Raw genomic sequence first — 130,813 nt, 5'->3', positions numbered from 1 at the left:
CATCTGAACTAGGACTTTTCTTATTTTCCATGTTGTTTTTAGGGCTAGTGCTAATTCATCTAACTCCAGTAATCCCTCACAACTGCTTTTCTGTCCTTCACTCAACCTAATTGTATGTTTATCAATATCCCGTGTCTCTCTATTTGATTGGTATAGAAATTTGCCTCCTCCTGTAAAATTTCGTCCATATCCACCAAAATGTTACCAGAACCTGTTATTAATTCACAAACTGTTTTATCTATATAATTTCTTTTTTCCAAATTACAAAAGTAATTAGTATTTTTTTCACCATCTTCATACCATGCAGCTTTGAATATTAACATAGCACCCTTTATTTTATCTATACGAATGTCTTCAGAATTTTGTTTTTTGTTTTCCATCTCAGTCAGAAGCTCTCTAGAAGGATCTTCATTAAGTTTTTCTTCTAATTGACTACATTTTAAGGTACCAGGAGTCAAATATGTTAAGATGGCTTGTTATCAACCACATAGAGACACGATTCATGTTATTTGGCATGTAGCATGACTGCACGAAGGGCAATAAAATGTCTAAGATTAAATTACTTTGACTCATTTTCAAATTAACGTGGATTACATGTGAATGTTTTAAAACGTTTACTACATCGATGTATATTAACCGAACCATCCTTACTATATCTATAATTAATTGTTGGTGTCTTATTCAACACTTCTACTCTTAAAGCTTTAAAACATAGTTTTTTGTGTTTTGTTTTTGTTTTTGTTTTCAGATGACAAAGGTTTGGTTGTATGTGTATATAAATTTTTTAACGAACATTTAATCTTCGTGTCATTGATCAAACGTAGATAAAAAGTCCGTCAGAATGTTTGCCAACAGTTTCGTTTTGGTGATTAACACTTTACATTTCATTTCATTAGAATATAGAAAACCTTAAAACCATGCACTTTTTAAACTGTATTGTCTTTTGTTTTACATTAGAATGTCAAACCGTTAGATTATAATATTGCGATAAAAGACTATCAATTACTTTTTTAAAGAGTATAAGAGTATAACATTACACATAACACTATCACAGTTATACAATAGAGGTACTTACGTTTGTCGCATTCGAATACTCGATATTCAGCGAGGAAAGTACATGTGTGCAATCCCAGCTTAATCGGCTTTGCTTACGTACTGAAGCAGCAGTAAAGTATGGCATGCCCAATAATATTACTTCATGAATTATTTCATTCAAATGTAAACAGAATGCAAATGGGAGACGTATTCCAGACCAATTCAGACCTGTCGATCATTCATAATTGAATACTATTAATTAATTTCATCCGAGCATTTAGAAAGCGACGTGTTTCGAAAGGCAGTCCCTTTATTAATCACCAGACCAGAGCAAAAATATATTCAACGTGAAGGTTTCATCATAACATGTTTGCTTTACATATCTAGCATTTGATTACCATACATTACTGCAAGTCATATACCAACAATGATATTCTACATTTAAGTTGGTCAACATTCCTTTACCTTCTCCAAAGAACATTTTTAGTTCACTAATAATTCCTCTATTTGGTCTAAGCTCATATTTGGCCAAGGAGAAGAAGGTATACCACAACGAGAATTTTAAAACTAATTAAGCAGTTGAGAAGGCCCAGTCGCACTGCCTTAAATGAATTAGTACTTCACCCAATGTTGGAGGAACTCATTACATGAATAATATAACCAACAACAAAGGGATATATAACCTACATATAAATATTTAAGAAGGATCCATATAGTATTTCTCAAGACATAGTTACAATGATTATTGTTGAAGGATGGAAGAATGATGATATTAAACGATAGTAAGTCGATATTTGCTATTACCTGCATATAGGTCTTATTCATCCTGGCAAGGCAATAGGCAGATTACATGTTTACATGGCAGAAATACGTATTGCCTGAGGTACTTATGTCAAGTAGGAAAGCACAAAGGGGAATTGGTGATTGGAAACATAATGCCAAACTGTTAATGGATCAAGAACGTGTCAGACAGGTAAAGGAATGTATTGGTGAAACTGTAGATGAGTACATCTGGGGACAAACACAATCTTGAATCTACCACTTTCCGGATAAATGATCAATTATTCTTTGGAATATTAGAAACGAAAATTCGAACCTTGACCATTTCTTACTCTCTAAATAAAGATGAGAACTTGAAAAAACAGGAAAAAAGTCTTGAAACTGACATTATGAAATTAGAAAAAAAACTTAATAAAGATCCTTCTAGAGAGCTTCTGACTGAGATGGAAAACAAAAAACAAAACTTAGAAGACATTCGTAGAGATAAAATAAAGGGTGCTATGTTAATATTCAAAGCTGCATGGTATGAAGATGGTGAAAAAAAATTCTAACTACTTCTGTAATATGGAAAAAAGAAATTATATAAATAAAACAGTTTGTAAATTAATAACAGGTTTTGGTAAGTTTTTAGAGGATATTGACGAAATTTTACAGGAGGAGGCAAATTTCTATAGCAATCAAAGAGAGAGACACGAGATATTGATAAACATACAATTAGGTTGAGTGAAGGACAGAAAAGCAGTTGTGAGGGATTACTGGATTTAGATGAATTAGCACTAGCCCTAAAAACAACATGGAAAATAAGAAAAGTCCTAGTTCAGATGGGTTTGGGTTTGGGGCAGAATTTTACAAAAAAAATTGGTGTGATTTGGGAATTCAGTGTGGCTTCCTTGATCATTAATCATTTTATTGATCACTCATCCTTGTCAGAAATTGTATATAAACCCTTTCTGTATCTTTATACTGAGTCAGTCTCCAGGTACGTACTCTCAAGTGCAACTATGCTAATCTACACACTTAAAATAGGTTGCACTAACTTGATCTGTACGCGGTTAGTACTCGACGTTTTTACATATATTGTTGTAAATGTATATAAATATAAGACGAATGATGCGTAAATATATAGTACAGAACAGGTCTGTATGATATGGCTTGCAATCACAACGAGAGCGTGGAAAACACGTCTATTCTCAGGTAACGCACCGTCGCACATCACCTTCGGGACAAGTTGATATATGATCGAGCGTGTCGCGATGGCCAATTCGTTCAAGTTAACGTCGACACAATGCGCCGTGTGCATCCAGAGATCATTTTCCACAAGATGCTAGTGGTATAAGCCACTTGAATTCAAAGTTATAGAGTTTTAGAATACACACAACCTGACGAAATTGAATTTGTTAGAAAAAAATTCTTTTCGAAACAGGTGAATGTAGAAGTATTTGTTTACACTAGTACGTCTATCTTTTCCAGGTATCCTGTTGCCATAGTCATTTACAATTGGACTCATCATTATGTTCAAACTTGTTTTGACAATGACTATAATAAAGTTAATATATCTGGTATGTATTTTGCATTATAAACCTCGACATGTTGTAAAACTGAAGAAAATAATAATAAAAAAAAGAAATAAATCAATAGAGAGTGAATCTCACGGGTAAAAGATTATTGACTATTTTTCTCTGTGCTTACTTGGACCCACTCCTGTGGTTTTAGTGATTATATTGTAAGTGATACATCGTTTAACTCTAGCCATCATCAATGTATGAGCTTAACATACTGAAATGTATTCAATTTGATAACGGACTGCGGATTTATTTCTTATTATTAAGATTAATATTTTTGTGTCAAATCAGCAAATCTTCTACTTTCTTGTGCATATGTAGGCAGAACTACGCGGACAAAAGTACATGATGTGTAAAACGTATATGCTATTAAAGTGACTCAAACATATGTTCTATCTTTGCTTTATCAGGGAATTATGACTCTATATGTCTTCCTGTATTTTATCATCATTTTTATTGATAAGTATTTGTCTGAACATGGGTGAATATGTGTGTTACGTATTTTAGTTTCTTCCTGTTTTTTCTGTTAATACAAATAGAAGTACTATTATCACTACACTTGATTTCGCAAGAGCATCTGAGTACATTATATAACAGTTCTAGGATGTTCAGGCATACACTTAACATGCCCCTCTTAACGAATGTGTACGAATGTATCTGTGTGCATAAGGTATGACTAATTAAATCATCATCTGATGTATAGCTTTACACCAATGTAGCAGCATTAACTCACAGGGGAGTTCCTAATGCATTGGTGCAATTTGTATACACACATCACTACCATGTGAACAAAGTGATAAAAAACCAACATATCAATATCTGCCATTGTGTATCAACACAGCCATTGTCACCGAGACACCCATTATAAGAGACGTAGAATCTCTTTCTAATTAGCAATCTTTATAAATCTGAAAATACCGACATGTAAATACAAACTTGATTCAAACTCTAGGTCGATAAAACATGTGCAAAGTGCATGAACTAGCATGACAATAGCGTGTAACGGAAGTCACTTCAACATCACTAAAATTACGAGAGAGCAAGTAGGCGCCATTCCGTTGAATGTGAAACGATGACTACGACGATGACCTGTTTCCACCGATAGGCCTACATAGCTTTGATGAGAAATTAAATTTCCACCAATCAAGAGCCAGGAAATAGCAGATATATCTTTTTTTTACAAAAAGAACAAACCACTTGTATGCTTAATGCCATATCATGATGAAATATTACTTCAAAGAAAGATTTTACTTGGATCCGTGTTATATAATATATAGTAGACTGTTACACTGTTTAAAATGGATCTTCTGAAATCCTCTGTTTCCTGTTTTTGTACTTCTTATGAGCAATATATATCATACAGCTAATCAAATCTATCAATTCATTTTTATTTGTTATATAACTTATAATAAAGATTTTAGACACTCATGTAAGCGGTGATTTGTCTTTCTGTATACATCTGCAAGCAATTAAAATAATAAGTTCCTCATTCACAGATACAGTTCCATTTCGAGTTTCGGATGATGATGCTGAACATTTTGATGATGTTTTTGTGCGTGCAATGTGTGATGACAGGTAAGTGGCTGGCTTTGGGTTTAATAGGTCAGTATATCTTTGTTTTTGATCCTTTCAATTTCATATATTTTACAACAAATGCAAAACTATAATTAATCTCTCTGTTTTGACCGGATTTAAACGTCCGATAGATCTTAACCTAAGTATTAAGGTATAATCCATTGGATTGGGCACGTTAATTAATACCATTTCGGGTCCGATTAAGGAATTGAACTCGGGCTGTCTAGATCACTTTTGTTCATCTCTTGCTCCACCTTTTATACATTCATCAGCACTATATGTTGAAATGGAAGAAAAGTAAAATTTCTTTTACACATCTACGACGTAGTTATAAGGCCAGTTTCAAAATTGTTTGAGTGTACGTCCACAATGTTCAATATACCGACTTACACCCTTATTAACTTCGTACCGAAAAGATGACTCGTTGTAAGTCCAAGAGAGATATTTGGTTAATATATATATAGCTGATATGACTTCATGTCTTATTAACAGCTATGGTCATTTATAGACGTCTTGTGTGTGTTTTCGGGAGACAGCAATATATTGCACAATTGCCCAAGTGATACTTTTAATTGATACTGACTTATTCCCGATTCACAAATTAACACATTGAAGTGCTTTATATTGCGGAAGTAACCTAAAAGTGGCAAATCTAACGTTGTACAAGATCGGAAAGTCTGGATCACTCAAACAAATCAGAAAATAAGTTATAAAAACACGACATTTCTATATGTTGCAGTCATTATTTGCCTATGCTGTATGTAGGTTTCAAATTCCATGAAATAAGGACTACAAGGAAACTACTGAAAAAGTACAAAGAGAATAATCCTGTCTTTTGCTTCGTTAACGACACCAGTCAAAATTAGTTTGAATAATGCAAGTAGTGTTCTCAAATGAAAACGAGGTATACAAAATCAATAGGCAACGAGCATTAAACACGTCTAGTTTCATATCGCACAAAGAAATAATGCTTTTCTAAATGAGAACACTATGACGACCATAAAACTTCCCGACATTTCCCATAATTTTCAGCAATCTGCATATCTGGATAATTGAGCTTATCCAGGGCATCTTGGGGTTTTCTTTGTCCAGACTTGGTAAGACTAACCAAAAGCTTGTCTTACGCACTGAAGGCAGGAATGAATTTTATGAACCAGTTGAATAACCCAAAATTCGCCTAAAAGCCTTCACACCCTTTGCGGAACTGATGTTCTTGATGGCATCCACACGATCATATGATGTAGAGATACCATCTTCTGAAATCAGCAGCATCAAGCCTAGGGAAACCTCCTCAACATCGTTCATGTGTTATTGCAAAGTTAGTTCATTGACCAGGACATCATCAATGTAACAGACACAAGATCTAAATGTGTGTCCTCTCAATCCGTTTTCTATCAAGAGCTGCATCAAAAACTGGAAACTGCTGGGAGTCAAACTTAAGCCCATATGTAGTTTTCGAAACATGAATGTTCCAAAGCATTGTTGAATGCTGTTAGAACAGTACTTTCAGGGTCGATCGACATCAGAAAAATACTTTCGATAAGTCGCTGGATGAGAAGTATGCTGGTGTTCTGTCGGCAAACGATTCGCAATTTTATAAGTGCGATTGGAGGTCTACACAGGAACGAACTTTTGACCGGCTATATGTCTTTGTGGTAGGATGAGTTGGTGGACAGCAGTGATCCTTTTTAGATACTACTGGACTTGTGATGAGAATCTGTTCTGACTTCCAAGCTGGTGCTTTAATTCCTTGATCCAACATTCAATCGATCTAGTTGATGCCTTTAAAACGCGCGTTTATCTGGTGGACAACGACATAGTCTTAATGTTTTTGTTTAGCGTCAGGCTTGAGTAGGATCTTGTGTTCAACCAGTTCTGTAAACCCAAGGTTAGGTGACTCGGGAGTGACAAACAGGTCTCTGTGTAGAAGTGAGACTTGGAAATTCTCCTTCACATTTGGCGCCAAAAGATCTGGTATTTCAAATAGGAAACCGAATGAATTGCAGTAGATTGCTTTTGTATAGAACCGATGGGCTTCTGTACAATTTCCAAGATGTCATCGGATAGTTGAAAAAAGTATCATAATCAAATAGATGTTTAAAAACGTGATCCCTTGAAACAAAGCAACGGGATTTGAATTAAGATTTAAAATCTTGATTGGGACAAAGTTTCGCAACTGTAACAATTGACATAGCAACCAAAGGCTTTAATGAATACAGTAGCTCCTTCCAAACCAGATGCCTTGTAAGCTATAGAATTTGTTTTTGGTACTACTACCCACTTCTGAATTTGGAGGTAGAACAGTCCTTTTGGTACAGAATAGTGGAGATGAATCAAGTTGAATGGTCAAAGTCTGTGTCAACCAGAGCTGATATGGAATTTTGATAATTTTGTTAAAGGCAGAAATAAAAATGTATGGTTTTGAATTATTCTTGCATTGAATTGTATCTATTTCCGCATTTATAAAGTTTACATTTGGTTTCCCGAGTAGGTGAGGGGACTGTCTTACCCCGGGCTCTGCTTGTTTCTCTGGTTTCCCGATGAAAGATTTCTGTTCCTCTCTGGGGTCTGCTTGTGTGCGTGTGATGTAAACGTGCTTGTCAACATTTAATATGAAGGAGTTGGATGGCCCCGCTGTTGACAAAGACCTCACAAAAGTTCCATTATAGTTACAGTCGTTTGGGATGACCTTGTCTGTGACAAGCAAAACATTCAATTTACTGGCTGAAATTCCTTACTTAATGATGTTGAGCTGGACTGAATTGCCCAAGAGACTGACGGAAAGATTGGCTTTTGGCTGGTAACTTTGTAAATGGTACCGCAGTCATGGACTCTAACAGAGTAGTCAGCTTGTCTACCTGAGCTTACAGGTCACGAATGCCCAGGTCTTTTTGTTCAGGTACAGCACTCTTTGCAGTGGATATAGCACATATCTATCCAGTAGAGTAGTCTCTGTATTTTCAATACATGGAATGTTTACATCATAGAAAGCAGGTGGAGTTGTCTCCCCGCTATAACCCATTATATCTATATAACATAACAAAAACGCCGTTCTTAAAAGACCATAATTGTCGATAGGAAGCTAAGCATTATAAAGCCAAACCAAATGCATCGCAACCAATACTTAGTGACATGAAAGTCAGGAATTTGGGATAGACCCATTGGTTCCTTACTTGTACGTATTTTAACACTAAGGCCTAAAGTGGGTTAGTGTTAAGAGAGACATTGGGCAAAAGGACCTTAGAAAAGATAAAGACAAAGACTCTAAATAATTACGATCACGCAATGAGGGCAACAAGCAAGAAAACAATGCTTGTTTTACTAAATACATTTAACTGGCTGCAACCTTTTCTCTGCTGCCCAGCAGATAAGACGTAAGTATTGCACCTGGTGTTCCAATTGATTTTTCGTAAATTTGAAGATAGAAATTTTCTCCTCTCTGATCAGCTATTTTCGTCACAAGGGACTCATAAGAGTATATCACAGCCATTCAAAATACCACACACTCGCCCGAACATGTGTTTGGGGGTCATGCTATTGTAACTTGTATGTTTCTGTTATAGTAGTAGCCTTGTGTCTATGTTGAAAGTCTTCAAACCAAAGTGATATCCTTCATTACAAAGTCAAAATGTTCAGTAGCAAATTTAGTTTTAGTTTTGTACACTGTATGTAATACTTTATTTACTATCAGAAAGCATCGTTTGTTCTGACTTCCTCGTGTCTGGTATCAATGGAGTCAATGACACCTCTCTGACCGCTTCAAGTACATTTAAAGGGTGGTTTGAAAATGGGGCACGAAACAGTAGTCTTTTCTATCCTGGAGATCCTCTTACATCCCCAAAAAGAACTGGATCCTGGACTGCGGCATTTAACAACATAGACCAGTTTATACAGGTAAAATTCATGGACAATGGCTAAGTATCGTAGAGTCATTATGTGTTGTAGATAAATAGTGAGACATTTGATGTCTACTTTGGAGATAAACATATATGTAGTGTCAGCTTTAAGATAAACTGTCAGACATTTGGTGTCTTTTTTAGATGAACAGTTGGACATTTGATGTCTGCTTTGAAGATAAACAGATATTTGATGTATGTTTCAGGATAAACAGTTGGACATTTGATGTCTGGTTTAGAGATGCTAAGTCAGACATTTGAAATGAATTTAATTTTAGATTGTGATTATGTTAACATGTTGGTATATCGCCCTAGGTTTATTGAATTTGAATTAAGATTGTGATTATATGAACATTTTGGTAATTCGCCCTAGTGTTATTGAATTTGAGTTAAGATTGTGATTATGTAAACATGTTGGTATATCGCCCTAGGTTTATTGAATTAGAGTTTAGATTGTGATTATATTAACATGTTGGTATTTCGCCCTAGTGTTATTGAATTTGATTTAGATTGTGATTATGTTAACATGTTGGTATTTCGCCTTAGTTTAATTGAATTTGAGTTTAGATTTTGATTATGTTAACATGTTGGTATTTCGCCCTAGGTTTAATTGAAATTGAGTTTAGATTGTGATTATGTTAACATGTTATTTTCTTGTTGTTTCTTGTCAGGTCAATTGAATTTGATAAAAAGATATGTAAAATAATTCTGGTATTTTTTAAATATAATATATACATGGTATGATATATAACTGATCTATTTATCGGGACGGTTTAATGATATCAATCGAAATATTGAGATTAAGTTACTTTTTCCTGTTTCGTTTTGCTATTTCTGCTCTTCAGCTTTCCTCGATTGAATTACAACGCCTCCTTACATTTCACGTAACGTTTACAAAGGATACCATTGTTACAGCTTTAACTGTGCAGGGACGAGGCGATCCTGACATTCCCCAGTGGATTAAATCCTACTATCTACTTTATAGCATGGACAGTGTCACATGGACATATGTGATGTCACCTGATGGATCACAGAATGCAAGTTTGATCTTTTTTATGAATTCTTGACAGTTATAGCGTTCTTGCAATTTGTTGGTCATTGCAACTCTAACTACACTTTAAAACAAGTTCGGACTGTCGTTGTTGTGTTCAACCAATACATATATTTAATAACGAACAAGGTTTTTAAGTGTGATTTGCCACTTTCAATTACAGTTATTCACTGGAAATACAGATCAGAATACCCCTGTGACGTCACTTCTTACATTCAATGTGACAGTCCGCCATCTGCGTATCAATCCACGGACTTGGTATGGGCACATCTCACTCAGATTTGATGTGAGTGGATGTTCAATTAGAAAACGGAAAGGTGAGACACTCATGACTTAATCAGAGTTAAATGTTATAATGTTCTGTATATTAAACATTTCGTTAACATAGATAGTTCCCGTGATCACCTATTTCTAAGGACATTCATCCATTAATGCAATGAACAAAATATTCATCATTCATTGCGAAGAGTATGTGCTTCATACAGGTATAAATGTGAGTGGTAGTATTACTTTACTCAGTTTTGGAACCTAGGTACGATATTTCGTTGAGATGAGCCAGTGCGTGATACAGGAAAACAACAATAAAATAACAATATGTTAACATAATCAAAATCCAAAATCAAATTCAATAAAACTATGGCAAAGTATGAACAAAAGAAATATTTACATGGAGACTCCTGAAAAGTGCAAGGAGAATAAGAGCAATGATTCCGGAAGACCAAGCATCTCCTGTTCATCATGGCATGTCAAATTTGATCAATCAAAGTAAGTATTGTCACATTCTCAAATGAGAACAAGGTATATAACGACGAAACCAACAGGCAAACTAACGCTCATCAAACATGTCCAGTTTCATATTGCACAAAAAATTAGAATAAGAATATTTCTTAATGTGATCACTATGATGACCGTAAAATTTCCCCATAATTTCTTTCACCCTGTATCTTTTGAAACCCTGTCTTTTGAGGTTGCCTTTGAATATCGAATCAACTGCAACCTGTAAACGCCATAAGTTAGGGATACAGGGATGTTGCTATTCCGAAATGGAAATTAGAAACAGGAAAATTGAAATCATCACGCTAATCATAGAGCTGTTTTAAAAAACTGCTAATATCGTTGTAAGATTATATCGAGATAAGTGGCTGATGTAGAAGAAAATGTCGTGTTTATTTTCAATTATGGTAGGTATAAACGGTGAACGTATAAGTGTTATTTCGTTTACTCAGTTTTGGGACCGAGGTACGACCTTTCGTTGAGACGAGTGCGAATACAGATTAGTGTTGTTATTTCGTTTAGTCAGATTATGGGCCAGGCATCATCTTCCGTTGAAACGAGACGTTTTCTAATAGTTGTAAAGATCTCCAATCATTTCTTCGCGATTTCAATAATTAATTTCCTCCTTCCTGTAGTAATGGTTTTATTCATGTCCTTGTGGCGAAACGTCTTTCTAGCAGCCATGATACTTTGTCCGTCTTCGCTGGTGAACTCTGGTATATCTGTTCATTTCGTTTTCTACTCGGGCAACATTTACATATTTGCTATTAAACAGTTCTGTGCTATACATTTCCCTAATTTATGGTAAATAAGTTTCTTCTTGATTTGGTGGAAACGTCATTTGGTTTCTCCACACATTTCAGTATATCACTTTTCTCCGTCACATGTTTAGAATTTGGAGCAAGCGTTTTGTCTCTCATTTACTTACTTTCATATTATATATATAATTCTGTTTATATCAGTCCGATTTAGCCACTTCGTTATGAAGCCAGGAACCGAAGAAAATGATAACCAGCCAGTAATTCCGGCAGATTCTACAGTCCGATTAAGGGCGGAGTGTGGCTGGAAATGTCGGAACCACAGCACATGCATGTCGTTCAGTTACACTACCAGCAACGGTGTACAGTTGTGTACAGGTTACAACGCCTGGATCGTCGTGCCTGGATGGATCACTTCATCCATTAGCTTATCCGTTAATCAAGGTATGGTACCTTTGTTTTAAGAATTTATCAGTTGTTGTATGAATATGAATAAAATTGATACTTAACTAACTGCCACGTCCAGGTAAATCCTGTTGTTTGTGATCATCGGCTATGCATGTCATCTTGTATTGTTATACGACTTGATTACTTTGGTTATTTCGATATTCTGTTGTATTGTTTACTTGAAATATCTTATCTATTGTAAAAGAAAGATTTTGTTAGAGAAAATAAATATTCTAAATCAACAAAACCCTCATTTTCCTGATTCCGTCAAAACTATGTCATCATTATCCAATACATATAATGCCTTACCCACGTATTACTTTAGGAATGGGGGATAAAATTAGCAAATGTGATAACGTGTAGTTTTTGCAGTGAAGCTTCCTGAAAGCCATAACACACAGCCGAAGAATGATCTTCCTTTTGTTATGCTTACTTACTACTCACTGATGGATATTAAAATTGCACATAAGACATACAATTGCATAACACTTTACAATACAATTTTAGAATTAAACACAAAAGAGTCTGAAAAATTGAAGATAATTCTTGTCTACTTTTGTATTCTATCATTGAACGTGTAAGCGCAATACTTGTAAGTTTTAAACTAAAAGACTTTATATGTAAGTTTTAAACTAAAAGACTTTAGATTAAGTTTTAAACTAAAGGACTTTATATGTAAGTTTTAAACTAAAGGACTTTATATGTAAGTTTTGAACGAAATGACTTTATTTGTAAGTTTTGAACTAAAATATTTTTATGTGTAAGTTTAAAACTAAAGGACTTATATGTACGTTTTGAACTAAAAGACTTTAGATTTTAAGTTTGGAACTATACCAGTTTCTTAACACACACTAGATTCTGAGATACATCTCCAATTTTATACCAGTTTCTTTACACAGACTAGATTCTGAGAGACTTCTCAAATTAGATATCAGTTTCTCTACAGACACTAGATTCTGAGAGACACTCTCTCACTTCCGGTATTTTCTTAAAATCCTCCCTTGTGAGGAATGATCTTTGGTTGTCCTGTGCATGGGTCGCATAGATACTACGATTTACCTAACGGTCAGCATAGTGGTAGTGATATGTATGTAACTGAGTGTGGTGTCACTTTCAATATGTCAGAGTTTCAGAAAAAAAGTTCGGTAATCTATTTGAGGAATCAAAATTGGTGAAATCTACCTTGAAGAATGGCAGCGACTAGAGATATCTCTCAGAATCTAGTGTATATAAAGAAAATGATATAATATTAAAGATATCTCTCAGAATCTAGTGTATATAAAGAAAATGATATAATATTAAAGATATCTCTCAGAATCTAGTGTATATAAAGAAAATGATATAATATTAAAGATATCTGTCAAAATCTAATGTGTGTAAAGGAACTGGTATGATATTGAAGATATCTCTCAGAATCTAGTGTATATAAAGAAAATGATATAATATTAAAGATATCTCTCAGAATCTAGTGTATATAAAGAAAATGATTTAATTTCGAGATGTCTGTCAGAATCTGATGTGTGTAACGAAACTGATATAATATTGAAGATATCTCTCAGAATCTAGTGTATATAAAGAAAATGATACAATATTGAAGATATCTGTCAAAATCTAATTTGTGTAACGCAACTGATATAATATTGAAGATATCTCTCAGAATCTAGTGTATATAAAGAAAATGATATAATATTAAAGATATCTGTCAAAATCTAATGTTTGTAACGAAACTGATATAATATTGAAAATATCTCTCAGAATCTAGTGTATATAAAGAAAATGATATAATATTAAAGATATCTCTCAGAATCTAGTGTATATAAAGAAAATGATTTGATTTCGATGTCTGTCATATTTGTGTAAAGGAACTGGTATAATCTCTCAGAATCTAGTGTATATAAAGAAAATGATACAATATTAAATATATCTGTCAAAATCTAATTTGTGTAACGAAACTGATATGATATTGAAGATATCTCTCAGAATCTAGTGTATATAAAGAAAATGATTTAATTTCGAGATGTCTGTCAGAATAAATGTGTGTAAAGGAACTAGTATAATATTGAAGATATATCTCAGAATCTAGTGTATATAAAGAAAATGATATAATGTTAAAGATATCTGTCAAAATCTAATGTGTGTAACGAAACTGATATAATATTGAAGATATCTCTCAGAATCTAGTGTATATAAAGAAAATGATATAATATTAAAGATATCTCTCAGAATCTAGTGCATATAAAGAAAATGATTTTAATTTCGAGATGTCTGTCAGAATCTAATGTGTGTAACGAAACTGATATAATATTGAAGATATCTTTAAGAATCTAGTGTATATAAAGAAAATGATATGATATTAAAGATATCTTTCAAAATCTAATGTGTGTAACGAAACTGATATAATATTGAAGATATCTCTCAGAATCTAGTGTATATAAAGAAAATGATATGATATTGAAGATGTCTGTCAGAATCTAATGTGTGTAAAGGAACTGATATAATATTGAAGATATCTCTCAGAATCTAGTGCATATAAAGAAAATTATATAATATTAAAGATATCTGTCAAAATCTAATGTGTGTAACGAAACTGATATAATATTGAAGATATCTCTCAGAATCTAGTGTATATAAAGAAAATGATTTAATTTCGAGATGTCTGTCAGAATCTAATGTGTGTAACGAAACTGATATAATATTGAAGATATCTTTAAGAATCTAGTGTATATAAAGAAAATGATATAATGTTAAAGTTATATGTCAAAATCTAATGTGTGTAACGAAACTGATATAATATTGAAGATATCTCTCAGAATCTAGTGTATATAAAGAAAATGATATAATATTAAAGATATCTCTCAGAATCTAGTGTATATAAAGAAAATGATTTAATTTCGAGATGTCTGTCAGAATCTAATGTGTGTAAAGGAACTGGTATAATATTGAAGATATCTCTCAGAATCTAGTGTATATAAAGAAAATGATATGATATTAAATATATCTGTCAAAATCTAATGTGTGTAAAGAAACTGGCATAAAATTAGAGATGTCTGTCAGAATCCAGTGTGTGTAATGAAACTGATATGATATTGGAGATTTCTGTCAGAATCTAATATGTGTGAAGGACCTAGTATAAAATTTGAGATTTCTGTCAGAATCTAGTGTGTGTAGTGAAACTGATATAATATTGAATATGTCTATCAGAATCTAGGGTGTGTAAAGAAACTGATATAATATTGAAGATGTCTGTCAGAATCTAATTTATCACATAACCGACCCGTTTTCCCATGTCATACGCCCATGTGATAATAATGGTAATACACATGTAAAATAAAGGTTTGGGATCCGCTGATTGGTCAAAACCGTGTGAACGTATTCATACGCCCGCGCGCGGACTGCTTTTATTTACTACGACAACAAACTGTAGTAAAATATGGCTGACCTGATCAACATTGGCGACACAGTTTTTATTGGTAAGAAGGGGACTGGTGTGGTGAAGGAGATAATCCCACGGGGGTTTGCTGTATTTTATAATGTTGAATTGTGTGGGATTGATTTTCAAATCGAGCTTGAGCGTATTGCAAAGGTGGTACATGTAGATTCCTCCCAACAGCAGACGACCGCTCCGGATGGCGGTCCTGTTGATCCTGAACCGTGAGTGGTGGTAACTTTAAAGTGCACATTCATCAAGTTTGTGATTCACAAAAACCACCTAAGCGAATCCGGAAAGCTATCAATGAAAGTGACAGTGACTCGCAGTAACTGGATCATTAGGCCGAACCTGATGACCCGTGATGACGAGGCGAGGTGACGTCACGTTACCAATATCAAATGAATTTCCAGAAGATTTTTTGTTTTGTGATTTTTCAAAATTATTTTGGCATTGAATAGAATTTAAATGCTTAACTTTGTCGATATTATTTTGGAACATAATAATCTCTTATTCAACTATTGAAAAAGGTACTATTTTAATTGGTTATGTGATAAATATAATCTTAAACTCGTGTCAATGTATTATGGAATTTATTAAACTCGTTTAATAAATTCCATAATACATTGACACTCATGTAAGATCCTCTATGTGTGTAAAAGACCTAGTATAAAAAATGAGATTTCTGTCAGAATCTAGTGTGTGTAAAGAAATTGATAAAATATTGAAGCTGTCTGTCAGAATCGAGTGTGTGTAAAGATACTGATATAAAATAGGAGATGTCTGTCAGAATATAGTGTGTGTAAAGGAACGGGTATAAAATTCGAGATTTCTGTCAGAATATAGTGTGTATAAAGAAACTGATATGAAATTAGAGATGTCTGTCAGAATATAGTGTGTGTAAAGGAACGGGTATAAAATTCGAGATTTCTGTCAGAATATAGTGTGTATAAAGAAACTGATAAAATATTGAAGATGTCTCTCAGAATCTAGTGTGTATAGAGAAACTGATATAAATAGGAGATGTCTCTCAGAAACTAATGTGTATAAGGAAACTGATATAGTATTGAAGATGTCTGTCAAAATCTAGTGTGTATAAAGAAACTGATATTATATTGGAAATTTCCCTCAGAATCCAGCGTATGTAAAGGAACTGATATAATATTGGAGATGTCTGGCAGAATGTAAAAAGCATTCTATAAACGGTCTATCAGCGGTTACTGTAGTTTAAGATCTGGGAGAAATACGAAAAATGATCAAACTAGCGAGATCACCATAACAATATACCAACCAAGATCAAGATGGCACGCTGGGACAAACTAACATAAAGATAGTGTCCACGGATATTTGGACCATCAAAATAAAATGTCATAACCAATAACCATAGAAAAAATGACACCCAATCCAGTGACATTATACTAACATCTGGCTACTTAGTCTCCGTGCATCTCACTCAAATTAACGCCCTATCTGTAGGGAAGTGTATTGTATATAATATTATAAATATCTATATAACTGATGGGTTTCCCTTGAATACAGATGTCCTGTACTTGTATGGCTACAAGGAAAATAAGGAAGTGGCCATCTTGTACAACATTATAGAGATTAGGAAGACCCAGGCAGATGCAGCAACGTCCTGCACAGCTATGTACACTCGACTGATGAAGGTTGACAAGGCATCCAAGATGGCGAGTCTGCAGAATACAGTTTCCGGTTACCTTGTACTGAGTCAGTACTTTGCACCTTGTTTATTTTGAGGTTACGTCAATAAATGTCGCGTATTAATCTAAAGCAGCACACGTGTCCAACTACCTCGGTTAAAACATACATTCATTACTGAAATTCTTGAACTTATACTGTTGTGAACACTTCTTATACGTTTCAGTAGCATTTGTCTTTAAATTGAAACCCATCACACAAGTTCATTAGGGATCTAACTATTTCATTGTAGAACATGACTTCCGTTTCTACGTCGCGGGAGTCTACAGCCCTCCAACCTGGCGTTACATCGGGGAAGAAACAGATGAGATCGACAGTACTCTCTGGTCTCCTGGCAACCCAAATGCAGGTCAAGGTCACTGCGTCATGTTGACAGAAGCAGGACTGACAAGTGTGGATTGCGAACAACGGCTTTCTCAATTTGTGGGAATTGACGTGTCACAAGCAATTTTTTTATTTTTCTTCCATTTATTTTTAATTGTGTGTATGTTTGAGTGTTTTATCATATTTTTTGAAAGGAGAAGACAGTTAATTATCTATATAATTTATCTTTATGTCGGCAAATATGATCTCTTTTCATGACACCATGGGCAATATATCAACCTCCTCTAGAAAACGGCTCTATTATGTACCTATATTTACCTATATAATGTCACGAATATTTCATTACAAGTTTGTAATACGTTGTGATTAGAAAATAATTACAATTAGAACACTGTTTAATTCCACAAAGATTGCGTCGACTGACATGACCGTTAACCCATACAAACATTGTTGATATTTCCAATACAGGCCCGTGTGTTTTATACAGGATATGGCCAGTAAAGTCGAGTACATAAAGATTTGAGTTTTCTTATGTAGCTTATAACTATCCAAAAATGAACAGGTTATTTGTTATCAGTCGTTGGATTTGAACGGGGACAACTCACATTAACTGGTGGTTGTACAAAAATCTATATCCATCACTATTTTGTAATAAAGTTACATAAAGGTAAAGTGACATATTTTGTATTAAGTAGATTTTTGTACAAAACAAGCACTTAGAAAATTATTACATCTTGAGTTACAATTTTTCTTGTAAAGCAGAAAAAATGATTTCCTGTTTGTGACTGGGAAAAAAAATCAAGTTGGTAAAGGGATTAATATGTTGTTGTTTTTTTTTTTTGTAAATAATATTTGCTTGCTATTGGCACTGACTGAAGTACCGCATGATTTTATGAAATGTTTTATATCCATGTAGCTGGTATGTATAAGTGTCGCACATGGTGTGTATTATGAGATGACTATCTTATCCGAAGGATTCTGACTATCAGTCCAAGACCATTACTTTTGTCTTGGTCGCGATGTCGATGTTCCGAATTCATCCTAAGTATATTATGACCTATTTGGGTGTCCTGCTTGGAGCAATCGGTTGTAAACTTCAGTATATCAGCACTATAGAATCATCTCCAGTTCTGCATTATCGCAAGGAGGTTTGCACAAATAACCACACGTGCACTCGCCTAGTATATGTAGACACATAATGATGTAGATCAATTTTAAACTTGTATGCTGATTTGATGCTGGAATGTCAGAAACCTCGACAACAATTAAAATCAACAAAACAATGGCCGCCGGAGTAGGGGGAGTTGTTCTGTTCTCCTGCTTCATGGGATTTTTAGGCAGCTATCAAAACATTCTTGATTGGTAGACAGATGACATTAACATAGCTATAGAAATACAGAACAAGCATAAACGTGAGGGTCGAATAGACTTATATCGCAAATGGAGAAACAAAGTTACAGCTATGATAAAATTTGCAAAATCTAATTTTTTTCACTTCTGTTTTAGATCAGTATAAAAATTTTTAAAAACTACTGGAATAATTTTAAAATTTTTTTCCGAAGAAATCTTCAAGTTTGCCCGGTTTTATGAAAGATCAAAGTGAAAATGATGTTACCAATAAAACAGAAATATGTAACAGTTTTAATGAATATTTCACAAATATAGCGGAACGCTATGTAAACGAAACATATATTTTTAATATCCCCCGAGTATAAACTACTTTTATCGAGAATTGTTTTGTTGAATTTAGATGTTAACAAGGCCACTAGGCTGGATAACATAAGTGCTAAATTTTTAAAGCACTGTGCCAAATCCATTGCCCCGATTGTATGTAAAATCATGAATTTCTGTATTGATACAAATATGTTTCCAGAAGTTTGGAAATATGCAAAAGAGAGAACTCTTTTCAAAAAGGGTAAAAAAAGAACTGTTGGGCAATTACAGACCAATATCAGTATTGCCTGTGTTATCAAAGTGTTTAGAAAGACACATTCAGGTCCATTTGTATAAGTTTTGACTGGTCACAATTTGATCACAGTTAACAAATATGGCTTTAGAGAAAAGCATTCACGTCAGACTGCACTAACCAACATTACAAATAGTTGGTATGAAGCTATTGACAAAGGTAATTTGACAGGTGTTCTTTTTCTGGATTTCCGGAAGACTTTTGACTTTGTTAACCACACTGTTTTATTGTCAAAACTGGAATTGAATAGTTGTTTATCTATAACAGTGAACTTTTCTCAAAGTTATTTGATTGGGAGATTTCAAATTGTAAGCTTTAAAAACACTTTAAGTAATAATCTCCCAGTCACAATCGGCGTCCCTCAAGGGTCAATACTGGGACCACTTTTTCATTTCATATGTAAATGATCTGCCCCTGATTACAAACCAAATTTGTATGTACATGTACGCAGATGACACTGCATTACAATACATGGTAAATTACTTGAGGATGTAAACAACAGCCTCAATAATGATGCTAAAATTGGTGTCAAAATGGTGTGATGAAAACAAAATGTGCACTAATACAGAAAAGACGAAAGCCATGCTCGTCAGTACTTCGCAGAGGAAATGTAAACTAAAAACAGATCTGTCCAGTGTTATCAATTATGTTAACATTGAAAATGTAAGAAGCGAGAAGCTCGTAGGAGTTTCGATAGATGATTGTCTCTCTTGGAATAACCAAATTTTAAATACATGTAAAAAGATATTCAGTCTAATTTTTCAGATGAAAAAGCTGACACCTTTTGTAAGCTAGTCATCTTGCATAACCGTTTTCAACTGTTTTATCAGCCCACATATTTACTATTGTTCTATTGTATGGGGAAACAGCTCCAAAACGAACACTTTAAAATTGCAACGTTTGCCAAAGAGGGCAGCTAGAATCATTTTGAACTGTGATTTTACAACACCTTCCTGTGATATGTTCAAAAGGTTGAACTGGTTATCTTTTAGCAAAATAGTTTTATATAACCAAGCACGTTTTATGTACAAGATTCCTAACAATTTAGCTCCACAAAACTTGAATGATTTTATGTATACATTTGATGTACAGACCAGGACAACTAGATCCTCATCTACCAATGTGTTTTATTTACCATGTCATTAGTCAAACATTATTAGGAGATCTTTTAGATACCAAGGACCCCACCTGTATGTCCTGTTTTTTATACATATGTTTCTTAAGGTTGTAAATATTGTACATTTTAATATGTCGTGACCATATGGAAGATGAGCTGTACACTCAATATGTAATCAAGAATAAATAAAGACGATTATTATAATTATTATTAGCCTATTTTCAAAAATCGTCAATATGAGTTACTTAATTCAGTAAAATATCTTTGTTTAAAGTTTAACATTACCAAATATATGCGTTTCAGCATGTTATTATGCTTCACACTCGCAGTCCTCTGAGACGAATCCGGTTAAATCATAACCTACATGTATCTAGTGCAGAAAAACAACAAATCAATAACAAAGTAATAAATCAGAGATCGATCTCTCCTATATAAAAAAAACATTGACTGTATCTAATCAAATAGAGTGATCACAACCACCCCAATGTATGTATTAAGACAGTTAAGGAACGATAACTCTGGTAGAGATTTATCAAATCTAACATGCTAGATCACGTATAGGATGCAGTTCCTCAAAATGTCGCCTTTTAAAAGCTAAATGTTGATTTGCTATGGTATAGTTACGTATTGTTAACATATCGACAAAATGTCGAAATATTATCAAGTGGAACATTAGTAGTACCCACATTTTGCAACCATCAAATTAATGGTACCATCATTGTTGAATTACCTATCCATTTATGTATGTTTCTTCATATTCATATCCTATTTCATTCATCAAAAAGTACGAAGGCCTGTTAACTATGTGTCCAATGCTAAATTCCTCCAATATAATTAATACAAGAGCGATCATCGAAATGGTTTCAAATCTATTGTCAGCAGATTTTGTATTTGGTGAGAAGGATTATGTATACATGTAAATATGTTAGTATATGTAGTTATATCATCCCTTGTATACAAGCTGCCTGGTGTATTTGTTACACATACCTGAATACAATATAAACTAAGTTATCCTATAGAGCTAGCTCTCTGGTCATACATCTGACATGTACATTTTTTAAAGTTTTATATGTAAATTGAATCTTAGGAGAATAAAAGAACCAATGAGTTCAACGAAAATAAAATCCCAAAGAAAATGGTTGATTCAACAGTAGGCATTATCTAATAGAAATAACTCTATTTGAATTAATGACAAACATTTCAGTGACTCAAACTGACTTATATCCTAAAATAATATATATGTGTATATATAACGAAAATTGTTTCACTTGCATATCGTCATTAACTATATATATATTTAACGGTTACAATCACGTGTGTTGATGCTTAATATATATTTATTTAAGGGTAACAATCACGTATGTTGATGCTATATATATTTATTTAAAGGTTACAATCACGTATGTTGATGCTATATATATGATTAAAGGTAACAATCACGTGTGTTGATGTTATATATATATATATATATATATATATATATATGTTTAAAGGTAACAATCACGTGTGTTGATGTTATATATATATATATATTTCAAGGTTACAATCACGTGTGTTGATGTTATATATATATATATGTTACAATCCCGTATTTTAATGATTTATATATATATTTAAAGGTTACAATCACGTGTGTTGAACATTGGAACTTCCATTATTGATCTTTAGTTACTTAACAGCAATAACAATGCAGATGAATCAACGTAAACAAAAAAATGATAATAATAGAGTACGATTCAGTAACAGAAAAATACATGTATGTGTATAAGAGTTTAATATAAAACATCTGATTATGAAATCAAAAAGACTTAAATACTTGTTTGAGAGTGAAAATTGAAATGTATGTGTGAGTAGACGTTTGTTTATATTATGTATGGTGTGCATATGTGAATATACGCCTTTATTTACGTAATGGAAAATCTATATATGATTATATTTTGCAAATATGATCACCCCTTTTCTTTTTTCCTTTTTTTCATCTTTCCTTTTAAAATCTTTCTTTAATCGAACATATCCGAACATATCGATTCGGATCTTATATCATCTTGTCAAAGTGAAACAATTATAGACATATATATAGTTTAAGTTTTTTGTTGAGTCGATTTAAAACAAAACAAGGCTGCAGTGAATGAGCTGATAAGGAGAGTAAGTATGAGCGAGTCTGTGAATGAGCAAGAGTGTTCATTTTCTTTATTAAAAAATAGATACCTTGAATGCTAATAAATGTAAACACAATACATAGATTATGACAGGTACAACCTTTTCTCAGACGAGTAATTGATTTAAAAACAAAGTAAGACTGCTATAAATATACTGATAAGGAATGGATGTATGAGCGAGTCTATGCGTACTTCTAAAAAATCGTTGAATGGAAATTGGTATAAAAAAGTGTGAGTGTACAAGTCTGGAGAGAAAACACATGAAACACATTGTAAACATTGCTGAAATCAGTATCTTGTTCTCTGAGTGAAAAAACAAAACAAAAAAAAAAAAAACATTATTGTCTTAAAATAATGATGATCACCAGGATTTAGCTGGACTTCCCGACTCCCGGACCATACACTTGTAACATAGTGACACTATAATGATATTTATGGACCATGGGTAGGGTGTGCCCTGTGATAATGATGATGATATAAGTATTGCCATAATACAAACTGTCTGAGCTGTACCACTTTTTTTATCTCATGCGATCTCTTGTCATGCCTATTTCTGTTCTTTGTCAGAATGTTGTCTGGGTATTAAATCTTTTCCCGATTTACTAATAAAATCTTGAAACCTATGTTTGTTTTCTGATTCTTAATTAGCGTACAATATATTCATTGCAGGTTATTGCACCTGAGGCTGGTATTTGTCCTTCCCTGTAGGGTACTGAGCTTTGCTAACGAGGATTATGTTTGAGGATTTGTGATTTGATCTATTTGTTTCTATGGTAACAGAAAAGTAATTAATTTGAGAACTTCCCGATAGCAAAAGATGCTACTAGCTTAACACATGTAAAAGGTTTTGAGTAACTATCTCGAACGGCTTAAAAAAGAACTGAAATTTGTGATGAGGATTAGCTGTGTCCATGGTGAAAGAAAAATATAACCACGGTATTTACTTAATATATACAGAAACGTTTTGTGGCGTTGAGTGGAATGGGTTCGAAGGTGTATCCCGGAAAAAAAGTTCATACTAATTTTGTGCTTTTTGACTAAGTTTCCATGGCAACAGACATAATATAAAAAAATGAAATGTCGTCTATAGCACAATGCAAAATTAGAGAACTAACCTAATATATACAGAAAGATTGGTCAAACGCATCATTTACTGTTTCAGGTTTAAAAATAAAAGACCAGTCAGTGTTTGAGAAAAAATTCTTCATGTATAAAAAAGTCTGCAATGTTTATAGTTAAAAGCTGTACGGTCCAAGTTACTATAACTCACTACGTCCGGTATAGAGAGGTTCCCCGCAACGGCGAAGTGGTCGGATTCCAGAATTGGGTCACCAAGTATTTTGTCACGCCTGGTTGTTCTCGATACGTATTGATGTAAGTCGCGTTCAATATTGCTGTATACCTGGGGCTGTCGTTTACACGATGGGGCACCAAAAGGGGTTCCGAATGCTCTTGTACCCAGTTGATATCAGGGAAATTAAAATCTCCTAATATTAAAACATCACTTTTCCCATCGATATTGTCCATTAATAATTCGATGGATTTCTCGAACTCGTTGATGTAATCAAGTGGACAGTCGGGCGGCAGATATATGGAAGAAACAAAAAGTTCACGTTTATTTGTCAACAATTCGACCCAAATTACCTCACAGTCCGTTTGTATATCGGGCCTGTGAATGCACTGACATTTTGTATTAACAGCCAGTAACACTCCTCCGTCCCTTGTTTTAATGGAATTGGTCATGTTTCTGTCGTTCCTAAAAATGTTAAAATGATCTGTATCCAATAATTCAATACTAAACACACCATCATGTAACCGTGTCTCCGTCAAAGCTATAATGTCGTAGTCTGTAGGACAGAAGTTGGAGTTCATAGTGTGGAATTTGTTAGTTACACTGCGGGTATTCTGATAATAAAACTTGATATTTGTAGGAGCAAGGTTGATCTCAATGTTCCAACTCAAAAGCAACCCAAGACATATAATGGTGCCAATGGCAGAGTGTTTTGAAGGAGTTCCGTGAGTTGAGGTCGGTGACTGTGTATTGAACATATGTATAGAAAGTTTATCGTACAGAACAGAAACACCGAATTTACCTTCTCCCCGTTATGCAAACTGCAAATCAGTTGTGAAACAGGATCAGGAACACTCATGTATATTGTGTGGCACCCGGAGTTCTTAAAAAGTGTCGGAGGATTGTTTCCATATTTGGAAGGATATCTATGGATTAAAATAATGATACGTTCGAAATCTCCGAAAGTAGGATTGTGTCATCTTTACTGTTTATATGAAATAACGAGTAATATTCATCTGGCAGTCTTTTAGGGAACGAGGTATGGTAAAAACATATTCAAATTATTCTCGAATATCGATTATTGTGCAAATTACGACATCCATCATAGTAAAAATGAAAAGTTGATAAGTATGCTTGGCGCATAGTTTCAGTACTTTAAATGTTTTGAACATTTTCGGAGATCCCTAATGAAATAGGAGCTATTATATCCGTATACAAATTAGTGGGTTCTACTGTATTAAAATGACATTTAACACCATTTGGATACGTATGATATCATATAGGGTATTTTAAACGCCACATTATGCCGCCGAAGACATATTAATCTCCCTTTTTCTGATCAAATGTTAAATGAAGCTTGAGTTAGCGATCCTCTAGTAGAACGGGTGTTATTACAAACGCAGCTAGCTATATAGAAATCTCTATGGAAAGTAAACGCAATCTGATGTTACCATTTTTTTTTAATTTTCGGAGATCGCCATCAAAATGGAAAACTGGGAAAGCATTTTATAATTGTGTTTTAATCAGTGGGTTCCGCCGCATGAATCAGGTAAGTACGTAAGGTTATGAGACATAAGATTATAAGATGACGTCGGCAGGACTCTCCGTTTTATTCGTATAAGGTGTGATTTTTATGTGCTTTGAATGAAGACCATAAAGGTACATTTGACATTTACAATATCCTCGATAGAATCTGTGACACGTTGCTCGATCATTACTTCGGAATATTCACGTGCGCTTTCTCTACATTATCTTGGACACCGTAAGAGCTGACAATATGTTTACATATCTACCTTAATAAGTATCTAGTTAAACATAAGGTAAATAACTCAATCAATCAAATAGCGATCAACATAGTTAAACACCAGATCACAACACTCACTGTATTACAATATATACATCTGTCTGTTGTATATAGCCGTTTACTACGGCCGCCGTACTATTAACAATAGAATAAAACATTACATTAGTTCCAACAATCTAATTAGCGAAAACCAAAGCGGTTTCAGGAATCATAGGTCAACAGTCAGTCCAAATAGCATCTGAGATTAAAAACACAGCGCTGATAAGCATTTTGGTTGAATCCAGCGAATAGCCTTAAAACTAAGGAGGGAAAATACAGCAACAAACTAAAACAACATGCCAAACCGCCATAAAACTTTGTAATAAATCAACTTCTCGTCGAACACATTTTAGACCATATTAAAAATGAAAAGATATGTTTCCAAATCCCAACTCCACACTGGACAAAACCAACAAAATGGAAAATCTAGCATAAACTGACGCAACAGCATTATCAATAATTGACGAGAAATATAGCGATCATAGCAAATACCATGATGACGGATAAAAAAATCCGCAAACGAACAGAGTAAGGTATTTATTCTAACTCCATATCAAATCTAGTTAAAAGCGTTAACAACAAGGAACTTTGGTAAATTTTAAGTACGTACTATCACATGTCAATATACCAGGTAATATCAAACAAAAGCTAGCCAAAAACGCTCTTCAGAAAAACACAAAAGAATGGTGAAATTATCTAAGACAAGAGTATATTCAATTATCTATCAACAATTCATTAATGAATTGTCAGAAGCTTGGAAAAAATGGAAAGATCAAACAACCTGTGGCAGTTCATAGATAAACCTAATACTTAATCAAAAGCTTTAGAAGATGTTATCGTCACAAGACTAGAATTAGGAACCAAGAAATGAAAAAGTAATATCAGTTAGAAAGGCAAAGATATCTCTCCAGATTGTACGCATTGTAAAACAGAAGAGCCAATATATCACATTTTTATATATTGCAACAGATTCGATCAAGAAGGAAAAGATCTAATTATCGAAATTAAAAGAATAAAAATCAAAATGCATATCCATCAACCTGGCTTTAATGTGAAATATGAAACTAGTGCATAGAATGTTCGTCGAATTCTTAAGAAAAGTAGACTACAAATATAATCCGTAAACAGAAAGGTCAAGGGGAGACAACTCCTAAACATCAGAAACCTACACAACACTGCACAATAGGTAAGATCCCCAGAATACAAAGGGAGAATGCACCAGAGAGGTTTACTACTGACTCTCTAATTCATTGGTGCCTATTGACACAACATAAGGTGTGTTGTTTCCTCCTCTGTGCTCCACACCAAATAATCACATTTATAAAATAATCTGAAACTGTACGCATAAATAAGATAACACACAAAAGTAAACCTGACCTTTCAAGTATTTGTTAAAGCTAAAGACTAAATAGAAAGAAAAATACATAAACAAAAACTCCACATTTAAGGCTCTAAGTCCAGTATATATTAAGCATGAAGGAAACCTCGAGGTCGGATTCGGGTCTTCTATGCTTGTAGCATATAGAACCCCCACCCCCTCCCCTAACCCATATCACACCCTATATAAATAGTGCTTCAACACACAAACCGCGGGATGTATATACCAGTATATAGTTTAGATTAGACAAATTAATCCCTCCCTATCTATACTCAAATGTAGCTAGTTGGAATCAACACACTACTCCTACTAAACACATAGCCTAAAACATAATCCAGCCATCCTAGCCGTGCATGAACAAGGAAGCTCTCTCTTTCCAAAATCTTCAATCTGTCTCAACCTATCATAACACTTTCTACTTCAACGAAGCTTATAATTCGGAACCTCTCATAACCCTTCTAAATCAGCAGAGTAACATAAATCACATATGTATAACTATAAAAGTCGGTATAGTGAACAGAAGTATACATAAGGAATGGAGTGGAATCACATAAAGCAATAGACATTTGTAAAGTGAATGAGTAGCTTAGTCAATATGATTGAAAAGGTTTTCAAGACTGGACAACAAAAAGAAAAACAGTTGTTAATTATGATTTTACCAGCACCGAACTAACCATTTACCACCAATAATAACCCTGCGGATGGAACTTTAAACGGTGGCCCGTGTGCGGATTTGTCAACTCTTGCACGCTAAAGATCCACCTTTGGCTTTTCGTAAAAAGAATAGGCTTGATAAAGCCGGTTCAGGGGTCTAGGGGTAGTGTCAGACTATAGAATTATCTTTCAGGCATAAGGCGGACTTTGAAGTTACCCAAACAAAAAAAAAACAAATCTAGATAGGCACCCAACTCTTCCTTTCCTAATATATATATCTCAGAGGCGGTTTCATCAAGTCAACTCCTGACGTCACCTTGAAGCTTTGAACCATTAACAGTGACCAAGTTACCCTGTAACCACACCACACTACTGTGGCCGAGTCACTCGTTTAACCACGACACACTACAGCGATCAAGTTACGCTGTTACCACACCACACTACTGTGGCCGGTCACTTGTTTAACCACGACACACTACAGCGATCAAGTTACCTTGTTACCACACCACACTACTGTGACCGTGCCACTCGTTTAACCACGAAACACATTTCAGTGACTAGGTTACCCTGTTACCACAGCATACTACTGTGACCGAGTTCTAATTTTCAGAACGTTATGTATGATTTTTAAATGTCTACATGGAGCTATACCAAATTACCTATCAGAGAATTTTTGTTTAGTAAGAAATGTCCATTCCAGAAATACTAGGTTCTCAGATGCAAATAACATTAATATTCCGAAACACAGAACAACATTATATTCCAAACAGTTTTTTTATCGCCGGCATCCAACTTTGGAATGGTCTTTCAGATGAGTTGAAGACCGTAAATACAATTCCCAGTTTTAAGCAAAAGCTTGTCAAATATCTTCATAGCTTTTAAACAACTCAGTCTCTTAATTAAGTTACATCTTTTAGTTTATGCTATATTAGCATATATCAGGTCATTTTTTATTGTTTTGCTATGTTAGCATGTATGTATATTAGGCAATAGCCATTTAACTTGACAAAATAATTTTTGCATGAAATTTGTGCATTCTGTGATAATTTTTAACTAACAAATGCTGTGATATTGATTTGTAATCTTAAAATTATCTTATAGTGCTGTATTACTATTTTTATGTTATTATCTGTGCTGTCTTTAGCTAATTTTTGGAACTAATTTGTGTATTTTACTAACAAGAGGACCATGTGGTAGATTTGTCTTTGGCTAAACATGTTTTATCCTCAATAAAGAATGTTTATTATCATTATAGTCGCATATCTTTTATCCCCCACGAAACGTGTACGCGGGAATGTTAATGTGGGCTTCATCCGTGTGCCCGTGCTTGTGTGCGTTCGTCAGAGGATTTTCATTACTGGTACTTCGAAACCGTTTAAGTCAACTTTATATAACTCTCTGAATGCATTAGGTTAGAATCTTAGTTGTGCGTTTTACTATTGAAGACATTTATTTTTTAACATCTTTTTTGTTACCATGGTGTCATGGCCAAAAATACTAAATTAGTGTTTACGTTCCTTTCCTGGCTACAACTTCGAAATTATTCCACTCAACTCAACAAAACTTTCTGTATATATTAGGTTAGTTCTCTAGTTGTGCATTGTGCTATAGAAGATATTTCATTTTTTTGTATTTTGTCTGTTGCCATGGAAACTTAGTCAAAAAGCGAAAAAAATAGTTTGAACTTTCTTCTCCGGGCTACATCTTCGAACCCATTCCACTCAACTCCACAAAACGTTTCTGTATATATGAAGTAAATACCGTGGTTATATTTTTCTTTCAACATGGACACAGCTAATCCTCATCACAAATTTCAGTTCTTTTTTAAGCCGTTCGAGATAGTTGCTCAAAACCTTTTACATGTGTTAAGCTAGTAGCATCTTTTGCTATGGGGAAGTTCTCCAATTAATCACTTTTCTGTTGCCATAGAAACAAATAGACCAAATCAAAAAGTTAAGTTTTTTTTTAGACCAGTTCTCTCAAACCATTCAAGATAATTAACCGGTACTCAAAATTTTGTACCAGTATCAAGCTAGCTAGTAGAAGTTCTCCATTTCAAAACTTTGTATGGGACAATTAGAAATAACAAAGATAATTAAACTTGCGTCGTCATTTAAGGGCGTATGGGACCTCGTTACATCCTGTGTCTTGGTACACGCTGTATCCTTAGTAATGTCATCTGTATATCTAGCCTATCTCTGAATTAGCAGTGCGTCGCCCTGCAGTGGGTAGGGCTTTATACATGTATATACATATATATGTGATAAAAGTGAAACATGCATAAGTACACAAACACATTCAGATTGAAGTCAGCCGTGAACTGGAAGCGAGTGATAGCTGACTTAAAGCCATGATAGGAATTATCACAAAATTTCCATAAATTCAAGCTCTTCATAAACACGTTTGGCGTGTAACCGCCTGATTTTACCTAAACGTGACCAACAAAAAAAAATTGATAATGATTTTTTTCTAGTTCGATAAATTTGGGTCGGTAAATTCAGTGAGCTATATTCAAAGTCCAGTTATCAGAAACGAATTCTTGAATAGGTAACCTGTGTTATTTTTTACAGATCGTTAAAGTTACTACCTGAACCAATGTACTTCATGACAGTGGGGTGTCCATGGCTTCAAATACAAATATGACACGCAAAAACACTAATACAATGTGATCAGATATATAACTTAAATCCTATCCTTGAAAAATCAGTACAAGCTTGCACTAATACCGGAAAATTGAAAAAAAAATGAACCACAAATATTAAATATATGCATTGCGGCAATTACTAGCCAAAATCTGATTTATTACCTTTAGTGGTAGTGAATGTAGCCGAGAAAGTACATGATGGTGCTTCTTTGTACTTTGTACAATCCCATGGACATATATGGTTTAATATTTGTAAGCCAAGCGTGCATAACTTGTCATTATCACATTAAGTCCACAGTGAAAAACACTTCAATCTCATAATTGCGTCACCGATGAATGGTTCAGTCTTTTGGTGAAAAATTAGATCTTGCTTGATCGCGAATAAAGGAATCCCAGATAATGACAGATAGTACACAATGGCTGTTAATACGCCAAATATCAAACTCAGAAAAAATACAGACACAAACACATACACAAACAAGTTGATAGTTCAGGAATTTGAAACCCTTTGAATTGTGAAACGCGAACAGGAGTAAACAAGAATCGAGCGACAGCGAAGCTGTTAAATCATGGCGGGGTATTCCATGTATGACGTAGTAATGGTAGAGGCGGGATATTGGAATCGTTTACAGCTTAACATGCCCGGAAGATGGACAAAACAGAGGCTGTTCCAAAGCTGTATTTATAACCAATAGTGACTTGGTATGTATAATCGTGCTCAATCGTATTACCATATATAAGTTAGTATCTTTTTATGTCACTTCACAATTATCTAAACTATTGATGATCTATAATCATTTATAACATATCTTCTTTTCTTATGTTTTCTCTCATGATTTAGATCAATTCAAATAGGAATTCTTATCATGTTAAATTTTAGTACCATTGATAAATCATACAAACTGCAATCTGATAATGAATAAATTTAGTGTTTATTTCCTTGATTTCTTTTGGTTCTTAAAGTTGCACGAAAAAGATGAGCAAAGCAATCCAGATGTGGAAGGAACTCGAGGCACAATAACGTCAGCAAACATTTGGGCGATCTCCTCACTCTAAAACTATTAGGAATTTGTCTACTACCTGCCTAAGTTTTGTGTGAAAACCTTATATCGTTTTCGTTAGGACTCATATTGAGATTACCCTATAAGGGAAGATCAGAAATCTAATCTTAATCTTCAAAAAAATATGATTTTTCACTCTTGTTGGTATTTTCAAAGAAAAGAAATATAGAAAGTAATACTTACTTTCTGCGTTACCTAACATTACAAAAGGCACAATGAATGCTGCCTGCTGGATTCATGAAGTGTTGAATGTTCAAATCGGTATAACTATTGTTTCAATTGCATTTCCATACCAATTCAGAGCTCGATGACGAAAATCTTTTATCGACTAGAAGTTATAGTGAAGGTGATGCTTGACTTTTACAACTGCTAGAATTACCCATAGTCAAGAGCTATGGCATTAACATAGTCATTCCAACCAAACAACAGTTCAGAATATGTGTAGGCGCTTGCAGTTCTTCTGAAATTATTTGGTTTGTGAAAAATAAGAAATGCATTCAATTACAGGGCTGGTACAACTTTCCATCTGAATTTTTTTTTCAATCACAGCTAATGCAGCTGACATAAAGTTCAACAAAATTTTGTTAAGAAAAAAATATATACGATATCAACATATTGATCATGCAGTATATATATCGCTCACTCAAATTCCAGTCAAGGTTAGTTATTTAGTAGATTTCTGTTCTAATCTTATCGTTTAATTTGCAAGTCATTCGCAAGGTCCTTGATACTATAAATAAGTTCTAAACCTGCAGGTCAAAGCATACAGAAAAACATATGAATAATGAAAGATCCGCAGGAAGACTCCTGAAAAAGTACAAGATTCAGCGTCTTCGCTTCATCGAAAACGAGTTAAATGCAAAAATATGCTTTGGAGGTTTTTTTTCATATTTTTGTGGTTTTACCAAACGCTTGATGCAAACAGGAAAGTCGAAATTCGACAATTGTTATCTTAATTACATGACCTAATAGAATACACAAAGATAAATATGTCTGTAATAGATATACTACGGTAATATAGAAAAATCGATAGTTTTCAAAAGTGACGATCTCAGTCTCGAACAATTACCAATACATGTTAAATTCGCCCAAAATGCATGATAGAATATGTTTCATCTTTAACTTAAATCTTAAGGCTTAGTTTATTTTTTGATGGGTATTCGTTTGGGAAGCCAACCTCCGACATTTACAAGGATTCAGTTGAAAAGGCATACGTATAACAAGTAATGAACATTACTAGTTGTATTATTTATATCGTTTTACATCACACGTTACTGAACATCTTAGATATGTTAATGTAACTGTGTAGAACCTTAACTAATATGCAAAATATTCGAGTATGCAGAAGTTTATATAAGTCGCACAAACAACAGAAACATTCTAAGATAATCTGAGTGAATAACGTTATAATAACTAAACATCGGGCATTGACTGGACTCCAATAGACCATACATATGGTATGATATTGATGTTAATTTGGGCGGTGGGGTAGCTCAGTGGTTACATACTCGACTTTCATATAAGTACTCGGGGTTCGATTTCCAGAACATTGTTTTACTTCGTTTAGGCATGAATATTCTTTTCCAAAAGAGCTCTACTTTGGAAGTTGTAAGAATACATGTATTTTCAATGTCTGTATATCTTTCATATATAAATATTATATTATAAAATTTGTATTAATGAAAATTTGCTTTCATTGCGAACTTCTGGAAAAGGCGGACGTGAAAATATATGGGGTCATTTACCCGGTCGCATGGCTTTCTCGGTACTTCGGTTTGCTCCCATGATAAGATACCCCTCGTGCGCTTAAGTCCAGAACAAAAAGAATAATTTATGTGGGGTTAATCTTGTTTCGCTATTGTTGTAAATAAATATTTTTCTATTTTTCTCTTTAATGAAAAGTTTTATATATATATATATATATATATATATAATTTTAAACTAAACTTCAGGTAGACATTTATTTTCAAAGGTGAACGAACCCGATTTTTTAATCAAATACCATCGATGATATGACGATTTTGCTAGATGATGAGATTTTGTACAGTTTACAATATGGGTGGTTGACAGTAGTGTATTTTATTTAGATTTGTCCTTTATAAACAAACTATTGAATTGTAAGTTTACGAAAGAAACTGTTGAGATAATGAATATTCATACAGAACACACCAATCGATGAATTCATGATGAACCGTCATCTTAATTGGACGCACATAATAACATGAGCTGGCTTCTTCGGTAAGGCTTATGTGGTCAACTACATACCCAACAAAGCGAAATATCATCTATTGCTGATATTTCGACACAAAATCACATTTATGGGCGATGAGAATAAAATTGTCGATCCTTAACAATTGATATAAAGAAAACGAATTCAAACTCTTCTTCGATAAAATAAAAAGCAAAACATGAACAGAAGGAGCATGTTTATACAGGCACTTGGAAAACTGACAAGTACACCATATGTTTAGGAAGGGGGCATCTTCTGCTCCATCTACGACAACCGAAACGTAAATCTTGGTCAATCCTAGGTCATATTTTCCAATGTCTTATTAACATAAACTTAACCAACAGGCGAACATAAAATTATTTACCATCACGTATCACAAGGAAATAAGGCATTCCCTGACGAGGTGATGGTAGTGACCATGAACTACTCATGCGTCTCCGTCTAAATATATATGCATCTCTCGAATCTTTGTGTTGTAAGTCAATATTTCAGCTGTCTGTATATCTATTAATCCTAATTTTCACGCAAATGTAACACCACACTATTGACATTTTCCCCATTACAATGATTTATCAACCAAAACTGTATTATCTTAAAATTTGTTACCGTTTTAGTATAGAAATTAAACATTTATTCCCATTGAAAACGTGAAATTACTTGCTTGGATTGAATAAGGTTTTTTATGGCGGGTGTTGTCGATGAAATAGAAGTACTCTTTTCAGAAACTTAATGTAAATCTTTCTTTTGTTCAGATTTTCCCCTGGTTTTATTAAATTTTAGTTTGGAATATGACTATGTTCGCTAAACTGACCTCTGATGCATATGTTTTAGATCATGGATTCAAATTTGCTCCAGCAGTAGGAGAAATTCTGGCAAAGTTAGCAGCTGGACACATTCCGGAAGAACATTTGTCCTACCTTCGGTGGAATCGTTTCGTGAAATCGCACGTTTGATGCCAAAGTGTTTCTATAAAACTACGCTATATGATCACATACAAACATATTCCTGAGTAACAATGAGGACAAGTACTGAAAAACAAGTTGGTGTCTATTATATAAGTAAATGTGTCGATTCATGTAGCTGTGCACAAGATCAAAGCGACATGCAGATGTGCAATCTTTAATAATCTCCACTCCACTACCCTCTTATTATCAACTGATTTATTTGATTACTATAAATAGCTACGTGGCTATGAATTAAACATCACATTACAGCAACATCTGTGTCATCCATATTTGTGTATGGTAAGCAAGTGTTCCGATTCATGTAGCTGTGCATATTTTACATGTGTAGTTTTTAGTATTCATTCCATATCACCTGGAGTATACGATATTTATCAACGTTTGTGAGTATCACTTCAACATCTGTGTCTTTGATATCGTCGAGATCTTTCTGTGTTACCGCGTAGATCCCGCTTCGAGGTAGGTTTTATATAAATATTCTATAAGAAATCAAGTATAAAAGTTATACATTTGATTAAGTCACATGTCGGAAATTGTGCAAATAACGATACTCATCATAGCAGAAATGAAAGATTGGTAAGTATGCTTAGCTCATGGTTTCCTAAAAGAGCTCGTGTTGTCAGTATTTAGATGGCCAAACTTCTTTTTTCAGATCAATGTGAACTTTATGCAGACAGAAATGTTTTGTTTTGCATGAATAAATGCAAGTGTGTGTCAGTATAACAGAGTCTCTGACAGAACGGTGTTATTTGATATTTGGTCCCGTTGTTGTTTATCTTATTCGCATTTGAGAACGTGACATAACTTGCTCGTATCGACCAAGATTTACATGGCGGGTATCGTCGATGAAGCAGAAGACGCTCACACCTATTCTCCTTATACCTTATCATGCGTTTCCGCGTAAATATTTCTTTTGCTCATATTTTGGCCTAGTTTTATGAAATTCGAGTTTGAATTATGAGTCTGTTGCCATGTTAGTATTTTTTTATGTTTAATCGTTCACACAATTTTCTGGACGTACATGTTCTATATGTAGACACGGTGACTCCGAATGCATGTTTACATTTCGTTATTAGTCGCTTACTCTTCCGAAACACGTGGTTTTATTCTTCCATTGTTATTTTTGGAGCCTCTTTGTATTTTTTTCTTTTATCAATAATTTGCCTCAGTTTTATTGAATTTGAATTTGTTTTATGATTATGATGACAAGCTGCTTTCTGTGTACGAGCTTACAAGCCCGTTTACATGTTATATCTCAGACCCAATGCATATCAAATATATACGGTTAAAATAATTATTTGTTACCTAAATATCTCACAATGATTTATCTTACACATCTAATTATTGTATCTGAACATCTACATCAGTCTTAGTAGCAAACATAATTTTACTACAACACATTACCGCAACACCCTAGGTTGGTCGAATCTTTGTTAACCGCAACACACTAGTCTGATCGAGTCCCTGTTAACCACGACACATTACCACAACACACTAGTCTGATAGAATCCCTGTTTACCACGACACATTACCACAACACACACGTCTGATAGAGTCCCTGTTTACTGCGACACACTACCACAACACACTAGTCTGATCTAGTCCCTGTTTACTGCGACACATTACCACAACACACACGTCTGATCGTGTCATTGTTTACTGCGACACAATACCACAATATACTAGTCTGATCGAGTCCCTGTTTACCACGACACATTACCACAACACACTAGTCTGATCGAGTCCCTGTATACCACGACACATTACCACAACACACTAGTCTGATCGAGTCCCTGTTAACCACGACACACTACCACAACACACTAGTCTGATCGAGTCCCTGTTAACCACGACACATTACCACAACACACTAGTCTGATAGAATCCCTGTTTACCACGACACACTACCACAACACATTAGTCTGATTGAGTCCCTGTTAACCAAGACACATTACCACAACACACTAGTTTGATCGAGTCCCTGTTTACTGCGACACATTACCACAACACACTAGTCTGATAGAGTCCCTGTTTACCACGACACACTACCACAACACACTAGTCTGATCGAGTCCCTGTTAATCAAGACACATTACCACAACACACTAGATTGATCGAGTCCCTGTTTACCACGACACATTACCACAACACACTAGTCTGACCTAGTCCCTGTTTACTGCGACACATTACCACAACACACTAGTTTGATCGAGTCCCTGTTTACCACGACACATTACCACAACACACTAGTCTGATCTAGTCCTTGTTTACTGCAACACACTACCACAACACACTAGTCTGATCGAGTCCCTGTTAACCACGACACATTACCACAACACACTAGTCTGATCTAGTCCCTGTTTACTGCGATACACTATCACAACACACTAGTCTGATCTAGTCCCTGTTAACCACGACACATTACCACAATACACTAGTCTGATCGTGTCATTGTTTACCACGAAACACTACCACAACACACTAGTCTAATCGAGTTCCTGTTTACCACGACACATTACCACAACACACTAGTCTGATCGAGTCCCTGTTAACCACGACACACTACCACAACACACTAGTCTGATAGAGTCCCTGTTTACTGCGACACATTACCACAACACACTAGTCTGATAGAGTCCCTGTTTACCACGACATATTACCACAACACACTAGTCTGATCTAGTCCTTGTTTACTGCGACACACTACCACAACACACTAGTCTGATCTAGTCCCTGTTTACTGCGATACACTATCACAACACACTTGTCTGATCTAGTCCCTGTTAACCACGACACATTAGCACAACACACTAGTCTGATCTAGTCCCTGTTAACCACGACACGCTACCACAATACACTAGTCTTATCGTGTCATTGTTTACTACGACACACTTCCACAACACACTAGTCTGATCGAGTCCCTGTTAACCACGACACACTACCACAACACACTAGTCTGATAGAGTCCCTGTTTACTGCGACACATTACCACAACACACTAGTCTGATAGAGTCCCTGTTTACCACGACACATTACCACAACACACTAGTCTGATCGAGTCCCTGTTAACCACGACACATTACCACAACACAATAGTTTGATCGAGTCCCTGTTTACCACGACACATTACCACAACACACTAGTCTGATCTAGTCCCTGTTTACTGCGACACACTACCACAACACGATAGTCTGACCGAGTCCCTGTTAACCACGACACATTACCACAACAAACTAGTCTGATCTAGTCTCTGTTTACCACGACACATTACCACAACACACTAGTCTGATCTAGTCCCTGTTTACCACGACACATTACCACAACACACTAGTCTGACCTAGTCCCTGTTTACTGCGACACATTACCACTACACACTAGTTTGACAGAGTCCCTGTTAACCACGACACACTACCACAACACACTAGTCTGATAGAGTCCCTGTTTACTGCGACACATTGCCACAACACACTAGTCTGATCTAGTCCCTGTTTACCACGACATATTACCACAACACACTAGTCTGATCTAGTCCTTGTTTACTGCGACACACTACCACAACACACTAGTCTGATCTAGTCCCTGTTTACTGCGATACACTATCACAACACACTAGTCTGATCTAGTCCCTGTTAACCACGACACATTAGCACAACACACTAGTCTGATCTAGTCCCTGTTAACCACGACACGCTACCACAATACACTAGTCTTATCGTGTCATTGTTTACTACGACACACTTCCACAACACACTAGTCTGATCGAGTCCCTGTTAACCACGACACACTACCACAACACACTAGTCTGATAGAGTCCCTGTTTACTGCGACACATTACCACAACACACTAGTCTGATAGAGTCCCTGTTTACCACGACACACTACCACAACACACTAGTCTGATCGAGTCCCTGTTAACCACGACACATTACCACAACACAATAGTTTGATCGAGTCCCTGTTTACCACGACACATTACCACAACACACTAGTCTGATCTAGTCCCTGTTTACTGCGACACACTACCAAAACACGATAGTCTGACCGAGTCCCTGTTAACCACGACACATTACCACAACAAACTAGTCTGATCTAGTCTCTGTTTACCACGACACATTACCACAACACACTAGTCTGATCTAGTCCCTGTTTACCACGACACATTACCACAACACACTAGTCTGACCTAGTCCCTGTTTACTGCGACACATTACCACTACACACTAGTTTGACAGAGTCCCTGTTAACCACGACACATTACCACAACACACTAGTCTGATCTAGTCCCTGTTTACTGCGACACACTACCACAACACACTAGTCTGATCGAGTCCTTGTTTACCACGACACATTACCACAACACACTAGTCTGATCTAGGCCCTGTTTACTGCGATACACTATCACAACACACTAGTCTGATCTCGTCCCTGTTTACTGCGACACACTACCACAACACGCTAGTCTGATCGATTCCCTGTTAACCACGACACATTACCACAACACACTAGTCTGATCTAGTCTCTGTTAACCACGACACATTACCACAACACACTAGTCTGATCGAGTCCCTGTTAACCAAGACACATTACCACAACACACTAGTCTGATCGAGTCCCTGTTTACTGCGACACATTACCACAAAACACTAGTCTGATAGAGTCCCTGTTTACTGCGACACATTACCACAACACACTAGTCTGATAGAGTCCCTGTTTACCACGACACATTACCACAACACACTAGTCTGATCTAGTCCTTGTTTACTGCGACACACTACCATAACATACTGGTCTGATCGAGTCCCTGTTTACCACGACACATTACCACAACACACTAGTCTGATCTAGTCCCTGATTACTGCGATACACTATCACAACACACTAGTCTGATCTAGTCCCTGTTTACTGCGACACACTACCACAACAAACTAGTCTGATCTAGTCCCTGTTAACCACGACACACTACCACAACACACTAGTCTGATCGAGTCCCTGTTTACTGCGACACATTACCACAACACAATAGTTTGATAGAGTCCCTGTTTACCACGACACACTACCACAACACACTAGTCTGATCGAGTCCCTGTTAACCACGACACATTACCACAACACACTAGTCTGATCGAGTCCCTGTTTACTGCGACACATTACCACAAAACACTAGTCTGATAGAGTCCCTGTTTACCACGACACATTACCACAACACACTAGTCTGATCTAGTCCTTGTTTACTGCGACACACTACCATAACACACTAGTCTGATCGAGTCCCTGTTGACCACGACACATTACCACAACACACTAGTCTGATCTAGTCCCTGTTTACTGCGATACACTATCACAACACACTAGTCTGATCTAGTCCCTGTTTACTGCGACACACTACCACAACAAACTAGTCTGATCTAGTCCCTGTTAACCACGACACACTACCACAACACACTAGTCTGATCGAGTCCCTGTTTACTGCGACACATTACCACAACACACTAGTCTGATAGAGTCCCTGTTTACCACGACACACTACCACAACACACTAGTCTGATCGAGTCCCTGTTAACCACGACACATTACCACAAAACACTAGTCTGATAGAGTCCCTGTTTACCACGACACATTACCACAACACACTAGTCTGATCTAGTCCTTGTTTACTGCGACACACTACCATAACACACTAGTCTGATCGAGTCCCTGTTGACCACGACACATTACCACAACACACTAGTCTGATCTAGTCCCTGTTTACTGCGATACACTATCACAACACACTAGTCTGATCTAGTCCATGTTTACTGCGACACACTACCACAACACGCTAGTCTGATCGAGTCCCTGTTAACCACGACACATTACCACAACACACTAGTCTGATCTAGTCTCTGTTAACCACGACACATTACCACAACACACTAGTCTGATAGAGTCCCTGTTTACTGCGACACATTACCACAAAACACTAGTCTGATAGAGTCCCTGTTTACTGCGACACATTACCACAACACACTAGTCTGATAGAGTCCCTGTTTACCACGACACATTACCACAACACACTAGTCTGATCTAGTCCTTGTTTACTGCGACACACTACCATAACATACTAGTCTGATCGAGTCCCTGTTTACCACGACACATTACCACAACACACTAGTCTGATCTAGTCCCTGATTACTGCGATACACTATCACAACACACTAGTCTGATCTAGTCCCTGTTTACTGCGACACACTACCACAACAAACTAGTCTGATCTAGTCCCTGTTAACCACGACACACTACCACAACACACTAGTCTGATCGAGTCCCTGTTTACTGCGACACATTACCACAACACACTAGTCTGATAGAGTCCCTGTTTACCACGACACATTACCACAACACACTAGTCTGATCGAGTCCCTGTTAACCACGACACATTACCACAACACACTAGTCTGATCGAGTCCCTGTTTACTGCGACACATTACCACAAAACACTAGTCTGATAGAGTCCCTGTTTACCACGACACATTACCACAACACACTAGTCTGATCTAGTCCTTGTTTACTGCGACACACTACCATAACACACTAGTCTGATCGAGTCCCTGTTGACCACGACACATTACCACAACACACTAGTCTGATCTAGTCCCTGTTTACTGCGATACACTATCACAACACACTAGTCTGATCTAGTCCCTGTTTACTGCGACACACTACCACAACAAACTAGTCTGATCTAGTCCCTGTTAACCACGACACACTACCACAACACACTAGTCTGATCGAGTCCCTGTTTACTGCGACACATTACCACAACACACTAGTCTGATAGAGTCCCTGTTTACCACGACACACTACCACAACACACTAGTCTGATCGAGTCCCTGTTAACCACGACACATTACCACAACACACTAGTCTGATCGAGTCCCTGTTTACTGCGACACATTACCACAAAACACTAGTCTGAGAGAGTCCCTGTTTACCACGACACATTACCACAACACACACGTCTGATCGAGTCCCAGTTTACCACGACACACCACCACAACACACTAGTCTGATCTAGTCTCTGTTTACAGCGAAACACTTCCACAACACTAGCCTGATCTAGCCCCTGTTTACTGCGACACACTACCACAACACACAAGTCTGATCGAGTCCCTGTTAACCACGACACATTACCACTACACACTAGTCTAACCGAGTCCCTGTTTACTGCGACACACTACCACAACACACTAGTCTGATCGAGTCCCAGTTTACCACGACACAATTCCACAACACACTAATCTGATCGAGTCCTTGTTAACCACGACACATTACCACAACACACTAGTCTGATCTAGTCCCTGTTAACCACGACACATTGCCACAACACACTAGTCTAATCTAGTTCCTGTTAACCACGACACATTACCACAATACACTAGTCTGATCGTGTCATTGTTTACCACGACACACTACCACAACACACTAGCCTGATCTAGTCCCTGTTTACCACGACACACAACCACAACACACTAGTCTGATCGAGCCCCTGTTTACCACGACACAATTCCACAACACACTAGTCTGATCTAGTCCCTGTTTACCACGACACATTACCACAACACACTAGTCTGATCGAGTCCCTGTTTACCACGACACATTACCACAACACACTTGTCTGATCGAGTCCCTGTTTACTGCGACACACTTCCACAACACTCTAGTCTGATCGAGTCACTGTTTACCACGACATAATTCCACAACACTCTAGTCTGATAAAGTCCCTGTTTACTGCGACACACTACCGCAACACACTAGTCCCTGTTTACTGCGACACATTACCACAACACACTAATCTGACCTCGTCCCTGTTTACCGTAAAACTCTATTCTGATCGAGTCAGCTTGAAACATCTCAATAAACTACAATAGGTCACCATGTTCACCGTGAAACTCTGTGTCTCTCATCTGTATCACCGGGTAAAAAAACGGAAGTGACGGTATGCCAGAGAGGCTCGCTAATCATGAAAGGAAATTCCGACGGAACCCAAAAGAATTCTTACGCTTTCAAAACGACCTTTGTCTACGATTCTGTTGGTCGTTCCATGGGAATATCTGCTCTTTCTATTTACCCACCCAACAACGTTTTGACGATGACGATTCTAACCGCATAATAACCATGCTTGTCGTTCCTGGTGTTTATGTGATAAGGACTTTCCAGATTATGTTAGTGTGCTGTCGACTTTTCCCGGCTTCTAATTTTGCATCAGTAAAATAGTCACGATTGCGATTGTTCTCGTTTTTTCAAAAGTCAGCAACTATTCACTTATGGTTTAGAAATGACGTTTAAATACGTATCATGCAAACGATAGAAATGACAGACATGGTTATAATTCAGAATCGTCATCATCACTACGTTTGCTGGTATCTTAAGGTAAGCTTCGTCATAAAACCGCAAAGATCTGTTGGGAAAGAGTTTTGCAAAATATCTCGGTATTTTATTACTATTATTATTGGGGAAATCCATTTTTGTATTGTGTGTACTTGAACATTCTCTCGAGGGTGTTGGGATAGTATCTCTTTCCATCTTTTCGAGATTTACTCGTTCCTTTCGTTCATACCCTTTGACTGTGTACACCCTGTGACATTTCATTACAAAATTGAAGGCACAATCTAAGAAATCTGATAAGGCTACAGCGAGTTTTAGAAGAAAAATAACTGACCAATCACAGACTGATACGCTCCTTTGGATATAATTATGGAGTGAACCCAACTTCAAATATTGTACAACATACCGTAATGGGACTTGAAATTCGTTTGACGTACATCAAAGAATCACACTATTCTTTCAATTTAACCACAAGGTGTCGCACGTGAAACCTTCGATTTCCTCATGAAAAGTTCCAGGGGTGTAGAGAACGAAAGTGATCGTAACCCTGGAGTATCGAGGATGTGGGAGCATCCACTTATTATACCCTCACGCAAAGTGGCATCATCTCGAATAGACGACGTTTAACACCAGGTTGCAAGATATACATTATTCAATTTTACATACCTATATATCTCTGGATACACCTTCATGGTTAAATCAGTTGCTGCTGTTATGATGTTTTTATATGACAAGGGATATGATTATACAATTATTGAAGATATTTTAATGACTTTGTCTCGTCAGTTTCGGAGAATTAAAATTGTTTTGTGACATGTATTAACATAAGTACACAATCACACGTGTATTCAATTCCATACATGTGTACGTGTGTCAACAATTATAACATAAACAAGATAAGTATGCGGATATCCCAGACTTGTTGATTACAAATATGAATCTCGGGGACAGTTTAGCATCATTCTTGATACATCAGGGGTGACGGTCACTGTCGCTCTCAGCACTCCTGGAACACGACATGGCAAAATTGAAGGCACAAGAAGCGAAGTATTTTGATTGGTTCCAGGGAAAGAAACCTAACGAATCACAGGCCAATACGGCCCTTTTGAAGATTACAAAGGAGCGACACCAAGCTTCAAATCCATGACAATATACCGTTATGCGACCTCGATATTCGTTTGATGTATATCAAAGGATGAAACTAGTTTATTCGTCATATCCAAAAGGCCTCGCACATGAAACCTTCAAATTTGCCATGACATGGTCCAGGGGTGCAGAGAGAAAGTAATAGACATGAAGGATTTTGAAATTTGAATTTCCTGTACTATCTTAAATATGAATGTCTACCACGTGCTTCAATAAAACTAGGGCAAAATATGAACAAAAGAAATCTTTATACAGAGACTCCTTTCAATGTCATTTTAAGTATATCGGTAAATGCATATAGGTGTGCCCCGCTATGATTTCCCTTCCAAAATAAACAGAAAATGATAGAAAATTTACTGAATTTTTCACTGTTATATATTATGTAAACAATACACTATACACTTCAAATAACGATATGCACCAGACTAAAACTAAAGGGGACAGGTCAGTATTCCGAGTGCCAAGATAGTCAGGATACCGCTATCTACATATGTCATTGAATCATATTAGACAGAAATATGACATAATGAAAAATCGTGGTGAAATCCGTAATCAGCATGTCTATATAGACGATTTCAAGCTAGGCCAATAATTCATTCAAGAGGCAAATGGATTCTGATTTTATAAACATTTGTGGATCAAAACAGCGTGAAAGTAGGAAAGTTTGGACTAATTTCAATAATTCTATGATAAATGCTTATGAAAGTAATTTGACAAGACACAATAAAATACCTCTTTGAAACGGCAAAAGTTTCAATACCTGTTATAAACCTAATCTAATTCAAACTGGTTTGTAGACAACTTCATTTTGTATTCATTTGATAAATTTATGCACATACCTGATCGTATCTCAAACTTACCCATCACCGTGAACAATTTCATACTGTAAAAAGCGTCTGGAGCAATCATGATATCAGTTTTGAAAGGCCTTCATAACCACATATTCGATTTCTTATAGAGAAATATTTGCAAAGAGTAAAAGAGACTCAGGGAAGCAAAATGTGTTCAAAAGCCTTTTATAATAGTATTGTTGTGCCAGGATAACGTCAGCATGGAGTCCGAAAATGGGACTAAGAGCTGAAATCTGATCAGGATAAGAGAGAGACAAATATGAAAACTTAACCACAATGATTTCAAACTAAAATTTTAAACATCAGATCTTGGTTACTAATACCTTCCTTGATAAAGGAAAATGATATGTTAACACTGTAGATACTACATATAAGTTCAGGGTATAAGACACTATACATTGTATATGGAAATAATGAGAAATTCAGGTGCTTTTTCAGAGTTTTTAAAACTCTTGATGTATCTTGAATTGACTTTGCGTGTAAGGAAGGCACTTTTCCTTTTTGTATTTGTTTTTTGTACAATGTGAGTGGGAATAGTGTACGTCTTATGTGAGTGTAGGTAAATATGCAAGTGACAAAGGAAAGATTTCAAAGGGTTTGATTGGGAAAGTGTTACTGGGTATAAAAGATAGAAGATTCTGTGCTAAGGGTAACAGTGCTGCTGCTGCTGCTGCTGCTGCTGATGATGATGATAGCGGCTCATGAGTATACTAAATGTGAAGTATGGTGGTTTAATCTTACTTACCTTGTGAACTTCATAAGATATTAATCCTAAACGAATGTATGAATGTATTGCCTATGTTTCAATGAAAATGAAAAATAACTTTCTATCAAGAAAGCTTATAAATAAGGTAGTTAGATTTTATCTAACCGAACAAGGGGCACGGTTGTGTGTGCAGTGATCTAAAAAGGGGTCTTTTTCCATTGTTGCAGTGTTCCTCTCTCACATGTATTCATTTTTCAGCTTATCAGATTTTCTTGTAGATGGCGAAATGTAACCTATTATTTATTACGATATACGTCGTGAAAATACTTTATCTTTTGTTTTACTTACAGATAATTGTATAGTTGTCAACTATTTACGTTGGACGTGCATGTTTTATCGTGCTGTTATCTGATTTTTATTATACTCTTCCCATTCATTGCTGTCATGTGTTTCATTAATTTCCAAAACAGCTGTTTTCGATATATGCTGTATAATATATATATATAATATATATTTCACGAGGCCTTTATATCACGACATTAATAAGTGCCGATTCTTTTAAAAAAAAGAATTATTATCTATATTCATGCAGCAGATGAAATATTTTTGTTAGGGGAACAATAGAAAAAAAGGTGACATCTACTGGTACAAATATGTTTATATTACTGCCCTCATATAGAGTGAATATGTAAACATGTATCTATCGTCAGACAAACTGACATGCGCATTACATTCTTTTGAATTGAAGTGAATAAGAATGGATGGTTGGCGTACTTCCCCATCTGTTTTTTTAATTATTTCGATCAATTTTGGTTTTCTCAGTCAATTCATAGTTTTCAATTGTTTAAGCCTCTGCCATCAGTAATTACTAGAAGGGGGAAAATGCTGTATGATAAAGTTCAATTCAATATGGTGTATGACGTATTTAATGCTAAATGCTGAATTTGTATTGAACAAACTACACATAATCAGCATATGTATAAAAGTCCTACATATGATTAGTTACTCAAATACGGGAACAAGCACATAGAGTTCTTTTAAACATATACAACAAAAGGTGCGTCAAGTATTTACATCACCCAAATGACCACTGCAATACTGTTCAGTTTTACACAAAACAAAGTTGTATTCATTTGTGTAATTTGTTCTTTTTGCAAAAAAAATCACGAACGTTATTAAATTTGTATTGAATGCGGGAGCATTTATGTTTTTTTTCCCTTTTTCTAACAAACTTGATGTAAAGTGTATTTTTATCAGATCCCGTTTAGCTTGCAAGCATGAACAAATGTTTAAATCCGATACAAAAGAAAACTCATTGGAGTGTTGCTTTCCAACTTGTATTTTGTGTAATAGTACACCGTATAGAACTAGGTTCTGTGGTAAGACGTGGATAGAATCGTACAGTATTCGCCATAGTGACATGCTAAAGCATGGCCGTATTTTCATTGCAGGTAAATGATAGTATCGGATAAAGAGGAATATGATATAAAAATTGTTGTAAAGCCGATGCACTTATATCAGTTCAAATTTTGTTATGGCGGAGGGTTCAGTGTATGACGTAATAGTGGTAGGGGCTGGGATAATGGGATCGTTTACAGCCTACAACATCCGGAGGACGGGAAAGTCAACTCTTCTGCTGGAACAGGTAAGTAAGGCCTATTCTTACTATTGAATTAAATAATCGTCCTGTGATATATAAAGACAAAGCCTTAAAAGAGTGCAGTATCTGCTTGTATATACGTATCTATAACTACCAATACCGGAAAAGGTACCGGGCTTAAACAAGACATACCTAACACAAACAAAAAGTATGAGTCATTCTGCGTTTGTGAAAAATTTAAATTATATCGAACAAATGTTTTGTTGATTTATTACATATAACTTTTGCCTGCATTACTGCGTTGTCGTCTCACAATGGGTAGACAATGATTATGTACCCTATACGAAAGTACATTGTTAAATGTAGCTCCGGTACGCAACTCGACGTAATCAAATATAAATGGGAAACAGACACCGTTGTGGTAAAGGGAGGCAATTTCAACATACATCACTATTTTTCTACTCCTATGAGAATAGAGCAAAATATACCTTCGGTGCCTTTAATTGGTGAATTTGTTTGCGTGTGGTGAGCTAGTCTTATTGTGATACTTTCTGCTCGAGCACCCAAATATCAATGGTATGTTGTCGTTGTTGATTTGTTGTTGTTGTTTTTGTTGTTTTATACGATTTTCCGACCGGCTATTTGTGTAAGAATTGGAACTGACGTGTTTTATTTCATCCAAAGTTGAAAATATCAAAGCACTTTTCAAAGAAGATCACAAAAATCTTTCCATTCAATTTTAGGTTCAGATTTATTGTTGATATCTTGTCTATAGATTTATTGACCACGTCCCTCACGTATACTTACCAGAATTGGAAAATCCAGACCACACCAGACTCTTCTACATCAGCAACATATTTGGTCTTTTCCTACAACATCTAACATGGACTGTTTTCCGCCTAGCTCCATTTCAGGAGAGCAAAATCCCTGCATCCCCAACCTAATGTACAATTGTGGGATCGCACAACGTTCCAAAAATAGCGTGCGCACATCGTGCGTGTATCGTGCGATGTGCGATTCTCTGTGCGGTTTAGTTCGATCGGTTGATTGATATTGCGAAATTATAAAAAAAACGGAATGTATCGTATGAAATCGAAAACGAGGATGCATCATCTCGTATGCGGAAATGGATTTATGTGTTGAAACAGGAAGAAGGTTATAATTAGGAATACCTCGTCAAGAGAGAATATGTGCATTGTGTAACTCCAATAATAGAATACTGCTTTACTTATCGCAGTTCAATCAAAATGAAAATATTGCTTAGTATATTAAATGTTAATATCTTCACAAAAGTTTGTAGATTTGTGGATAAGATCGATAAATAAAATAATTACTGTATCAGCTAGGTTGAACTCCTTCTCAGTATGTTATATGTTGAAAAACTTTTATGTTGTACTTATCGTCACACGCCATTATAATGTAATTATATATGTATGTGTCAGAGCGACTGCCTAAATGCGAGATCTTGTTGAAAACATAACAAACAACTGGTGACAAAGTGATTTTTTATTCTTAAAAGAAAATTCAAGACCGATCAGTTTACCTTGGTCACGAAAACACATGAAGTATATTAATATCACAATCGTTCCGCAAATTTGAACTTTATTCATAACTAATTCCTAAATTTATATCAACCACTATAGCTATCGTTTGGATCGTCCATCGTGCGCACATTCGCCTGCACGATGCAATCGCACATCGTGCAGACTTCGTGCGCACATCGTGCAACGTTGTGCGATCCCACAACTGTATTTACATGTGGTAGTTGATTTAATAATCTCCAGATTTTCATGCAAGATATCAACTGACAGTCAAACTAATAACACATGGTTTCACGAGAACAAGATGATGAAAACGATCAGGAAGTGTGATGTTCGTCATGGTGATCTTATTGAGAAATATTTCTTTGTGTGATATGAAGTTGTACACTAGCTTGCATTTTGGTTCCATTGGTTCATACTTTATTCACGTTCAAAATGTATACCCTTAGCATCACTGACGAGTCCTATCGGGAAGAAACTGTATGATGCAGTTAAGATCATTGTTTGGCACTACTATATTTAATTTGTATTGAAAGTATTAATCGCTTTTGTGTCTTTTGTACAACTATCAGGTCTAGTAAAGTATCAATCATTATCTCACACAGTGTCAGAAATGCTCTTTAACACTAAAAATAATATATTGATAGGTCTGGATTGTCTATTTACAGTTTCCACTACCTCACAGTCGTGGAAGTTCCCATGGGCAGTCTAGGACCATTCGGAGTGCATATGGATCCCAAGAATATTATACAAAGATGATGACAAAGGCGTTCCGAATGTGGCGAGAACTCGAAGACCAGTCCTGTCAGATACTATTTAGGTGAGATTAATCTCCTTGACATCAACCTCCCCCATAAAAAAAGGCTGCATCATTGATAAATGCTCCTAAGCTACAACATTTATCAAAATGTGTCGATTTGCAAGAATCGTTCGTTAACTTGCAATGCAACGCTAATGCAACAAAAGAGGAGCGCACATCACCTGAAATGCAATCAATTTCATAATTTTTCAGTATGTAACGTTTTCAAAATAACCCCAAGTACATATTTATGTCCTGAAAAGATTTGAAAACAACCGTAGACAACGTGCAGAGCACTACATCAGACTCCTTGGCACTGCTGTGACATATAGATACAATAATCGCATGGACTCCGTCAGAGTCCTATATGCAGTAACAATAATAACATGACTTTATTCACATCTCAAATTAGCTAAATCGTAGCAAAGGACGGTGGCATTTCATTAAATCTAGCGGATATATCGTCATGATAGAAAATCAAATTGATATTTTACAGAAATATTTATATGCTTCCTCCCTCCATATTACGAAAATTGCAACTAGTTTCAACGAATATTATTTCTGGTGACCTGTGAAAACTATATAGAAATCCTCATCAAAACATCAATGACGTAACACAAATAAGGCTTTTCAAACCTGTCCTTCAGATTAGCTGCGATTCTCCAGCAAATCGTCAATTCATTTCAGATGAGATTGCACATAACGGAGTTGGTGCTATTAACATCAGCGGTATTTCTTATCGGAAATCTCTTCACGCTTCCCATCATGATTTCAATGCATTACATTTGTGATTTCCTACAGTTACTCTGAGCCTATTTCATCCTCTCTTTCCAACTACAAATAAACGATCCCGATGTGTACACAAAATTTACTGGTGTATGATTTTAATCAATTGTAAAAGGTGTGATTTCTGCCACATTATCAATAATTTTATGAAGTGTTCAAGCCAGTTTCAACACGTCACCTGAAGCAGTATTCGCTGCATCTTCTCGAAGTTTTCGTGGCAAGGAGAGAGGAAGCGAAAATAATATAGTTTGTATTAACTTGTTCCCAGTATCACGATTTTCGTTCAAGATGCCGTCATCTGACAGCTGAATACATAACACAGGAGTTCAATAGATGTAGATTAATGAAAAAGAACCTTTGATTTTCTTCATAGTGATTTTATTTAGATGTATTCTATTTCTGTGTGCGATTTGAACCTGGACGTTATTGATGCTCGTTAGTCTGCCTGTTGATTCCGTTGTTGTATACCTTGTTCACATTTGAGAACGTAACATAACTAACATAAATGTACTTGGATTTAACCAGATTTAAGCGGCGGGTGTCTTTAACGTTACGCTTACTCTCCTGGAACACCTGAATTTATTCTCCTTGTCCCTCTGTATTTTCATGTCGTTTTTTCAATATTTGCAACCTAGATAAATTCAAATCTTCTTTAAGTGTCTTGACCAACAAATAAGATGTTAAGTGAAATGAAATCTTCGGATAACAATGCCTTTGACCTATTTTGATGTAAAAGAAATATACAGCAATGCTTTAAAGGGATTAGAGACAGTTAGGGAAACTAATGCTGTGTGATTACTCTCGTGCGGAGTCACAAAGCATTAATCCAAACACACTTTTTCCTAGTTGTATTTATATAATTGCTTGTATGAGCATTATGTCCTATTAAAGGCGTGCTTTGCTCGAACGTTTAACAATAGTTTATCAAATATTATAGCATTTTAAACTGCTGTTGGTATAAACATTTGTAATGTCTGATATTACGGAAAGTAAGACTAGTTATCATTTTCAGGCAGACCGGGTTATTGTGTATTGGACAAAAAGGGGTCAACTACCTTGATGATACAGCAGACTGCCTTCAAAGACATAAAACTCCGTTCAGGAGATTGAATGACGCAGAACTACGGGAAACATACCCGATGTTGTCCTACCCGCCGGAAATAGGTGGCGCTGTCATTGACTACAGTGGGGGACTGTTGTTGTCTGGCAGAGCTCTTGCCGCTGTGCAGGTAAGACAAAACTTCTTCATACATGATTGAGTAAAAGCTATATGTTGCGAGCTTATATAACGAACTGTTATCTATTAGATCAACACCGATGGCAATTCTTGATACCTTTCTGTTAATGTTAGCCACTTTAGTTTTCGGCGTTATTCTTGTTCAGTTTTCCTTAGTTTTGGTTTTATCTACGTGTCAGTGTTCCGGTGGTGTTGGTTTTTATCTACGTGTCAGTGTTCCGGTGGTGTTGGTTTTTATCTACGTGTCAGTGTTCCTTTGGTGTTGGTTTTTATCAACTTGTCAGTGTTCCTGTGGTGTTGGTTTTTATCTACGTGTCAGTGTTCCTATGGTTGTGGTTTTATCAACTTGTCAGTGTTCCTGTGGTTGTGGTTTTATCAACTTGTCAGTGTTCCAGTGGTGTTGGTATTTATCAACTTGTCAGTGTTCCTATGGTTGTGGTTTTATCTACGTGTCAGTGTTCCTATGGTTGTGGTTTTATCTACGTGTCAGTGTTCCTATGGTTGTGGTTTTATCTACGTGTCAGTGTTCCAGTGGTGTTGGTTTTTATCAACTTGTCAGTGTTCCTATGGTTGTGGTTTTATCTACGTGTCAGTGTTCCTGTGGTGTTGGTTTTATCTACGTGTTAGTGTTCCAGTGGTGTTGGTTTTTATCTACGTGTCAGTGTTCCAGTGGTGTTGGTTTTATCTACGTGTCAGTGTTCCTATGGTTGTGGTTTTATCTACGTGTCAGTGTTCCAGTGGTGTTGGTTTTTATCAACTTGTCAGTGTTCCTATGGTTGTGGTTTTATCTACGTGTCAGTGTTCCTGTGGTGTTGGTTTTATCTACGTGTCAGTGTTCTTGTGGTGTTGGTTTTTATCTACGTGTCAGTGTTCCTTTGGTGTTGGTTTTTATCAACTTGTCAGTGTTCATGTGATGTTGGTTTTTATCTACGTGTCAGTGTTCCAGTGGTGTTGGTTTTTATCTACGTGTCAGTGTTCCTGTGGTGTTGGATTAATCTACGTGTCAGTGTTCCTGTGGTGTTGGTTTTATCAACTTGTCAGTGTTCTTGTGGTGTTGGTTTTTATCAACTTGTCAGTGTTCCTGTGGTGTTGGTTTTATCAACTTGTCAGGATCCTGTGGTGTTGGTTTTATCTACGTGTTCCAGTGGTGTTGGTTTTTATCAAATTGTCAGTGTTCCTATGGTTGTGGTTTTATCAACTTGTCAGTGTTCCAGTGGTGTTGGTTTTTATCAACTTGTCAGTGTTCCTATGGTTGTGGTTTTATCTACGTGTCAGTGTTCCTATGGTTGTGGTTTTATCTACGTGTCAGTGTTCCTATGGTTGTGGTTTTATCTACGTGTCAGTGTTCCAGTGGTGTTGGTTTTTATCAACTTGTCAGTGTTCCTATGGTTGTGGTTTTATCTACGTGTCAGTGTTCCTGTGGTGTTGGTTTTATCTACGTGTCAGTGTTCCAGTGGTGTTGGTTTTTATCTACGTGTCAGTGTTCCTTTGGTGTTGGTTTTGATCAACTTGTCAGTGTTCTTGTAGTGTTGGTTTTTATCTACGTGTCAGTGTTCCTGTGGTGTTGGTTTTTATCAACTTGTCAGTGTTCTTGTGGTGTTGGTTTTTATCAACTTGTCAGTGTTCTTGTGGTGTTGGTTTTTATCAACTTGTCAGTGTTCTTGTGGTGTTGGTTTTTATCAACTTGTCAGTGTTCCTGTGGTGTTGGTTTTTATCTACGTGTCAGTGTTCCTATGGTTGTGGTTTTATCTACGTGTCAGTGTTCCTATGGTTGTGGTTTTATCTACGTGTCAGTGTTCCTTTGGTGTTGGTTTTTATCAACTTGTCAGTGTTCCTGTGGTGTTGGTTTTTATCTACGTGTCAGTGTTCCTATGGTTGTGGTTTTATCTACGTGTCAGTGTTCCTATGGTTGTGGTTTTATCTACGTGTCAGTGTTCCTTTGGTGTTGGTTTTTATCAACTTGTCAGTGTTCCTGTGGTGTTGGTTTTTATCTACGTGTCAGTGTTCCAGTGGTGTTGGTTTTTATCTACGTGTCAGTGTTCCTGTGGTGTTGGATTAATCTACGTGTCAGTGTTCCTGTGGTGTTGGTTTTATCAACTTGTCAGTGTTCTTGTGGTGTTGGTTTTTATCAACTTGTCAGTGTTCCTGTGGTGTTGGTTTTATCAACTTGTCAGGGTTCCTGTGGTGTTGGTTTTTATCAACTTGTCAGTGTTCCTGTGGTGTTGGTTTTTATCAACTTGTCAGTGTTCCTGTGGTGTTGGTTTTTATCAACTTGTCAGTGTTCCTGTGGTGTTGGTTTTTATCAACTTGTCAGTGTTCCTGTGGTGTTGGTTTTTGATTTAACAAAGAAAAGTCACCATAAACTTATTTATATCATCGATTTCTTCAGATATTAGAAAACATACAAATGGAGAAAAACAAATCTGAACCTCTTAGCAGCTCTGTCTTCACAAATGTTGCGGCTTTGTTGCGAGAGTACCTATGAAGGACAAAAGGGTCACACACAATCCCTATTTTCTTATCAACTGGCACAATGTTCGATAGACCGCTAGATATATGAAAGATCATATTCTGGTTCCTTGCATAGCCTTCAGCCAACGTTTCATTAAAATTTTGTAGTTAAATTTTCTTTTTTAATCACACATCAATTGGCAGATGTCATCGATTAAGCAGAACATGCTTACTCTTCTGGAACACCTAGTCCCCGTGTTAATCTTACGTTTTGTTCATAGCTTTTCCTAGTTTTATTGCATTTGAGTTTGGAGGATGGTTCTGTCCACATGTTGGTATTTTCTTGTTGATATCGAATCGGTCAGATAAATGATAACAGACTATTAGTGGTTGTGTTTTAGGTTGTAAAACTAGATAGGCTATTGACATTGTCATTAAAAGTGGTTACTGCATCACGTGATAACATATATTACAAAAAAAAACTCACTTTTAAAAAGTACATAAGATTTGAAGTGACAATGATTGATTAAACGTAGAACCAATACCGGAAGTTAGGGGGTCTGATTCATGATGGAGAGAAAATGGTGGAGGTCATTCCAGGAGAGGTAATCATGGTAAAGACAGAGGCGGGACAATACCGGGCGAAGGCTGTTGTGTTATGTGTGGGGCCATGGGCCAACAACGTATTGACTAAACTGGGAATAGCTGTTCCTCTACAGGTAAACCATCTACCATATATGAATGATAACGATATACTTCTGGGTACACCACATTATACATTATGTACACCTGTATATACTGCCCGACTTTCTGTTGTTCTACCAGTGCAAATGTTGCACGTAATATATTGACTTAGCATGAACTCTGAAACTTTAACCTTAATATTCTTGTGAGTTAGTTTCATTTATTTATAAGTCAATATGATAAAAAATATTTGCATTACGATACAGTTGTGGTAATGCACATCGTGTATGCATCGTGCTCTCATCTTGCACACACACGCACGATACAATTTCGTGCGCACAAATGTGCGATAGGATTGCACATTTTTTGCGGTTTGGTAAAAATGGTTTGCTAATATTGCTGACTGAAAATGAAACGGAAAATTCGTGAAGTTATTACTAAAAAGTTATAACATTGAAACATCATTTTTAATTTGACGGTTTTGGAAATAACACTGGACCTGCATTAATTAGTCTGTTCGTAAACTAGTTTAACCGGTTTGGTTGCCCATGTAAAAAACACAGCACTAAAGATTAATCTGAGCATATATATTTTGTTTACAAAACAAAAGAAAAATGAGAGAAATACAAAAGTAATGAAAATAGAATTTTCTTTCTGTCATTTTAAATGATATTTTAAATGATTCATTGTTGTGACATATAGAAAAGTCCATATCATGTTTACATATATATTGTATATATAATGTGTGTCCGTACACTAAGGCTGGTCACATGTGGCTCTTTGTAAACAAAACACGTATGTATCATGCATTCAGTGTGTATCTGTTATACAAACAAGTGTCCTACCTATATATTAATAGCTTAATTAGGAATTATGCTTAGTTGTATTCTTATATATTTAGAAAATTAATGAATTCTTTCCCTTGTTTATAAGTCATTTCTAAATTTATATCAACCGCGATAGAATCGCACATTTGTGTGATAGAACCGCACAACGTGTGCACACATGTGCGATATTTTATTTCGTTCAGTTTTCCTATCGTGTGCACATCGCACATCGTGTAACGTTGTCCCATTCCTTAACTCTGTTTCTTCATGAATCGATGTACGATTTTAAATGATCACTCCGTATTTCAGGCGCAGAAAATAAGGGTGTGTTACTGGAAAGAGAAAACGCCCGGAACATTCAGCTCACGACAATTCCCCGTATTTTCACAAATCAATGCTATTGGTCCCCACCTTGTCTACGCGGTTCCAAGTGAGGAGTATCCAGGCTTAGTGAAGGTATGGCGTACCGGTAACAGATGTAGGTACAGTATACTGATGTCATCATATCGATAAGCTGTATTATCCAAAAGTATCATAACTCAATACCAAAATCAGTGACAAGATCGAAAAACAGGAGTACATAGGATGTGTATACAAGTATTTTGATAAAAACATAACGAGAATGAAAAAATGAGTTCTGGAAGGAACTCCGTCACCCTTCAATCGAATCTTTGTCAATTCAAATGATGCCACATTCTCAAAATCTCCAATGTTAAAACAAGGAAACAGCAAGAGGTAATAACGAGAGGCAGACACGTCTAGTTTCTAATAATAACGACAATAAAACTTCTCTTTTGTCAATATCAACCACCTGATTTTCATACCTTCTGTTCTACATGTTTAAGTCAGCTACCGACATTTACCGCTAGATTCTAGATACAGATAAGAAGCAATGGTGGTTTGAATTTAAAAAAATCATAGATGATATCTAATTCACAATGCTATCGCTTCTTAAATCATGAATTCACAAATAGCATTCCGCATCATTAACTTATGTCTTCAGTCACACTATTAGTATATGTGTCAGGTATTTGTGACATGCATGTCTACGTTCACACTATTGGTACATGTGTCAAATAGTTGTGACAGGTGTGTCTGCGTCCACGCTATTGATACATCCCAGCTAGCAGACATGCGTTGCAAAAACGTCTTAGATGGTTGCAAACGTTCCAGTTGCATTACAACGTTTCTATAACGTTCGTTTAATGTTGCATTGAAGTTTCTGATGATGAAAATGACACGTGTAATAAACGTTGTTTTTCAGCAAAAATCCCAGTCATTCAGTTTAATCATTAACGTTAATGAAACGTTTGTCCAACATGTAATCCTTAAGGATGGAAACTCGACGTTTTATGTTACAAATATAACGTTATTTTCAGACGTTGCTGAAACGCTTATTTCTCCAGGTAAAGTTGTTTTTTAACGTATCATATCAATATGATATGATCTTGTTTTAAGTGATTGGGATAAAACATTCACGAGCGTTGTTAAAACGTTTCTTTTTCGAAAAAAGAAATAATTGATCAACATCATAGTTAGGTTAACTTTACTGTCACTTCACGTTTTCTTACCAATTAACATATGTTCGTATTAGTTCTTTTATATCTGTAAGTCCACGTACGATCTAGGCATGGTTGTGGATAGAACTCTAAATAATTCCTTCAAATTAACTATTGTGTTGAATGACAAATGTGAGAGGGATGTAGTTCAGCCATATGCATTTTTACTCATCTTTTTCACTAATACAAAAAGTGGTTGCCAGTTAACTTATCCGGACTTAGGTACAAACTAATACAATGATTTACAATAATTTCCGGATTTCAGTTATCTCCCTTTGACCATTCATTTGTTCTCCATGCCCAGTACACATACAAATATAGAATCACAACACTATCATATACTTGTAATGTGGTCAATTGAGGTATATATGCTTAACCTTTCGACAAATCTTACATGAAATGAAACATTGAACAAAACTGTACCCACTCCCCCTCAAAAAAATGTTATTACATCATTATAACGATATCGCACAAGGGAGGTAACTCGCAGAGACGTTGACGCACTGATTTTTTCTGTTCCCGCTAATAAAACCGCTGTTTGGTCTCCCTGTAGGTAAGTGTTATTTAAAGCAGGGTTTGTAAAGCAATAACAGTTATATTTACATGTAGTAATCATTTCGTCATTATTTTGCATAGTTACATTATACTTGTAAAGCTTAAACATTGCGGTTTGTCTGAACCAAGTGTGTTGGGATCAGGCCTACCCAACCAGCGCTAACAGAGCGATGGTCGACTTTCTATTTTGACACTTTCCGGTGAAAATATGTCAGTGTCAAGTATGTTTATAGCTAAGTTGTTGCAGAGTTATTCATAGAGGTGTTTATTCAATTCTAATGCAGGAAATATGAAATAGAAACCATTAGAACAAGATTGAAATGGTTTTGATTTAGTCAAATTATTCTATATTCTACTACAAATTCTTCTAATGAAATCGTTATTATGGACCTCGTTCATTTTATTGAGATTTGCATCATTGCCTGGCTTGTTTTCTTTTGGTCCTGGATCAAATTGTATTTCAAGAGGTTACAACTAATGTTAGTTAGTGGTCATGTTACGTTTACTGTTAGTTACAATGATTGAATCAATATACTGTCCTAAAACTATGAAGTCAGTTAATTGGTATGATTATGGACTTGTGATTGAGTATAACAGACTAAGTGGTGATTGTGTTTGCCTATTGTATTTTAGAATTACAGAGATACATAGAAATAGATAGATTTATGATATAGAATTACACGGAGTTTCATAGAATGACATAACAGAGTTACAGAAAAGTCTCCGTCGTACAATTTTGCTGTATATGATAAACTTTTCTCTATTTTACACTAATTAACGATGTTATGAAATGAAAATGTGGTTAAATTAGTTACAGTTCAGTACAATTTATTCGAAGATTTCTAAAGTGTTTCTGTTTGATGACTGTCGTTGTATTGTATAATGAAGTACTGCGTAGATTGTGAAGCCTTATAACTAGTTTGTACTGTCTAAAGTGTTTCTGTTTGAAGGCTGTTTTTGTTTTGTATGATGAAGTACTGGGTAGATTGTGAAGCCTTAGAACTAGTTTGTACTGTCTAAAGTGTTTCTGTTTGAAGGCTGTTTTTGTATTTTATGATGCAGTACTGGATAGATTGTGAAGCCTTAGAACTAGTTTTTACTGTCTAAAGTGTTTCTGTTTGAAGGCTGTTTTTGTATTTTATGATGCAGTACTGGATAGATTGTGAAGCCTTAGAACTAGTTTGTACTGTCTAAAGTGTTTCTGTTTGAAGGCTGTTTTTGTATTTTATGATGCAGTACTGGATAGATTGTGAAGCCTTAGAACTAGTTTGTACTGTCTAAAGTGTTTCTGTTTGAAGGCTGTTTTTGTATTTTATGATGCAGTACTGGATAGATTGTGAAGCTTTAGAACTAGTTTGTACTGCACATTATACTTATATCAGTGATCACCTGATCTCTGATCAGCAGTATTCAATAATTTACTAGGGTGTGATTAAATTGATTACTCTGTAAATTGCCTATCACAGGTATCACTGTGACTTCTCTGTTCCCGCTAATAACAAGTATCAATTTAGATGCTGTTTGGTCTCCTAGTAGGTTGACTTATGTGGTACATCACCCGAAGATCTCAAGGGGGTGGGGGTAACAAAAGCAACAAAAATCACCTATATACGATCGTGATATCCCTTTATATGCACTGGTGTTTATAAAATATACCCTAGCAAATGATAAAACGTTGTCTGGAAAAAGAACATTGATACATTATACACTAATTAATATGATAGTGTGTAGGAACATATATTCTTATCATGACAAATTAAGTGCTGATAAATAATTGTGTCATTTATTAATTTCAGATTTCAATTTTTGGTGTAAATAGGTGGTCATATCATATTACACATTTCTTCCTTTGATATTAACTCGGAAACTGGCAAGTCGAGTAGTAAATGATTGAACTAACCGGAACCGTGCTATAAAAAAGGGGAAGGGGGGGGGGGGGATGGTTAAGATATCCATTTACAAAATGATATTGAGATAAGAAGTCAGGTTTCAGATAGTGATTTCAGTGAGGAAATGTCAGAAAGCCCGGAAACCTAGGTGTCAGAAACAGATGATACTGATGATGACGACGATGATAGTCAAAACAATTTCTTGGATTCTTGAAAGTGTTACTGCTGCATGTCACAGTAACAAATTACTTGAATTATTAAAACCCTATTTCCCGACTTTACCAAAGGATGCGAGAATATTACTAGCCACTCAAACCTCATATAATATTTTGGAGATATCTGGTTGAAAATATTTCCATTTCGAAATTAAAATATTCCTGGAGAGAAAATTAAAGCATTCCCCTGTAATGTTGTTAATATCAGACATATTTCTACAATTGAATATTGATCGACTCCCACTTTTTAAGAGTAGCAATGACCAATTTTGGCCAATACTTGGTATTGTAAACGAGTTTTTGGGGAAATAACCCTTTACCGTTGGTTTTTGGTTAGGCACATCAAAACCAGATTCATATCCGAAATGAAAGATATTGAGGACACTGGAGTAACACTAGATGATAGAGTAACCAGAGTGAAAATTTTGAATGTTTTGTGCGACACTCCAACAAGGGCATTTGTTAAGATGGTCAAAGGTCACAGTGGTTATTACGGTTGTGATAAATGTACACAATCCGGCACATACAACAATCATTATATGACGTTCCCAGATTGCAATGTGCCAGTGCGAACAGATGTAATGTTCGATGAAATGAAGTTCCCCATAAAGATACTTCTTCTTTGCGAGAACTTGATCTTGGTTTGGTTACTTGATTCCCTCTAGATTACCTGCATCTTGCCTGTCTAGGTGTAGTGAAACGATTGTTGTTGTTATGGATCAGTGGGCCTCTTCCAACACGACTAATGGGTAGAACAGTACAACTAATCTCGGACGTCCTTATTCAACTAAGATCTTCATTTCCTTGTGAATTTGTAAAAAAAGGTAGAGGTTTATCAGAAATAGATAGGCAACTAAATTTAGAATGTTTATCTTATATGTTAGAACAGTCGCTCTGAAGGATAAACTACAGGATTCAGTTTACAACCATTTCATTATTCTTCACGTTGCCATAACAATATTATGCAGCGACAATTTGTGTTCTGATTACTGTGATTACGCTGAACGATTGCTTGTTCGTTTGGTACAACAGTCTGCCAAGATTTACGGAAGTCATTTTTTAGTTTACAATGCACTCGCGCTGATACATTTGCCATGTGATGTAAGGAAATTTGGCAATCTACAATCTTTTTCAAGCTTTCCGTTTGAAAATTGCCTTCAGACAATAAAACGGTTGATTAAAAAGCCGAATTTCTCGTTTGAACAGATGATTCGAAGAACTATAGAGAAATCTTCCTTGAACAAAGTGAACATTAAACATTGTGTTTTGTAAAATGCAACACAAACATGGTCCTTTACCACATGCATTCCCATACTGCAAAGAATTCGAAAAACTTCACTTGGAAAATCTTCTCATTTCAAGAAAAAAACCAAATAACACACTTCTTGCGAACGGCTCTTATGATGTTGTTAGAAATATTGTTTTTTGTAATGATATTGGTAAATTGTTTTGTGAAAAGTTCCGTGTTGTAGAACCATTTTATACCTATCCTTTAGAGTCTTGTCTCTTAAACATTGCATATATAAAAGAAATAGAAGAAGGTTTAGTTATATTTGACATAAATGAAATATTGTGTAAAACTGTCCTTTTGCCTTATGGTGATGGTTTTGTAGTGTTTCCTTTGATCCATTAAGATTAGGCAAGATGTATGCAGTGATAGAATTTACAAAAACTAATGAAGTTGAGGTTGTACCAATCTTGTGGATATCAAAAGGAAATAAAGACTGAGTATGGTCACCTAACAAATCACTAAGTGGAGTTCAGAAGGCTGTAGAAAAAAAGAATTTCCAGACCCCAGCTGAGAAAAACAAAAAATTCGTATTCTAAAGGAAATAGGTAAGTTATAAAAATGTGCCAATAATATGATACAAGTATATAAATATATATTAATAATTAATTCACTGCCATTCTGAAAGAAATAATGAAAAAATCATGGTTTTGACTTAAAATAACTCGTACATATATATGATTTAAATGACTAAATGACTAGCATTTATGAAGTTTAATAAACAAATGTTGCATTAAGACACACTAGTATAGTTGATAAAATCATTGAAATAGAAAAAAAAACACGTTCAAAAGCTTTGTAAATCATGCTTTCATTTCTTCAGGAACCTATGACAAGGCGAGGAAAAAATTAACCGAAGCAACAATTTCGTCTTATCTGAATATAACAAATGGCGAGGCACGGATGAAGTGAAGGTTAGTGTTTACCGCAACAGAAGTGTGATAAACTTTATAATGTGATAGGTATCTTGACAAACAACTACGGATTTATGGAAGTATTTGTAATAGTAAAGCAGTAGAATCCGCTTCATATCACTTTCTATTGTCAGCGAAAAATGTGATATTACCCGGAATGTGACATACAGAAAAAACATTTTTTTCAGACCAGCTGTCAAAACCCAGAAGTAACCATATCTAAATGTTTAAGTGATGTATTTTTTCATCAAAGATCGTTTAGTACACTAAACCGCTTTCTTTATTCACTAACAGTGGGAAATATTCGTCTTTTAATAGGTTATTTCGAAAAAATCTGAAATTCAAAACAGTTAATAAATCCCGACAGTGCCTACACTGTACATTGTACGTGAACATGTGGTTCTCGGCGGCTTGTTAGATAATATGTGTTTCGTTCCAAAAAGTGTTCAATTTTATCGTAAAACTGTCATTTTGATAATTATTTACCTTTTACTTTGTCCGTTGCTTCAGGTTTAGAACCATGTTTGTCAATTAGATAATTCAATCAGGTGATATCAGTTCGAAGTTTACATCGTTTTTCAAAGTGGAGAAAACATCAGTGTACTACCTTGTGGTCTTTTGTAAACCCTTGTTTCATTGGATGGTATTATTGGATATTTTTATCCGGACCAATCAGATAACGCGAAACACAGAAAAGACATTGAGAAATGCGTGTCAAATGACATTTTCGATTTAAAAGATTTTATATGATATAATTAAGGGAATGAATCTTTCTCTTTACAGATCACAACATCTCGCTCGATCTGTCGCATCGGTAGGACTGCTGTACTGTATAGTACCGCGAACTTGTTCACAAGCTAAACTGCAGATTATGTGTTTGAATTTTGCGCTTCAAAGTCATATCTTTTAATTCATTTTGTATATTGGTATACTTATGCAGACTCGCTCGCGAAGCAGACTCATACGTCGGTAGAGTGTTCGATTGTGCTTTGATACTGGACTCCAGAGCATTAACGTTGAACAAAATTATTTCTGTCATTAATAAGTAGTTAAGTTTACACACAGATGTACAGGCTCATTCCCCGAACACCAACTCTGCCAACTTGAAAGGAATGTGTTTATATAGGGAATCCTTTGAAGCTAAAGTTATAGTCTATTTTGAATAAGAATGTCAACTCATTTTGTAAATAAGATACCCACAAATCAATAATGAAATAGATAAAGTTTCTATTTGTCTTAATTAATTGTAACACAATGTTTAGCATATAAAAGTATTACAAAATAGTTATTAAATATTGATATTTGATATTATTATTCATTACTTAATTGTTATCATGTAAGATTATGTTTAATTAATAAATAAAATTCACATTGACATATTGGTGTCAGCAATTAAATTGAATTCATATTCATACATGTAATAGTGAATCAATATGCGCATTTAGCACTAAAATAAACTATTATTTAGAATAAACAGTAAACTCCTAAATGAAGCTGACTCGTTATCTATGGCAATACATTATCCACTTTATCTAGATATTATTTCCATTTGCAACTTTTGATAGTCAAGTACTTGAAAAGTCTCTACCAGAAAACACAAAACACACTATCCAAGTTGGAAAAGCTCGGATGCTGAATCAGCATAGCTCATCAAGTCGATTGTTCCAGTCTGATAACGGTCCTTAAAGGTGGCCAGGCGTCTGTAAATGTTGGTGTATTTCTTGTTGAATGGTTCCTCCTGCATCTCTCTGAATCCGGCTGATGTAATCCATGCTCTGTATGTCCTTAAGCGTCTGGATGATAGTGTAGATGTTGGGGGTGGGAATGCAATGCCTTCTTCAGTCTCCAGAATGTCCTGTTTCAGTTCGCGTCCACAAGCACCCAAGAGCAAACAGGTACTTTCAACTGATTGAAAGAGTATAAATGACACTTACTGTCTGTTAACGTAAAGTTACTTTTATTTCTCTTTTGGAATATTGACTGAGGCATTTTTAATCATTGATTGTTAAATAACTTTGATTTTTTTGCCTGTTACAGATGTAAGGGTCCAAGCTATTTTAACTCTCCTTCACAGATCAAAGGTCGTGTTAGACAAAACACACTCCTGCTTCACGCCCTCAAAAGCCGACATGAGCAAGTGCAAGAAGACGACTTAAACGTTGAAGAAGAATACTAATTTCCTCTAATAACAGAGGAAACCTTCCATAAGGCGGAGGATCTTCTGCGAGAAAAAAAATAAAGCTGTTGTAATTTAATATAACTTCACAAATTAGTCTTGATTCAAAATGTGGATTTCGATTATGCATCCTGTCGGGAAATTATTGATACACCTATTAATATATATATATTACAGTTAATATACCTCACAAGCTTTCGTGGCCATAAAAGTGAAAATGAAATAAAGAGGATTATGGAGGTTGCAAGAAATAATGAACTTGCCGAGTCATTCAACTGGGTCGAGAAAGGAGGGAAAAGGTCATTTTCCTGAACCAACCTGGCAAAATCGGTCTTAGGTAATACTGTTGTAATATATCTTGGAGTACTTTTCAAATTTGGACTTTAGATGTATGATGGCATATTTAATTAACCAGCTTTAAAAAAAATTATTTGGAGATGCTGTCAAAAACGTAGGACTTACACATGCCGAAGCCGAACAGAAAATCAAAATACAGCTTGCACCGGTTGTACGGGCGGAAAACAAGCAAGACCAAACATCAAGATAACAAACCAACAATATGCAATTTCATGTTTAGATTGCCAGTATATTAATTTTAGATCAATCATATTACATTTTCATGTAATTCTTATATGCAATTTGTGTATTGTTTTAAGCAACTTTGAATTGGAAAAAAATATATGTTTTAAATATAGTAGCATAAATTTATAAATTTAAATGATACCCAGGTATTTACTTTTTATTTCGTTTCAGAAGCAGTACAAGAAACACCAAATACATCCGCGAGCAGTGACAACAAGTCAGAATGAAGACGATGATTTTTTTGTAAACAAAATAAATACATTTATCACACTGTATTTATTTTTGTGTATAACAGATAGCATTGATTTGGTGTACACTTTGGTTTGTGTTTGGTTAGTTTGCTTAACGTCCTATCGATAGCCAGGGTCTTTTAAGGACGGCCTCCCTGTGTATGTAAGGTGAATGACAGAAACCAAAGCCTCCCTCACAATGCTCAAAATAAGGCTAAAAGTGAGGCATGTCAAGAGTTACAATTTGAAAGAAGAAAGATCTTTCGGAAAGGGCAAAAATATAAAGATCCCTGATTTAGTCGCCCCTTACGATCATGCAATGGGGTAGCAGGTACAATTCTCCCTCCATGTCCCTGTAGGGCAGTGTGGTGTACACTGGAAAGCGTAGGTACACAAGTAGCAAAGCAAATGAGGGGAATACAACACGAGGCTGCATTCAGTTCACTATGATTTAAGAAAAAAAGAATTAAAGAAGTAAAAACGTTGATGCAGCGTTGCAGATATGGTATATTAACGATACAAAAATATTGCAGAAAATTAAACTACAATACGAATTCGTCGGAGAAACGTTATTTACGGTTTGATCACGTTACTAAATCGTTTTAGAAAAGTCTACTTGTATTTTATTTTCAATAACTAAATATATACGTGTATAAAACGTGGGGTTAACGTTTTAATAACGTGTTTGTATAACGTTAGGACGACGTTATCCCACTGGACAAACTTACGTGATTGAAACGATTGTCTGGGATGTGTCAAATAGTTGTGACAGGTGTCTACGTTTACACTATTGGCAAATGTGTCAAATAGCTGTGACATGTGTGTATACGTTTACACTATTGGTACATGTGTCAGGTATTTGTTACATGTGTGTCTCCATTCACACTATTGGTAAAGTGGTCAATTACTTGTAACAGTTTTGTCTACATACACAACTGATTTGTATGTCATTTAATTGTACCAGGTGTGTCTACATACGCAATATTGGTACCTGCGTCAATTTTTTGTGACTGTCTATGTAAACACTATTGAATACAGATATAAATTACTTTTGACTGATTCGTTAATGTCAACGTTATTGGTACATGTGGTTTTTTTTTATTTGTGACAGGTATGTTTGCATTACGGCCCGTCTATTGACCCAAACGTCCGAGATAAGATCGATGATAGTTGGGTGGTTGAGGCACTCCAGAAGTATATACTGGAACATATTCCGGGGCTGGAACCTTTTCCTGCGATAACAGAGTCGTGTATCTACACGGTAAATAGGAGTAGACTACATAATCGTGTTAACATAGGGTAAAAGAAAACGCATCATATGATAACATAAACACGGATATTATGAAATTCAATAAAATTATTTTTAATCATAATTAATCATACGGTAAATATAAAATGCACCTGCTACAGAGTCAGTATACACAAAGGAAATACAAAACACACTACAGAATCTTGTATACACACTGAAATAAAAAAATCATTTATACAAAATTACATTGGCAAGGTGAACCGGAACTCATCAGTAAACAAGACCCGCCTCCACTGCTTCAATGAAAATATTCAGGGGTCATGTGCCGCAACCCAAGCCATACGACGCTGGCGACTAGCAGCGGTAAGGGGCTGACTTACAAACGGTTGACTTGCCCGCAGACTAACTTGCAGCAATCGTTTTTGCATGGATATGACGGTTATGAGTACCTATGGCATGAAGGGCAGATTCAGTGGCAGTAAGGTGCCGATTTCGCAAATGTGCGAGAGGAATAAACCTGTCCTGACGTTTTCACCTCAAGTACGGACGCCCAGACCTACGTCTGTCAGCATCCTGCCCAGTTTCCATTAGACGTTCTATCGCGCAAATATGAGATGTCTGGCAACCTGTATTTGCCTTTGACCTTGCATAGTCAGCGCAATGGCCTTCCATCAGCCGTGCCATTGTTTCATGCTATATAAAATTAATCAAAATACCGTAAAATAATGTGTCTCTATGATGACTACCTATTGCTATGACGAGCAATGTAACTGAATGTCGCAACGCTGCTGTACACGAGATTTTCCCGTTTCGTGCTTTCCCTGGAAGACATCGTCACGCAATACAATAATGAAACATTTGATACAGGACCACGTGCACTATGACCTAGCTTGACCGATTATCATTGTTTTTGAAGAACGCTTTCGCAAGATGTTGCAAATAATGTCACCCCGAGTATATATTTATCCCTTAAGTATATATTTGTATATATATAAATCATCTCGTTATCGTTTTTCCTAAACTTTGTATACACATGGTAAGCATGTTTGTATAATTATTTTATTATATATTAGTTCAACATAAATTCTATACCGTCAGTCAGAAATATTGTTTTAATCAAATTAAGAACTTTTCGCACCAAAGTCGCAAGAAAATCTAAAATCAAATTCAAAACAACAATGGTAAACTAAGATCAAAAGAAAACTTATCAGGGAACAAAAAACAGAACGAATACAACCAGGTGTTCTGGAAGAGAACAAAGAAATAGAATATTTCTCAATCAGATCCTAATGACTCTGACGTAAATGATATCTAGATATTAGACCAAAAAAATGAAGAAAGATGAATTATTTTGCGCATTTTTCATACACATGCAAAATATTCTTGAAGAAGTAAATGCATTTAGAATGGAGAAAGTAATTGTAATTTACAATCATTTTAAACGGACAACATGGCTAAATACTAGGGTGTTAATCAAATCGATATGTTGATATTTTTCAGAACACTCCTGACGAAGATTTCATACTAGACCATCACCCCTCATGGGAAAACATTGTTATAGGAGCTGGATTCTCTGGTATGTCATTTATACTCTTGTGACATAAATACAAGTCATTTATCATTTTACACATACACTTAGTCTAGTCTTTGTACTTATATAGAAAAAGACATGAAAAGAATCGTTGGCAACGCCCACTTTGTAAATTCAAGTCAATATAAGCAACTATTTTGTTTTTTTTCAATTTGACACTTTGTTGATGATTAAACGTGCGTTGTTCTCGGTCAGATCACACCAAATAGGTGATTTCGATTTTCTTAAGACAAGTCATTGTTACGTATTGTGTATGTTCTAGGGCATGGATTCAAGCTCGCGCCAGTGATAGGAGACATCCTAGCGAAAATGGCAACTGGGCAGACTCCCGAACAAGATATATCTTTCTTCAGGTTGAATCGCTTCACAAAATCACATTTATGATGTCAGTAATTGGATATAAAAAACGAATACAGAGCTCGTGATGTTGTGGCAAAATGTTGAAGGACTATAACATGCATTTAAAACAACGCGTTGATCGAATGGTTATGATTCTAAGATTATTCTCAGCCAAAGCTAATTTTGATATGGATAGTTTTGTCGCTTACAATTAACATTTGTCAGAATAATTATTAGCATTAATTATGCGAATTAATGCATTAAAAGTACTTGGATACTATTCATATCTATTTGAATATTTCTCGAAAGTTCCCTTCTGCTCTTTCACACTTCTGGAAACCGATTCTCTTTCAAAAGAGCTTAGAAGGATGGAACATATGTATTTCGTAGTTTCATTTGTTTTACACCATTAACACGTGTGTGGGTTTTACAATGTGCTTATATGTTAGAAATACATATATAAATCTCTTACAAATCGGCAATCGCTGTGGCCGGTTTACTAACAGCTACCATTTGTTTTTCGTTGAAAAGGACAAGCATTTTATATGCGCACCTATCCCAATAATAGCAACATTGCAAGGAAGTTTTGATATTTCAATTTGGATTCAGAACAGAGAGGTGATTTTATCTTATTGTACTCCAGTCGATTATTGGCAAAACCTCCATTCTATCTTCTTTTCTTTGTCCAGTTTCTATATAACGATAGAAGGAAATTCTATCATTGCTGAATGCGTATGATTCATAAACGTACATGGGATAAAATAATGTAACTTGGAACTTACTGTGATCATCTTTCTACAATAATGATCTTTAAGTTACATGCGATAAGACCAATGGCTTTAATTTTCCTTTGCGACCTTTCGAATTTTAATTAAAAAAATCTGTCCTAATCATTGGTAATTACATGATGGTCTAGGTTCGATACAAAGGTTTCCCCATAAGTCAATTCATCTGATAAGAAGAAAAACAAGCGACAGATAAGTGTATATCACAAATTTTCCTCAAAGACAAAATGGTTGTATTCATCTTATTTATATATAGATATATATTTCAAAACTTTCCATACGAAAAATGCATAATTGTTGGCCACGATAGAATGAATATACCTTGAACCCTCGGGTAAATATCCAAGCTATTGGTTATATCCTTTCCTGTAGCACTTTCTACAAAACATTTAGCTTAACTTGCATTATATAGCACGCAGCGGGTGTGCCGTATTTTGTTCAGCGTACTACTAAAAAGGAAAAACAATCGAATATTTGATTTGAGTTTATAGTTATTTAACATTACATAAAAATTAGAAATAAATGAAGAATTGGTTGTAGTATATACTACGCCAGTCATTTGGTACAACTGTTTAAATGATAAATTCTCATTATCAAGTCATATAGATTCTGATCATCCTATTACTATTAGTCTGATTTATGGAGAATATCTAGTACCTTCGGTGCTGGTCACCGTGTTCACATTTGGTAAGATTTACCTGGCGGGTGTCGCCGATGTTTTGTGTTTTGTTTGTATATATGTTTATTTGTTTTGTTTTTGTTTGTTTTTATTATCTCACACAAGGGTCATATATGGGTTATCAATAGCGAAACAGTAGAATTTTTTGTTGATAGATCACACGTCATTTATTCTAGTCCTGTTTGTTTACTTCAATTAATCATATAGAGATTTAAGATCATCGTCTTAAATCTGATTTAATAAATTTCTCTCAGACTTACACCCAATAGTATATAGTAACTATATATCGAAGGTTTTAGAGATCAAGATTTATTGGTCTGAAATAAAGATTGCCACGTTTATAACTAACCCTTTCAAATGTTATAACATGAAATCACCTGTAGCCTCAAAGTATCACGTGAGAACAACATTTTGTTTTATTAAGTAAGCTAATAGAATGACATAAATACAAGTTTGACTTGACAAATTGACTCTAACGTCGACGTTCATGATCAAATGCTTAAGGCGTCGAGTTTTGTACTACAGTCATGAGATAACAAAACGGTTCTCACGTTTCTGTTTATAGTTTTGACGAATTGTAAAATCGTTTGATTTTATAATGAGACATATTGTAAGATGATGTCTTGTGCATTACGAGTTCACACAGTAACTTCCCTACTACCGGTGCCAACTTGAATCCGTGTCCTGTAATGAGAAAGAAGCACCTGTCAAGGATTGTACAAAAGACACACAAGAAAATAACTTTTTTTCGTCAAATAATGAAATTAAACTGAATCATATAGTTGTCTTGTCCTTCCAAGAACCTTTGTTTGGCGACGGAGGCAAATACGAAGTTATCAATATTTTAGAAGTTGGAGGGGATTGTGCAGAAGCCCCATTATTCGATAAATTTAGCAATTTCAAGTACATGTATATATTCTGAATCGTGCCGCTATCTGGATGAATTAAAGCTTGGCATGCAGATTATGGCAAGCTTCGGAGACTTTCACTCTACTAGCAGTGTCTACCACCTCATATAGGTAATAACATACAGACAAATATGTATAAGCAACGCTGGCTGATACAGTAGTAGATAAACATACAGGGATTTACCAGACTTTTTAACACGAGTTAACACTTTGAATTCTCGCTGTGAAATTAATGCAATAACATTTGTTTTGTTTCTAGATCACGCAGTGCTTCAGATAGGTACAGCAAATCTAGTATATGTATATAATGATTGACTGATTTCAAGTAGACATAAAGCAAAGATTAGTCACCTTTTCCCGTTAATTTACATTTAATGGCCATGTCAATAAGAACAAACAAGTGCATCTGGTGGTAATTGTAGTCGATAAGATGTGTAAAATCCACTGTATACGAAGAGATTCAAGTGATATCGAAGCATCTAATTAATGTCAATTTCAACATTTATAATTATCATTCTATTTCACGTCTCAGGTACGTTTATGAACATGCATGTTAACATTTAAAGTCACGGAATGATAAAATGAAACATGGTCCGAATTATATTCTTATCGAATCACTCATCAAATGAATTCATAGGGCAGTATGTTACATATCAATGTCTTATAATATTGACTTGGCAGAAATTGAATCTGCTTTTAAAACAATGATACATGTCTATGAAAGGCACTTGATTGTGTTTGTCATTAAAACCAGTGATACATGTCTATGAAAGGCACTTGATTTTGTTTGTCATTAAAACTAATGATACATGTCTATGAAAGGCACTTGATTGTGTTTGTCATTAAAACCAATGATATATGTCTACGAAAGGCACTTGATTGTGTTTGTCATTAAAACTAATGATACATGTCTATGGAAGGCACTTGATTGTGTTTGTCATTAAAACCAATGATACATGTCTATGAAAGGCACTTGATTGTGTTTGTCATTAAAACCAGTGATACATGTCTATGAAAGGCACTTGATTGTGTTTGTCATTAAAACCAGTGATACATGTCTATGAAAGGCACTTGATTGTTTTTGTCATTAAAACCAATGATACATGTCTATTAAAGGCACTTGATTGTGTTTTTCTTTTATATAGATACATCAGGGAATATAAAAGCGCTTTTAGTTTCAAATAGGAATGTTTTCTTTACCAGAAAATCCTGCTCCGATGATCACATTGCTCATGTCTGGGTGTCTATCTAACACGTAGTTATTGTCCGGCGTCACCTAAAATGGACATTATATTAAAGAAAATGTCGCGTGCTGCTTAATTTTTAATGATGATAATAATAGCCGAGTCTATCCAACACGTGCAATTAAAAACTACTTTAGATCAAGTCATGTGTAACAAAGTTGCAGAATATTCCTACAAATTAATTAACATTATTTATAACATCAACACTTATTCACTAGAAACCACTAAAATGTAACGATATCGAGTTAAGTCATATCCTAACACTACCTATTTATATGAGTACCAATTTCTCCTGCTTTGTGAGTTATAAGATTTAGTTCGCCTCCCCATCTTTGATTGGACATAAATTTTGAATTTCTCCCAGTTCTAAAATGCCTGTGTTTCTCAATTAAATCTAGTATTGTAGCAAATATGTGTTTGAATGGTGTTGTTATTTGTTTTTCTTTCGTGCAATCCTCATAGTAACACAATGTGTATCAAAAATTGTCATTGCTGAAACAACTTTATCATTATTAGCCTTTCAAAGTCTTGACCTATCCTCTAACATTATTTTCAGCAGAATTATAAAGATCTTATAGTGTGGAGACACCTAAATTTACCCTACCGTTCTCGATTTTAGTTTATAACTTTATTTGTTTTATGTTCCTTGTACATGTATGTGATGTAACTTATGTAATACTTGTACCTTGATAAAGGGGCAAATTGCCACTGATATATCTATATGCATTGTACGGTCGTGAAATGACGTTATATCTGTTATGAATGACAGGGATTTGCAGGCATACAGTAGACTGTAAAATGTTTTTGCCTCTGTAGAAGAATATAACCACAATAAAAGAAACATCGCGTGATACAAATGCTTAAATGAAAGTAGATAATAGACCAGAACAAAAAAGAGGGTATCAGTCTATAAGACAGAAGGTTGTTATCGATACGTGCAAAAAGAGGAAGGAGGAAAGCTTGATAGAGGAACCTATCACCGACTGTATTATTCAGTAGCAGTCAATGATTGTTGGACAAATTAACGTACGTACTGTATATATACAAGATTCCGTGATAGCGGGAATAGGCTCCAAAAGAGGGAATTGCTTCGATATGCATGCCTTTGTCTTCTCAAGTACCCAGGACGAGTCTACGTCATCTCGTTTGTCGGGATCAACTTCCGGTCCATGATGGCAACAGAACTACGTACAGATAAGTGTATATACAGTATAATGACGTTCACGTTAATCACACTAACGACTTAAAAACCACTGATCTTAGTACACCATAACTACGTTAGATTATGTGACTGAATGTGGACATCGTTTAAGGTATGATAGACGAAATGTACGTTATTGGACGTCCAGTTGAAGTCGTCTTGCTCTTTCCCATCGCCAGATTAGTTAAATGTGTTGTGGAAAGAGTCAGTATAGCAAAGCTTCGAAACAACCATGCCCACAAAAAATCTATCTAAACGTCGTCTACTTAATAGCTCGTCGCCAACGTCATACGTGTTAGGTAGTGAATCAGCATGATTTTTTTTCGGTCAGAGATGTAGGCATATTGAGTTCGCAGAACTTATAAATGTTACGTAATCCATTACGTATGATACCCATTGAAAGTACATCAATGACAAGTTATCATTGCCAAATCCAGACATAAATGTCTTGATCAGGCATTCCTTCGTTACGCTAGGTCAGTAACCGATAGTAAATGTCTGTTTGACCAGGTCAGTGAAAGGTGGATTCAGTTGATAAGGGGAGACAGCGCTAGGTCAACAACAGATGGTAATAGGTCAGTAACCAAGAGTAAATGTATGCTGTGATAAGGCGATGCTACGCTGGGTCACTAACCCAAAGTAAAGGTCTCCCGGTAATAATAAATGAATCCATTTACCTTGAACAAGCCTGGATATTCCAGGCAAGGCAATCCGTAAAAATGGTTGTTTGAAGTGCCATGCTCCTGAATCACGACCGGGAACTTTTCCACGCTGTAGGTTCCTGGAATTTTCTCCTTCCAGTAAAACACGCTGACTCGCAATGCCTTTGTAACAAACAAAAATAACATGACTTCTTCAATGTTTAATTACTATCTGCAGACTAACGTTGAAAACTAATGGCTTTTTGTTAGATTGAAACCCGTGCAGGAATCAGGGAAATATTTAAATACTTATAACGAGTGGTATTGGTTAATCATGACGTCATTTAATTGAATCGACCATTGCACGCCGCTTACACAATGTAGAACAAAATGAAATGATAATATCTTAAAAGAAAAACGGCTTGGAAAAAATAAAAATGATTACTTTTAAAGCATGAATTATTTAACTGTTCTGACAGCCGTGTCTATTTCGTTAACATTCAACGGTTATTATGTGCGCAATTCCATGAATTTCATATAAAAGCAAATAGATCAAACCTTCTTCGAGGATTATTGATGAGAATATTAAGGAAAATTAATAAGATTCTGATGTGTATTTCCTCAAATCTCATCGTTAAAAGCTAAATAAGTAATTCGAAAGAAATATTATACATCACCTTTAATGGTAAATGGATACCAAGGCGAGGGAGTAGTTTGGTTGCCCAGGGTCCAACTGTCAGGACCAGGTTCCGGCTTTTATATCTGCCCTTGCTTGTTTTTACTGTCACAATATCACCCGGGATTATATCAACTAACGACTCATTGTCACACAAGGCGCCTCCATGCTTAATAAATTCACTCTGAAACAATCACAACACTTTTACAGAATTTTCTTGCGAGCTTTGTCTAGGCATATTACTGGAAAACGATCGGATACAAGTGGCTTCTTTACAGTTTGGATTTTTGTACCATTACCAATGATTAACAATATCTTAGAAAGTGTCAAATGAAGTGAACATAGAGGAGACTATATTATCGATCAAAGAGAGAGTACTTCAGTGGACGTACATCAAACATAATGCGTTTGGAGCAAGCATACCAACTGAAGAGAATCATTACTACTGCATGAGAGAACTAACTTCAGGGTGCATTAAATACCAGGGTAGTTGCGCCCCCTGTTAGAATAGCCTACAAAAAAATTGACTGTGTTAAAACAAAAATCTTTAACTGTAAAAATACAATAGCATAATTAGAAAAAGACACTCTGGGTTAAAAATAGTTTTGTTTGGATACAATAACCAAGGTTTGTGAGGTCCAAAGTTCGAACCAGCCCGCCAAGACTAAGTTAAGAGTTCCAGACTGAAACAAGAGTACCTGGAATGCCACTAGCGCTTTGTTTGAAAACAACACTCCTCCTGAAGGGTCCTCTATTCCTATAGAGTCTGGGGGGTAACACAGCATTGGATACTTCTCCGGTAAGTCTTTTGAATCCAACGAAGTGTACGGCATGGAATTCTTATGTAACGACTTGAGTACATCAGTCATAAAAGTTTCTCCATCCGTTCCGCAAAAAAGGATGCCAGTCTGCCTTTTTTCAATAAGTGTTAGATCATTAGTTGTAATGTTGTTTATGGTATTCGTTATGTTTATTTAGAAATACTTTAACCTATTCTTATAATAAACTTTACAAAGAATGGAAATTATATCGTGTCTAATTCATTTAGGTATATTTATTTGATTATTTGAGATGAGATATAACCATGGTTACTGGGTGGTAATACACTTGCCTTTCACCTAGCCGTCCGAAGTTCCCGGAACGGACGTGAAAACAAGTCACTTGCCAGACCAAATAACTTATTTCGCAATTGTTGTAAAATAAATAAAGTTGATATTTTATCAATATTTAACTAATTGTGTACTTGAATAAAGTGATTCCAGTCTCTTGTTCTAGCGTCTTCCACTGTCGGAAAGCCTCCGGCATCATTTCCGTGTAGTGATACCCCTCACTCCCGTAGGCTTTCCGTATAATCCTACTTTGCCCGTGGGAACTTCCCCGGGAATGCGGGAGAGGAAACTGTGGATTTAAAAAACAATGTAGATATTTGATTATACTAAGTCTAAATTGATTAAATTTTATTAAAGTTAAAAGTCAGCTTATTGGTTTAGGAATCATATAGTAGCCATTTCCTTGTGGCAGTTCGAGAACCTGTGTGTCCACGTGGCACAGTTTTTAAACAACTAAAAACCCTATCCATGAACAATTACATATAACTATATACATCAGAATCTGATGGTTACAGAAGACAGGACTTCTGTTTCCGGCGCTGTGTGACGTTCTACCGTAGATGTACCTGTCATTCCTATATATATACGTTGATAATGCTGCATTATATGGAATATTCAACAATCAAACAAAATCATTCGGGAATGTGTTTCTCCAAACCAAATAACGATGTATGGAAGGTGCTGGGATAAGGTGGGTAGTGTTATGTGAATGGAAACATGTCAGTTTTGAACCTGTATGTACGGAGAGAAGCGATTCTCTAGAAAATCGACCATTAATGAAAATTGAGTTAGCAAATGAGGGAATTAATGCTATAGCAAAACGTTTTACAGAAATCTGTCATATTTGACATGCCATCATACTTCCAGTACAAAAATGGTTCAACGATTATGAGGTAGATCAAGATCAGGTGATTATCAAGAATTACCAGTGAAATAGTTGTTAAGGGTTTGTGAATAAGTTGATGAATGATTTGGTTATCAGTTTCAAGCAGTTATATTTAGGAGTATTTGTTGAAAAAGTGTGAAATTGATTTTGCTACTTTAACCATTTGTTAGGAGGGACCGTTCTATCATTGTTTACATATTTTTATTTGTTTAACAGATCAGGTCAATAGTTTCATGATCAAATAACGAAATCCGTATCAGTGATTATTATCATCTTAGCCTTTCTAAGCATGCGTCTTTTTTTTTAAATAAATAGGACGATTTCAAACGAATGACAGGTGCATGAGTGAATTAAAACAATGCATATAGATTACGGTTAACGGCGGACAATAAATATCCACCAACAGTGTCTACTACCCTCAATCTGTGTTTGAATATAAATGAATAATGAATTTGAAGGCGTGCTTCAGTAAACATGTATTTCATATCCCTCATCCAATAATTCAAATGACATCACATCAGTCATCAGCCATATATATTGTTCGTATATTTAGCTATGCGTATCGAAATCACGTTCCTTACCTGTTCAAGGAGCATGGTATGCTGGCCATTTTTGACAAGGTTATAAGCTGTTGAGCTTCCCTGAATTCCAGCTCCCACCACGATAGCATCATACACTTTCTCCATGTAAAGTAGATATAACTAATACAGGTCAAGTGCCCTGACGATCAATGTATGCTCAGAAGGGTAGACATAACCCAATAGTTTACAGGTAAACAAACTCTGACTGATGGAGTTTTGTCGTATACATACAATTTTCCTGATATCATCATCCTAGTCTGTATGCTGATAAAAGTCTCTTTTTTTTTGGTGTTGGAGTAAACATGGCTTCTGACATCTTTGTTGACTTTACAGATAAAGTCGTTACAATATTATAACCAGAAATATCCCGGATTGTAGTTGTTTACACTGATAATCAGTTTGGTTCTGTCGTCAGTATAAACGCAGCGACCGTAACGGTGACAGCCATCTAAAGGAACATATTGTGTTCATTAAAGTCGTGCGCACTATAAATAAAAAAGTATAAAAATACATCAAAATTCATATAAAAGTTTTGAAAATACATATATCGGCTAAAGCTGAATTAGGAAACACTATGATACACATCAGTTCGTGCATTATATTCATCATTCTGTACGTGATTGTCACACTGTAATTGATATAAAAAATAAATATAGTGATAAATCATAAAACCAATATGTGTTTACTGGAAAACAATATTATATATACATATAGTTAGGGTTAAAAATGTCGTGCGGTAGAAACTAATCATGGAACCAAATCTGGATAACCCAAAAGATGTTAGAGGTGTTGGACTAGTCAATGTTTAATTTGTAAGGTGATTAGGGTGTTCTTTCATTGTACATGAACTTGCCCGGGGCTAGTAGCCTGTTGGAACCACTTGCCGAAATATTATTCTGCTAGTCTCAATTTTTTTCCAAAACTACGTGAAATACTAAAGAAATATATTACTTTTTCTCAATGGATTGATTGAATTAACTGGAAAACCTTTTTACAAAAGACTGTAATGTATATATATCATACAAATACACTGAAAATCGGAGGATAAAAGTCGGAAAAACTGTCCGGATTCCGGCTCCAGCAGTTAGAATGCATCATTAACAAATATGGCTGCCCCTGCTTTAGCAAGTTTTTTTTTTTACGGCTTTTGGGTAGGTGAATTTACCAAGTGTTTGATGACCAATGGTTGTTTTTTTTTTTTTACAGTTAGATTTATCCTCTGAATATTTCTTTGTATATATAAAGAAACCCAATACTTTTGCCAAGCTTGCATGACACGGTATGGGAAAATTGACATTGTTCTAGTTTTTAATTCAAGAAATACTTCTAATGTTATATGCTTTAGATTATATGATAAGAAATGATTATAAATTCTTAAGTGTCCGCTGGGGAAAAAACGTCTAAAGAAATTCACTGGCCATGGGCTAGTTGGCCTGCCATTTACACTAGCCCAAGCTATAAACTTGGTAACACTGGGCGTACGCATTGGGCTATAGCGGAATATTATTAACACTAGGGAACGCTCAGTAATCACGGAAATGCACTGCACGAAGAAGGAGATCGTAACGGCCAAGGGAAACATGTCTCTCATTTTCCTTTCATAGGTTATTTTGGAAAACATTTGAAGTATGCTTTTACACCAATTGGTAGAGTATTTTATTTTTTCTTTAGGAATAAATAATTCTCCTTCCTATTCCGATCTTTGTATGTACAGAAATGTATAAATGTTACTGACTATGCTCCTAACATCTGGACTGCTCAACATATTACATAATTGTTTTCTAACGTTCGTTATCAAGGTATCACGTTGATACTAAGATTCTGCTTGAACAGAAATGGGATAGATGTTACTGGCTGTGATCCTAACATCTGGACTGTTCAACATATTACTTCCTTGTGGCCAAACGTTCGTTATCAAGGTATCACTTTACTTTATCGTATCGCATACGTACAAAAATGGAGGTGTACGACTCGATCGTGGTGGGGGCTGGAATAGAAGGCTCGTCCACAGCTTATCACTTGGTCAAGAATGGACATCACACCTTGTTACTTCAACAAGTGAGAGTTCTTCTCGATTTTACATCCTTTATTTTCTTTCATTTATCGACAGGGCAGATGTTTTCCTTTTCGTTATTTTGTGTTTTAGCTTGGCGAATTTTCGGTACAATAATAAGCCACCATATTTAAAAGCCAAGTCTTAGATATTGTAGTACTCAGACAATGTGTATACAAATATAGCTGAGGTATTGGAGATGATATCTGAAAACTCTTTGTACCCTTTCAATATAGTTTCATAACTCTTCTGACAAACCCCGTGCGTGTACTACCGAAGAGGTGGATATGTGTTATAAATACAAGGAAGGTAAAGACAACATCGAATAATAAGCTTACTATGGTCCTAGGATAAGTATCTGTATATGGTATTACGACAGACTCTTCGACATCAGTCGTTTATCTAGATCTTTACCTACAAAGAAATCAATATGGAAATCTTTCCACCAAGCTGTATGATAAGCGTGATGATTCCAATTATCATATTTCTAGGTAGCAACATCTGCTTCATCAACCTTTAATGCTTACATGTCGCAGTTGACTCAATATTCAATGTTCCCATTATCATGATTTTCTTAAAAGCAGTCGTCAACTGAATCGTAATACAGGGTTTCAAAATATGCAATTTGAAGAAAAGATCTCATTGAGAGATATTTTATTTCTTTGTGCAATATGAAGCTGGATGTGTTTGATGCTCGTTAGTTTTGACTGTTTGGTCCATTGCTGTATATTTTGTTCTCATTCAAGAACGTGACATTACTTAGACGAACCAAATTTACATTGCTGATGTTTTCGACGAAGCAGAAGGCGCTTCTTTTTCCGGAACACCTTATTTTATTTCAGGATTGTTCATGTAAAACTTTCCTTTGTTCATATTTTGCCTTAGAATCATTTCCATATGAGGTCGGGTTATGAAATTTTTGACATGTTGGTATTTTCTTGTTTTTCCATATAAATATCAACTGGTGTATTTTCTGTATTTTGAGTTCAGGAATCTCCCCGTAAATCATTTTATTCCTATTTTCCCTATTTTTTCGACTGATTCTAGTTTAAAATAAAACGCTGTTGAGAAGCCAGTTTTTTCTCCTCGTTTAGAATACATTCTTAGAGATATTGCTTCATAAAAGCATGGTTAACATAATAATAATATCTAATCCCTACATGTACACGTCACACACATTGGTGGAAGGAGTTTACATTGGTGGGAGGAGTTTACATTTGTGGGAAGGGGTCCACATTTTTGGGAGGGGGTTTACATTGGTGGGAGGAGTTAACGTTGGTGGAAGGAGTTTACATTGGTGGGAGGAGTTCACATTTGTGGGAGGAGTTTACATTTGTGGGAGGGGGTTTACATTTGTGGGAGTGGTTAACATTGGTGGGAGGGGATTTACATTGGTGGGAGGAGTATACGTTCGTGGGAGGAGTTTACATTGGTGGGTGGAGTTTACATTTGTGGGAGGGGTTTACATTGGTGGGAGGGGGTTAACATTGGTGGGAGGGGGTTTACATTGGTGGGAGGGGGTTAACATTGATTGAGGGGGTTTACATTTGTGGTAGGGGGTTAATAGTTACTATTGACTCTTCATAACAACAATTGTTTCCTGTGTGGAAATAACATCAAAATATAAACACCATAACAGATTATTTGATCTCATTTAAAATCTAATTTTGATATTTGATAAATGTAATAAACTAAAGGAAATCATATAAACAAAATGGACTTCATCCCCGTTACGCAGTGTGTAATATGTCACAAGTACTCAGCTACAGTTCTTTAGTTTATGTTGTATAAAATAAGATGATTCACTTGTTGATGGCGATATCATAAACCGAGCTAATAGAATCCCTACAAAATGTCCACCTTTAGATATCAAAAGATTGTACAAAAGACAAAAAATACCTTAGAATACAAATAAAGAACCTGAAACAGTAGTATTATGGTGTATAACAAAGACCCCTCGACATTCCTGAATTTTGACATGGTATATTCCGACGATGCAGTCTTGTAAGATACCGTTTTTAACATAAAAGGGATATGATAATTTATTTTCTAGGATTTATATAATAATTTCCCTTTGTACACTAACACTATACATTGAAGCACAAGTAACAACACGATTGCTTGCTAACAAAACCATCAGTAGTCTGTTATCAATGCTTTTACAGTTTCCCCTTCCACATTCTCGTGGAAGTTCCCATGGACAAAGCCGAATCACCCGGATGGCCTATGGCAGTGACGATTACTACACGGAGATGATGAAGGAGGCGTACAAATTATGGGAGGTACTAGAAAATGAATCTGGAACTACTTTATATAAGTAAGATTTTACGTTCGTCGATGTTTATGAATACACAAAATCTTGCAATTACTCGATGTTAGCAAAGACAATGAATGGAGAGAAATGCTAAATATAGTTTTATAGTATTCAATCGACGTTTGCTTATGTACAATATCTGTTGAATTCGGAGTAGGCTGTTGACGCCACTCTACTGCATTTGTCAAGCTCACAAAACAGATACCGAAAACATCACCAAAATTAACATAGAGTCCGCCTAATTTCTGAGTGAAACGTTTAACTGTTTTACCAGTGGTAATGATTTAGAGTGCTATGAAATATATTTGCCCTGAGCAAACAATACCCACAAACGTTGTTATAGAAATGACATCATAATGACTTTTGGTTACCTTGTTAGCTGATTATATTGTTCCAACCTTGTAACGTAATCTATTATAGCATGTAAGTTTAGTTTACACAACATGCTACAGTCACTGACGGATTGAACGGCAAATTATAACTGTTAATCCATGTCGTACACAAAATCATCTTCTTAAGGGCATTAAGTTAGAATGAGTGCTCCAAAAAGACACATTATAAAACAAGAGAAGACAACTCAATTCCAGGAAATATTGCTTACTTCTACACAGAAAAACAGGCCTCCTTGTGGTCGGGAAAGTTGGAGACGATCAAATTGATGGAACGGTAAGGGCACTCCGTAAGTACTCACTGCCATTCACCTCACTTGACGGACAAGTCTTGCGACAGAAGTATCCAATGCTGAACTACCCTGAAGACATAGCGGGTGTTGAGGACCATAGCGGAGGAGTGTTGTTTGCTGACAAAGCCTTGGCGGCTTTTCAGGTAATAGTCATTTTGATAGATTTTGAGAAGTAAATATTCACTGTGAGATGAGTTTTAAACCCCTAAAAAATAATATGAAGCCAGATGTTTAAACAAACAAATTGCATGACATTGCTTAGAAACTATCTAATACATAAACAACCCCGTACTTCACAAAGCATCTTGTTCACCATTTACATAGTTTTAACAAATCTTGGGGTACCATGTACGTCCTAGAAGACGGCTAATGTCCGTCCTCAGTATAATCGTGTTTTACTGTATATATTAATTGTATTTATGCACATAAGGTGGGTTTCAAGTAACAATTCCTTGTCATTCCAGGGCCAGTTTGTTAAGCAAGGAGGTATTTTGCGTGATAACGAGGCCATGGTGGACGTATCTCCGGGGGATATTGTAACAGTAAAAACCAATAAGGGTAGCTATAGAGGCCGGAACCTAGTCCTGACAGTAGGACCCTGGGCCACCAAAGTACTTCCTTCTCTTGGCATCCATATACCACTCAAGGTAAGGTACACAGATGACAACCCTAAGCTTCTCTGGATATGATGAACGTCCACATCAAGAAGGTGAAGTGAATCTTCACCAACGTTATGGCATTAAGATTTAGATGCAAGGTTTTCAAAATCCATCTTATATCATTTGTTTTCAAAAATGTGCAGATTAGTTTGTTTGAACTACAAATACCATATGGCTTCAGTTGTTAGAAGGTCAGTATGAGGAAAAGAGGAAAAGTTGATATTTTCTTGTTAATTCTGTAAAAGGTCGAGTTGCACTAGGTTTAAGAGAAGATACACTAGATCAAAATTCAATTCTTTCTTATGTCTGAATAATTCAGACGAAGGTCATGAATCGTCACGTGTTTGAATTAAAACGTAGCCACCAGGTTACAACAAATAGATATTTTTAAATTGTACAAATCGCAAGGAACTTTTACATTTTATATATAACATGGCAACATTGCTGAAATACATTAGTTATATATCAAAGGAAAAAAAGCACCAAAATGTCAACGTAATTATAATCCAAACTCAAAATCAATAAAAATGCGAACAAAAGAAAGATTTACACGGAAACTACTGAAAAGTTACAAAGATAATAATGAGACCAGGTGTTCGGGAAGGGTGGGTAATCGTCTTCTGCTTCATCGACAAAACCTGCCATGTAAATATTTTGGTCTATACGAGTAAGTTATGCCACGTTCTTAAATGAGAACAATGTGTACAGCAGCGCAACCAACAGGTAAACTAATGAGCATCAAAAACGTCCATCTATTCCTCGTACCGGGTTCATTTTGAATATCAGATTAGTCAATGTCTTACCGGATGTGTATGCTTGAGGCTTGTTTTTTTATTGATAATTATTTTTCAGGTTTTGCGTATCAGTGTCTTTTACTGGAAAGAGAAAATTCCAGGAACATACGGAGCCGAAACGTTTCCAATATTTCTGGAAGACAATGCGATTAGGAATTTTGACGTGTATGGCTTGCCGAGCTTGGAATACCCGGGATTGTATAAGGTTATCAAAATAAAAAGAAATTTGGAAATCACTTATATGTATACTATATTCACACTATTCAATACAGAAAGGCCAATTTTGAGGTTAAAAACTAAGTAAGTTATAATTTAACAAGGTAGGGCTTGAAAACGTTTAAACGTGGTTAAAAATATTTTTTTGTTTTAATGTAAAGCAGATATGGTTTTAAAATAAATTAATAGTATGGTTTGTATATGAAAATACCAAACAGGTAATAAACCCGCTTAGTAACCGTACTGTATTCATTGGAACATGTAAACAAGAGGTTGGCATAATGATAATATGTAAACCTCGGTAAAGAATTTCGAAACTAGATTACGACAAATTGGCCAGATTTTTGATATATCTAAAGAAGAAATAATAATAATACTTGCAGCAGTGTTTGCACTCCGGTCCCGAGATTGACCCTGACAGGAGGGACGATACTGACAGCAGTTGGGTGCTGGATGCCATTAAACAATTTGCGGCCGAACACTTTCCACTTCTTGAGGCTCATCCCGCTATCACAGAAACTTGCATTTACACAGTAAGTAAAGGTGACGTATACACATGTCTTCATCCGTGACATCTTAATAGATCTACCTTGTATCCAATTATCCAGGCTGTTTGTTTTAACCGAAGTCTCCACATTAAGCGTTATCATACCTTACACAAAATAAACAATCGAATCACCATATATTTGCACCATAAATGGACCATTTTTTCATATCAATATACTATCTACACGGTACAGCTATCAGTATTGCAATAGAATAAACGAGTTTCGTTATCTGAACTCATTTTTGTTTATTTTCACCTAAGAATGAATGTTATACATTGGTTAAGGTGTTCGAGCGAGATTGACGAAAACATCATTTCACATACACACATGACCACTCTGTTCCACAACTGGTATAAACATCCATCACCACGTGTGTTATCAGTCTATGTTGACCACACATGGCCACTCAGTTCTATGACAGGTATAAACATTCCTCAACACTTGTGTTATCAGTCTGTGCTGACCACACATGACCACACAGTTCTATGACAGGTATAAACATTCAGCACCGCGTGTGTTATCAGTCTGTGTTGACCACACATGACCACACAGTTCTATGACAGGTATGAACATTCAACATCACTTATAAATTTTTTATCAGTCAGTGTTAACCGATGATTGTCATCCAGCAATGCCATTTCATTTTAAGATTTGAAGTGTCCGTATCAATTATGGATTGATACGTTAATTAGAGTTTATACGGCTTCTTAACGTCAAAACCATCTATAACTTGTTGCTTTGGATGATACCCACCCTGCACGTGCGACTCTTTAGTAAAATTCAATCTCTTGGAAAGTTCTGTCAAGTATCCTCCAGTTAACCGCAGACCGACTCATAGACATCCAATACAGATGTCAGAGTACCCTTTGCCCGTGCAATGTCCCACCAAACGTGCATATTTTTGGGCAATATAGTATTATATAATAAAAGAAATAAATAGTTCAGTTACGCTTTACAAGTAATACCTATATAACAATATAACATTTCATCTTTTTTTTTCTCTAAGAATACACCGGACCATGATTTCGTATTGGACAGACACCCTGCTTGTAGAAACATTATCATAGGAGCAGGCTTCTCTGGTAAGTTCTCATCCTGACACCCATCAGTAACTACTAATACTATTGGATTTACTGTAGTAATCAGCTTAACACCCACAAATCACTTCTAATGCTGTTCAATTTACTGGACTAACGAGCTTAACACCCACAAATCACTTCTAATACTGTTTAATTTTCTGTACTAATCAGCTTAACACCCAAAAATTACTTCTAATGCTGTTTACCTTTCTGGACTAACCAGCTAAACACCCAAAAATCACTTCTAATAATGTTCAATTAACTGGGCTAGCAGAGCATGCAGAATATGTTTATTGTGTAACTGGTTATCTGACATAAACACCTGCTTGTCTTTTCAATTATAGATATTTTTCATACAATAAAAAAGTACTGAAGCAGGCTGTCTGCCGTTTTTGACACCATCTATTAGATATTACCTCTCTGATCATTGTTGTGTGGAGTTCCATTCACATGTACTCTGTCATTTTAAGTTTCCCTCCTTTAAATATCCCGTGTGTTTAGCCTTAAAATATCCTCACCAGTGCTGTCATAACAACGACCATCTCCCGAAACGGTGACCAAGTCTGAGTGGACTGAAGAGATCCATCTTAACATGTAACAATATCACTCCAGGTCTGACATGACTGAAGTCAACCTTAACATGTAACAATATCACTCCAGGTCTGACAGGACTGTAGTGATCCTCCTTAACATGTAACAATATCACTCCAGGTCTGACAGGACTGTAGTGATCTACCTTAACATATAACAATATCACTCCAGGTCTGACAGGACTGTAGTGATCTACCTTAACATGTAACAATATCACTCCAGGTCTGACAGGACTGTAGTGATCAACCTTAACATGTAACAATATCACTCCAGGTCTGACAGGACTGTAGTGATCAAACATAACATGTAACAATATCACTCCAGGTCTGACAGAACTGTAGTGATCCACCTTAACATGTAACAATATCACTCCAGGTCTGACAGGACTGTAGTGATCCTCCTTAACATGTAACAATATCACTCCAGGTCTGACAGGACTGTAGTGATCAACCTTAACATGTAACAATATCACTCCAGGTCTGACAGGACTGTAGTGATCCACCTTAACATATAACAATATCACTCCAGGTCTGACAGGACTGTAGTGATCTACCTTAACATGTAACAATATCACTCCAGGTCTGACAGGACTGTAGTGATCTACCTTAACATGTAACAATATCACTCCAGGTCTGACAGGACTGTAGTGATCCTCCTTAACATGTAACAATATCACTCCAGGTCTGACAGGACTGTAGTGATCAACCTTAACATGTAACAATATCACTCCAGGTCTGACAGGACTGTAGTGATCAAACATAACATATAACAATATCACTCCAGGTCTGACAGGACTGTAGTGATCAAACATAACATATAACAATATCACTCCAGGTCTGACAGGATTGTAGTGATCAAACATAACATATAACAATATCACTCCAGGTCTGACAGGACTGTAGTGATCTACCTTAACATGTAACAATATCACTCCAGGTCTGACAGGACTGTAGTGATCAAACATAACATAAACATAACATATAACAATATCACTCCAGGTCTGACAGGACTGTAGTGATCAAACATAACATATAACAATATCACTCCAGGTCTGACAGGATTGTAGTGATCAAACATAACATATAACAATATCACTCCAGGTCTGACAGGACTGTAGTGATCAACCTTATTATGTAACAATATCACTCCAGGTCTGACAGGACTGTAGTGATCCTCCTTAACATGTAACAATATCACTCCAGGTCTGACAGGACTGTAGTGATCCAACATGTAACAATATCACTCCAGGTAACATGTAACAATATCACTCCAGGTCTGACAGGACTGTAGTGATCAACCTTAACATGTAACAATATCACTCCAGGTCTGACAGGACTGTAGTGATCCACCTTAACATGTAACAATATCACTCCAGGTCTGACAGGACTGTAGTGATCAAACATAACATGTAACAATATCACTCCAGGTCTGACAGGACTGTAGTGATCTACCTTAACATGTAACAATATCACTGTTAATTGCCTCCATAAGTTTATAAACAATCCCTGTTTCAACGTGAGGTAACATCAAATTCAAATTTACTTCAGATGGTGTGGACAAGCGCTTCAATCTCTGTTGAAATCAGTGCTAAGGAAACTCATTACAAGGTGTTGATTTGCAGCTCGTGATAGCCTTGTATTTAGACAGTTCATTCTTCTACAAAAGTCGGACAACATTTTGCCCAGGACAATGTTAGCTGATCGATACTTCTGACAGTGATACGTTAATATTGTTTACAGGTCACGGATTCAAACTGTCACCTGTTGTGGGTAAAGTCCTATCTGAACTGGCCATGCAGAAGATATCCTCCTACAACCTGTCTTATTTCAAGATCGATCGATTTCCCAAATAATATCAAGTATGATATTCTTTTGTAAATACAAAGAAATCACAAATATAGCTTCTACTATTGATTCAAAGTAAATCTAATTTATAAATGAATGTATCCTTCTAAGCTAAACTTGTTACTAATAGTGGTTAATGTTGTGAATTGGTGATTTAAAACTGATAACTGATATAAAAATAATATAAAATTATACAATCTGTATTTGATTAACGAGTAAACAAATCTTGAAATTTTATATATCTAAAAGTATGAACAGAATGGGATATAAAAACTGTCGAATTTCAACGAATTGTCAACTAATAGATCATTTAGAATAAAGAATGAAATCCGAAACAGATTTGAATGTATATATCAAAATACCGCAATATTTAATTTTTTTTCATTTTTTATATTTAAAGAAGTGTGGACACAATTCAGCGTAACGTCTACGTTAGGCAAACAAATACTGAACAAACCTAACAAATTGTAGAAGTTTAGACAATCTGAATTTTCTTTAAGTGTTGCAGGATAAATAGAATACATGGTTAGAGTCATCACATGTAAGCTGCACTTTTGCTCGAGAGAGCAAGATAAAAGTGACTAGACAAAGGCTCGCCACTTCTTTCTTTCTTCATCCTCGCCGAAGTACGTCATGTCATTAAGAGAGTGATAATGTATTCTATATTTGGTACCGAAAAACATAGCACGAACAGCTATAGAATATCAGATAATCATTCAAACTAAGATTCGATATAAGGAAGGCCTAACAGGACCAGCAGGAAGGAACATGTACACCTTTGTAAAGATAACAAGAACGACAGCACCTGTTTCAAGTCTTCTATAACGTACTCCACAACTCAATTTTCTACTCTAGGCTACTAATCATTTGGTTTTTATTTTATTTTCGTTTCAAATTGTCATCGTTATAATCTCTGACCATTTAATCCTATGTCTAATGAAATGAAAAAGGAAAAAATTCTTTTGATTACCACCAAAATTCTAAAAACATCAACACAAAACTCTTCTGATATTTTGTTCGCCAGAAAAAGAGCGAGTGCAATTTGTAAGCTGATACCGGTCTGTGCAAACAAACAACTCAATGTCAGATGGAGCGGTGTGTGCGCAGTTGACCTAGTTTACACACTCGTATCATCATATTTTTTTAACTTATTTTTATTTTATTTTTTCACGGTTCATATGAATGCTTGTCAAAGAATGAGAGCTTTGCATGAAATATAAATAAAACATGTACACCCCGTCGTTAAACACAGCGATCTCCGGGACTCGACGATACACAAATGAGGCTTAAGAGTATCATTAGTGGCGGTTGGGTCACATGTGTTATCACACGACTGTTTCGTTCGATACAACAAGGAGCAGTAACATGGAGGTGTACGACTCGATCGTAGTGGGGGCTGGAATAGAAGGCTCGTCTACAGCTTATCACTTGGTCAAGAATGGACATCACACCTTGTTACTGGAACAGGTGAGAAATCACGGCGGTCTGGTCGCATTATATAATTATGGTGTATACACGATGATTTACATGTCTTGGTAAATATATGTGGTTTAAATATTATCTTACTGGCAAGAGGATTATGTACACACATAACATATACCTAAATGACATTGACAGTTAAGAACCATTCCGTGTATTTGAAATCCAATTCTAAATTGGTAAACAGAACGTCGGTCAAGGTCAACGCTGAAATGGTAAAGTTAACAACAGACTGGGTCTTTCAAAGCTTATTCAACTTAACAAGATTTGTGAAAAATAATCATTTATAGTTTTATAAATATTACAAATACAACACAGACATGTTTACTCAACAGGTTATAGAGTTAAAATGTGTAACATAGACGGTCACTATCTCAGGTGTGGATATCTATGTAGTAGTCGCATATCATCTTAATCAAGCGTTAGGTAAAACAGCTTTTCCACCATTCCTAGTATTTAGAGATGTGATCAGATTTTCCACCATTCCTAGTATTTAGAGATGTGACAGCTTTTCCACCATTCCTAGTATTTAGAGATGTGACAGCTTTTCCACCATTCCTAGTATTTAGAGATGTGACAGCTTTTCCACCATTCCTAGTGTTTAGAGATTTGAGAGGAAAACATCGATGCTCCACTTCAATTCGCCAAAATTCTTTTAACTTGTTATTTAACACAGCACGAAAGTAAAGCAATATAAGATTTGAGAGGAAAACATCGATGCTCCACTTCAATTCGCCAAAATTCTTTTAACTTGTTATTTAACACAGCACGAAAGTAAAGCAATATAACATACATGTATGTGCATAACTTGACTCTATAAGATTTCCCTGAAACTTTCAAACAAAAGAATAGTTGTGCTTGGTTATCGAATATCCATATTCCACCTATGAAATATTCACACGTAGCAAAATGTAAAGTTAGGAGGCCTAAGTGCGGCCGTAAAATGAGGTATCCAATGTTCTAGGAAATTACCAGTAATTAACTACTTGAAATTACATTGAATTAACATAAGGAACTGTCTCAATACGTTATCAGATACAGTGACACAGATATTTCTTGTCAAGTTATACTTTTTTTACCTGTCACAGATCAAGTAAATTATGAATACTGATGAACACATTTTTGCGCATTATTACAATGTAACTTATGACAAAGGTATCGTAAAGTTGAGTCAATGGCCAATATATAGGTAAACACAGGTCACAGGTCAATTAAGTGATCAATAAAAAAACCCTATATTTGACACTATTAATTTGTACATTTAAGTACAATGTAATGAAATCTAAAGGTCAATATATAGGTCACCAAAGGCCATAGGTCAAATAGATCAAAATTGGATTCTTCTCATGATGGCAATTCAAACAGCACTGACCTGTTAGCTTCTGGTCTAAAAGGCAAACAGTAAATTAATATGCGCTATGTAATATGCATTGTGTTCCCTACATTTGTTCGTTTTTTTTTTCTGTCGTGAATCCACCCTGTATAGCATCAGTCGCTGAACACATCATTTGTGAGAGTTCCCACACGGGTATTAAATAATCTGTGAACTTTAATTGGCTAATTTTCAAGTTTTTCCCACAGTGATTGGTCACCTGTTCCGCCGTGATGTCGGCACTGGTGAGGTAAAATTTGGATTTTTTTAAAAAACAAAATGAAGTCTTTATAAAGGTTTATTGAACTTTTTTTTTCTTTTTTTTTTCATTTCATGCAACCGTGGTAATTCATCAAAAGACATTGTTAATATCTCTAGATTTAGTTGCGGAATATTTTGATGTATAACTCATATACAATTTGATGTAATTTAATAGAAAAAGTTTTGTTGTTAAATCTACAACTTTGATTTACAGAACTTGTTTTGTGGGCAAGTTTATCAACAGAGCCTATATACCCACTTCGTCCACACATGTGTACGGATACTACCAGAAGACTCACAAATAGCATTGATTCCTGTAGAAACCTCCGATAAATAGATACATATGCACAAATTTGCATTACACATTTTTATCGGGGAATGAATAAAGACAGAAATGTTGCAGTTGTACTTGTTTTTATTGTCTAATCGTTGGTAAAAACTATCATGTGATATAACCAAAGTTTTCCTAAGGAAGGAATAACCCCCAGCTTCTCAAACGACCCGCAGAACCATGGTGGCTTATACCTAACATTTCGTCTTTTCGTTTTGTTGCCCTTGGAAAGAACTTCGGGCGAAAAAACGAAGTAACAAAAAGACGAAAATCCGACAAAGCGAAAAAAATAAAATACGAAAAGACGAAAACACGCCAAAGCGAAATAACGAAAAGACGTGCAGGTTGATATATAGTATATGAACTCCGTGCTTCTAACTAATTCAAAATGGGCGACCACATATCACCCAGAATAGGATATACGTGTATTAGAGGATCAATTGTTATATTCTTATTTGATTTGTTTAAAGGTTTTAGATATTTTGTACTCTGCCTATTAAGTAAATAGACACATAACTTTTTACAACTGTATGTATTTGTTAGAATGTTCAGTTTCGAGATAAGACTAATTTTATCCACATGTCAGCTGCATATGAAATACATGTATATACAGTGGTGGTGACGCACAACAAAGCAAAAAAATTCATGCGCGCGCGCACACACACACACGAACAGTATCATGCGAACAACTGTGCGATAGGATCGCACGTTTTGTGCGGTTTGATAAAAATCGTTTGCTAATATTACGAATTGAAAATCAAACGGAAAATTATTAAAACTAAATTAAACGGGAAGATTTTACTGAATAGCGATCATATGAACATTAAAATTCATCGGTGACTATAAAAGTCATTTTTAATTCGACAATTTTCAAAATAACATTGGACCTGAATAAATTAGTTTTATCGTAATATGTAAAGGTTTCTAAGGATATTTGATTTTAGTAATATGTCGACCTGGTAACACAATATTGACCTCGGACTTCAAAGTTGATAGAACACCATAATGACCCCATTACATAATTCCATAACTGATCAATATAAAACGGTATAGCCAGATGCTAAATTAATCAAACAGCAGTTTCTCCGTCACGGACTGGTCAGTGTGGTCCGTGTAATTCTGACGTTCTATCGACCTATATATATCGCGTTGGAGTCGATGAACGTCAGAATTACGTCCCAATAAAAAGTGAGGGAAACATGTCCCGTGCTTGGATCGGCATTGAAATGGTAATAAGTGTGGAAAGCAGTCGTCTATTTCACATGTATATCGTGCACGAATCAAAAGGTATGTTCTTTATATTTTCAAACAGGACAAACATAATAACCGACACACTGACTAAACGTACATATTTCAACACCCCCCCTCCTCCCACTCTTAACAAAAGTGTACTTTACGATTGTGTTGGTCACTTTTTGCGTATGCTCAAACGTACAGACAATAAGGTAAACAACCACGCTTTGCTTTCTTTCTTCCATTTCACTGATGGAGCTGTATATCGATGTCAAGACTTTGAGATAATTCATTGAAGATTTTAAAAAGAGGGAATATTCATTTTCGTAAGTGAAATTTAGCTGAGAGCGCTTGTCTATGTTCGCCTGGGTAATGATACATGATTACGTCCGATATGCTTTTTCGGAAATACCTTGGCCTTTCGATCTATTTGCCATATGCATGTGAAAATGGCGATTTGTCTCCACGTTCATCATTTGAATGCCGACTCTCGTATGGGTATTTACCTCGCTGAGTTTGAACGTCGATCAGACCAAGATATAAAGTTGATAGAACGTCAGAATAATTTGGACAATGGTCAGAGGTGCTGGCTCAAAGTGTTGAAGCTTATTAAATAATTTGAGGAAAATTAAAATTGATTTAAAGCAATGTCAAAATAAACTAACGTTTCTATTGCACGAAAGACCCACAAGTGAATGGTACCTTTCAATACAGCCTGTACGACCTAATGTAAGGCACTTTTGGAAGAAAGGAATCTCCTTAGTTTTTGACAGGAAAAAGCAAGCCATAAATGTCAAAACATCAGAGAAGTGTTAAAACTGGCAGATGGTGAATTATCCTAGAGAGAAATAATGGAGTCTCAATTGAGTATGAATCCAGTAAGTTACGTCATTATCCTATCAACATCATAGAAGGTTGAAATCTATTACATGTATATACATTGTTATTTATAGCTCGCTCTAATTTGCGTTTTACAGTTTCCCCTTCCACATTCTCGTGGAAGTTCTCATGGACAAAGCCGAATCACCCGGATGGCCTATGGTGGTGCTGATTACTACACAGAGATGATGAAGGAGGCGTACAAATTATGGGAGGTTCTAGAAAAAGAATCTGGGACTACTTTATATAAGTAAGTGAACAAATAGACACTGGTGGTCATGTTAAGGTAACATAATACATAAATGTGTATAGTAAAATGATTAGAATAATAGATATAGTTTTATTTAATTGTGAAGACAATTCTTTTTTTATTTCAGTCTGTTACTCTTTTTAACTTAATCTGAAATATGATATTTGATGATGATTTATGATAATTTTCTTTTTTCAAAAATGAAAAGGAATAAATAAAATAGAAAAGACACATGAATGAATGACATACAAATAAATGAATAAATCAGAGGGAATAAAAAAGAATTGTTAGATAACCGATACCCGTATCCATATGTACCGTACAAAGCACAAACCAAACATACGTCAAATATATATCTATAATGATAAACCTGTATACTTACGATAAGCTATAAACGACATCCACGTGTTGATACAAATTAACAGTCATAACCTTGAGAGAGAGAGAGAGAGAGAGAGAGAGAGAGAGAGAGAGAGAGAGAGAGAGAGAGAGAGAGAGAGAGAGAGAGAGAGAGAGAGAGAGAGAGAGAGAACAAAAATAATAAATAAATAAACAAATAGCCACTTAGAATGAAGTTGAAATCAACAGCGTGTCCCAAATGGCAATTTTCAACATATTTATCAGATTTCCAAGATCGGAATACGTTATTTGTTAACCATATCTCTACAGAAAAACAGGCCTCTTATTGGTCGGAAAAGCCGAGGAAGATCTAATTGATGGAACGGTTCGGGCGCTCCGGAAATACTCCGTGCCGTTCACATCACTGGACGGACGCGCTTTGGGGAAGAAGTACCCCATGCTGAAATACTCCCAAGACATTACTGGCGTGGAAGACCACACTGGAGGAGTGTTGTTCGCCGACAAAGCTTTAGCTGCTTTTCAGGTAATACATAGTCTTTAGGGCAGGAATAAGAAATATGGTCACAAGCCAATTATATATACATTGCATCACTCTGATTGTCCGTGTTTGCAACGTGAGAAAGGCCTGACTTAGAGTAAACCTGTGTACATGATCGAGCAAATGACCCTATACCTTTTTAAGCACGATCGGAAAGTCGGGCTCCTGCAGCCTTACTGCAAGTCGAATGTGTTTTCAACAACACAAGCAATAATCCAGTCCGGGCCATTATAGCATCAGTGGATGTTTTGCTTGTATTGTTCACAGGCACTCGAGGCCAGGATATTATTTTTTAAACATTGATTTTTGTTTTAGCACTCATAACTGACGTTATTTAAACGAAGTATCAGCAGAATTCAAGATGAAATCCGAGAGAGAGAAGCAGAGAGAAAATGTAGTTATGATAAGTTCCTTGTAAAACAATATGTATCCGTAAGTAGTGTGTATATTTACCTTTTATTTAGTGCATAACATTACAGGCAACGAGAAATTCACAATACGTACATAAGATTAACATCTCAATAACCGGAGGTTTTATCGTCCATGTAATTATCTTTGAGAGAAGAGAGAGAGAGAGAGAGAGAGAAAGAGAGAGAGAGAGAGAGAGAGAGAGAGAGAAGATTATACAGAGCTGGCGGTAATGAGAGAAAAAAATCATGCAGATAATGAAAAAATAATGAGTTATTGAGAATATTTGAAAAGAAATACATATTACTTATTAACCAAGAGGCCCAACGGGCTTGTAGAGAGATACAATGGACTTCCTGACCAAATATCATGACCCAAGGCCTTTTTGGTTATCAGAAGATGTTATTTAAGGGTTTATCCATGACCTTGAATATAATGTCAAAGTAATATCTTTTCTCAAACTTTGTTGCCCTTCACCCAAGAAACGTTTTATCAAACACCATGATCCCTGGACTTTTGGTTAATCGGAATAAGTCGTTTAAAAAATCAACACATTGGACCAAAGTGACCTTGAATAAAGGTCAATGTATTTTTTTTGCTGCAAACGGTGTAGGGCTTTATCTAAGGAACGATATTTTTCATAAATTGCGCCTCTTTTCAAATATTCTCAATAACTTGACAAAAATCACTATGGAAAAAATCATTTAATTTCCAATTTCTAAGTTAATATATTTCCCCCACGATATTTTTCATAAATTGCGCCCTTTTTTCATTATCTGCATGATTTTTTTCTTATTTTTTTTTTTTTTTTTTGAAAAAAAAATTCTCATTACCGCCAGCTTGATTGAAAGTTGATGCATTCTGTATAATCCCTTACCATGATATTGTATCCGAGTTGGCAAATGTGGACTTTTTTGCCCAGCCATTATTTTTCCATCCCCGCAAATGTATTTGTAGAAATAAAAATATCTATTTTGAAGTTACGCGCGTAATGACATCGGAACCTTTCTTACCTGTTCACTGGTATAGTGCTATCCGGAACTCCTCTCCCAAAAAGTCGGAGTGACCGCCCTTGAAATGGCATGTTACTTCCGTCAAAGATAATTACATGGACGATAAAATCTCCGGTTATTGAGATGTTAATCTCATGTACGTATTGTGAATTTCTCGTTGCCTGTAATGTTATGCACCAAATAAAAGGTAAATATACACACTACCTACGGATACATATTGTTTTACAAGGAACTTATCATAACTACTTTTTTTGAGCCAGTTTCCAAGCGAGGGGTCGATTTTTTAAAATCTGGAGTTGCTTGCCTTGTGTATTTTTTAATGACCGTGGACCTCGGATTTGTCAACTGGCACATAAACTTGAATTCTGCTGATATTTCGTTTAAATAACGTCAGTCATGAGTGCTAAACAAAAATCAATGTTTAAAAAATAATATCCTGGCCTCGAGTGCCTGTGGTATTGTTTACGTTCCAGATACAGGTGCATATGTACCTCGCCACCTGGCGCTCAACGTACATTTCCAGTACACGTGCAGAGATCTGATAACTTGCATCCTTACAAAAGTGTAAGGCGTCTTTTTCAATTCTTAAAGAATGCATTCTATCAATGAATACATCTTATATCATTTACCCTTCTAGGGCCAGTTTGTTAAGCAAGGAGGTATTTTGCGTGATAACGAGGCCATGGTGGACGTATTTCCGGGGGATATTGTAACAGTAAAAACCAATAAGGGTAGCTATAGAGGCCGGAACCTAGTCCTGACAGTAGGACCCTGGGCCACCAAAGTTCTTCCTTCTCTTGGCATCCATATACCACTCAAGGTAAGGTATACTTGCTATACGTTAATGACCTTTCAAGGTAATTATTTTTACAGAACCTCTACTGGATTTGTGAACGCATGAATCTGAATTTCACATTTCATAGATACAATTCTAAGAAATCAAAATCATAGTATAATAAACGACGTACAAATCTGATAATTACTGCAGTTAAAAACATGTAACAATACAGGGGTGATGTAAGGAACATGATCCGTCTGGTATACCGTGAATTCGCGCAAGTGGTGTTTTTGTATGTCTCCAGTATGATGCATGTATACCCTTTAGAGTTTTTTTTACTGTGTTTTGTTTTTGATTTTTTTTATTCGTAAACAATATTTATTTGATAACATTAGCTTCTTTCTTATATAAACATCATCTGACTTAGTCAGCTAAACTTTGAAAGCGCATGCAGAACACATCGTTTTTAGGTAACTCCTGGTAGGAGCAGAACACATCGTTTTGGGTAACTCCTGGTACGAGCAGAACACATCGTTTTTAGGTAACTCCTGGTAGGAGCACAACACATCGTTTTAGGTAACTCCTGGTAGGAGCACAACACATCGTTTTTGGTAACTCCTGGTAGGAGCGGAACACATCGTTTTAGGTAACTCCTGGTAGGAGCACAACACATCGTTTTGGGTTACTCCTGGTAGGAACAGAGCACATCGTTTTAGGTAACTCCTGGTAGGAAATGCCACTAGAAATGTTGTCGATTTGGCGTTATAAACAATGAAATTGCTGGTCGTTGTCTGAATAGACAATATGATACATGTATGGATAACTCTACAGACAGGAGGTAGGGTCAGAATGACAATTAGTTGAACTTTCTAAAGAGATATAGCGAACCATTAAAACACTTAGCTACCGTATACCAGTTAATTACCATTTCCTAGGCGATACGTATCAGTGTGTTTTACTGGAAAGAGAAAGTTCCGGGAACTTACGGAGCCGAGACATTCCCAACGTTTTTGGCAGCCAATGGAAGTGGGGACTTCGATGTCTATGGCCTCCCGAGCTTAGAATACCCTGGTTTGTATAAGGTAATGGTGTTTGTTGTCTGTTTCACAAGGTAATTGGAAACTGGATTGAGCGTAGAATATATATACCATAAAACTTTGACTGCATACAGCTGTAGAGATAAATATGTAAACCCAGTGCGCTGAGAACGGGCTCTAATAATACTTTTATATAATGATAATAAAATGAGGAGATCAAAATTTCGGCGTATATTGTACTGTTGTTGTTTTATTTTGGCGATATTTGAAATCGAGGGTGTGGATGGGGGTTACCGCTTGAATGACAGCGAAAGCACTATGACGAAAATAATGACTAAATTTTACAATAATGTGTCTTATTTAAATTACATTCAAACATGTAATTCACTTCAGTGTCTTTTGTTTAATCTTTCGAAAACATGGGAAATTCGGGAATTTAGTTCATTTGAACAAGTGTGTGTAGGAAAATAATACTATATTACCAGCACATCAGAGATCTTCAGTGAGATTTGATCTTCGGACCGTTTCATTCCTTTACACAGTCGCTCTACTAACTAGAATATCTTACTCTGGTTGCAGGAGAGAAGACGATTATGTTTTTATTCGAACCAGATCACGTGCCATTTGAAAGTTGTTTACAAAACACGACATAGATATAATATTGTCATTATTTGTATTGTATGTATTATGTTTGGTGTTGTATTCTAACGGAGAGTATTACCTGTTGGTAGATATTATAATGTGATTGGGTCGGAAATCTTGTACTCTCTCCTTTTTTACTTTATATATACTAATAGTTGTGTTTACACTACGGTCCGGAAATTGACCCGGACAGGAGAGATGACACTGACAGTGCCTGGGTGCTGGATAACATGAAAACATTTGTAGCTAACCATTTTCCTCTATTGGAGCCTCATCCGGCAGTCACAGAAACTTGTATCTATACGGTAAGATTGAGTACCATGTAGGAGGAGTCATATTGTACCTACAGCAGTCCAAATATTTCTAAACAATACGTTGGGGATACCATATCAAAGCTTTAATGATACAAGTCATATGTAATTTTATTGTAACGCTATAAATAAAATGATGTAACATGACTTACACCATGTCTTCTTACCTATCTTTTTTACGCCTATTGTCTGGTGACACAGATATCAGAAATAAAACATACCTGTGTTTTAATGCATTACTCCTATAAACAAGATTGGCTAACTAAGAGTTAATTAGTACTCACTGGAGCCGCTTCCTGGAGCCATAAGTATTGTACTCGGTTACAAAATAATTAAACATTCTTAAATAGTTTTACAACAAATCCATATTTCTAAATATTTCGTGAATGGTGGTGTAAAATATGTCAATGCGCTGAAAGTTTGAAAGGCTTCCCATCTCAACAATGAAAATGTTGCCCAATTTCCACACTTTTAAATTCTTACTATTTTAATAGCAGGTCCCTTTTTATCTGGCAAAGAACATCGAAGTTCACAATGTACATTCTTTCTAGAATTTAAGTATATTCTAGTGTATTTTGGAGTCAACGTCAAACAAGAGCTTGTAAATGTTGTATGTTGTGCGAATGAAAAGCTTGTTTTTCCCCTAAAGAATACACCGGACCACGATTTGGTACTGGACAGACATCCGGCTTGGCGGAACATAATCATTGGAGCCGGTTTCTCCGGTGAGTGTTTATTAACTTCTATTTGTTCTTACTTTCCTTTACGTTGTGGCATGTCATATTGTAGATTTTGTAAATAATCTAAATCAAATCCCTTTGCACTTTATTTGGTAAATGATAAATACTTTCCCCGCTACTGAACGCTTTTGTCGTAACAACAGATGTACTTGGTGTGTATGAATGCCTTTGTATAGCCCTGCCTTATTAGATACTCGTACACTACTGATCAGTTTCTGGAGACTGACAATCTGTAATAATATTTATGACTTTTTTATCAACCATCTGTCAAATCATACTATCTTTGGTAATAATGTACTAAATATTAATATATAAATGTTACTTTCTTTTTAAAAATCTCCCAAACATTATTTGGAATGTCGATGCTTACAAATATTTTATTAACTAGAAACAATCAGAGTTGAGATCATTAAGACGGCTTTAAGTTAATTAAGTCTTCCCGTGTTATGTGCATTACGTATCATATATATCATATCCAATAATCAAAAGTAAATACTAGTTTGATATAGAATATCAATTTTAATTGAATTTATATTTGAACGTCCATGTTTTACAGGCCATGGTTTCAAATTGTCACCTGTTGTGGGTAAAGTCCTATCTGAACTGGTCATGCAGAAATCACCGTCTTACAACCTGTCTTATTTCAAGATTGATCGATTTCACAAATCAGCGAAATTATGATGTATTTATTCAAATATGTGCAATTAAGTATTAGTCTTCTATATACAAACACATTATCCCAGATACATGGAATGGAAAGTGACTGGATAGTCACCATTCATTTTCTTTCTATTTACTGACGTTTCCAGGTTGTTATCCCCGATATGCGTATTGACTTATGGAACATCTGGGACATGATAATTAATTACTCGGAACATATTTGTCTGTTCATAACTCAGATGTATATATCGACCTTTGACCCTGAAAAATATTATCCAAGATGAAGTGTTTACTGGTTAGTTTTTTTTAACTTCGGTATATTTTTAAACATTTATACTGTGACACTGATCCACATTTCCAACAACACGAAGGCACTGCATAGCGTGAATAATAATGACAATATCATACGGTATTGTCATCTGATCTAACATCACAATAGGCATGAAACATCCAAATGTGATGTCGTCAAACTCTATTGTATGATCTTGTTGATAGGGGCTTTTGGCTGAAAACTGTGTCTGATAAAATAAAATTTGATGTATCGTAACAAATAAACACTTATGGTTTCATAGTTTCATTTGTTCTCATTTGTGCATGTATTATTCTTAAAGAAACGTATACATTACAAGGATTTGAACGTGACGTCTACATTTCTGTTGAATATAATTTATTTTCCTGATATCTGGATATAAAGGTCCATTAAACGTGTCGGAAATAACTTACCTGGGAAAGATACATTAATGTCCAAAGTAATTTATTTGTATCGTTACCTCCAAAATAATCAGGAGAAAACTGATATTTCACCACAATCAACACAGTGTAATTTTTCAACATAGGGATAATATGATTCGTCAACTAGTCAACATGGTTTTGATTCATACCCTCGCAGTTATGTCATCACTTTTGACGATGTTGCTAATTTGATATTTAATCATATCTAAAACTCTATGACATTATTTCTAAACGCACATGTTTAACAATGTTCTTTCAAAGCTATCAACTACTGGAGAAATTTTCAAAATGATTGAATATGGAGTGAAGATCACAAGAATCAATAATCACTGATAACTAAAACAGATCGGAGTTCGTTACACTTCATCAGAGTTACTTCCCTTGGACATATTAAGCAGCTTGAAAGAGTAAGTGGTTTCTGCTTCCAGGTCGATTCAAGCAAGTAATATCACTTTTCTAATAGAGACCAATGAACCAGCAGGCTTACTGAGCATCAGACACGTCCGGTTTCATATCGCACAAAGAAATAGATTTTATCTCAAAGAGATCACTATCATTAGAGTAAAACTTCCGCATCACCTATCTCCATCTGTCAATAGTCGACATCTCGCACGAATATTGTGATATTGGGAACAGACCCTCAAATATCGGATCAACTGCGACATGTGAAAACATAGGTTTGGCATGCAGGATGTTGCTATCTAGAAATATGAATTCACAATAGGGAAATTTAATCCTTACTCGTATCTTACAGCTTGGTGGAACGATGTCTGTGTTGGTTTCGTTGTAGTGCAGCAGATAAGGGAAAGTATCTTTCAAAATGTGATACAAGCACCAAACTTGGCACAAATACTCCTTAGGGGTTACTTTTTTGAAAAAATACGCTGGCCACCTGAAATTCAAAATGGCTACCATTTTTCAAGATGGCGGCCATTTTGGCATAAAATTGTCTATTTTGCCATAGAATCTCACTACAGTAACTGATTTAGTTGATCGTTGTGTTAAAAAGTAGGTTTTCAAGTATAAGGAATCCAAAAGTATAACTCTAAGATCTATTTGGAGCTTCTTTCTACCATTTCTATCCCAAAAGAGTGAAAAATTAACAGGAAACGCGGCTTTTGCAATGATATGAAACAACTTTTTATTAAGATTGACGTATGTATATCTAAAAAATGTATATCCAGTTATTCTGCATATTTCAGGAAACTAACTGTATATATTTTAGCCAGAACAGATCTCCAAATATCATTTCAATGTCCAATCCAACTGCAGAGTCAAACTTGTCCACGGCTATAATTTTGTTAATAATGTCTTAATGTCTATACATCTTGTTTGTCTTTCTATTGTCGTTTTGATTGGAACGCGGCATTCTGACTTGCACCCACACTTGGTCAGCTGTTGACAACTCTCTGCAATAGGAGGAAGTGTTGTCCAGAAAACCTGCCACAGATCATCCTTCTTTATCCAGCCCCAGTCTGCAGGACTTTGTGTTTCTGGTTGGCGCAGTGTTGACTGACTCCATATGCAACCTGCCTCAAAAGCTGCACGTTTGGCATGCTGGAGCAGTGCTGCTCGAGTTGGGGGAATGGCTTCGTAAGGTCTCTGCTTTCTAGCAAACATATCTAGCCTGGCGTTATCTACACCTGCAGCTGTACTGGACCTGTCATACATCGTCACCACAAACTTTTCCAGGGTCTCCATATCATCATCATCAACTTTTGGTGGGTACTGGCTAAGTTTTGTAAAGACATCAGAAGCTTCGGGACATACATTCCAGGTTTGCCATGCTGACTTCTTTCCTTTACCACGGAATCCTGATACAACATCACAGCCTGTAAAAGCATGGAAGAAGAGAATTCCTTTGCTTTTCTCCGGTCCTATGAAGTGATGAAGGTCATGTACAGGAATCCATTTGAGATTCTGACCTTGTCCAAAGGCCAACCACAGCTGCTGCAATCCAATCTCCTGAAGGTCTAGAAGAACACTGATCGCGATGACGAGAACATCTGTGTCATTGGCTTTGACTATTAGGGCTTTGCTGCCCTCTTCTGCTGCATTTCTGGCATGGAGAAAGATGCGTGTGTCAGCTTCTTCGTGACTACAAGGAGCCAGCCCATCCATGTTGACTGCATGGTTGCTAGCAACACCATCTTCTCTGGTCACAATAACTGTGTTGGGTGACGATATCTGTGCAATCTTCAGAGCCAGGAAATTGAACAACTCAGTTTTGTTGTCATTGTCTCTCAGGAAATTTTGCCAGTTTCGAGGAATTTTGCCCTTGCTTGTCACCCTGCGTCTGACTCCACGTCCTCGCTTTGTCCTTGTCTCTGCCTTCAAACTTGATGACTTGTAGACATCAAAAACAAGGTCTGTTCTTTGGTACTTTGTGGAGTACGCTTGTATGGTTGGGAGGACCACCAGCGTTGCATAGTCATCAAAAGTCTTTGAAGTTCGTGGAAGTAGAGCGTTCACCAGTGCTGAGCCGTCAATGATTATTGTATCAGCTTCAGGTTCTGTATCAGGGATTCTAACATGGCTTTCAAGAATGGCAGCAAGCTGGGATTTCTGACAAGTGTAGAGCTTCCCGCCTGCACTCAGGGATGCAGGGAACTGCTGATTCTCATGTCGAAAGAATTCCTGCAGGTCACATTCTCTGCTCTGGCACGAGATGAACAGTTTAGAAAAAAGTTGACAGTCTTCCTTCAGCATGTTTTGCTTTGTAACATCAACTGAGGCTGGTTGCTGTTGGAAGAAGTCCACCTTATTCTTCTTGATTGGTTCATAGAAGGTGGTAATTTCTTTTACTGCCAGTCCCCTCATGAACTCCTGGAAACGGATTCTGCCTCTCTTATGGTGTGTGCTGATAAGTTCAGCTGCACTGGGGTCAGCAATGTCCTTGGTGTCCAGTGACAGCAGGTCTTGACTCTCCTCCTGGAAAGGATTTCCCAGATCCCTCATTGCCTGTGTCAGCTTCTGAACTTTCTCAAGGAAATCTCTTTGGGCTCGAGGTGTATGCTCATGGTGGCTGGTTTGTTCTGTAGCCTCTTTCGCCTCAGATGCTGCCTCACACTGCTCAACTAGGTGACTGATCTGAGGACCGGCTACCATCCATCTTCTCAGGGCTGATGGATCTTCAGTCACGCCAATGGCTCCCCCGTCGGCTTTGATGACAGCATTGGCCTGTTCATGTGCTTGGTCAATAGCCATGGCAGAAAATTCTCGGCTAGACTTGTGAACAACAAATTTTCCACTCTCGAATTCTTGGGCAAGCTGAGGATGTTTCTCCTTCAGGGTCAACATGTCTCTTAGATGGATTGGAAGCCAGCGTGCATAGTTTGTGTTGTGTTGGCAAAGAAGTATGGGATTAGCTCTGCCAATGACTGGCAGTACAAGCTGAAGTTGGCTTCTCTAAACGCTCGAACCAGGAGGAGAATCGCTAGTTCCATGGACAGTACCAAGTGCCACAACTGAAACTGGGGGCTTTCCAGTTTGCGCTTCTCACACCAGACATCAAAGGTCAGCACTTCCTCAGAGTTCTCAGCTGCCTCTGTGCAGAAGTCGTTGTAGGCTGCCTTCAGGAGCTGATAGAGGCTGCATGCTGTTATCTGGTGGATTTGTCGTGTCCTAGTGATGCTTGATGCTGTTAGGAAGGATTCTGCTGTTCCAGAAGAAGCCACCTCTGCCTCCACTAAGGCCCCTGTCCAGCCACTATCCTGGAGAAGAGTTCCAATTGACTTCATCGCAGCCATCTCTATATGCAGTCCTCCAAACATGATGACGAACTTGTCTTCGCCATACTGTTCAAGCCAGTACCACTGAATTTGCTTTGCCACTGCATAGATGGGCTGGTCTGCAGTCAGGACAGGTATTTGTCCTGGGTTCAGGAACGATACTGTCTCCTTGATCTTGTCCATCACATGTCTGACTGTAGCAACCGAGTGGGCTGGATCTCGAAGGAGAGGTAACAGTGATGTGATGCTGACCTCAAATTCAGGGCTTCTCTTCTTGGAAGCATGGTGGGCTGCCCATGTAACATTCTCTGTCCGATCTGTTTCAGTATCACCGACCTTCTCCAGCCACTCATACTCGAGTGCTAGTTGTGGTTGCAGGAGACTGGGGTCTGGTACTGTCGCACCACCCTGTGGAGGAAGAGGGTTCTTCTTGGCAAAGAAGGCCGGACGGATATTTGTGTAGGAGTCAGGAAGTTCTGGAACTGTCTTAACCTTCTCTCCGCCAAACTCAAGTGGTTCACGCTCTTCACCTTTTTCATCCTTGGTTGGGTGCTGAAAAAGTGAAATGCTGGTGCCATGGAAAGAAGTGGTAGCTGTTGTAGCAGTGGGATTATGGTCTATATTATCCATGGCTGCTGTGGTGAACAATCCTTTGCGTAGAACTGTTGGACAGACCACACCATCTTCCGCATACTTGTTCACCGTTGCATCTCCCAGCTGTGCAGATATCTCTAGCACTCTGTCGTACGAAATGCTGACACCATGCTCATAAAGCATTTCAACTAGTGTCCTCTTTCTGGTTTTGGCATACACAGACGTCCCCATGTAGACAGGGAATGGTGTTTCCCGATCTTTTGAGTGTCTGTGAGTTGCTGCTCCTTCTTTGTATCCTGCATAGCAGTTGTACTGCAACAGTTGTGCAATTGTCAGGTCTGTCTTTGAGGCACCAAATCTCAGTTGAGATTTGATATCAGCCCCATGTTCAACCATTCCCACGAACTGAAGAAGGCTGGTTGGTATGGCGTCTTCAATGCACCCCTCATTGAATGTTCCATTAAATACAGACTTGTGGTCTAGCATGTTTCTTCTCAAGATCTTGGCTGCTTTAGCAAGAGTCATGGCTTCAGAATAGTCAGAGGCTTGTGACAAGACCAAGCCCACATCGTTACAGAAAGCCAGTAAGATATCCCTTCCTTTCCTTTGAGATTCCAACTCAGGAATTTCTGCCAACAGCTTGTCCTACAGTCTGGTAGAGTTGACATCAGGTGACTCAAGTCCCAGCTGTTGTAGCCGCTGCTTGTATAGGCTAACCAGGTCTGCAAGTCTGAAGATAGAAGGACCTTCAGAGCTCGATTTAGTCTCCATTATGTAGGTCACCAGTTCTGAGAATGCCAATGGATAGGCTTGTTGTTCAACGCTCTGGCACTGCTTCTGCTTCTCAATGTTCCTCAGGTGGTCTCTCTCTCGGTTGTACAGGCCTGTTAGACACGTAGAGTGGTACTTGAGTTCCTGTGCTATAACATCACCACCACTAAGAACTGCCAGAAGCCTTCCATCATTTAGATTTTTGGCACAGTCATGTAGTCTTTTATTGAGCTTCATTGTCATGGCCTTTCTCAGTTCAGATTCCGGTTCTTCTCTTTCACATATGAAGCACTCGGACTCTCGACCTTCACGACTGGTTCGTCGCTGCTTAGTTCGCCCTTCACCTGACTCTGTACTCTGAGCAGCAGCCTTTCTTTTTCGTGCCCTCTCCAGTTTGGTGTTGTTGAACATAACACGGCAGCTCTGGTGATAGTTTGCCTTGTTCTTTCTCAGTGTTTGTTCAATGCCTTCACCCTCATCCAGTCTCGCTGGATCCAGAACAATCGGCATTTCATGGAGGGCATGGAAGAGGGGGATATTTGTTGCAATCATGGTGTAGCCATCATGTTTAGGTGTATAACGTGTCGGTGGAGATATCAGATCATCGTCATCCTTGTCCTCTTGACATAGGCAGCATTTGCTCCAATCAGTTTGCCATTTTGATGACCCTGGTGCTAAACTTGCCATGTTGGATATGGTAAGGCCGAGGGTTTATCCTTTTACCGCCTTAATACCACAATATGAAGATGCACATTCAGGTATGGGATACAACTAGGTTCGGACATGATCACCTACACCTAGCCCGATCGTTCATCCAGTGCCATTTAAGTCCCGTGCGATCTGTACACCTTCCGGGTAACTACATACAGTTATGTAAAGCCCCGTTACCCTTGGCTCGGCTCTCCCGCGCTGGCACACCCTGTCAATTCAGGTGCGGCTATCTAACAACAAGTGGGGCTTAAATTAGATAGCATTTGGGACACTTATAATACAAGAGACAATACTACAAATAGAAGTTATGTATTATTTAGCCTGCACTGAACCCCATGCTGAGTACCACAGCAGTGCAATGTCACCAGTGTGCCCTGGTTGTGCCTTGACATGCACTCTTTTATTCCCTCTCTCCCCTTCCCGGTGAATATGTGTTACTTTCTTCTTCCTCGGTGATATTTGTTTCTTCTCTAGTCCTTGGTGGAGGTGCAGTTCTCATCATCAATGGAGGTGTTCCACATTGGCCAACCATGGATAAGTTCTTGTGTTGAATTCTTGGGTCATAGGTAAGTGTTAGGTAAGCAGTGAGGACCAGTGCCAGGAGTTCTTCCATGGTTAAGGATGTGGCTGACTGCTGAAACAAAGGTACTACCTCTTCTACTACACCCTACACCCCAAACACTATATACATAGACCTACCACGCTACTATACCATTATGTAGGTTGACCACAGCTCTGTAATTTTGATCCGAAGTCCCAAAATAAGGTAAAACGAAGGTATTTAGTGATTCAGAAATTCATAAATCAGATTCTGCATGGTATAAAATGTATGATTTGGCACCAGAATCTTCCATATTGGCAAAGTATGTGCATATTTATTGCAAAAAGTAAGATTTCGGTATTGATTATGGCCGCCATCTTGAAAAAATGGCAGCCATCTTGAATTTCAGATGGCCAGCGTATTTTTTCAAACAAGTAACCCACAATGAGTATTTGTGCCAAGTTTGGTGCTTGTATCACATTTTGAACGATTCACCTGAAAAAGGTCATTTATCTGCTGCACTATTGTAGGAAAAAAAATCGAGATAAGCGGCTAATGAAGAAGAATCTATTTAACCTGATTTCCAATGTAGGTGATTTTTGCTTTTTAAAAAACAAGACGTCATCAACATATCTAAAAGTGAAACCTAGAGTTTTGCAAGGTCTTAGTGGCCTATTTTTTTCATCGCTCTCTCAACTCCTGGAACTTGTCATGTCATTATTAAATGTTTCATGTACGGCATTCTATGGAGAAGACCAAAAGACTACTTTGATTTTTTGATGTACATCAAAAGACTCTCGAGGTCACATAATGGTATATTGTAACGACTTTGAAGTTAGGTGTCGCTCCTTTGTAATCTTCAAAAGGAGAGTATCTGTCTGTGAATCGATATGCTCCAGGGATAAAGCGAGAAAAAGTAGTCGTAACACCTGGAGCATTGAGGATGTATTTTGATAAGGTCTAGGATTAAGTCAGCCTCGTATAAAACAAAAGCCATGAAGTCAACAGAACAACACAGTTCCCATAGATATACTGATACTGAAGGTCTAACCATCAAACGCGACGAAGATATTGCCAAACAGTCACGCGATCAATTTCATGAGTAAACTATTTGTAAGGAGAACGCAGAGGATATTACAGAAGTCGTGATTTGTACTTTTCACAAGGTTATGTTAAATACAAAAAATGTTCACATCGATAATATCATAATACAATATCGATCTGTGTGACAACTTGTGCATGTAGTTATAAAATACGATAATTTGTACGGTTGACAGTTTTACGTTAACATTTTTGTCGAATGAGGGATTGTATACAAAACCATACTGCAAACACAGAGTAATATGGCAACGCCAAACCACAATGGAAGTTTCAACAAGAACAACGAGTATTAGATCAGAAGTCCCTGGGTACTTTTCTTCTTTACTAACGACAATGGACATGTAGGTTCAGAATCGAAGTTTGTGTCAATCTGTACATTTACTATGACATGTCAATACCGTTTTTTAAGAAAGCTGGGAGGTTACTATCAATACAGAGAATATGGCATCCGTACTCTCGTCATATATCTTCCTAAAACTCTGTACTTATATAATAATAGCTAAATAAAATGTGACAGAGATTAGAATGTCAAAGCAGATTTAAAACTCATTAGGATGAATGTAATGATGATCAATACTGAATGATTTCATTCCTTATGACGCTTTCATGTTTTGCATCATTAACATAATGCAGATAACAAATAATAACAGCGCATCTCATTATACCAGCTGGTTTTACATCCTCATTTTCCAGGATCGTTCCATCTTCAATCCCTTTTGTTGTCTCTATCTTAAAATTACATATGGAAACAGAGGTGTACTTAAATGCAAAATGCAGTGTAAAGGAAACAAACAAAAGAGATATTGTGGTAATGAGTTTTACCTATTTTGTCAGCAGAGGAAAAAAGGCCATTAATCTCTGCCACTCCGTGACATGACAAGCTGTATTGAATGGAGCACCAGCTGTTTCCTCCGTGATATTTCGTGGTAATGTTAAATCTATATCTTGTCTTAGACTTTAAAGAACTGGTCTAATATAACCTTAGATTAGATATTACCTTAATTCAACATAAAAATGTTAGATGAAACACTGACATCGAAACAATCGTGAATTTGACCTAAATTTATCATACCGATAAATAACCAATTGTCAATCCAACCAGGTATACGTGTCATGCTTGGTACGTATACAAATCATCCTAAAAACAGTGTATCTGAAATAATGACTACATCTATAATATAACTTGAAATAATGACTACATCTATAACATAACGTGTATCTGAAATAATGACTACATCTATAATGTAACGTGTATCTGAAATAATGACTACATCTATAATGTAACGTATATCTGAAATAATGACTACATCTATAATGTAACGTGTATCTGAAATAATGACTACGTCTATAATGTAACGTGTATCTGAAATAATGACTACATCTATAATGTAACGTGTATCTGAAATAATGACTACGTCTACAATATAACGTGTATCTGAAATAATGACTACATCTATAATGTAACGTGTATCTGAAATAATGACTACGTCTATAATGTAACGTGTATCTGAAATAATGACTACATCTATAATGTGACGTGTATCTGAAATAATGACTACGTCTACAATATAACGTGTATCTGAAATAATGACTACATCAATAATGTGACGTGTATCTGAAATAATGACTACGTCTATAATGTAACGTGTATCTGAAATAATGACTACATCTATAATGTAACGTGTATCTGAAATAATGACTACATCTATAATGTAACGTGTATCTGAAATGATGACTACATCTACAATATAACGTGTATCTGAAATAATGACTACATCTATAATGTAACGTGTATCTGAAATAATGACTACATCTATAATGTAACTTTATCTGAAATAATGACTACATCTATAATGTAACTTTATCTGAAATGATGACTACGTCTATAATGTAACTTTATCTGAAATGATGACTACGTCTACAATATAACGTGTATCTGAAATAATGACTACATTTATAATATAACGTGTATCTGAAATAATGACTACATCTATAATGTAACTTTATCTGAAATAATGACTACATCTATAATGTAACTTTATCTGAAATGATGACTACGTCTATAATGTAACTTTATCTGAAATGATGACTACGTCTACAATATAACGTGTATCTGAAATAATGACTACATTTATAATATAACGTGTATCTGAAATAATGACTACATCTATAATGTAACTTTATCTGAAATAATGACTACATCTATAATGTAACTTTATCTGAAATGATGACTACGTCTATAATGTAACTTTATCTGAAATGATGACTACGTCTACAATATAACGTGTATCTGAAATAATGACTACATCTATAATGTAACGTGTATCTGAAATAATGACTACATCTATAATGTAACGTGTATCTGAAATAATGACTACATCTATAATGTAACTTTATCTGAAATAATGACTACATCTACAATATAACGTGTATCTGAAATAATGACTACGTCTATAATGTAACGTGTATCTGAAATAATGACTACATCTACAATATAACGTGTATCTGAAATAATGACTACATCTATAATGTAACTTTATCTGAAATAATGACTACATCTATAATGTAACTTTATCTGAAATGATGACTACGTCTATAATGTAACGTGTATCTGAAATGATGACTACATCTACAATATAACGTGTATCTGAAATAATGACTACATCTATAATGTAACTTTATCTGAAATGATCACTACGTCTATAATATAACGTGTATCTGAAATAATGACTACGTCTATAATGTAACGTGTATCTGAAATAATAACTACATCTATAATATAACCTGTATCTGAAATAATGACTACATCTTTAATATAACTTTATCTGAAATGATGACTACGTCTATAATGTAACGTGTATCTGAAATAATGACTACGTCTATAATATAACGTGTATCTGAAATAATGACTACATCTATAATATAACTTGAAATAATGACTACATCTATAATATAACGTGTATCTGAAATAATGACTACATCTATAATATAACCTGTATCTGAAATAATGACTACATTTATAATATAACGTGTATCTGAAATAATGACTACATCTACAATATAACGTGTATCTGAAATGATGACATGTATCTCAAAAAAAAAAAAAATTTAGAAAATACCTACATGGCATTATCATCATAATTCAAACTCGAATTCAATCACACCTGGGCAAAATATGAACAAGAAAAATTTACACAGAGACTCCTGACAGAGCACAAGGGGAATAAGACCATGTGTGCCGAAAGAGGAAACGGCTTCTGCTTCATCGACGACACCCGCCATGTAAACCTTGGTCAATGCAAGTTAGTAATGTCATGTTCTCAAATGAAAACAAGGTATACAACAACGGAACCAACAGGCAAACTAACGAGCATCAAAAACGTCCAGCTTCAGGTCACATAAAGAAATAAAACAATTCTCAAAAAGATCACTATGGCGACCATACAACTATTCCATAATTTTCATCAACCTACATCTTTTGAACCCTAGTGTTATGAGTTTGTCAGTTGACGAATTCTTGCACGAGACTCGTAAAAATTGGAACAGGTCCTTGAATATCGAATCAAGTGTCATAAGTAAATACCATAGGTTGGAGTTGTAGATGGAAAATTCACAATAGGGGAATTCAGTTTTATCGTGTCCATCGTTCATGGATGACATACAATTATGACTAAATCTAAATAACAACAGAAAAAAATTTGCAAGGAACCATAACATTAAGCTCTACACGTAATCACATTCTGGTTTGTATAGGAGTAAAGTTATTTATTGCTTAAATATGTAATGTGTTTCCTTATTCTTTGAATAATATAAAACAAACAAATGTAGTACTTATGATTTCCTTAAACATATTTATATCAATGGAAAATGAACAAATCAAGTTGAAACAAAGAGTGCAATTGTCATTGTCATCGAGTCTGATAAAAATTGACTCAGTTTGTATTTTTATTCTAAGTTATAGAACTAGGCATTCATTCGTTCAATCTGGAGCTTTCGTCGTGCTCTCAGTTGATTGAAAAAGGGCATTTCCCTGATATATACATGGCTACAATGCTCTTTTCTCACCACAAAAGGTTTATTCCATTTGCTACCTTCAAATGAAATTTCAGCTGGTCCACCGTGCATGGATGATATACAATAGTTATCGTACTTAGTTCTGGTTCTTCTGAAGTAATCTAGTTCTTCAAAGAAATCAGATGGCTGTTGATTTAGTTTATTTTTAAGTTTGTTCAGGAAAAAATTGTATAATTCGTAGTCGATATGTGCCCAGTTTTTATACAATGTTTCTTCTTCCGGTCCAATTTCCAATCGAGGGTCTTTCTTTCGCTTAGAATTGAGTTTACCATATAAAACATACTTTAGATCCCAGTTAAGGAGTCGCCTCATCAAAACAATAGATTCGTCAAAGTATTCCGTGATAATAACTAAGTCCATTTCCTTGTCCAATTTGAGTAAATGCTGATGAATGTTGGTAAAATTTTTTGACCAAAATAAAGCGTCTGGAAATCCAAAGTCAAATGCCATTCTATTGTACGTAGTTGGAATGTTGCCCCCGAACGTCATATATTTATCATTGTGTAAGAGATACTCCAATACAGGTCTGTTTCCTGGGATCTTTAATACAGACCTTTGACGGTAATACTGTAAATTAGACTGAAAATGACGGAATGGCTCTCTTACTACTCCTATATATTTTGTATCATTCGGCATGATTTTACTGAATGCTTCTCTGTTATATCTGACATGAGAACATATAATATCATAAGGTCTATTCGGTGGCGGTGGAAGGATCATATCCGACCTCACGGTTTGTTGTACACTAATGGTCGAACCTGCTCTTGGCAAAGCAAACACAAGATCATTTTCGTATCCGTAACGTAGAAAGATATTCTGAACAGTTGTACTAGCGGCTTTATGTACCTTTACGAATGCAATATGTTGGACAGGGTTGGATTTCAAGTCCTGGATAGGGTTGATTTTCGAATCATTGGTATGATCAACATCCATCAATGAATTATGTATCATCGATCTAGAGAGGTTTTTCTGTGGGGTGGAATACTGTTCTGGTTTTGTATACAATCTTTGATAAGACAACGGTAATGGCTGCACGTGAAAATTAGTATTTACTGTAGAAACGAATTTTCGCATAGGAGAATGAATAAAGGAAACGACACCATCAAAATAACTTCCGGTATTGACCAAAACTATCGTCGCCAAACAGCTTAGTCCAAACATCATCCTGTAAAATGATAGAACACACCATTTCAAGAAATGCATTTGATAACTTTTCCATTAAAACTCTATTTTAACGACATCAAATGCCAAACCAGAATTGACAGAGAAATTCGTCAGGTGAAACAACCTTTTTCACGGTAAGAGGCATCTGCTTCTCTTCGTACAAAAGTAATCCTAAAATAAACCCAAAATTACTGATATTAGGACAAAGATGAACAAAACAAAGACTTACATGGAGATTCCAGAAACGAAATAAAGAGAGTAACACCAGATGTTACGGAAAAGTTAGCGTCTTATCGTTTACCAAGGACATCCGCCTTGTAAAGTTTGGTCAGTCTAAGATTCTGATGTCATGTTATTAATAACGTGGCAAGATTTGAACACAAGAAAAGCATACACGGAGACTGCTTATTCCAGAAGAACTGAAATTTAATAATTTTCGTAATTCTCATATATAAGAAAGGTTTAGACCAATGTTAATTGAATTAAAACTTGGATTGCAGGTTATGGAAAAGTTATTTCTTTCAAGAACTCCTTAGTGGCACTAAAGGATTTTATTGTAAATAACTAGAAGGTGCGTGTTGAAAATCCAAACAGGCAAAATGAAATATGACAAACCAGATATAGAACTGCACAAAGGGTAAACATATAAGTATTTGCGGAAGGAAAAGAACGATATATGCATGGGTATATTCTAAATCGAGCAGTTATGCGAGTAAATTAAATCGAGCTGAAAGCCTAATTAGTAAACCGATATCGGAGTTCTTCACTATTCACCAACACTTCAATACTGGGCATGTTAAATCATTTTAATGAACGTAACGAAAATCTAACGTATCTGTAATAGTGTAATAAAGGCTACATTTGTTTTCTCTAATTATCGATTCATACACCAGAAAGATTAAGTATGGACAATTTTGTTCATATTCACCAATGTTCTCACAAGCAGATACATAATTTTGAGCATACTTTGACAAAAAATATGATGTCGACAATTGTGGTACAAAATACAAATATAAGATGTATCAAGCCAAGTAATATGTGTCTTAATGTTTCAATAACTATCGAAAGTATCAATAACGTCACAAAAATGATATATATCTGTAACGTCACAAAAATGACATATATATCAGTAGCGTCACAAAAATGATATATATCAGTAACGTCACAAAAATGATATATATATTAGTAACGTCACAAAAATGATATATATCAGTAACGTCACAAAAATTATATATATTAATATGTAAATGATGACATTACTTACCACAGTATTTTCTTTTTTTGCATCGTTGTCTCCAAAACCATTCCAATTATTAAATGCAAACCTACTCGAGGATCACGTGACTGAGTAACTGTACCACATGTTTCAAGTAATCCACTGTATATACATTACATTTCATGCTGTGCGAACCAGATGTGTCTCATAAAAACATATTATTGATCCAAAACAAAAAAAGTCGAAACTTCAAGTAATCCGATTACAGAAACTGCTTAGCTTCGTCAACCTAGACAAGTAGTCAACAACATTACACGGAACAGTTACCGCGTTACGCTTCATGCCACAGCAATAAAGATAAATCATTCATATTATATGAATATTACTGACAGCAATTTTATATACATGACGGAGAATATCGAAAGAAAGAGAGCCGCAGCCAAATTGGATAGATAAATCCTGATATTATCTTGTGTTGAACAAGACAAATTTTAACATTTCCGTTGTAAGAAGACTACAGGAGGAGAGGTTTAGTTAACTAAATGCTCAAAAGAAAAACACTGATGCTAACATCCAGACTGAACTACAGGATATATTTAACTAACATTATATGATATCATTCTGTGTATCGTTTTCCCTTCATGTGGAGAGTCCTGTGAAATAACCTGAATTTGAGTTACATTAATTACGAAACAACTCCGTCGATATTTATCACAATATCTAGTGAAAGGATATTGATATCAGATATAGTCGTTTGCCATGGCTACATCCAGCTCCATTTAAGACGTATACTTTTCGGAAAATTTTCATGACTATCATTATCTATCTTTGTAAAAGTGCTTTAATTGCATGTTTTTTTTTCTATGATTAAGTTTGGTTACAAGTGACGAGCAAGCTATAATGTGTGTGTATGTGAATCCTTCGAATCAGGTCATCTGTATCAGTGTAGAGTGCTTGAGATGTACCCACTTCGAGACATATGAGCGGGTTTATTCAATGCAACATTTGGCTTCCTGAGAAGTTAATCAATCAACCAGGAGAAAATCCGATTTTGTGAAGTGGTAGACCGTTATTAACCATAGCATTTGTTCATGTGGGATAGATGTCATTTTATTATTGTGGAGGTGTTTAAGACTGACGATACCGCCCAACATACTTTACATATGGACTGATATATAAAATATAGAATATATATAGAATGATGATGAATATTGATCCATTGGTCCGATTCAATATAAGCATTTAAGTTAAATTAGAAAGTGAACATTAATCAAAATACCAAGCTAAATTTAGAAAATGACATATTTTGGTCGCCTATGAATATTTATAGTATGGTAATGATTATGAAAACCTGTGATGATCTCGTGTTATGTGCTTGATCTCGATTTAAACATATAAGTAATGGTTGCCTCAAAATCACCTCATCATTGATGTTTAGAACAACCAAATCATACATGTTTCAGTCGTACGTGACACGGGCCTGAACGAAAACCCAGGATGTGACTAAGAACATTCAAATACTGTAAACATTAACATCTTAGAGATAATATTATTCTATCGTTTTTCGTCCTCATGATATCGCCCTAAGGTATGACTGCGCCAATTGCATCTTATGTGAATTGTAAATGCAGTAATTCTGATTTGTTTATGATTGGTATTCTAAAATTTGATTGTGACAAAATAAGAAAGTTTACACTAGGTTGTAACAAAGATGCACTAATTTCCAAATTTCAACAAATTTCCATATTGAAAGTACATAGAAATGTATGTGTATTCTGAACAATGCCATGATTCGACTAAGTCCCACAACGGCTTGCATGTCACAGAAAAATGCGCGGGCTAAATGTCCACCAGCTATTTCTACCACATGTAATCTCGAAGACAAGCATCTTTCAATAAATAAAAACACAGATACAGAAAAGTCATGAAACGAATCAAAACAATTGTTTCGGTCTTCAATGAAGCTGAGGTTCTAAGCTGTTAAAAGCTGACGTTGACATTCCGCCTGACGGAATCATCAAAGATGTCGATGTAATCCGCTAACATAAACGTATGTCGATATATTGCTAGTCGATTTCTGTCACAGACCTTCTCAATACATACTAGATCTAATAACATAGTGGAATTGTTCATTATCAATTTCAATTCATATACATGTTCAGGCAATACTTAAAAAAAACAGAAAAGAAAGAAAAACATGTCAACATTATCATGATCCAAACTCAAATTAGAAAAGACTAAGTGTACCGAAAGAGAACATGACACCAGCCATGTAAATGTCGGTCGATCCAATTAAATGATTTCAGGTTTTCAAATGAGAGCAGAGTATATAGCAACGGAACCAACAAGCAAACTAACGACCATGAAACACGTCCAACATCATTTCGCACAAAAAAAAAAATTCTCAATGAAATCACTATAAAGACATAATTTTCATCAACCTGCATAATTTGAGACTATGTATGACCGTCAGTTGATGACATCTTGCACAACAATCGTGATATTGGGAACAAACATGCAGCATGTTAACTCCATATGTTGGAACGCAAAGATAAGATATTGCTATTCTGTTATGGAAAACTCACATATAGGAACAGCATGGTAGAGAGTTGTCAATGAGTCGGTATACAAAGGGCTAATATACAGCAATCTGTCCTTGATTTCCACCTCTGGTGTTTTTATACGATGGACGTGATTAAAAACGTATTATTATTACTTTTTTTTTACATTCTTTTTATTCAGTGATAAACAAACAGATACAGAAATATCCTCTCGCAGGAGGGCTCACATTCTTCACTCGCCTTTCACATAACCATTCATCCTAAATACATGTAGCTGTATTCTGACATATAGCTATTTGTTTACAGTAGATAAATTAGATATCACATTCATTCCAACAAAGAATTTCGATTTGTTTATAAGTATATAAACATATTAAAATATTAAGACAATAAAAAGACGTATTAAATATTCATAACTATTTGTTGTATGCGCGTCGCTTGAGTCGAACGCGCCCACGATTATTCCATGCACTAGTATAGGCGCCAACGGTACTTTAACCGGAGCACATGGCTGCATAACGCTGAGCATTTACTGCTTGACATGGTAAGTCTAGACATTTATTTTGTTTCCAAAACCTCAGTTTATTTGTTAGGGTATTTTTAGTCTATTGAATTCGTTTTTTGTTTATCGTGGCATGATATTTCTGAAGCTCAATTACAGGTAGATCTATATACATTAACAGAAACAGAGTAGCAGGCCTAAGTTTGGTTGAAGCCCGCTTTCTTGCAAATTAGATAATAAGTTATGACTGTCTTATGTAATTTATAGTAATTACAGTGTATTAATTAGTATTAGGTAAAGTAATATTTAATATCAAATGACTTTGTTTCAGGCAGGCTTAACGGTTTGAGGAAGCTATTTTTATTATTATTATTATTATTATTATTATTACTACTACATTGTATTCAACTGGCAGCAGCTGAATTGTTGCTAAATTGACCTGAACGCCAATTACGAGTTAGAGATTAAACGATCAATATTTAGAAATATATCTTTTAAAATGTTCATAAAAACATTTGACCTTTATACATGGCTTCATGTGTGAAATATGTTTTAAATCTATAAAACACGTACATATTATTGATGAGGGAAGCTTTTTTGCATACTTGGTCCGGTTTTCATTCAACGTTATCATAATTCTTGTCAATTTATATTTTCTAAATATCGTTTTCTTAATCCCTAAAAATTCTTGTTAATTATTGTTTACCTGCCTTTGGCTCAACGATTTAAATGTACTCATATAAATGGCTTATCTTTAACTGCCAAGCGCCCTTAGATTTTTTTTAAAAACAGCCTGATGGAGTGTAATGAAAACATAGTCACGTATGTTAACGGATAACTAAAAGTTTGTAGATGTGTCTTCATGAATGCCTATAAATTATTCTGTTTAAAACTTGTCGTAGTTGTTAAAAATGGGACCTAGATACGCAAGTGCACGGGATTTCTTGAAAAATTCGGCCAAAATATTTTATTAATTGATAAGTTGTATTGATTATCGACAATAATCTAAAATAGATAAAAATGCAAATCATAACATATGGTTATGTATCCAATGGCCATACATTCGTATACATGTATGTAATAGGTAGATGGATATTGAAATAGCATGGGTTTGGGTTTCCTTATTTTTTTAATGAAAAAAAAAAATTCATGCTAGCGCATTCTACATATCGGCCAAGATCAGCATACATAACTATGAATTTTGAATATGCGTAATCCATCATTGCTATGTGACAAAGATGAAACCGTTCTGATGGAGAACCACGAATATCGGACTAAGATAAAAATGATCATTGCGAGACATCATTTTAATTATTGATGGAATGATATTAATGATAAATCATTTAATAGAATAATCTATATAGACAGAATTAGAGATGAATACGGTGACATTATATATTACCTTTTTGTACCTTGCATTTACAGTATCAAAAATGGTCTATCATTAATATTAATCAACTTCAATTCAACGCCAATGGATAAGCAGTATTTCAAATCCATTTAAACGCCAAACGAAAAAATGACACTAAGGTTTGTTGCAGAAAAGAGACGTCTGTGGATGGCCTTGTCTTTGATGCTTTGAAATTCCTCTCCATGTATATGTAGATAGGTGTGATTTATTGTAAATAAATGTTTAGCAAGTGATCATAGTTTATTTCTCTCTTCAATACTGGATCTAAAGAAGGAAAAAAACATTTACGAGTTCTTTCTGGTGTCATGAGATATTAATGTGAACTCTTATCAGGATGACAAATTATTGACAATTTTCTTTTCAGATTAGCCAAATAACTGTGAAAAATAAATTCAGGGTAGCAAAGACTTTTGAATGAATGTATCGTCTCCTGATATTTAAATATAAATTGGAACTTTATTTTAAAATCAAACATCTTTTTATACAATATAGATTTGAAAGACTTTTGTTTTGTATTGAAACAAGTCACAAGATATTGATAATATCTTCGACATCAAGAAACACGGAAGCTTATAGATAGATATAGCGCTCTCTAATGGGACGGAGGTTGGGCAACAGCTCTAAATGTACAAAAAACGGATACTTCACTGACTTAAGGAAATACGGAGGCACGCGTGTATGCACAAAAGAATACTTTTAAAGAAGGACAACAACTTGCTAGATATGAGAAGGACAACTTTTCTTGTAGACAGTGTTGAAAGAAAAGACGAAATCCTACTGATTGTAAGAGAGACAGATGTCTGAACCCTCATTGCTGGGATATTAGAATATAACAGTATTGTTTAGCTAACACCATATCATCAATCGACCATACATAATTAAGGTCTGTTGCTATTTCTGTATCAAGTTTACTGGAGACTTTAAGTCGCCATGGGACCATCCAACGCTCTCTGGTAAATTCAAGTCGAATTAGACATTTATATACCTGTCGTCATGGAAACATTGAAGCAAGAACTGTGAAAATGTAACAGAAGTATAACGGATATCTCGATCTGCCTATCCTGTTGATAATCCCGAAAATTCATGATTCATTGGACCGGCGATGAAACCCTCAATTGCTCTTTGGTAAGTGTATTGGCATATGAGGAGCAAAAAATGAATTAATGAGAGCACGTACACGGAGATACAACACGGAGATACAACACGGAATCACAGAGGCCTAACGAATACTACCACGTCACTCCTACTTTAGCGATTAAAAAAGTGCAGAAATCAATATATTATACTGGCTCGTTGAAGAAGATATCATGTTGATATTCTCGTCTTTGCTTATATAAGGTACATTAAACGCTAGACGGCATTATATTACAAATAATAAACAATTCCCACGTATTCCAATCAATACTTATCAGCGTTATGTTTGTTGTTTTCAAAGTTGCTTCAGATTCAAACCAAGCGCTTATCTGTTCATGTGCTGTTATATACAAGCAAGTAATATAGTCGAAATGAACTTTAAAAAAATATTAAACAAATTCAAATGTTACAACTTTTCTCAAATATATAATACATACCTATAGAACACATATGAATACATCATATTATTTCTATAGTATCCCTGTATGATATGAAGAAAATCTGCTATCTATCTATAAGATCATCACAATCATATATTCTGTAATAAAAAGTACTGGAATGTCTAAAAAACTTGAAAAGGCACTTTCTAGTTCATCACCAAACAGTACTGTGCATCATATTCGCTGCAATGAATAAACTGTATCGGTTTTATTTCGGTGCTTTGTCTTTTTTTATTTTTCGATTAAAACGAAGTAACAGCTGTATAACAGGTATCTGTTTGATCAACAAGTGCTCTATAATCATACGTTTCATATTATCAAGATGCTACATCGAAGATTGTGATATTGATTTTCTGGCTTCTGTCGAGAAAACATGTTTCAAATCTGGAAATAAATATTGTATGGTTTAAATATTCATTTAATATAACGTCAAAAGCGTAACCATAAATGACTGACTAAATGATTGATCAAGATATATATGGCGGGTGTCTATGATGAAATAGAAGACACTTACTCTTCCGGAACATGCGGTCTTATTATCCTTGTACTATTTCAGGAGTTTCCGTGTAAATCTTTATTTTATTCACAATTTGTTTTATTTTTCTTCCCTTCAAACTCTGTAGTCCTCATTTGATCTTGCTTTCAACTCCGATTTAATATGCCAATTCATTCTAATATTCGAAATATACACATGTATATGCTTTCTAAATTATCACACACATGAAAATTACTGAACGTATAGAAATATGGGGCAACTGCAGCTCACAATCTAGACTTTAACTTTTTTTTATTATCTTGGATTTTCCTCTTAGTTGCCTCCTAGGTTTAGAAACTTAGGTCTTTGGCATACGTGACGAGTCCCAGAAGGACGAAACAGCTGTATGTAACAGCGTTTCTCATTACTAGCGTGTCTTTTGCACAATCTTCGTTAATATTGATCGGTTAGTTATGTTTGCCTAAATTTCGTTTTCTTTGTTCTTTTCCTAGTTTATGTTTTGTGTAATCAGCTGTCCCTTAGTTGTTGGAAACAAATGTTAATGTTATTTCGATCTTTATTACGCTTTACTTTCTCATAACTTTCTGCTAGGTAACCTTGTGTTGTTACAGTATACAGTATTTACAGGCACCATTCGTTGTTTTCTACAACTAATATTCTAATATGTTTGTATGAGATACTTAGAAAATAACCCATTATTGTGTTTTTCTGCTGAGAATGAGATCGTTTCGATTGAATCTAAAATGGGCTATATTATTTTGGTTGGACACGTTATAATAAATTTCAACGTTGTGCACAATGTCAACTACATTACAGTATATCTGTAGTTCGCAAGGCGCAATGTACTAATATATGGTGCTTTTATATTATGCAGTATCCTGTGTGGGTTATGTTGTTTGGTGATAATGATGTTATTTTCTATAGAACCGTTTGCCTTACGCTGTAGTTACACAAATGAAGAATATCCCATGGCAAGCTCAACCACCACGGCGGATCTCAGAAGTGATCGTTCTCACACAGATTCTGTAGGCCAAGCTCAGAATACGGAATCCAACATCCCAGTACATCATATCGCATGCATTAAGGTTCACAAGGCAGCTAGTACTACTGTACAAAACATTTTTCTATGTTATGGATACGAAAAGGATTTAATTTTTGCTCTTCCACATTATGAATCAACAATTAGCATTCGTAAGTTTGTTACAAGCGACAGCTGCGTCATACACCCACAAATAAACCGTTTGATATCTTTTGTTCACAAGTAAGATTTAGTAGGGAATCTTTTGATACAATACTACCAAAGGATACTAAATATAGAGCAATAATACGGGAATCCTTCCATCAGTTCCAATCAAATTTACAGTATTATCGGCAAAGGTATGTGTTAAAATCTCAGGAAACGGACCTGTAGTGAAGTATCTCTTACTCAATGATAAATATATGACGTTCGGGGGCAACATTCCCTCTACTTTCAATAGAATGGCATATGACTTTGGATTTCCGGAAGATTTATTTTGGTCAAATAACTATATCAAATTGCATAACTATTTATCAAAACTGGATAATGAAGTGGATTTAGTAATAGTGACGGAATACTTTGACGAATCCATTGTGTTGATGAGGCGACTCCTTAAATGGGATCTGAGATATTTTTTTTACAGTAAATTGAATGTAAATAGATAGACAGATCCACGATTACAAATGGGAACAACAGAGAAAAAAACTATATAAACCATGGGCATATCTCGATTACGCTTTGTATAACTTTTTCGTTAAGAAACTTCAAACAAAAATCAAAACACAGACAGAAGATTTCTATGAGGAAGTGGAGTATACCAGGACTGTTCGAATATTGTATAATGAATTGTTTGTCAACAGTAAAAGACGACTGTAAAAGAAACATGTCGTTTGATGGTAGTGCTTGGAATAAAGAGTTTGTCATCAGACAGACAACTGTGAATTGTTATTTAAGGAGGAAATACCATTCTTAGATAAATTAATAGAAAAGCAAAAAGAACTAGACGCTGTTCATTATTCATTAATGTTTAATTCTATGTTTGAACACCTGGTTAAGTAGTAGATTAGTGTATTGTTTTCTCGTCGAGCTGAAATCCTCGTTTATTTTTTCCAGCACTTGACAATATATTTTCAACTGTGACCGAGTTAGAGAATTAAAGGCAATAAAGGATTTAACATCCCTCATAATATGAATAAATTTTCTTGTCGCTAGTTCTGTATTGTTCTTCAGGCATTCATTAATAGATATCGATAGAATAACTATTGGGCCGATTAAGTCCAAATGACAATGCAAGCTTTGGCAATGCGAACACGGAAAGCCAAGAGAGGGACCGAAAATGACTTGATCAAGCAATGTTTCCTTTCTGTCGTATTCTTGCCTTATTAACTTATGTACGTAGGGGCGAGAATACAAAAAACTGTCATTTATTTCTTAACAGCTTCGATAGTTAACAACCGCATATATATTTATACATTAGTTCCATCTTAATATTCCAATATTTACGGTAAGACTACATAGCCTGTAAGATAATGTTTTCTGATAGGTTGAGAAATTAAGATAAAAAAAGTAATGTGACTTATTTTAGTGACTGTGGTTTTAGTGACTGGTTTCAGTGATTGTGGTTTTAGTGGCTGTGGTTTTAGTGACTGTGGTTTTAGTGACTGGTTTTAGTGGCTGTGGTTTTAGTGACTGTGGTTTTGGTTTTAGTGACTGTGTTTTTGGTGACTGTGGTTTTAGTTACTGTGATTTTAGTCACTGTGGTTTCAGTGATTGTGGTTTTAGTGACTGTGGTTTTAGTGACTTTGGTTTTAGTGACTGTGGTTTCAGTGACTGTGGTTTTAGTGACTGTGGTTTTAGTGACTGTGGTTTCAGTGACTGGTTTCAGTGACTGTGGTTTTAGTGACTGTGGTTTTAGTGACTGTGGTTTCAGTGACTGGTTTCAGTGACTGTGGTTTTAGTGACTGTGGTTTTAGTGACTGTGGTTTTAGTGGCTGTGGTTTTAGTGACTGTGGTTTTAGTGACTGGTTTTAGTGGCTGTAGTTTTAGTGACTGGTTTTAGTGGCTGTTGTTTTAGTGACTGTGGTTTTAGTGACTGGTTTTAATGGCTGTAGTTTTAGTGACTGGTTTTAGTGGCTGTTGTTTTAGTGACTGTGGTTTTGTTGATTGTGGTTTTAGTGACTGGTTTTAGTGGCTGGTTTTAGTGGCTGTGGTTTAAGTGACTGGTTTTAGTGGCTGTGGTTTTAGTGACTGTGGTTTCAGTGACTTGTTTTAGTCACTGTGGTTTTAGTGACTTGTTTTAGTGACTGTGGTTTTAGTGACTTGTTTTAGTGACTGGTTTAAGTGACTGTTGTTTTAGTGACTGTGGTTTTAGTTACTGTGGTTTTAGTCACTGTGGTTTTAGTTATTGTGATTTTAGTCACTGTGGTTTTAGTCACTGTGTTTTTAGTTACTGTGATTTTAGTCACTGTGGTTTTAGTCACTGTGGTTTTAGTTATTGTGATTTTAGTCACTGTGGTTTTAGTCACTGTGTTTTTAGTTACTGTGATTTTAGTCACTGTGGTTTTAATGACTGTGATTTTAGTGACTGTGGTTTTAGTGACTGTGGTTTTAGTGACTGTGGTTTTAGTAGCTGTGGTTTTAATGACTGTGGTGTTAGTGACTGTGGTTTCACTGATTGTGGTTTTAGTGACTGTGGTTTTAGTGGCTGTGGTTTTAGTGGCTGTGGTTTTAGTTACTGTGTTTTAGTCACTGTGGTTTTAGTCACTGTGGTTTTAGTCACTGTGGTTTTAGTCACTGTGATTTTAGTCACTGTGGTTTCACTGATTGTGGTTTTAGTGACTGTGGTTTTAGTGACTGTGGTTTTGGTGACTGTGGTTTTAGTAGCTGTGGTTTTAGTGACTGTGGTTTCACTGATTGTGGTTTTAGTGACTGCGGTTTTAGTGACTGTGGTTTTAGTGACTGTGGTTTCACTGATTGTGGTTTTAGTGACTGTTGTTTTAGTGACTGTGGTTTTAGTCACTGTGGTTTTAGTGGCTGTGGTTTTAATGACTGTGGTTTTAGTGACTGTGGTTTCACTGAATGTGGTTTTAGTGACTGGTTTTAGTGACTGTTGTTTTAGTGGCTGTGGTTTTAGTGACTGTGGTTTTAATGAGTGTGGTTTTAGTGACTGTGGTTTTAGTGACTGGTTTTAGTGACTGGTTTTAGTGACTGGTTTTAGTGACTGTGGTTTCAGTGACTGGTTTCAGTGATTGTGGTTTTAGTGACTGTGGTTTTAGTGACTGTGGTTTTAATGACTGTGGTTTTAGTGACTGTGGTTTTAGTGACTGGTTTCGGTGACTGTGATTTTAGTGACTGTGGTTTTAATGACTGTGGTTTCACTGATTTTGGTTTTTGTGGCTGTGGTTTTAGTGACTGGTTTTAATGACTGTTGTTTTAGTGGCTGTGGTCTTAGTGACTTGTTTTAGTCACTGTGGTCTTAGTGACTGTGGTTTTAGTGACTTGTTTTAGTGACTGTGGTTTTAGTGACTGTGGTTTCAGTGACTGGTTTTAGTCACTGTGGTTTTAGTTACTGTGGTTTTAGTGACTGTGGTCTTAGTGACTGTGGTTTTAGTGACTTGTTTCAGTGACTGTGGATTTAATGACTGTGGTTTCACTGATTGTGGTTTCACTGATTGTGGTTTCACTGATTGTGGTTTAAATTACTGTTGTTTAGGTTACTGTGGTTTCAGTGATTGTGCATTACATACTATCTATATAGTATGTTATTGAACTTGTCAGGTAGGGTATTATTCATTTAACCAGACTGATAGAGTATTGACCTTTTATTTATATAACCTAATACGCAATTTATTTATCCAACAGGTATTGCATTGAAATACGTACTTCGGATCTATACCTGATTAGTCAACGCTCTAATCGATTGGCCTATAAGATCCCAGGTAAGATTGGATACATGTTCTTGTCCTTCGCATCGATACTCTGGGTGGGTCACAAGTTTGGTGATTCAATGAATGGCCAATCATGGTCAGATATATACAATATATATATAGGATTGATCAGTAAGCTGTGTTGTACGTTTTCACAACATAAATGGGCATGACTGGGAGTGATGGAAGACGTTAGGATTTTTTTCTACCTATATATCTAAACATTTGGGGGAAAGCTGATAACTCTCCACAAGTGCGATGTAAACATGTCATACTACACTCACCATGCTTACCTACACTGACAAAGTTACAGTTCTACCAAGTGCCTTTCATCATTCTAGTGTGTTATTATTGTATTCATAATGCTAGTTCTCCTTGACATGTTTGCGACATTTCTTTATATTTTTAACACATTTTCACATTCATATCATATTTTTATATTTATTTCTATCTAATGGAGTTTACCATTCATATGCAAATGAGCAATGTTCACAAAGAAATTTTCTGAAATAGAATCAACCTTGCATGACTTTGTTTTTCATGCACTTTTACAAAATTATTCTTCAATTCTTCTTGTGACCTGGCGAACCAAGCCAGCGTTCAAAGGTTTCTCTCGAAACTGATCATTATGAATGATTTCAAAAAGATCCTTTTTTGAAAACTAACCCATTTCAAAATATGCTTTGTAATAGTACATGCATCTGATATAAACTTAACTTCCAAAAATGGAAATGCTAGCTGACAACAACGCTTCACATAATTCTTTAACGTGGAATCGATAAAAAAAATCTTTTACTTGAGATTTTTTTTTTTTTTTTTTTTGGCCCTAACCAGTACTGGATTGTGGATCTATCAATGAATCAAAGTACTGGATGCCAAACTCGGTCGGAAGCATTGCTGATATCTCAAAAGTTACTGATTTCTTAACCTTTATCCAGAGCAGAGAAAATATCATTAGAAATAGATATGAGCTGATTTATAATGGAATCTCCGGATCTGTGGGATCTCCGGATCTGTGGAATCTCCGGATTTGAAGCATCACTGACAGGGTGATAGTAAAGACATGGTGATCAGATAGTTGTGCACGGATCTGAAGCCAGACTGACAGGGTGTTAGTGATCAGATAGTTGTACAGGGATCTGAAGTCAGACTGACAGGGTGTAAGTAAAGATTTGGTGATCAGATAGTTGTACAGTGATCTGAAGTCAGACTCACAGGGTGTTAGTAAAGATTTGGTGGTCAGAAAGTTGTGCACGGTTCTGAAGCCAGACTGACAGGGTGTTAGTGATCAGATAGTTGTACACGGATCTGAAGTCAGACTAACAGGGTGTTAGTAAAGATTTGGTGATCAGATAGTTGTACAGTGATCTGAAGTCAGACTGACAGGGTGTTAGTAAAGATTTGGTGATCAGATAGTTGTGCACGGATCTGAAGCCAGACTGACAGGGTGTTAGTGATCAGATAGTTGTACAGGGATCTGAAGTCAGACTGACAGGGTGTTAGTAAAGATTTGGTGATCAGATAGTTGTACAGTGATCTGAAGCCAGACTGACAGGGTGTGAGTAAAGATTTGGTGATCAGATAGTTGTACAGTGATCTGAAGCCAGACTGACAGGGTGTTAGTAAAGACATGGTGATAAGATAGTTGTACAGGGATCTGAAGCCAGACTGACAGGGTGTTAGTAAAGATTTGGTGATCAGATAGTTGTACACGGATCTGAAGCCAGACTGACAGGGTGTTAGTAAAGATTTGGTGATCAGATAGTTGTGCACGGATCTGAAGCCAGACTGACAGGGTGTTAGTGATCAGATAGTTGTACAGGGATCTTAAGTCAGACTGACAGGGTGTTAGTAAAGATTTGGTGATCAGATAGTTGTACAGTGATCTGAAGCCAGACTGACAGGGTGTTAGTAAAGATTTGGTGATCAGATAGTTGTGCACGGATCTTAAGCCAGACTGACAGGGTGTTAGTGATCAGATAGTTGTACAGTGATCTAAAGTCAGACTGACAGGGTGTTAGTGATCAGATAGTTGTACAGTGATCTGAAGCCAGACTGACAGGGTGTTAGTAAAGATTTGGTGATCAGATAGTTGTACAGTGATCTAAAGCAAGACTGACAGGGTGTTAGTGATCAGATAGTTGTACAGGGATCTGAAGCCAGACTGACAGGGTGTTAGTGATCAGATAGTTGTACAGGGATCTGAAGCCAGACTGACAGGGTGTTAGTAAAGATTTGGTGATCAGATAGTTGTGCACGGATCTGAAGCCAGACTGACTGACAGGGTGTTAGTAAAGATTTGGTGATCAGATAGTTGTGCACGGATCTGAAGCCAGACTGACAGGGTGTTAGTGATCAGATAGTTGTACAGTGATCTGAAGTCAGACTGACAGGGTGTTAGTGATCAGATAGTTGTACAGTGATCTGAAGCCAGACTGACAGGGTGTTAGTAAAGATTTGGTGATCAGATAGTTGTGCACGGATCTGAAGCCAGACTGACAGGGTGTTAGTGATCAGATAGTTGTACAGTGATCTGAAGCCAGACTGACAGGGTGTTAGTAAAGATTTGGATGATTATATAGTTGTACCTATATCTATATGCACGTCGTATTTGAATTCAGGCCTTCGGTAAGATGAGAATTATGGAACAATTAAGGTGGTGTAATTTCATATTGAAATATATTTTTAATCGATATAAAGATGACACAATATAAAGTAGTAAAAGACATTTTACAAAGATTACCACAAGTACACGAAACACTATTTTAATTTACTGCCGAGTATAATTGAAACCAAACAGATGACTCAAGCGTAACAAAGTCTGGTAGTTTTGTATATAGTTTCTGGGTACTGATGAGGAATTTGCAGTACGTATTTCGAGCCGAAACTTCTAAAAGCTATAAACCGTGGTACCACTTCGATCGAACAATATAAAAATGTATCAATGTTTTCAAAATAACTTCAACATTGGTGTCTGCTATTTCTGATTAATGATAAGATGTATGACATATCATGTATTGATCATAATGACAAAGTAATATCAATGTGTGTTCCTTATGTTAGGCTGACAATTAATATATGAGTTTACAGTACTATGTATGAAACACTAATTTACATCATGGACTTGATACAATGTTTCCGTTATTATAATTTTTTCTAGAAAATATAGATGTATCACGAGGTTCTATTTTTTTTCTATATAAGCATGCAATATACACAAGTTATGATTTAGTATCATGGCTTGATTAAATGATAGGACTAAAGTGTTTAAAAATTAAATCATCGTAATCTACTCCCTTTATCTATTTAGGTGTGAAATGTATGTATAGGTAAATCACACTAAACACACTTATGTCACGTGCTGTCACAGCACGAGGCCCAATATATACCTTTAGGGAACACCAACTCTGCCTATAACAACATGTTTACGTGGGAGGTCAGTTGTGATGATAGTGAGTTGTAGTCTGGTGCAGAATTGTTGTACATGTAACTTGTACAGGTAAATCAGATAATCAAGTTCTGATAACAGTTCAGAAAACTGTAAAATAAAGGAATCAGATCTATTTCTTAAAACTGTTCTAATCCCAAGCTGTTCAATGGGAAATGTATAAAAGCCCAGTACATTTTGGAGAATTATCATATTTTTAATCTGCACTTTGAAGCATCAATTTCTCATTGCTTGATGTATTACTAAACTTTTGTCACACATATATTAGTTAATCTTGTACTTAATTCAGCTTAGTGTAAAGTGTGTTTAATTTGAGTGATATTATTATTTGTGTGGTTTGATACAAGTACAAGATGTCTAACGCTCAGATCAACGTTAAGCTAATCACCAACAGAAGCGGCGGACAGAACCTTTCGCACAATGGATTCATCTAAAGACAGATTCGAAGGACATTCTGGAGACTGAAGAAGAAGGTACTGCATGCCTACCCCAACATCTACACCACCATCCAGACGCTTAAGGACATACAGAGCATGAAAGACATCAGCCGGACTCCGAGATACGCAGGAGGCACCATTCCACCTCGGAAGAAGAAATACGCCAACATTGACAGACGCCTGGCCACCTTGAAGGACCGTTACCAGACTGGGACGATCGACCTGATGACCGCTGCTGATTCAGCATCCGAGCTTCTCCATCTTGGATAGAGTGTTTTGTGTTTTCTAGTAGAGACTTATCAAGTACTTGACTATCAAAAGATGCAAAAGGACATATCATCTATTTAAAGTGGACAATGTATTGTCGTAGATAAACGAGTCTGTGCTAATTCAGCTTCATTTAGGGGTTTACTGTTTATTTTAAATGATAGTTTATTTTCGTGCTAAAATGCACATATTGATTCACTATTACAAGTATGAGTATAAATTCAATTTTATTGCCGACACCAATATATTAATGTGACTTAATGAATTTTATTTATTAATTAAACATAATCTTACATGATAATCATTGAATAATGAATAATATCAAATATTAATATTTAATAACTATTTTGTAATACTTTTATATGCTAAACATTGTGTTACAATTAATTAGAAACTTTATCTATTTCATTATTGATATGTAAATATCCTAGTCACAAAATGAGTTGACATTCTTAGTTGAAACAGACTATAACTTAAGCTTCAAAGGATTCCTTCTATAAACACATTCCTTTCAAGTTGGCAGA

General features: G+C 35.9%; 5 protein-coding genes and 1 pseudogene across 5 annotated transcripts; 4 read left to right on the top strand and 2 right to left on the bottom strand.

Annotated features, from left to right (window-relative positions):
* Nucleotides 1-8,643: 8,643 nt before the first annotated feature.
* On the top strand, nt 8,644-17,458 carry LOC132557134 (uncharacterized; annotated as a pseudogene).
* A 29,796-nt stretch (nt 17,459-47,254) lies between these two features.
* On the top strand, nt 47,255-68,277 carry LOC132557137 (peroxisomal sarcosine oxidase-like). Its single transcript, XM_060221627.1, has 8 exons — nt 47,255-47,365; nt 49,530-49,681; nt 51,459-51,675; nt 54,671-54,853; nt 55,955-56,101; nt 66,165-66,314; nt 67,803-67,878; nt 68,156-68,277. The coding sequence occupies exons 1-8, from the start codon at nt 47,255-47,257 to the stop codon at nt 68,275-68,277; spliced, it is 1,158 nt and encodes a 385-aa protein (XP_060077610.1).
* Nucleotides 68,278-70,255: 1,978 nt separating this feature from the next.
* On the bottom strand, nt 70,256-77,047 carry LOC132557135 (peroxisomal sarcosine oxidase-like). The gene is made up of 8 exons (XM_060221624.1): nt 76,943-77,047; nt 75,610-75,764; nt 75,065-75,278; nt 74,368-74,550; nt 73,727-73,873; nt 72,883-73,032; nt 71,805-71,880; nt 70,256-70,380 (listed from the first exon to the last, which is right to left on the bottom strand). Exons 1-8 carry the CDS (start codon nt 77,045-77,047, stop codon nt 70,256-70,258), a joined length of 1,155 nt encoding a protein of 384 aa, XP_060077607.1.
* Nucleotides 77,048-78,898: 1,851 nt separating this feature from the next.
* Nucleotides 78,899-87,730, top strand: LOC132557136 (peroxisomal sarcosine oxidase-like). Its single transcript, XM_060221626.1, has 8 exons — nt 78,899-79,000; nt 81,161-81,312; nt 81,921-82,134; nt 82,456-82,638; nt 83,503-83,649; nt 84,044-84,193; nt 85,215-85,290; nt 87,618-87,730. The coding sequence occupies exons 1-8, from the start codon at nt 78,899-78,901 to the stop codon at nt 87,728-87,730; spliced, it is 1,137 nt and encodes a 378-aa protein (XP_060077609.1).
* A 1,357-nt stretch (nt 87,731-89,087) lies between these two features.
* On the top strand, nt 89,088-100,557 carry LOC132557132 (peroxisomal sarcosine oxidase-like). Its single transcript, XM_060221621.1, has 8 exons — nt 89,088-89,189; nt 93,376-93,527; nt 94,197-94,410; nt 96,484-96,666; nt 97,560-97,706; nt 98,459-98,608; nt 99,264-99,339; nt 99,911-100,557. Exons 1-8 carry the CDS (start codon nt 89,088-89,090, stop codon nt 100,033-100,035), a joined length of 1,149 nt encoding a protein of 382 aa, XP_060077604.1. The 3' UTR covers nt 100,036-100,557.
* Nucleotides 100,558-112,158: 11,601 nt separating this feature from the next.
* On the bottom strand, nt 112,159-113,202 carry LOC132557133 (galactosylceramide sulfotransferase-like). The gene has a single exon (XM_060221623.1). The coding sequence runs from the start codon at nt 113,200-113,202 to the stop codon at nt 112,159-112,161; it is 1,044 nt and encodes a 347-aa protein (XP_060077606.1).
* Nucleotides 113,203-130,813: the final 17,611 nt, after the last annotated feature.

This window comes from Ylistrum balloti, unplaced genomic scaffold, assembly GCF_031769215.1.
Source record: "Ylistrum balloti isolate Yb309-2 unplaced genomic scaffold, AGI_CSIRO_Ybal_v1 Utg370628, whole genome shotgun sequence".
Classification (NCBI taxonomy): domain Eukaryota; kingdom Metazoa; phylum Mollusca; class Bivalvia; order Pectinida; family Pectinidae; genus Ylistrum; species Ylistrum balloti.
Note: the sequence above shows the minus strand (reverse complement) of the source record. Positions and strands in the feature narration are given on the sequence as shown.

Excerpts from the sequence above, each read along its gene's own strand:
- LOC132557137 (XM_060221627.1), top strand. The coding sequence starts at position 47,255 with ATGGCGGAGGGTTCAGTGTATGACGTAATAGTGGTAGGGGCTGGGATA. Across the intron at positions 49,682-51,458 it reads TCCTGTCAGATACTATTTAG|GCAGACCGGGTTATTGTGTA; the intron begins GTGAGATTAATC and ends TATCATTTTCAG. Across the intron at positions 54,854-55,954 it reads GAATAGCTGTTCCTCTACAG|GCGCAGAAAATAAGGGTGTG; the intron begins GTAAACCATCTA and ends TCCGTATTTCAG.
- LOC132557135 (XM_060221624.1), bottom strand. The coding sequence starts at position 77,047 with ATGGAGAAAGTGTATGATGCTATCGTGGTGGGAGCTGGAATTCAGGGA. Across the intron at positions 74,551-75,064 it reads AAGCGCTAGTGGCATTCCAG|AGTGAATTTATTAAGCATGG; the intron begins GTACTCTTGTTT and ends TGATTGTTTCAG. Across the intron at positions 73,033-73,726 it reads AATATCCAGGCTTGTTCAAG|TTCTGTTGCCATCATGGACC; the intron begins GTAAATGGATTC and ends ATCTGTACGTAG.
- LOC132557136 (XM_060221626.1), top strand. The coding sequence starts at position 78,899 with ATGGAGGTGTACGACTCGATCGTGGTGGGGGCTGGAATAGAAGGCTCG. Across the intron at positions 81,313-81,920 it reads TCTGGAACTACTTTATATAA|AAAAACAGGCCTCCTTGTGG; the intron begins GTAAGATTTTAC and ends ACTTCTACACAG. Across the intron at positions 84,194-85,214 it reads CAGAAACTTGCATTTACACA|AATACACCGGACCATGATTT; the intron begins GTAAGTAAAGGT and ends TTTTTCTCTAAG.
- LOC132557132 (XM_060221621.1), top strand. The coding sequence starts at position 89,088 with ATGGAGGTGTACGACTCGATCGTAGTGGGGGCTGGAATAGAAGGCTCG. Across the intron at positions 94,411-96,483 it reads AAGCTTTAGCTGCTTTTCAG|GGCCAGTTTGTTAAGCAAGG; the intron begins GTAATACATAGT and ends TTACCCTTCTAG. Across the intron at positions 99,340-99,910 it reads CATTGGAGCCGGTTTCTCCG|GCCATGGTTTCAAATTGTCA; the intron begins GTGAGTGTTTAT and ends CATGTTTTACAG.
- LOC132557133 (XM_060221623.1), bottom strand. The coding sequence starts at position 113,202 with ATGGATGTTGATCATACCAATGATTCGAAAATCAACCCTATCCAGGAC.